Raw genomic sequence first — 144,179 nt, forward strand, 5'->3', positions numbered from 1 at the left:
GTCGGTCAAGAAGTTCACCGGGGCTTCTTTTTTGCCGAGATCCCGGCCCGCTTAAAGACGTCGTAAAGTTTAATATTTAAAATTAACAAAATGTTTATTTTAACGAGATCTTCCAAAAGCATTCACGTCAATCATATCTAAGGTTGCAAGTACTTGGAATACTCGGAGAGTATTTGAATAGTACTCGGATATGATAAATAAAAAGAATATTAATAAATTTTGGATATTATATATATGTCAAATATCATAAGTTTACAAATATTTATAACAAAATAGGTGAATATCAATATAAATAAGAATCACTAATTGAAAAAATGATATTTTTTCGTTAATATTATAAAAAATGAATTATGTTCATTTTTGAAGTCTGAATCTGTCCAAGTTCACCGACTAGATGTGATTCTGGCTGAGGTTAACCACATTTGACCAATTCTTAGTAACTAGGCGGAGTAAAAGAAACTCGGCTCGACGACATACCTTGTGGCGAATACTCGGTCTTGTAAACCAACTTTTATAACATTGTTCATATCCCATTGAGTTTTTATCATTAACTCGACGGGATTGTTAGTCAAACATATTTCTTACACTTGATATAAATCTCGTTACCAACAAAAAAATCTTGTCACCTGTCAAGAAAATATGGAGTTCAACAAGGACAAACCTGTTAATCGCTTGAAAACCGACTACCCGTTAGAGACAGGAATGATGGGAATGTCAAGAAAAAAATGATACCAGTGTTTTGAAATCCGGCCTAATTCGATCAGGGACTCGTTTTTATACCGGGTCGGGTCAGTGTATTTGAGCCATTTTTTAAAAACCCGGTCAAGTTTTGCGGGGTGACGGGTTTAACTTTATTTCGTAACTATTAATTAAGTGCATAGAATAAACTTTAAAAGTGTCGCACCAATACAAGCAATACAAGTGGAACATAATCACTTTAGGGAATTGATCTTATCGTTAAGCTTCTTCTATTTGCTAATTTTATATTGCTTTATATAAAGTTTTAAGAAAAGTTGGTAAATAAGTATTCCATTCTCATTATTACAAGACACTAGATTATCATTCATTGAGCATTGTAGCAACCTTATTGTTTCAACACTTTACGTCATTTGTGGGACATAGTCATATTAACTTAAAACAAGACATATCCTTTTGAAAAAAGACCTTAAATATGTTTCTTGCAAGCAACCATAAATGATATAAGAGTTTGCTTTTTATTTTGCATGGATTATGGATAATGACAATAACAATCAATTGGAAAAATGGGTGAGAGTGTATAACCATGATCCAATTTATAAACAACAATGATTTGCAATTTAAAAAAGGCTAGCGGCGCAACATTTTACTCGTTTGTCTTCTATTTTGATTAAAAAGATAGCAAATTTTATAAGAAAAAACGATGATTGAATACAATAATTGCTAGGATAAAACCTTGATTGAGAGTGAGTGACAAATACATAAAGAGAAACGTTGTAAGAACTTAAAAAAGGAGACAATTATTTGGAGCTCGAAAACGATGGCACCAATTTCTCGTGGAAAGAATTGTACATTGATTATGTACAATTATCATTTGTGTGAAAGTTAGATTAATAATGAGCTTAATTTTAAATATATATAAATCAAATTTCCCTACGATCTCTCAAGCTACCAAATTACTTATTTATAAATGGATATTTCTAATGCATTTGACCCGAATTCACAGGTATAGGTCTGACCAAACCCAAATAGCCCTTAAACGGGTTATAACATTCCATTATATTAAAAAATAATCTCACCAAATATTTGATATGAAAAATCCTATAATTTACTCTTTCCTGGGCGCTCTTGGTTCGAAGCCTCGTTGTTACGCAATATGTAATCTCCTACATTAAAGTTGCAGAGTTTTACCCGCGTGTTGTAGTATTTTTGCATTTGTCGCTTGTAATTCTCTTCACGCGCTGCGGCTAAGTCTCTGCGTTCTTCGGCTAGCATAAGGTCTAACCGTCTTTCTGCATCATTGTCTTCTGGCTGAGTCAAGACCCTTGGTGAGGGTAGACCAATTTCGACCGGGACCATGGCTTCAGTGCCATAAGTGAGGCTGAACGTGGTTTCTCGCGTACTTGCCTTTTTCAGCGTTCTGTTTGCCCAAAGGACGTGTGGAACTTCGTCCACCCAGCCGGATCTGTGTTCCAAGAGTCTTTTCTTTATGCCGTCGACGATGCTCTTATTTGCTCTTTCCACCTCACCATTACCCTGCGGGTGCGCCACTTAGGTAAAGGTGTGGGTGATTTGAAGTTCTTCCAGCCACTTTTGTATCTTCTTGTCAGCAAAGTTGGTGCCGTTATCGCTCACCAAATTCTGTGGAAGTCCAAAACGACAAATAATAAATTCCCAAATAAATTTTTTGATATGTTTTGCGGTTGTTTGGGCTAAGGGTTTTGCTTCTATCCACTTGGTGAAGTAGTCGATGGCTACCACTAGAAACTGAACGTTCCCTGCTGCTGTGGGAAATGGGCCTGTCACATCGATGGCCCACTTCTGAAATGGCCATGAAGAGGTGACTGGAACAAGTTCATTCTTCGGGCGATGCGTGTTGGGTGCGTAGAGTTGGCAATACCTACACTTTCTGATGTATGCCAGCGCATCCGTATGCATCCCCGGCCACAAGTATCCCGCGTTGTTTAGCTTAGCTACAACAGCGCGTGGACCTGCGTGTACTCCACAGATGCCCTCGTGCACTTCCCTTAGGAGGTAGCCAGCATCTTGGTTGTCCACGCATCTTAGGAGTGGGCCAAGAAAATTACGTCTGTAAAGGATGTCATCGATGAGTTGATAGTTCAGTGCTTTACAGCGTATTTTTCTTGCCTGTGTTTTTGACTCTGGTAGTATACCCGCCGCAAGGTAATTTATTATTGGTGTCATCCATGTTTCTGTGCCGGTTTGGATGACACAGATTTCCTTGTGCGGGACTGATGGTGCTCCAAGGAGTTCAATGCGGATGTCCTTTCCCAAGTGGGTGAAGGCTAATGATGCAAGGTTGCTTAACGCATCCGAAGATTTGTTTTCGCTACGCTTGACGTGTATGACTTTACAATCGTTAAAATCGCGCATAAGGGTTTTTGCTTTTGCGAGGTACAGGGCCATTGTGTCGTTCACGGCCGTGTACGTCCCGTTTATTTGGTTGGCTACTAACATGGAATCCACGTGGGCTTCCAAGTTTTTCACTCCCATCTTACGCGCAATTCTCAGCCCGGCCAAGAATGCTTCATACTCCGCTTCGTTATTCGTACTTGGAAAATCCAGTCGAATAGCGTAAGTGTATTCTTGGCCTGCTGGGTTGGTTAGTTTCAACCATGCGCCTGAACCCTCGTTGTTGGCTGCTCCATCAATGTAGAGTCGCCAGACATCATCGATGTCCTGTGCTGGAGAGGGTTGAGCCTCCTCCTGGCACTCTTTCTCCCGCGAAGCGGGGACTTCTGCAATAAAGTCGGCCAAGACCTGGCCTTTTATGGCTGGTCTTGGCTTGTACTTTATCGCGTATTCTCCCAATTCTATTGCCCATTTGGCTAGGCGTCCTGACAATTCGGGTTTGCCTAGAACGTTTGCAAGTTTGAAGTTGGTGAGAATGGTGATTGGGTGACCTTGGAAATATCGTCTTAGCCTGCGTGAAGCCTGTACAAGTGCTAAGACTAATTTTTCCAGGGTAGAGTACCGGGTTTCTACGTCTGTTAGGACACGGCTAACATAGTAGATTGGCATCTGGATGCCTTTTCGCTCTACTAGCAGGACTGCCCCGGTTGCTCTATCTGTGGCGGAAAAGTATAGGATTAATTCCTCCCCCGCTTCTGGTGCTGTGAGCGTTGGGAGTTCGATCAAGCGTGACCGAATTTACTGAAAAGCTGCTTCCGCTTCTGGTGTCCAGCGGAAGTGCGTTTTCTTTAAACAGTTTCTCAATGTTGACACGAATGGGAACGACCTATCCGCATGGTTTGCCAAAAAGCGGTTAAGTGCGACTAGTCGTCCATTCAGTGTCTGAGCTTGCTTGATGGTAGTAGGTGATTCCATTTTGATAATGGCTTCGACCTTTTCAGGGTTCGCTCTGAAGCCATCTTTAGTAACAATGACTCCTAAGAACTTCCCTTCTTCCATCCCAAAGGAACACTTGCTCGGATTGAGCTTCATGTTTATCTTTCTGAGCGTGTTGAAAGTTTCTTCGATTTCTTTCAACATCGCTTCTGGCTCAGGGCTTTTGATGACCAAGTCATCCATGTAGACTTCCAAGTTCCTCCCAATTTGGGCATGAAACTCTTTGTCCATCAGGCGTTGGTATGTGGACCCGGCATTCTTAAGTCCGAATGGCATCATTTGATAACAAAATGTGCCATCGGGCGTCCGAAATGCGGTTTTGTCCTGATCGTCAACGGCCATGTGGATTTGATGGTACCCCTTATACGCATCAAGGAAGCATTTAAGGCGAAACGATGCTAACGAATCTACCTTAAGGTCAATTTCGGGTAACGGGTAACAATCTTTGGGGCATGCTTTGTTTAAGTCTTTGAAATCTATGCACATGCGCCATTGTTTGTTAGATTTCGGTACCATGACGGGATTTGCAACCCATGTTTGATATCTGCTAACGCGTACGATGCCCGCGTCAAGGAGTTCCTTGACTTGGGTTCTACACGCGTTAGCTTGTTCCGCCCCCATTACTCTGCGCTTTTGTATGACTGGCGTAAAAGACGGGTCACACTTGAGCTTATGCTCTGCCTTACTTCGAGGTACACCAGTCATGTCAGCTGGTGTCCACGCGAAGATGTCAGCGTTTTTCTGTAGTAAGCGTTTGAGTAACGTGCGCGTAGGATCAGTGACTGTTGGGCCAATGGTAACAGCCTGGTCAGGGTATTTGCCATTGAAGGCCCATTCTTCTGGTTCGATGATGGTTGGTTTAGCCATCTTTGGTTTGGGTTTAGATGAGACAGATGCGATGCATACTTGGGGAATACCGGTGATCATCGCTACACCCTCAGCTGTTGGCCATCCCATCATGCCGTGGACTGAAGATACCACGGCATTGAATCTTGCCATCCCGTCTCTCCCGAAGAGAATGTCGTATGTGTGGTGTGGCTTCCTCATTACGACAAAGTCCACGTCTTCTGTGCGGGAGTGTTTCCCGTCCGTGAGAATGACGGGGAAAGATAGGATACCCAGGGGGTGTTTGTGCTGCCGTCGAACCCTTCCATCGAGGCGTAGACCGTTTCCAGGCGTTCCTTATCTTCGTCGTCTAGCTTGTCGAAGAACTGCCTGTACATAACCGTTGACGAGGCGCCGTTGTCAGCAAGAGTGCGGGAAGTGATGTAGTGCCCCAACTGGCTTTTGATGATGATAGGGCCTTCTTTGCTGGGTCCTCCTGGCACTCGCGGGAAGCGCACCTCAGCTTCCTTCCATGCGCATGGTTCTGTCGTTCGTCTTTTTCTTTTTCTGACGTTACTATGAACCATGTGGATGCTGATGTCAACGGGCTTTCGTCCGTTGCCTTTGTATCGGTTATCATTCCTCCCTCCATTCTTGATTGATGCCACAAGGTGTGTAAGTTTTCCATCCTTGACGAATGTTTCAACAATATCCTTCAAGGATGTACACTCCTCAGTGGTGTGACCCTTTGTCCCGTGGAAGTCACAGGATTTGCTCTGATCCGCGTTATGTCGCTGCCGGATCATTGGAGCTTTTGGCCATGGGAGTTTTTGGGTGGCAAATATCTCCGTGACGCTTTTGGTGAGTGGCGTCCACCGGGGGTTTCGGCTTGATGGTTGCGTGTTATCCCTTCCGCCTATTAGAGGGCGAGAGCTGGATGAGGTGTCAAAGTTTACCCTTGACTGCCAAATACCTAGCTTCCTCTTTTTGTTTTGCCGGGCGGTCCGGACGTTGTTTTCTCTAGTCCTCTGCGTGTAGAGGTTTGTACTCTGGGGAAGATTCCTACCCAGTTGCTTCTCCGTTTCGGCAAAGCGCTTGGCCGCCGTCATGATGGCATCCCATGTGGATGGCATGCCGTCTTTACCCGTCAACGTGCGGATAAGCTCTGGGTATTCGGTGCCCTGGATGAAAGCGGCGCGAACAAGATCTTCGCTTATGGTGCCCAGACTCAGCTTCTTCGAGTTGAAGCGAGTGATGAAGTCTAGTATAGATTCATCCTCCTCTCTAACGCAGTTGAGGATCATCCACTGTTCTTCAGTATATTTCCTCTGTTGACTGAAGTGCTGGCTGAACTTGTGTTGGAAGTCCGCCCAATCATAGATGTGGTGGACCGGTAAACGATCAAACCACGCCCTGGCCGCTCCAACCAGCGTCATCTGGAACATATAACACCACGTGGGTTCCGTCCAGTTGCTGACGGTTGCCCCCCGCTATGAATCTGTTCAAGTGATCGTCGGGTCGGATATACCATCATAAGTGCCGATGTTGGACATCTGTTTGGCACTCTTCGGGGTGATTGCTTCCGCAATGTCCCTTGCAAACTTGGACGTTCCCGCATTTGCAACAGTTGGTCTAAAGGTTTTGGAGAAGTCACGTGGGTTTCCCCCCGCGTTCCTTGGTTTGAAGGTTTCTCCAAAATTCCTTCTCGGTTGGAAGTCCGTTTCCTTGCGCTTCCCTTTCGCCCTATGACGAGGGTTTGCGTCACTGTCGGACTCCTCCCAATCATCGTCCAAGTACTCGCACTCATTGCTCATGATGAGCTGATGTCGAATGCTTCCGAATTCGTCAGCTTGTTGGAGTGAACGTAAGCGTTCATCCAACTCAGCTTGGAATTCCTTCTGACATGCTTCCGCCCACCCTTTAACTAGATCAAGTGTTTGGCGGGGAGCCTCGTCTGTTGTCTCTCCAACTGGGTATCGGTGAATCCCAGTGAAGGATTGTTTACTGCACTTGCCCCGGCTTGGGTAACCGGGGTAGTGTTCGTAAAAATAGTGTACTCGCCGGTGTTCCCCCCAGTAGCTGGGGTTGTGGTTACCGGAGTTTCTTGGTCATTCGTTGGCCTTGGCATCGGAGTAACCTTAACCATCTTTCCAGAGGTTTTGAAAAAACTGAAAAAGAATTAGTTCTAGCTTTTATGCACGGATGGCGCCAATGAAGAAACACTAAGTGACCCCGGCAGATTAAGGATAATCTTAGGGTTAAGTAGATGTTTCCCACGAGGGTTAGGTCCGGCAAAGATGGTTATTCTTCTCAACCTGCAAAGCAGACACCGTGAGCTCGTCACTGAGAAGGGGGGGTTCCTCCTTGTGACCACCCTCCGGCGTGAGAATCAGACTAGATTGCTCTGAATATAAGTGTATATTAAGAGAAATAGCTAGAGACGATAAGATAATATCAGATGATCTGTCTTGTTACCGTTCCAAGGTGTTGGAGTATTTATAGCCGAAGGTAGGTTTCCAAGCAGGTACAGCCAGCTGTATAATATTCCTTTTCCACCAACTGTGGGCTACGTACGTGCCATGCTGGTGGTTGGTGGGTAGGCAGCGGCTGATAGTGACATCGCCGGCTGTGTACTATTCCTTTTCCACCAACTACAGGCTATGTACGTGCCATGATGAGGGTTGGTGGGTAGGCAGCGGCTGATAGTGACATTTTGTACTGGAGCATGCTCCTCCTCGTACTATTGTCGGTGAGCTGTCACCCTGTGATTGGTTCATGGGCTGCTTTGGTCAGATCTTGTCTATTTTGTCCATACCTTGGCAGGTATAGTACAAAAGATCTTCCAGAAGCATACGGACTGGCTCTTTTGGGCGGGAATATTCCCGCCTTGCTCATTCCTTCTTCAGGTGACATTGCTGAAGTATTAAGAGTTAGTGCCTTATGCGTGTAGCTTTACTGTTAGTGCGAGTAGCCTTCCTTCTCAGCTTGTACCCATAGCTGCGGGAACAAGCAGGGTACTGTTCCAAGGGAGGCTTTCCTACGGGAACAGCTGGCTTACTGCTTGTAAGGTCTTCATCTCTCTGAGCATGGTGGGTCTTGCAGAACCAGTTGGTCTTTGCGCAGACGTACCCCATCAAGGTGTGTCTTGCGGGTCCAACTGGGCTTTGCGGGGACCTACCTCTTCAGATCATCATCGTCTTAAGGTAAATCATCTCCACCTTTATTGATTACGATTTTTACCATCATCTTCTCATTATTGTTGGTTCTTTTGTTGGTAAGAAATCGAGTGAAAACACCAATCTGAGGACCCCTTTGATCAAACTCCAAACCAAGAATCAAACTTCAATTCGAGGCTTTAGATCTTGATTTTTCTGTTATATGATTCATCACTTTTGATTTTAGGGTTTAGCTTTTTGGCTATTGTCTATGTTATTCAATTATTCACTTAACTTTTCATGTGATCCATCTTAATATGAAAACTTGATAATATAACAGAAGCTCTTGGTATATTTACTTCTTTACGCAATTTATTGTGAATAATGACGTCTAACGCTTACCTTTAATTATTAGCTCAATCATAGATAATGCCTTCATATGTTGTCATTTTTGGTCAACTATGTATCAACTTAATGCAATGTTAAGAATATACTTTTTGATCTTATTACATATAGTTCATATAATAGAAAATTAAGGAAATTAAATTATGATTGCTAACACTGCATGAAATCTTTTTGTTCAGAGAGCTTTGGAATGGGTTGGAAGATTCTGTGAGACATCTAAGGCTTGTGGCAGTGAGTGTAGAACCTACAATAACTTAATATCCTTTTCAATTCACTATTTTGAAGGTTTAAATATATATATATATAAAATATTTATGAAGGATTAATAAATATTTAAATACCCCTTTTCATCTCATTATAAAACATTCAGTCCCTTACTATACTTTGAATGTGTCTTTGAATCATGGGATATTTTGATGGATGATGATAGCTCTCGTGGTTTGTTTAGACAAAATGTTTCGCAATATGGAAGTTTCTCACCCTGATGTTGTGGTTCTTCAATGTGGTGCTGATTCATTGGTTGTTGATCAGTTCAAGTTTTTCTGTCTGTCTGTTGAAGTTCATGCAGATTGTCTTAGGTATCTAAAGGTCGTTGATGTTCCTCTTATAATTTTAGGCAGAGGCGGTTATACCATTCGCAATGTGGCCCGTTGTTGTTATGAGGTATTCTCAATAAAAGTTAACTGTTTTTTTTAATCTATTTTAAATTTAGTATTTTTTCGTGAGACACTATTATATGTGCCCCCTATGGTGATTAATATATTATGTACCAGATTTATATGGATTAGCTCTGATGAAGGAGGTTACCATTATCAATTGTGATCTAAAACCTGAGAAACTCTTTCTATGCACAAGGCAAGCTACGTTTAGAAGAAGCAGGTCAAAATAGGCTTGATCGGGTTAGGTTAGGTTATCCTGGGAACATTTTTTTGACAATCTTTTAAAGTTTATAAAGCATTAGTTGTGATTACAAAGACACCATTAGGTTTAATTTCACCTGTTTAAGATATTACACAACCGAATCGACCCGTTGATAAGTAAATTGGTTGAAATGGTTGTCTTAATTTTTCTGTTTACTACAAGAAGTCAAGATCCAAAGATGAGCCACCAGAAGTCAAATTCATTGACTTTGCACCCCAAGCGTGGTAGATTAAACAATTTATTCTTATATCCAAGTTCTTATCTGACATGTTTTCATTATGTTGCAGGCATGAATTATTATTATTATTATTATTATTATTATTATTATTATTATTATTTATTTCAAGTTGACGAAAGTTTTCTTATTTCTTACATTTTGTTTCTATAGAGTTGATATTACAGTTAAAATTGAGTTGTTCTTGGATAACAATAAAAAGAATGATAAAAGTAATTGTGTATATGATATTATGATTCAAATGGCATTATGTAAAAATTATTTGACTCTGAAGAGGTAGGTCCCAGCAGAGCCCAGTTGGACCCGCAAGACTCACCTTAAACAGGGACGTCTGTGCAATGACCAATTGCTCCAGCAGGACCCACCATGCTCAAAGAACCTTACGCGCAGTACGCCAGCTGTACCCGCAGGGAAAGCCTCCCAATGGTGAAGTACCCCGCCTGTTCCCGCAGCTGCGGATACAAGCCATCAGGGAAGGCTACCCGCACTAACAGCAAGGCTACACGCACAAGGCATTAGCTACTTCAGTAGTCACATGAAGGAATGAGCAAGGCGGGAATACTCCCGCCTAAATGAGCCAGTCCGTATGCTTCTGGAAGGTCTTTCGTACTATACCTACTAAGGTATGGGCGGAACAGACAATTTGACCAGAGCAGCCCATGAACCAATCACAGGGTGACAGCTCACCGACAACAATACGAGGAGGAGCACCCTCTAGTACTGTTTGTCACTATTAGCTGCTGCCTACTCACCAACCCTTACGATGGGACGTGCACAGCCTACAGTTGGTGGAACAGTGCGTAGCCAGCAGTAAAGGAACAGTATACAGCCGACCTTTACTGTTGGCCGTAGCCTACCCACCAACCAGCATGGCTTGTGCGTAGTCCACTGTTGGTGGAACAGGAATACTATTCAGCCGGCTGTACCTTCTAGGAAACCTACCTTCGGCTATAAATACTCCAACACCTTGGAATGGTAAGGACATCATCTGATATCTCAATCTTATCTAGCAATCTCTTAATATACACTTATATTCAGAGCAATCTAGTCTGATTCTCACGCCGGAGGGTGGTCACAAGGAGGAACCCCCCCTTCTCAGTGACGAGCTTACGGTGTCTGTTTTGCAGGTCCCCTGAAGAACAACTCTCTGCTAAACCTCATCCTCGTGGGAAACATTACTTAACCCCCAGATTATCTATAATCTGTCCAGGGTTCACTTAGTGTTTCTTCATTGGCGCCATCCGTGCATAAAAGCTAGAACTAATTCTTAGTTTTTTCAAAGTTTCTGAAGAAATGGTTAACGTTACTCCGGTCCCAAGACCAGTAAGTGACCAAGAAACCCCGGTGACCACAACCCCGATAACTGGGAACACCGGCGGTTATACAAATCTTACGAACACTACCCCGGCTACCCAAGCCGGGGCAAGTGCAGTAAATATTCCACTGGGGTTCACTGATGCCCAGTTGGAAAAAGGAACGAGGGTCCCTCGCCAAACACTAGATCAAGTGAAGGCGTGGGCCGAAGCACGTCAGAGAGAGTTCCAAGCTGAATTGGATGAACGCTTGCTTGCAGTTCAACAGGCTGACGAATTCGGCAGTACTCGCCAACATCTCAATATGAACAGTGAGTGCGAGTACTCAGACGACGAGAGGAAAGAATCCGATACCGACGCAAACCCTCGCCATAAGGCGAAAGGTAAGCGTAAGGAAACGGACTTCCAACCAAAAAGGAATTTTGGGGAAGCTTTTAAACCAACAAATGCGGAGAGAAACCCGCGTGACTTCTCCAAAACCTTTAGACCAACTGCTACAAATGCAGGAAAGTCAAAGTTCGCAAGGGACATTGCGGAAGCAATCGCCCCGAGAAGTGCCAAACAAATGTCCAACATTGGCACTTATGATGGTCTATCCGACCCGGACGACCACTTGAACAGATTTATTGCGGGGGCAACCGTCAGTAACTGGACGAAACCCACGTGGTGTTATATGTTCTAGATGACTCTGGTTGGAGCGGCCAGGGCATGGTTCGACCGTTTACCGGTCCACCACATTTATGATTGGGCGGACTTTCAGAATAAGTTCAGCCAGCACTTCAGCCAGCAGAGGAAATATACTGAAGAACAGTGGACGATCCTCAACTGCGTTAGAGAGGAGGATGAATCTTTACTAGACTTCATCACCCGCTTCAACTCCAAAAAGCTAATTCTCGGCAACATAAGTGAAGATCTTGTTCGCGCCGCTTTCATCCAAGGCGCCGAATACCCAGAGCTTATCCGCACATTGACGGGTAAGGATGGCATGCCATCAACAGGGGATGCCATCATGACGGCGGCAAAGCGCTTTGCCGAGACGGAGAAGCAACTGGGAAGGGATCTTCCCCAGAGTACACACCTCTACACGCAGAGGACAAGAGAGAACAATGTTCGGATCGCCCGGCAGAACAAAAAGAGGAAGCTAGGTATCTGGCAGTCAAGGGTAAACTTTGACACCTCATCCAGCTCTCACCCTCTTGTTGGTGGAAGAAATCACACACACCCTTCAAGCCAAAAGCACCGGTGGACGCCACTCACCAAAAGCGTCACGGAGATATTTGCCACTGAAAAGCTACCATGGCCAAAGGCTCCAATGATCCGGCAGCGACCTAATGCGGATCAGAGTAAATCCTGTGACTTCCACGGGACAAAAGGTCATAGTACGGAAGAGTGTACATCCTTGAAGGATATTATTGAAGCATTCGTCAAGGATGGAAGACTGGCACACCTGGTGGCATCAATCAAGAAGGGAGGAAGAAACGACAACCGGTACCGAGGCAACGGACGAAAGACCGTTGACATCAGTATCAACATGGTTCATGGTAAGATCAGAGGAAGAAAAAGGCGAACGACAGAACCATGTGCGTGGAAGGAAGCTGAGGTGCGCTTCCCGCGAGTGCCAGGAGGACCCAGCAAAGAAGGCCCTATCGTCATCAAAAGCCGGCTGGGGCACTACATCACTTCTCGCACTCTTGCTGACAACGGCGCCTCGTCAACGGTGATGTACAGACAGTTCTTTGACAAGCTAGATGACGAAGACAAGGAACGCCTGGAAACGATCTGCGCCTCGATGGAAGGGTTTGATGGCAGCACAAACACCCCCCTGGGTATCCTATCGTTCCCCGTCACTCTTACGGATGGGAAACACTCCCGCACAGAAGATGTGGACTTTGTCGTGATGAGGAAGCCACACCACACATACGAAATTCTCTTCGGGAGAGACGGGATGGCAAGATTCAACGCCGTGGTATCCTCAGTCCACGGCATGATGGGATGGCCAACAGCTGAGGGTGTAGCGATGATCACCGGCATTCCCCAGGTATGCATCGCATCTGTCTCATCTAAACCCAAACCAAAGATGGCTAAACCAACCATCACTGAACCAGAAAGATGGGCCTTCAATGGCAAGTACCCTGACTAGGCCGTCACCATTGGCCCGACAATTGTTGATCCCACACGCACCCTACTCAAGCGCTTATTACAAAAAAACGCTGACATCTTCGCGTGGACACCAGCTGACATGACTGGTGTACCCCGAAGTAAGGCAGAGCATAAGCTCAAATGCGATCCGGCTGTTACGCCGATCGTACAAAAGCGCAGAGTAATGGGGCCAGAACAAACTAACGCGTGTAGAACCCAAGTCAAGGAACTCCTTGACGCAGGCATCGTACGCGTTAGTAGATATCAAACTTGGGTTGCAAATCCCGTTATGGTACCGAAGAATAACAAACAATGGCGCATGCGCATAGATTTCAAGGACTTGAACAAAGCATGCCCCAAAGATTGTTATCCGTTACCCGAAATTGATCTTAAGGTGGACTCGTTGGCACCGTTCCGCCTTAAATGCTTCCTGGACGCGTATAAGGGGTACCATCAAATCCACATGGCCGTTGATGATCAGGACAAAACCGCATTTCGGACGCCCGATGGCACATTTTGTTACCAAATGATGCCATTCGGACTTAAGAATGCCGGGTCCACATACCAACGCCTGATGGACAACCAGTTTCATACCCAAATTGGGAGGAACTTGGAAGTCTACATGGATGACTTGGTCATCAAAAGCCCTGACCCAGAAGCGATGTTGAAAGACATCGAAGAGACTTTCAACACGCTCAGGAAGATAAACATGAAGCTCAACCCGAGCAAGTGTGCCTTTGGAATGGAAGAAGGGAAGTTCTTGGGGGTCATCGTCACTAAAGATGGCTTTAGAGCGAACCCTGAAAAGGTCGAAGCCATTATCAAAATGGAATCACCTACTACCATCAAACAGGCTCAGACACTGAATGGACGACTAGTGGCACTTAATCGCTTTTTGGCAAACCACGCAGAAAAGTCGTTTCCTTTCGTGTCAACGTTGAGAAACTGTTTAAAGAAAACGCACTTCCGCTGGACACCAGAAGCGGAAGCAGCTTTTCAGGAGATTCGGTCACGCTTGATCGAACTCCCAACGCTCACAGCGCCCAAAGCGGGAGAGGAGTTAATCCTATTCCTTTCCGCAACAGATAGAGCAACCGGGGCAGTCCTGCTAGTAGAGCGAAAAGGCATCCAGATGCCAATCTATTATGTCAGCCGTATCCTAACAGACGTAGAAACCCGGTACTCTACCCTCGAAAAATTAGTCTTAGCACTTATACATGCTTCACGCAGGTTAAGACGATATTTCCAGGGTCACCCAATCACCATTCTCTCCAACTTCAAACTTGCAAACGTTCTAGGCAAACCCGAGTTATCGGGACACCTAGCCAAATGGGCAATTGAGTTGGGGGAATACGCGATAAAGTATAAGCCAAGACCAGCCATAAAAGGGCAGGTTCTGGCCGACTTTATTGCAGAAGTGCCTGCATCGCGGGAAAAAGAGTGCCAGGAAGAGGCTCAACCCTCTCCAGCACAAGACATCAATGATGTATGGCGACTCTACACTGATGGAGCAGCCAGTAACGAGGGTTCAGGCGCAGGGCTGAAACTAACTAACCCAGCAGGCCAAGAATACACTTACGCTATTCGACTGGATTTTCCAAGTACGAATAACGAAGCCGAGTATGAGGCATTCTTGGCTGGGCTGAGAATTGTGCGTAAGATGGGGGTGAAAAACTTGGAAGCCCACGTGGATTCCATGTTGGTAGCCAATCAAATCAACGGGACGTACACGGCCGTGAACGACACAATGGCCCTGTACCTAGCACAAGCAAAATCCCTTATGCGCGATTTCAACGACTGCAAAGTCATACACGTCAAGCGAAGTGAAAACAAATCTGCGGATGCGTTAAGCAAGCTTGCAACATTAGCCTTCACCCACTTAGGAAAAGATATCCGCATTGAACTCCTCGAGGCACCTTCGGTCCCGCACAAGGAAATTTGTGTCATCCAAACCGGCACGGAAACATGGATGACACCAATAATAAAATACCTTGCGGCAGGTACACTACCAGAATCAAAAACACAGGCAAGAAAACTACGCTGTAAAGCACTAAATTATCAACTCATCAATGACATCCTTTACAGACGTAACTTTCTTGGCCCACTCTTAAGATGCATGGACAACCAAGATGCTGACTACCTCCTAAGGGAAGTGCACGAAGGCATCTGTGGAGTACACGCAGGTCCCCGCGCTGTTGTAGCTAAGCTAAACAACGCGGGATACTTTTGGCCGGGGATGCATACGGATGCACTGGCATACATCAGGAAATGTAGGTCTTGCCAGCTTTACGCACCCAACACGCACCGCCCGAAGAATGAACTTGTTCCAGTCACTTCTTCATGGCCATTTCAGAAGTGGGCCATCGATGTGACAAGCCCATTTCCTACAGCAGCAGGAAATGTTCAGTTCTTAGTGGTAGCCATCGACTACTTCACCAAGTGGATAGAAGCAAAACCCTTAGCCCAAACAACCGCAAAACATATCAAAAAATTTATTTGGGAATTTATTATTTGTCGTTTTGGACTTCCACAGAATTTGGTGAGCGATAACGGCACCAACTTTGCTGACAAGAAGCTACAACAGTGGCTCAAAGAACTTCAAATCACCCACACCTTTACCTCAGTGGCACACCCGCAAGGTAATGGTGAGGTAGAAAGAGCAAATAAGAGTATCGTCGAAGGCATCAAGAAAAGACTCTTGGAACACAGATCCGGCTGGGTGGACGAGCTTCCGCACGTCCTTTGGGCAAACAGAACGCTGAAGAAGGCCAGTACGGGAGAAACCCCGTTCAGCCTCACTTATGGCACGGAAGCCATGGTCCCGGTCGAAAATGGTTTACCCTCACCAAGGGTCTTGATTCAGCCAGAAGACAATGATGCTGAAAGACGGTTGGACCTTATGCTAACCGAGGAACGCAGAGACTTAGCCGCAGTGCGTGAAGAGAACTACAAGCGACAAATGCAAAAATACTACAACACGCGGGTAAAACTCTGCAACTTCAAAGTAGGAGACTACATACTGCGTAACAACGAGGCTTCCAACCAAGAACGCCTAGGAAAGTTGGCCCCGGTCTGGGAAGGGCCATACATCATCAAAGAAGTCCTGGGAAAGGGCGCATACCGGCTCGAAAGGCTCGATGGCACTCCCATCCCAAGAACATGGAATGGAGCTCAATTACGCAAATGTTATATGTAGATCAATTCCAAACTTGTAAAGAAAAGGCCTAGAGCCACTTCTAATGGAAATGATTTTTCTTTCACAATGTGTTGATAGCCTTACCTTTATACTTATGAACTTCCCACACTATTGTGCCGGTATTCACCGCATAAATGGGGGAAGAAGTAAGTCGTTACGTGTGGAAGGCGGCAAAACCCGCATAAACACAACGCTAAAAATCTTAAAGTTTTAAGGAAAACCTACACGTAGGTCAGATGTACGTAAAGTTTAGCCATCCTTGTAAGTGCAAGTGACGGTCTTACCCTCACAATCACGAACAAGGAAGCAAAACTTCAACCTATCATCTACCACGTTCAAAGATTAACTTATTCTGAACACTTAAAAAATTTCAAAGGAAAAGATGAGGAAAACTTCCACGTAGGTCAGATATAAGTAAAGTTAAGCCATCCTACTAAGTGTAAGTGACGGTCATACCCGCACAATCATGAAAGAGGAAGCGAAACAAACTTATAATTTACCACGTTAAAAAGTTAACTTATCTAAGTACTAAAGAAATTGCTAAGTTAGATCAAAACATGCGTAAAATAAACAAGGCAAAGAACAAACGCAATCTTTATTTCATCAAAGTTCAAATATTACAAAGAGCTATACAAAAGCAAAAATCTACGCTAGTGGTAGAAAGGGATCTTCAGAATCAAGCTTCAGGACCACTTCCACTTGGACCCGCTCCATCAGTAGAGCGTGGTGGTTCAAGGAAAGCTCTAAGGATAGCAAGCCCATCATCAGCAGCAGCGACTTCGTTCACCTTCTCCACCACCGGATGCGGGAAGGCGGCATACTGATTCACTGCTTGGTCGTAAACAGCTTCAGTATCAACATTGTACAAAGGGAAGTTGGAAGGCGGATGCCTTTCTCAACGAACCCTAGACCAAGCAGGAAGCCGGCCTTTTCCCCATCCTCATGAGAAGCGTTGAGGGCTGCGCTCATAGCATCGTCATAAGACGTCTCTGAGAAGACCCGATGCACAACCTACAAGAAAATATACAAGTATTAGAACCCTTTCTATTTACAAAGAAAAGCGTAAAGACATGAAAGCTTACCTGAGACAACGCTTCTCGAAGAAGCCATTCCTTGGCAACCAGAGCTTCTTGGAGGGCAGCTTGAGTTTCGTTACGGGCGCGTTCGGCTTCACTCTTGTTGAGGTTGGCAAGCAACACTTCCTTTGCAGCAGCCTCTTCGACGCCCTTTAACTTCCGCTCAGTATGGTCAAGCACCCCCCTCTGGTCCAAGATCTCCTGGAGCTTTTTGGCGTCTTCCATCGCCAAGGCATCATGAGCCTGCTGGAGAGCCTCTAATTTGGCTTTAAGCTCTTCATTCTCCACGCGTAGAGGCTCAGCAACGGCTTCAGCCTTGGTAGCCCTCTCGGTTGCGTTCCTCGCAGTTTCCTTAGCCAGCCGAAGCTGTTCATTAACAGCTTGGGCAGCCTTGGAACGGGCCTCGAGTCGAGCCTGAACTTCAACCTCGAGGGCCTTGAAGGCCTTCTCCTTTTCCGCAGCCACTGCGGAAAGCCATTGGTTCTCCTCCCGGACAGCCCGCGCCTGAGCCACTTCTTTAAGGCGAGCTGCTTTTAACTTGTCGTTTTCACGACAAAGCAGCTCGACGCGCGGCTGCATCCGGGCCAGGAGAACCCGAAGCTCATTGGTTAGCCTACCCTCCTGGTAGCTAGCCATGGCTTCCCCCAACGCACCACTGGGAGCAGCGTGACGAGCCCATTCCACGCACTCCACAGGGGTGCGAAGGGTTGTTCCTCGGCGAATGTTCCATCGTGGAACATACACTTCATTGGAATCCGACACTGCAAAAAACATAAAGCAGTTAGGAAAAGATGATAAAAAAATATATGAAAAGGGCCAAAAGAACCCTACGCACCTGTAGGGTCAATAACAGGCCGATAGCCGCCGAACCCATCACCTGAACCCAAGGGAAATCCATCCAAGAGGTCAGGCAGATGGGAAGGTGGCAGAGATTGGCGAGAAGCCCCATGCGTACCTGATGGATCGGCCGTCGTTGCCGATGACGGGGGCATGGTAGCAGCCGCCGCGGTCGCCGCCGCGGAATCCGCAGCAATAGTAACCGCCGGCTCGGTGAAAGATGCTGTAAAAATCGCACTCACAGCCGGCGGTGACGTCATCTCAGCTGGAACAGTCGGCTCAAAGGAGTGAGCAACTGAACCAGCGGAAGCAGGCGCAGGCGCCTGGGTCGACGCCTCAGGTAGGCTGACCAAGCCTACCGTCATTGGCGGAGAGGTACTCCTCTGCGCTCCACCCTGGAATGCGTCAACATTCACGCCTGCGTAAAGAAGATAAGTGTTAAATGATAAAGCTATGAAGTTAAAAAACAAGAAGTTTGTACTTACGGGTTTTCTTGAGCCTAAAGGTACGGAGAGGCGGGGACGAACCCGATGGAGCCGGCCTCTTTGCGCCGGTTACCGTCGTCTTCTTGAGCTATCCGGAGGTGACAGTCGCAGCCTCCGGAGCGGTGGTCTTATCACCACCGGGATTCCCCGCCACCTCTTCGCTCTCGGTCTCCGAATCAGACCGAGGCGCCGGATCGGCAGTGGAGGCCACCTCCTTTCCCTTCCCGCCGGCAGCCTTCTTCTTCCGCACCAACGGAGGACCATCTGCGGATTCCTCATCATAACATACGATTAGAGGAATTCCAGCAGAGGTTTCAACATTGAGGGGTCGAGGGTTGAAGAGCGCCTTACCTGGCCGCCTGGCGCTCAGGATCTCGTGGCCTAGCGGGTAGACCTCCACGAACCGATCCGCAGTTTGTTCTAGGATGGGCAACTCGTTCTCGTCTCGAGCGCGAGTACCCATCCGAGCGGGACCGTCAGCCTCCCGCGGGTTCAGGAGCGACTGCAGGTCGTTCCCCTCTGAAATAAACAGGAAAAAAGTTAGAAGAAATTCAGAATCAACAAAAAGAAACAAAGCATACCGTAAGGAACAGAGTTCGAACCGTATTCGAGGACGATCGGAACCTTTTGCGCATCCGCCGCCTTCCACACCCGGCTCATCCCCAACATCACCATCCCGGACTCCGCAAACCGGTAAACCGGAGATTGGACCCGGGAAATCCTCGAAAACCATTCCGCCTCCTCGTAGTTGGAGGCGTGAAGGCTGGGAAGAGCTTGCCCATTCTTAAACTTCATGGCAAGGGGGATGGCGCGAGCGGATATGAAGAAGAACTCCCGCTTCCACGCGCGAAGACTGCGCTCGGTTGCGCAAATCTTCAAACCCTTAATCCGGGTTATCAACGTGTACCACCCCTGGATGCACCTCCAAGTGTAGAAAGTCATCAGGCGGTCAACATAGGGCTCAATACCCAGAATCCGGCACACCCACTCGAAGTGCCGAATCTTGGCAATCGCCATCGGGTGCAACTCGGTCAAATGAACACCGTGCCTCTCAAGGACACGGTAAACAAACTTTGTCAATGGGAACCTAAGATTCCCATAAACAAAGAATGCAGCATAAACCCCGATCTTGCCTCTGGGGGCATCGTACACCGTCTGATGGGGTTCAGGAAACTCAGGCTCGAGAGACTCGAGCATGAACTTCCTGACGACGTACCGATACAGATCGCCAGGCAGAGCACACTGGCACTCGCCAGCAGTACTCTTGTCATCAGCTGTAGAATCGATATCACGAGACATCTTGTAAAAGAAGAAGAAAACGATTTCGGGAGAATGCTTGCCTGAAAAGGTGAGTATTCGCCGAAAATCGCTTAGAAGATGAAGAAAAGAGTGAAAGTGTGGATTACAAAGAACCCTCTCCCCCTTTATATACTAATCGCAATTAATGCGATGCATTTAATGCGGAAGAGAGAGAAATCGAATGTGCAATGAAACTATGACACGTGGCAAAAAGCAAGATGGCAACAGCTGTTGACAGGACGCATACCATTAATTTCGCGGCCACGCGCCCGAAAAATCAGGCCCACGCGCCTGAAAAAGCGTCTGGAATGACCATGTACTGTCACGTCACCATAACTTCCTGCACGTCCTGACACAGTCAGAAGAAACCGTCGCACGACGTTTCAGAGGTTTGGACTGTTCTTATCCTTCCACCAACTCTTCGAATTTCAAAATTCAAAATTCAAAAAGATTCAAAACAAAGCGGGAAAATACCCCTTACCTTGGCAACCAAGTAACCATAAGACAGGTGCGGGTACAGTGTCAAGGCAAAACCCTTCACATACTTAGCACCCGCAGGGAATTGACGCCAGGAATACCTTGGAAGTAAAGTAACCGTAAGACAAGTGCGGGTACAGTGTCAAGGCAAAACCCTTCACATACTTAGCACTCTGCAGGGAATTCAAACCAAGAAGGATCTTCTGGGCCATGCTTGCGGAAACGGGAATAACACCCCCGCATGACGGGAACGTCGAGAACTATATTGTTTGAAACTCCAAGATGGAATTGGTGGTTTTAACATAATTGATCGCTATGTTGAAAACTACCAAGACCCCATGGAGAATCCACACAAGTGGGACTCAACGCTCCTGACGTGCGAGGAGGTTACAAACCTACCCGCTTCACACCCAAAGATCAAGCAGAAAAGTCGGGAATTTCTGCGTGACATCAGGAAAACCGCGGGAAGAATCACCACGGAAAACCTAAAAACTAAACCCTTTTCAAAACCCCTAGCTAAGTCCAAAAGTTCACCTCACTTATTAATAATTCATGAGAAGAACATTGGACTGGGGGGACTTGAAGAGGTAGGTCCCAGCAGAGCCCAGTTGGACCCGCAAGACTCACCTTGAACAGGGACGTCTGCGCAATGACCAATTGCTCCAGCAGGACCCACCATGCTCAAAGAACCTTATGCGCAGTACGCCAGCTGTACCCGCAGGGAAAGCCTCCCAATGGTGAAGTACCCCGCCTGTTCCCGCAGCTGCGGATACAAGCCATCAGGGAAGGCTACCCGCACTAACAGCAAGGCTACACGCACAAGGCATTAGTTACTTCAGTAGTCACATGAAGGAATGAGCAAGGCGGGAATACTCCCGCCTAAATGAGCCAGTCCGTATGCTTCTGGAAGGTCTTTCGTACTATACCTACTAAGGTATGGGCGGAACAGACAATTTGACCAGAGCAGCCCATGAACCAATCATAGGGTGACAGCTCACCGACAACAATACGAGGAGGAGCACCCTCTAGTACTGTTTGTCACTATTAGCCGCTGCCTACTCACCAACCCTTACGATGGGACGTGCACAGCCTACAGTTGGTGGAACAGTGCGTAGCCGGCAGTAAAGGAACAGTATACAGCCGACCTTTACTGTTGGCCGTAGCCTACCCACCAACCAGCATGGCCTGTGCGTAGTCCACTGTTGGTGGGACAGGAATACTATTCAGCCGGCTGTACCTTCTAGGAAACCTACCTTCGGCTATAAATACTCCACCACCTTGGAATGGTAAGGACATCATCTGATATCTCATTCTTATCTAGCAATCTCTTAATATACACTTATATTCAGAGCAATCTAGTCTGATTCTCACGCCGGAGGGTGGTCACAAGGAGGAACCCCCCCTTCTCAGTGACGAGCTTACGGTGTCTGTTTTGCAGGTCCCCTGAAGAACAACTCTCTGCTAGACCTCATCCTCGTGGGAAACATTACTTAATCCCCAGATTATTTATAATCTGTCCAGGGTTCACTTAGTGTTTCTTCAGACTCCCAAATGAAATCTTGAATATTTCCCGTTGACTTTACTTGGCTATTACAATTGGATCTCACAAGGGTGGTTTTGTAACTTCATCTGGTGTGTGTAGTGATAAGGTTATTGTGTGAACCAACATGCAAAAGATTGAAAGGGTGAGTATGTAGCAAAATATTGGATACCTAATTTCAGATTTATGCATACATTATATTAGAAAACGGATCAAATTAACATTTTCATTTTCAGTGAATGTGTAAAAATTTCTATTTCTATCCCGTGTAACACACGGGTTCTAGACCTAGTATATGGATATACTAAAAATTAGTATCCGACTTTTTTATAAAAAAATATATTAATTTATAATTAAGAAGCAATTTCATAGTTTAAAAATAAGCGGAGTACGTGTCTCACCAAATCCAAATAGCTTTTAAACCGGTTTATAACATCTCATTTATTTGTGAAACCCTTTCATCATCAAATTCTAAATACATTATTAACGTTTTTACAATAAATAAAATTAAATTCCAAAAAAGTATAATACATATTAGAAACGAATAACATAAAACAATCATGTAACACGGGAATAAACACTGGTATCAAAATAAAATAATAATACAAATTTGTTTCATTGCCTCATTTTTTTCAAGGTCCCTAAATAAGCCATCCATTCATATATATTTTATAAGTTATGAAAGTGTCATTTGGTTTGATCCTAACGTTGTGCTTATAACTTAACTTTTAAGGAATATTTATTCGAAATTTTGGATGGGTTCAATAGTCCAATTTTTATATTCTTTGACTTTCCAATTTCCATATCCATATTTATTTGTGTAAACATTTCAATACTAAACAAATAATTATATGTGTTTTCTATGAAACAGTCGACATGGGAAGTAGCGAACCATCGGCTAGTTTAATATTATTTTAAAAAAAATATAGAAATAAAAATATATCAAGTGGTTGATAAATAATGCTAAGAAAATATCGCCTATTTCTATCTTCATCCAGATTAGATATTTAACTTCTTTCACAAGGCACAATTTTTTTTAAAATGGAACTAATAGATCTTTTAATAATTAAAAAAATATCCATATTAAGAATATTAAGAGAGAGATTTCAAAAATAACTTTTTTTTTTAAATTCTCAAAATGACATGTCCCAAACTAATTGTGACGACAGAATTGCTTGGGGGACACGATGAGATTCAACAACGAATAAAAAAAATCGATGTGTGACATCAAAGCTCATCATTGCGACGATGAAGTTGGTCTCAAAACTTATTGTGATAATGAAGTTAATCTCAAAACTTGACCTTCACGCTTAGTTTGAGATCAACTTCATCATTATGATGAGTTTTGATGTCACATGTCAGTTTCTTATTCGTTGTTGAATCTCATTGTAACGATGGGGTTGGGATGGGTCTTTCTTGGAAATTAACAAAATGGGGGAGGGGGCACTAATGAACTCTTTCTCTTGAGATGCGTCATTTAGGAGTTTAACGTAAATAATTATTTCACATACAAAGAATTAGGGGCAATTGTCCTCCGTTAAAAAAAATGTTTTAGTGTTATTAAATCTAAAAATTTCAATCGAAGCCCAAAAAATATCGATTAATCCCCTCCAATCACTCTTTATAAAAAGAAATCTTGAATCCGTCAATGATTATATGGTTTTTGATCGTTGGTCGTATTGCGGAAACACTAATTTTTTAAACTATAAACACTTTGTTAATCTCAAAATATCTTTTTGAGTTGGAAGTAACTTGAGTTGGTTGGTAGCTTGGTCTCACAATATACACCATACAACATGTCTTTAATAAAAAATAAAATAAAAATCTTTAGGCTTGTCTCTCCATGCTCCTAAAATGCACCCAACTCATTATTTTACTTCTGTATGATCAAAACTTTATAAAAACTGATATATTATATAATGTGATTTAGTTTGACAATGTTTATAAAAAATGGTTATTAAAAATAATACATTTTAAGAGATATTTACTCCAACAATTTGTAATTTTCTTGTGCATATGTTGTAAGTTATTCATTAATATTCACAATCTGTTTATAACTTAATATTAATCATAAATATCATACATGTTTATTGATCTGTATTCGACGTTTTTATATCGTATAATACTTAACCTCATTATTCTACTAATACCATAATAGACAGTCGTAAAACAACTATTATACTTTCTAAAAGACAATGAAAATACAAATGTAGGTTTTGAGCACTCAAAAAAAGACAGTATGAGCACATTTATACATAAGGAATTCGACTCGACTCAGACTCCAAATAAAAGGCTATTTGTAAACAATATACATGCCACTCAATGCACAACATATAGATAACATAGTTCATGAACCGAACATTCAATATGTACGAGCTAAACCACGGTCCAACTCTTAACCTTGTTATAATTCTGCAACTTACAGGCGAGTGTCGAGTTGCCATTCAGCTTAACCTTGGACCGATCACCACTGGGTTATCAACCACAACCCGAATCACTGGAACCCTTCGTCGAGCTGATAGCATTGCATTCAATCGGTCTATTTGGATCAAAAGCTGTCTTATTTTCTGCAAAACAGATCGGTAAACTCATTAATTGTATGCTTTGGGCGTAAAACAGCACACGTTACTTGATATACATGTGATTAAGAGGCAAAAGTAACCGATTAACCACCTCTTTTAAGTAGATAAAAATCGGATCAATCAAAACATTAAAATCCAGTAAAGTGTCAAAGTGCACAATGTTAATATAATCAACCGAGTTCCAAAGTGTACAACAACCATAAGGTACACACAACACATATTTGAGGAGTATAAACAAACCAAACCGAGAATGAGCTCGTTCTAAAGCTCAAGCTCTGCTCATGAATTGTTTTTTCAAGTTTGGGCTTGGCTCGTTTATGATCTATTAATTAATTTATATACATTTTTAATTATTTTTATATATATTTCGAAAAAAAATACCTTTTACGAGCCAAAGCTCGGCTCAAGCTTGATTGTGCAATGTAAACTTAATACATACAAGCAGTGTTGCAAAAATGCCGACTAGGCATCGATTAATCCCCAATTAATCGCCAGTCCCCACTTCACTAATTAATTTTGCGCTAATCGGTCAATGGTCAAATCCGGCCAAAATCTACGATTTTCGGCGAGATTCTGACAAAATCAGCGGTTTTTTCGGCGAGATTCGGTCCAAAATTAGCGGTTTCCCGCGAGATTCTATCGAAAACCAGCTGTTTCCAGCGAGATTCAAGCCTATTTCCGACCAAAATGTGTTTATGTATAATAAAACTGTAAATTACAAATAAAAATGTGTCTCTGTATATAAAATTGAAAATTATACATTAAAGTCCGCTCCGATTAATCTTAATCGCTATAACACTGCATACAAGTCCAAAAGAGGAAAAACTTAAAAAAACACAACGCTCAAGCTCAGGCTCGATAACTAAACTAAACGAGCTTTATTTGAAGCTCGGGCTCGACTCGTTTCGAGCTTTTTATCACTCGGAGCTCACTCAAATGATTCAAAAAGCTATGTTTGTATGAGTGCAAGATTATCAATATATCTAACTCACTATGGCATATTATCAAACACTTGGTGTGCATAATATTATTAACCAACTAACCTCGAATTTTTTTCAAAATGGTAAGTATTTACAAAAAAAAAGGAAAACGGGGAAAGTCAAAAGAAAAAGGTAAATGGTGTATCCTTTCCTGCCACCAAAGGATTAGGAACAATATGGATTAGGATCCTCCATTGGCAGGTGAGGTTCAATCATTGGGACCTATTCCTTCGCTGCCAATGGAGGATTAAGAGGAGCAACTTCCAAACCCCGTTTGTCCCCGTTTGTGTTCCGTTATGAAACTTAGCCGACGTCTAATTTTGAAACGAAGGTCGATAACCTTCGGGCAAACGCTGTTAACGATGATGATCAGGGGCGGGTCCCTCCAATGTCGAAGGCCCTACTGCCGGGTATGGGGCGGGTCCCTCCAATTTTGGAGGGACTAATACCGGGTATGGGGCGGGTTCCTCTAATTTTGGAGGGACTAATACCGGGTATGGGGCGGGTCCCTACAATTTTGATTGGCAAGAAGGTTATTGACCTTCGTTTCAAAATGTTGGACATGGATCATTAAGCATCAACGAAGATAACAATTGGGTATCCTAACGGAACACAAACGGGGACAAACGGAACACAAACCTCATCTTTGTGCTTCAACATAACCACCAGCTTCTCCTTGTCACCATTCTCCACCATCCTCCGCCTCCGCCGCCACCGATTAGCGTACACAGTCACCGTCACAAACGCACCCACCGTCGCAAAAACCGACCAAACCCCAATTCTACTTCGAACCCAAGAGCTCAAAACCCCCAAACGTGTAGCTTCAACTGGCTGTGGCAACTCACGGTCGATTATCTCATGTGGGTTTGTTGTAGATGACTCAGATGATGGTGGTTCTTGTGGTGGTTGTTGATATTGGTCATCTGGGTCTGTGAAATTGGTGAGAAGTACGGTGTCTGAATCGGCTTCATCGGAGCTTGATGGTTGGATGGTTTCCCAGTCGTTATCTTCCATGGAGGCTGGTTCTAGAGTGAACTGTGGATTGATTTGTCACTGGATATTTATTGATTGATTTGTTGGTAATTAGCGTAAGTGGATATTTGTTGACGAACCGTTGACGTGGTCTGCTAAATTACATGTGTTCCCGAGTTCATTTAACGTCATGTGTAGTGACGGTTATAATATAGGGAAAAATTTTGACACGTAGCGTCATGTTATCAGGGACATTATTTTTAATTTAAGGATGTAATGGTGTTTAGATGTGGGTAAATAAACCGGTTAACCGAACCAACCTCGAAAATCAAACCGAAACCGATTATGTAGAAACCGGTTTGGAACTGATTGAAACCTTAGGTTCGGAACCATTTTGTAATTTTGTTCACCAAAGCCGGTTCCAAACCGGTTTACCGAGCCAAAACCGGCCAAGGTCAAAATATGAACTGAAAACGATCGTAACCTAGTCAAGAAACCGGTTTGAACGCGAACCGAAACCGGTCTTGACTTTTGTGGACCAAACCGAACCGATTTCAACCAAATCGATTTTGAGTTTTAAACCGGTTTACGCACCTCTAGTGGTGGTGTAGCCCAAAAATCCCCCCCCCCTTCAGCCCACTTATCGCCGAGAGAGGAGGGTGTTACCGCCTTAAATCGCTCCAAATGTGAAGATTTGTCGCCCCACTACACTGATCAAGTCTAAGGGAAATAAAATGTATGGGAAGACTTCTTTCTAATTCTACTCTTTTTCTTTCCCTTCCTTTTTTTACTTCCATGAAACAAATCCACATATTGCACCCTTAATTAAATTAGAAAACACATATTTTCTTAGTTTTCTCTATATCTCTTTTTAAATGAAACTCGAGAACACCATATTTTTTCTCTCTCTCTTTTATTTCTTTCCTATTCGGAAACACAAATAAGAGAAACAAAAAAAAAACTTTTCGTTTCCTTTCTATTTTATATTTTTTCCTCTCTTCTTTTTTCTCCTAACCTTTATTTTCTTCTCATTCTTTCCTATTTGAAAGAGTTTTTTCTACTCATTTTCTTCTTTCTTTTTATCCCTCTATCTCCTTCTCTTTTCTTTAATGAAACCCAAGAACACATATTTTTATTTTCCGTCTTTATCTTTTTAAATGAAACTCGGGAAGACAACTATTTTTTCCACCCTCCTTTACTCAATGAAACTCAGGAACGCGGATAAACCATCAACCTAGTGCCACTAGTCACTTCTAGAAGTGAATTGGTTCAGTTTATAGGCTACAGTCTGAAAGGCTGAGTTTTAAGGTTTGGTACTCTGGTTTACGCCTTGGAATTGACAGGGTTATATAAATAAGAAAAATTAATATTTTTGTCTAATCTAATTATTTTAATAAAAACAAATTAATATATGGGTAAAAGTTTTGGTTTTTTAACCTAAAATTTTACTAAACTTTCTAAGATCTAATGGTTTGATTCCGTGTTAAAAAGACCTAAATTGAGAACCTTACTTTTGTGTATGTAGCAACTCTTATTATTCAATGCATTGAGTATGATTAATTACTTGTTATATCATACAAATGATATATAGAAGATATTTATTTGACCTGTTTTCAAACAGTTTTCTATGTAATTTGAATACCATTATCTGAACTAAATTATCAAAACCAGTCGTAGTAGTATAGTGGTAAGTATTCCTGCCTGTTACGTGGGTGACCTGGGTTCGATCCCCGGCAACGGCGTATTTTTTTTGAATGTTCAATCTACGGCAACGGCGTATAATCACTTCACATTTTATAAGTTCAAAGTTTATAAATTCATCTTTTTTTTTTCCTGTTAATTTTGTAACTTAACTAAAGAGAGAATTGAACATGAAGTTCAAAACAACTATTACTATAATCATACAATATACTACTTTTTTTCTGTTATTGACCATATGGTGAAGCAGTTAAAGCATAAAAAACCGATTCATACTCAATATTAGACGCGTTTTCCAAACTATAAGACTAGCAAGTAGCAACTGAAGAAAAAAACCTCAATCATCATGAAACCATACATTATCACCAAAAGTAGTCCTTCCCGTATTCTTGAAGACCAGTCTCCGTAACTCAATGTTTTCACACGATTCTCAAATAATCCAGCGATAAATGCTGGCAAGAATGCTCCACAAACGGTCTTAAAGGAAGACCATAAGATTTTGCAGCTAATAACAAGTGTTTGAACAATAATGGTATGATTAAGATTATCCCTTACATCCTCATCGTTTCACTCTGGATTTCTAAAATTGGAATATGTGATCTGATCGAGTAATCACGATAACTCAATGTCTCAATGTTTAAGTAAATAGAAGAAATGAGAATCTTGACGGTCCCGAGAAGGTCCATGACAAGTGATTTTCAATTATGTCATTCAAATTCATATTTCGGGATGGAAACAAGTGATGACAAGTTTATTTAATGTTTAGTTTTCCTGCATACACTTAAACATTGTTACTGTGAACAAAGTCACTTAATGTCGAAATATATGAAAAAAAAATTTTATTTTAATAAAGGAAATACTAATAATGTTCTGTTTAATCTTTTACAGAGAAAAATAGGTGGCTTTATTATTCTAGATTCCCACATCGCCAGAGGGAAGATATAGGTGAGTAGGCGTGTATTATAATTAGGGGAATGGGCAACCAGATTACTTACTTACCTGGACGGGGTTAATGGGCGATCAAGAAGACCCATGGCCTAGGTTGGTGACCTCCATTGCACTTAGGAGGGGTACCTGCTTAAGGTCGGCCTAAGTGGTCGAGCCTACGTCATAATTTGTGGCAGTAGAGGCCTGCGTTCGCGCGGCCTCTACACAATTCTTGAGTTTAAAGCTTTGCTTTGTTCGAATTTATTTTGTACAAGCAACTTTTGTGAGTAATATTACTACATAGGAAGGGGTTCGTTTTGGTTTGCAAACGGCCCTCGGGATAGAGACCCAGCTACGCGTTTAAAATAAATAACTTAACTTTAAGTATTAATTAGTGTTTAAATTTTCTCATTATATAGAAACATAGATATTAACATAGCAGGTAGGCGGGCAACAAGCTGTACCGCCACCCCTTTCTGAATTGCAAACCCTAACCTGCTAAAGACATATCCCTGCCCCTTTGGAGTCGACACATTGCTATGCACAACCCGTTGGACCCTGGTTAGGAAACGGATAGCTTCGGTGCCAAGGAGCCAAAGGTATCAAAAGCCAGAGGGACAAAAACATGTTGGTTCTCTTCGCAGGCTTTAGCATGTTTCTCCACCTTCTTCGTTTCAGCCCTTTTCATTGCTTGCCCAGCTACAAACCCATTATCCCTCAAACCAGCTAAAGGAGATACCCCTGTGAGGTCAACACAAGCGTGTTTTCCCCCGGCCCAACCAAAGACGAGCAAATCTGCCGGTCGTAGAGTGGATCTCCCTTCCGTGGGGACTGTAAGGAAGTTTACGGGGGCTTCCTTTTTAGCTGATATCCCAGCTCGCCTTAAGATGTCCCAAAGATCGTCCCGCACCCAATCATAACTATTTTTTTCTAAATGGAAAATGTGTCGATAGAATGAATGATTGTTTTCATCTTAATTTCCCAAAAACGAAGAGGATCGTATGTTTGTCCTATCTGGTTGTCTACACTTAAGCATTGTGTCATGTATGTGAACAATGTAACTAACACTAAGTATTTATTTGGAGTTTGTACTTAGAGATAAACTCATAAAGCTGCAGGTTAAGGGTGTTAATTCCAAAGATATAATAAAACAACACAAAAAAGACAAGTACACCGGAACACGTATTTATGTACACGTTTCCGAAAAATGTTTTGTACATAGTCGATTTTAGAAACGTGACGATAGTTACATTTATTCATCACCATCATTACAACTTATTGAAACCATCGATTTTAGTTATTCGGTTCGCCAATATATGAGAAGGTTAAATACATCGTACTATACTGATGTTGACAAATATATTCAAACAAATCTTGATCATACAAAGAAATTTACATAAATGATTTTACATAAAACATACTGAATATTATATTCTACACAAAAGAATCAAAACAAGTCGTTGTAGTATAGTGGTAAGTATTCCCGTCTGTCAACCGGGTGACCCGGGTTCGATTCTCGGCAAGGCGTTTAGATTTTTTACTTCAAAAAAAAATTAAAATAATACATAAACATAAATAAAGAACATGCATCTTCTCAGTCCAAAGTTTATATAAATTCATCTTTTTTTGTATAAATTTATGAACTCAACTCTGCAATAAATGGTACATAATGTTCAAAACAGCTACAACTCTAAATCGAAACAAAAACACAAAAAAGAACCCGCAAAATATAATCTTTTTCATCAAAGATCAAAGCTCCCGAGCTTTTAAACGCTGCGCACCTTCACCCGCCTCCAAAAGTCGAGTCCATTAATCTAAAAATCCAGCGGCTCACATAATCATACAAAATTCACTACCCTCTATTATTCAACAACCGGAGCTGCAGGCGAGTCAGTCATCGCCTCCAAAACCGACTGACACTCAAAGGAACATACTCCGTAAAACACTTCAAAATTTATATAAATTCATCTCTTTTTGTATAAATTTATGAACTCAACTCTGTAACAAATGGTACATAAAGTTCTAAAAACAACTATCACTATAAGTTCATATCATTTTCCATACCACAACAAATCAAGAAACAACTTATCTAACTCTAAATCGAAACAAAAACGTTAAAAAGAACCCGCAAAATGTAATCTTTTTCATCAAAGATCGAAGCTACCGAGCTTTTAAACGCTGCGCACCTTCACCCGCCTCCAAAACCGAGTCCATTAATCTAAAAAATCCTCATACTCATACAAAATTAACTACCTTGTAACATTATTCAACAACCGGAGCTGCAGGCGAGTCAGTCATCACTTCCAAAACCGACTGACACTCAACACTCGACGCCGCGTGTTCCAAACTATACGACTTACAACTAAAGTAAAAAACCGCACTCATCATAAAATCAATAAGCACAACGAAACTATACATCACCACCAAAAGCGGCCCTTCCCATATCCTCGAAGACCCGTCTCCATAACTCAACGTCTTCACCCGGTGCTCAAATAACCCCTCGATAAACGCCATCCCAATCGTCGACCCGAGAAATATCATCAAACCCACTTGCGTCTGTCCCCGAATCAACACACTAGACCTTAATAAAGCCTCGGAACCCGACACGTCTTCCAAAACCGATATCACCATCGACAGATCGCAAATTATAACCGCATTCGCAAAAAAAACCGAAAACAACAACCCGAATAATATCACAACATATGTTATTAAATCCGATGTCACCCCGACAACCGAAAGCACACTGCTAATACCGTAAACGAACACGAGAAACAACCCGACACAACCCGTGATCACCGTGCATACCAACAAATACGTCAAAACGACCCGTGTCCAAATCTTTCGAAAAACGATATAGAATTTCGACGAATCGAACGTTTTACGGGAATAAGTAGAGTCGACGGTGTACACGACGGCTGCTTTGGATATTAATAACAACGTGATGTATAAGGGGAAGCACATTACATTAGCGACAAGGGTTTCAGCTAATTTGCGACAAGATAGTGACAAGATTGGGGTTAATTGAATACCTGACGAATTAGCGACGGAAACGAGGTGGGTTTGGAAGGTTTTAACGACGGCATCGTCGACTAGGATATTAGATAATAATAGAGCTGAAACGGGACAGATTAATATGGATCCGATTGAAATGAAACCGGTGAGATTGAAGCGTAGGATTCTGATGGTTTCGTTAAGGATTTGTAAGGCGGATGTGGAGTGGAAAGTGGGCGTGGGTCGGGTTGATTCGAATGGGTGTGGATCTGGGGTTTCCATAATTAGTGAATAATAATAATATGATGTAATGGGAATTAGATTAATTGCATAGTGATTAAGATGGAAATGGAGTTAATTGCAGCTGGGTTTGTAGAAATGTGATGATTAGAATGGAGAATTGATTGATTGAGATTTGAAAGATGATACAGAGATGTGTGTGTGTGTGTGTGTGTGTGTGTGTGTTTGTTAAGATTGGGGATGAAGGAACGAAGGAGATGCGTGTCGGTGTGTTGACTTTTTGACTTTTGTGTGATTTCTTTTTTGCGTTGGTAATTATTACTTATTAGAGGTGACGTACCGCCTACCGGTACCGATCCTGAAAACCTCGTATCTCAAAAAAATTGAATTTAAAATATTTGGAACTATAGAGGTAGGGCAACAAAAAGCCTCGAATACTCGCGAATCATTTAGAACTTCCTTAGAAGACATCCGCGGGTCATTCGCAGTACCCACATAATGAATGCAGGATAAGCACCAAAGGAACACAAGTTCAAATAATTAACTTAAAAGGTAAAGAACTCCCCGCATGTGCGGAAGCCTCCCAAATACGGAAGATAGGGAGGATGACGCCAGTAAAACGGTTGTAACTAACTTCCTTCTAGAAGACTAATTAAAATATTCCCTGAAAGGGACATTCCCTCCTTCGTAAATAACACGTGATAGGGTAACCAATCAGAGGATGACAACTGGATAATTTGTTATAACTATGCACATGGCTAGCTATCAGTTCCTACTAAACCCTACCACGTGATTCATGTAGAATGGGCATCTTCTAGAAAAGGACAGCTCCACCAGTCACATTCTTACAACCACCGGCTATAAATACCAAACTCATCATCATGATGTATTCATTCATACTTGACATATTACATAAATCACTTAAGTACTTTTCTCTCTTAAAGAACTGTACTTATTAACGCCGGATGGTGGTTACGGGAAGACCCCCACTATTGTCCTTCCCGTAACGAGCTCACGGTGGTTTTGTTTTGCAGGTCATCGTCGTCGGAATTGCTAGACCTAGACCTCTGTTAACCTAATTCCTGTTTCATCACCCATACCCGATGGAATACTGATCTAACATACTCGGGTTTGGACCCGTGCTTCTTCAGGCACCAATATCGGTTCGGTACCGGTATTCCATCCAAAATTGGCACATAAAAACTATTTTGATTAGATCCAGAGTGCTTTTGTTGGGGATATGTGACATGTGACGCATAGTCAACAAATGGAGAATTTTTGTTTTTAGAGGTGTAGTGGTGTTGTAACCCAATATAAATACATATGTATATATATTACACACACAACATATTAAAATAATATTATTATAAAAAATGGATCGACGACAAATACTCGTCGCCCCACCTATTGGGGGGGGGGGGTTCACCCTTGTCGGTTTTTCCGCCCATATAGACTTGCAGATTACACGTCTTTTCTCTTTCCTTTCCACTCTGCAAAACATTCTCTCACTCACTCCGGGTCTTTATACATCAAAGTTTGTGAATACTAAAAACCATGTTGAATATGCTATGTTGACCTGATCAATCTAAACTAAGAGCAAATTCAAGATATCACAGTAATCACCAATGCACATAAAACTATTTAGTTATATATCAACAGTCCAAGAAAACCAAAAAACCGATGGATTGATAATGAAATGCAAACCGTAGTAGCTGAATTTTGTCAAGACCAATCTAAACAATAGATTGAAATCAACGATTTTCACTAATCCTACACCCGGTTATGATTACAAGAAGAACCCGTACTCCGCCCCACGATTTTCACTAATCAGAACAATAGATTGAACCCAACGATTTTCACTAATCAGAAAGTATTTACCGCCAGACGACTCATAGCGGCGAATAAGGGCCCTTACTCCGCCCCACACAATGTATTACTATCGGCCCTATCAGATTCAGCTTGTGCTCTCTTGAAACCTACCATATATGAAAAACAAATAAAATTAATATTATTCCTTTAACAATAATAGTCTAAAAATCTAATACATACCATACTTAATTTTTTTAAATTAGTCATTTAGTCCATAATCATGAATGATGGCTTGATGAGAGCTTGGAAGAAGCCATATTGACTTTTTATGTCATTTTCAGATTGGAAATAAAAAAGAATGTAACTCACCATCTTTGTTTAATCAATTTCTTAAGTGACTTACAAATATATAAATCTCAAAACGTAAATAATTGGATCAAAGAGTGTTAAATAATTATATAAAAGCTAAGCTTGCATTCTAATTTGTTGAATGTTTAACCAAAGACCAATTCACATCCCACCTGACCAGTAAACACCTTATAACACACACCAACTATTTCAAACCAACATAACTCATTCACCAATACTTCACACCACCATTAACCACCGTGATCCACCACCTCCATGGAAACCAAAACACCACCCGCGCGTAAACCAAACCTTACCGACATTATCTCCAAATCGGAAACAATCCTCACATCCAACTACACTCACTTCATCACCTTATCCCTCCTTGAAGAAACACTAAGTGACCCCGGGCAGATTACGGATAATCTGGGGGTGAAATAGATGTTTCCCACGAGGGTTAGGTCCGGCAAAGATGGTTATTCTTCTGATGACCCGCAAAACAGACACCGTGAGCTCGTCACTGAGAAGGGGGGGGGGTACCTCCTTGTGACCACCCTCCGGCGTGAGAATCAGACTAGATTGCTCTGAATATAAATGTATATTAAGAGAAATAGCTAGAGCAAATAAGATATGTGATGGTATATGATAGTATATGATAAGATAATGATACCGTTCCAAGATGTTGGAGTATTTATAGCCGAAGGTAGGTTTCCAAGCAGGTACAGCCAGCTGTATAATATTCCTTTTCTACCAACTGTGGGCTACGCACGTGCCATGCTGGTGGTTGGTGGGTAGGCAGCGGCTAATAGTGACATGGCCGGCTGTGTACTATTCCTTTTCCACCAACTGCAGGCTATATACGTGCCACGATGAGGGTTGGTGAGTAGTAAGTACTAGAGCGTGCTGCTCGTCGTACTGTTGTCAATGAGCTGTCACCCTGTGATTGGTTCATGGGCTGCTTTGGTCAGATCTTGTCTATTTTGTCCATACCTTGGCAGGTATAGTACAAAATATCTTCCAGAAGCGTACGGACTGGCTCATTTGGGCGGGAGTATTCCCGCCTTGCTCATTCCTTCTTCAGGTGACATTACTGAATTATTGAGAGTTAGTGCCTTGTGCGTGTAGCCTTGCTATTAGTGCGGGTAGCCTTCCCTGATGGCTTGTATCCGCAGCTGCGGGAACAGGCGGGGAACTTCACCATTGGGAGGCTTTTCCTGCGGGAACAGCTTGCGTACTGCGCGTAAGGTCTTCATCTCTGAGCATGGTGGGTCCTGCGGAACCAGTTGGTCTTTGCGCAGACGTCCCTCTTCAAGGTGAGTCTTGCGGGTCCAACTGGGCTCTGCTGGGACCTACATCTTCATCACCTTATCCCTCCTCTTCCTCCCCCTCTCTACTTCCCTCATCACCTCGGGTCCATCATTCGCCTTGGATCACTTCAATGTGAATTCCATAACATTCTCTAACATTTTTCATATCCTAAGCGTTTACTTACTCTCCATGTGTGCTGTAGCAATGATCACCTACAACACTTGCTACAGCACACACCATGGTCTCTCCAGTAAACAGGTCAACCTTATGTTACCTGGCTTACTGGAGAGATCATGGTATAGAAGGAGGATGTTAGAGGCTTTCACTGCAGTCAAGTCTCTAACATCCTCCTTCATCCCTGTCGTCACAACTGGTGTCATAGCACACAGTCTTCTCATTCTCGTCGTGGGAATGATATATTTTATTGTTGCTACAACAAGAGGTTCATCGTTCACGTGGTTATCTGCGGGTATTATTATCGTACTTGTAACATATTTCCATGTGAATTGGTGGTTGGCTTTAGTGGTGGCCGTGGTCGAATCAAAATCTGGGATTTTGGCTTTTAGAAGGAGCTCGTGTTTAGTGAAGGGGATGAGAGCGGTTTCGTTGTTATTGTTTTTGTATTTTGTATCTTTTGTTTGGATATCGGTATGGGTGTTGTCGGATGGTGTCCGTTCGTTAAGTGGCTCTGGGTATGAGTTGTTTGCTATGATGTTTGGTTCGATCTAGCTGACGTCGTATTTGCGCCACATAACTGTTGCGACCGCAGTGTTGTATAGCTATTGTAAGGCTTTCCATGGTGAATTGGCAATTGATGAGAAGGCCCAAATTGTGGAAGCTTGAATAACAATAATTTGTGTATAGTTTTGGTGTGTAATGTGAAGCTTGATTATTAAGATACATTGTAATATATGTAATTATATACTAAGCCCATCAATGGTGAATGTAATAATAAAGCCACCTCTTTTTCTTTGTAAAAGATCAAACATATTATTATTATTATTATTATTATTATTAGGAATATTGGTTTTTATTAACAGTAGGATCTAACTCTAAATACTCGCCAAAATAACCTTCACAGCTATCACCAACATGATGACAACAATGATCAATATACAAGAAGATACGAGTTCATAAAGATGAAAGAGATAAACTCGTATGACAAGAACTAGGGTTTTCAAGATGCCAGCATTGAAGAAGATGCTTTGATTATTATCTATTCTCGCTTACTGTTTCCGGTATAAGAAGATGAAGCCATATATGCCCAGACTATGCTTCAAATGACACCTTAAGCCCAATAGTTATCCAAGCCCATCAGCTATAAGTCCATTAGATCAGCTTCAAGCCCATTAACAGAACAAGCACAAAATATTGAAACTAAAACGTACAATATTTAACACAATATTTTGATTATACGAATTGAACTTAAACATATTTCAACACGTCTAATATTTACTATGAATCGGTTTTGTATGCTTTAACTGCTTCACCATATGTTAAATAACAGGAAAAAGTAGTAAATTGTATGATTATAGTAATAGTTGTTTTGAACTTCATGTTCAGTTTGCTCTTTAGTTGTGTTAAAAAAGTAACAGAAAAATAGATGAATTATAAACTTTGAACTTATAAGATGGCCAGATGGGAAGTGATTATACGCCGTTGCCGTAGATTAAACGTTAAAAAAAACGCCATTGCCGGGGATCAAACCCGGGTCACCCGCGTGACAGGCGGGAATACTTACCACTATACTACAACGACTTGTTTGCATGTACTTTGTATAATATTATAAAATTTATTTTTTTATTATTTTTATACAAACAATATATATATAAACTTTTGTATAAGATTCATCTTCTCACTATTTTATTTGCATTGAACATCAGTAAGTTACTATGTAACAATATTTTTAACTTTGTCATATATAGGTCAAGGCGAATAACTAAAATCTATTGTGTCATGTTGATGTTGTTTTTTACGTCGGCTTCAGTCATCGATATTTGTCATCGTTCTAGGATTCATGATTATTGTAATTATTTGACGGTTTAGATGTATGGTTTGTACTTGTAGTCTAGTTAGATAGTGGCAGGAAAGTCCGGTTTGTTCATGGGCATAGGTTCCTAGTGAATAAGGAGCCTTTCGATTATCGAAAATGTTTGTGGTTGAAGATAGGTTTTCGGTCTCTCTCGTTAAGAATCCGACTTGTAAATCTCGTGAAGAAATCCAAGATTATTTGGTGATATCATCTTGTTCTTCCTCTACTCGTTTCTTGTTTTATGGTTTTGATCCATATCTTGTTTCTCATGATTTCTGCTCGCAGCCTCAAGCGCTAGGAAAGCAACTGGTATTAACACGTGTTGGTTGTCACTCAAGACACGTTTTTCCGTGTGTGGTCACTTTGCGTGAAACAACTTTTAACGTAGCATGGCCCACTGTTGAATGTTGATTTGTTGTGACAAAAAAAATGATGCGTAGTTAAATAGTTATAGCTGTTTTAAACTCCTTGTATCTGGTTCACAGTTGAGTTCATAAATTAAAAAAATATATGTTAAAAAAACTAAAAGCCGTTGCCGGGGATCGAACCCGGGTCACCCATGTGACAGGCGAGAATACTTACCACCATACTACGACTTCTTTGATTATTTTTCTCAGAAATAATATTTGTTTTAAACATAAATAACATATAAGTTCAAAAATTAAATACAAGACATATAGTAACTTCATAAATCATAACCAACTATGACTTAAAACATATACTTCAGAATTTGAAGAAACCAACCAGATGGGATTAGAATAAATCATACCACATCTTCGAGTTGCAAACTTGTTCTTACATTTTAGGCGATTCTCGAACACGATCCTAATTTTTTCGCTCTTTTGGGTTAATGTTATTTCTTTAACTGGGAAGAATCAGGAAGCGACGGACACACTGTGCCGTTATGAAAGGACGTGTCGCATAAGAAGACGTGGACCTCTAAAAGAACACACACACGTTAAATGTTCATTTTCATTATTTGCTCTTGTAAAGTTCTACAAACGAACACGAGCAGTCGAGCGCGCCCTCTAAAAACGAAAGTACATTCATGAATACAAGCAAGGTTTTAAATAAGATGAAGAGAGTAGTAAACACATGTTTTAAAACAACTTGTTTTAACCCGAACCCGATACTACTCGCTTCCGACCCGACTTGACTGTTTTGGCAAGAGCAGTTGCATAATAATATATTCATCAATACAAGTTATCTATCAAGGATTTGAACAAATTACAATCCAATTTAAAGCTTTCACATATCATTAAAAAGCCTTAAATCACTTGTTTCTTGTTTACATCAATATTATCATCTTTTCCCAATTTACTCATTTCATCCACATACTCCACAACTTGTCAAAATTCTAACTTTCAAATCCAACCCTAACAAATAAAAAAATTACAAAAATGACCATTTTTTTGTATCTTTCATTTTCCATAACTAGAAGTTGATCTTGAAGAAGATGCCATCTTCAATCTTGCTATCATTTCATCTTGTTCACTACTAAACAACCGCGCGCTCCACATTCCCGACCTTTGAACCAACCGTGTCGGGACCCTGTCACTATCCTCCCCACCCGAGGCGTCATACCCGTCACTAGTCGATCTAGACAACGGCATTACCCCGGGCCTCTCGTGGGCCCCACCCATCGGTTTCCTAGCCTCATCCGTTTCCGAAGATATCCTAACCGGATGGATATCGGGTGAGCGCGAGTCCAAACTACTATCGGGTGACGATTCCACTATGCCCGTTGAGCCCATGGGCCTGAAAACGCTACGGGCCTCCAGCTGCAACGGGGCCAGGCCCGTTAATGATGGCTGTTCTGCAGGATGTGAATGCTCTGGAAGACGGATCCGTTTGCTGCTTCCTCGTCTTCGGCTACTGTCGAGTTTTGAGAATAACCGGCGTTCGCTGCTTCCGATGCTGTGATCGTGTTCGAGCCCGTACGGGCCGGTTTGTTGGGTGTCTTTTCGTGAAACGGGCTGGATGATTTTGGACTTCTTTCGGGCTTCAGCTGCGGCTTTTGATACTTCTTCTGCGTTCAAACGGGCCAATGCCCACAGGCTGATCTTGACGGCTGCAGGGTTCTTTTTCTTAACGGGCTCATCGACTGTCTTCTTACCCAGTGAGCTAACTGAACCGGTGTCCGGTGGAACTACATCATACTGCAAAAAAGATATATGTTATTTAATATACTTCTTTTAGTTAGGATCGGGTCGATTTGGGTTACGCTTTATCTCTAACGGGCCAAAAACTGTACAAAACAGAAACAAGCTATAAGCTTTTTTGCATATTTAGCAACCAACTTTTAAGTTACAAGCAGAATATAAATCAGTATACATTTTATTACTGATTTGCGCAATCAAGACACGTATTAGTACCAAATTTTCCTAATTGAATAAATATTTTATTTTTAGTAATTTACCAACAAAATGGAAACTACCTGATCTTCAACAAACAAACGAGGGGGCGTACACCAAGATCCTTGACGAAAATTATTAAACGAGCTCGCGCTACTTAAACCGGTGATGGAGCTCGCTGGTGACATTTGCGGACTTTGTTGACCACCGAGGCCTTGTTGTTCTTGCTCTCTCAATGCTATAATGTAATCATATGTGCTTATTCCCTGCATTGAACATGGCTATATTAATATTATTCAAAAATGTTAATGAATAATATGAAATATAGTAATATACCTTCTTTATTAGAAGAATGTGAAAGAAGAAAAGCTGAACAAGTGGCAACGTTGCGATCATAGCCAAAATCGTGCACACTCCCTGTCACAGTTTAAATAAAAAGTTTTAAAAAATTTGTCGTTGGTGAAGGGTATTTTAGACATTCGGCGATCGACACTCACCACGACTATAACATAAGGCACTAAAGAGAAACTGCTTCCCAATTTGGTAGCAATGTCTAAACTGAATCTTTTGTGATCAAGAAAACAACATATCAACACGACAATCCCCGTTGACCATTGAAGTACGAGCTACATTTTCACAAAAGTAATAACACTTGTCAATGTTTGACTGTTTGACCAAAATTGACTAAAGTCAATACGACAATTCTGTCTTACTAGGAGAAGAGCGGAGATCATAAGAGTAAAGAACTTTGTGTAGTTCTTCTTGCCGACACAGTTATTCAACCACTGCAAAATAATAATTAATATATTATCAAATGTCGAGTTTTTACATGATTATGATTCTTTATTCTTGCATAGTACATACCCTGCAATGATGATCGAAGCGATCGACACATTTGTCACAAACTCTACAATGCTTGCTGTACTTGAAAACCTACAGAAAACCAATAATGTACATATATTTTAGATGCTAAATTAATTAATTCCGCAAACTCCCAAATCTTTAGTGAAAAAACTTAATATTTTTACAGAAGTTACTTGCTTTTCTAGAGGTGGCATTCTTGACATGATTCGAAAGTAATAAGGTTTTGGGCTGTCATTTCTGGCCTGTTTAGTAAATTTTTCGTGTTCGGAGTGACATGTTTGATCTTTTTAATTAAAATGGGTTAAACCGTCACACCCCGTTTAAAATTATAATAAAAAAAATATATTTGATAAGGTCGAAACCAAAACCTTGCCATACCGAAACCTTCTTAATATACAGGTCGTGCTCGAATTGACTTGTTAAAATGGGTCGACATGTCAACCCGTTAAAAATTATAATAAAAATATATATTATGTAAGGTCAACCCGTCAATCCAATCGACACATTTAGATAAATTTGTTACACGGGTCATGTTCAGTTTACACGATATTAAATGTGCACAGGTTAAGGTTAAATGTCTTTGAAAATAATAAATATATGGGCCATGTTCAGTATATATTTAGAACTGAAGAATTTATAATTTTATAACAACCTTTGAAGTTTTTACTTGATGGGTTAACTCTTTAATTCTTTTTAGGTTTTACAGCAAAAAATTTACCTCAACTTCACACAGACTACAGTAAAACATGCCATCTTCACTATTTTGAAGTTCAGAAGATTCATCATTTGAACTTGAGCAGCAATGGTACATCAAACCACAAGGAATCAAAGCCCAAAACCAAGACGGTCTTGACCCGGTTTTTTCAGTTTCCGACACATTATCTTCAGTTCTTGAATCTTGATTCTTCGTGTTCTTGACTGAAGATTTACCTCCAACACTTGCCGCATTTGCATCTTGTATCGATGAAGTCGATCCCGCACCAAGTTTAGATTCTTTAACCCTACCACTCATTTTATTACTCAGGGTTTTCGTATACTTTTTCGACTTGAAAACACCTGGATCTGCCGGATCCGCACCCGCACACCATATATACAACCCGAATGCAGATATAATCTAGCAAAATTATTCACAAATCACACAAAAATATATATAAAAAAACATTAAATTAGTTCAATTTTACAATCAAAATCAGATTTTTAACACAAAATTAGACACAGATCTAACATTTTGGCATCAAAATTGAAACTTTAATAATTAAGAACACAAAATTGTTCACAAATAACACAAAACAGAAAGAACCCATTAAAAATTACATAAAAATTAGTTGAAATTAACCACCAAAGTCAGATTTTTAACACAAAATTAGACACAGATCCTTAATATTTTAGCATCAAAATTGAAACTTTAATAATTGGAAACACAAAACAGAAAGAACCCATTAATTAGTACATAAAACTAGTTCAATTTTGCAAACAAATTCATATTTTTAACAATCAAAATCATAGTTTACTTCTTCAAAAAAAAAAACACACAGATCTTTAATATTTGGCACAAAGATTAAAACTTTAATAGTTAGAAACTTACAAGAGGGGTGTAGATCCCCATTACAATATACTGGTACATCTTTTTACCAACAAATGGAGCAAAGAACACATAGAAACCAAAACCCAATACTAAAAACACAGATACAGCTACCACCTGCCAAAATTAATGACAATTAATGACAATTAAAGCATCAAGTTACAAAATTTTAAAAACCCTAAAAAAGTAAAGATTTTGAGTACCTGAAGAGGATGGTAAGGAAGTTGCCACCCATGTTTCCTCATCTTTGCAAATGTTGATATTTAGCAAGAAAATCTTTGTGGGTATGTTTGAAATTGCAAAAAGATTCAATTTTTATGTTTTTTTTTGGTGTTTTGGGTAATGGGTATGTGAGAAATTGCAAAAAGATTCAATTTTTATGGGTTTCTTGATGTTTTGGGTAATGGGTGTGTGAGGAAATTGGAAAAAATATTGAATCTTTATGGTTTTCTTGATGTTTTGGTTAATTGGTGTGTGAGGAAATTGGAAAAAATATTGAATCTTTATGGTTTTCTTGATGTTTTGGTTAATTGGTGTGTGAGGAAATTGGAAAAAGATTAAATCTTTATGGTTTTCTTGATGTTTTGGTTAATGGGTGTGTGAGGAAATTGCAAGTCCCCTCGTTGAAACAACAAGAGGATCCTCAAGATTCAAGATCATCACTATTGTTATCTAGTGTAAAAAAAATCACTAGCAAAAAGTTGAAAGATATAAAATTTGATACATATCTATGTTTTTACTCAATCATAGTGAGAGATATGTTGGTCTTTTCTTGAATCTTGAAGATGAGAGAGAGAAGAGGGTGCAAAGAGACAGTAATAAGGGTGTGTGTTTTTGCTTTTGTAGTATTGTGAAATTACAAAAATACCCTCATGGCTTCTTCCTTTTTGATAGGCAAATCATGTGTTCCAACATGTCACTGGTAATGCAAGTTGTACATTGCTGCTTTTGGATTCACTCTAAAGTCTTAACTGCCTAAATTTAAAGCCCTTCTCTATCACCTCTTTCACTCCTTTCATTATCTTCTCTTTCATCTTTTTATGTTTTTGTCATTTTTTGAGATTTCTGAATTATTTTTCCCTCTTAAATAAAATTTAAAAAGTTGATGTCCAATAGTCAATTTTAGTCCTTTGTAGTGTTTGTTAGTATTAAACTTTAGAACAGCCATTATAAAGTTCTTGCCATATTGAGGATGTTAATGTTAGATTCTTGACTACATCCATTAAAACAATAACATGTAGAAAGTAGCAAGTTTTTGTGTGTTGTATAAGGAAAAAATCGAACTTTAAGACTTAACTATTGTATAGGTGATTCTTCGGTTGTGTTTCGGACTTTATTTCTATAAATACATTTTTTAAGGTTATATCATCATGATCATGAATCCGTTGTCACACATCAGACTTTCAGTCGTGTCGTCATCAAACATGCCTTTAATGGTTGCTAGTTGGCGAGATTAACATAAATGCACAATATAATCACGTAAATAATATCTCAAATCTTAATAGCTCATACTAAAATCTAAAACAACTTCGAATTCTTAAGAGTTCTGTGTCTTTTGTGCTTATATATGGCGTCAATGTCTAAAAATATATAGTGTCACTCAATTGGTGGATACAAATATAACATATAAAAGCATTCTCAACTCATTCTCTAAAGTTGTCAAACCCATATAATTTAGGGTAAATTTTAAGAAAACCATCAAAATCACATCTCCAATCCATTCTTTATTATATGGATGAGTTATATGGCAACCGAATTAAATCCCTATATATAGGGACTCATTTTTTATCCATACCATATAATATATCACATATCTCCCAATCACCATTTACTATATAATAAGACAAAAGAGAAAAAAATAATAAAGAATTAATTTATGGATATGAATAGGGAATAGAATGTGAAAGAATTTTGAAAAATGATAGATAGATTTATGAAATGGTGTTTTTTAGCTAAATTATAAGGAAAATATATAGAATGGGATGTGAATGCTCTAAAAGATTGTTGTTAATGTCACATAACCATGTCATATCCGGGTATCTAGACTCGTGTACCGAGGGTACAAATTCGTCGAGTACATGTCATTGTCAAGTTCGCCACCCGACTCAATATTCTAACTTCTCTATCAAGAACAGGATAGATGTACAAAGTATGGAGATAATCTTTTTTAGTAGTAAAATTATTCATGATAAAAAAGAAAAATCACTTTTTTTTCTTGTTATAATTAATAATGAGTTAGTTGCTAAACATTTGCTAGGGAAAAAGAATGTGTTGTAGGGTTGTGTGTGGAGGTTTGTTGGGCAGTGTTACGTAACATATGGGGAATCTATCTATATGCATGACAATGTGACATTTTGCTTTACTTCCCAAAAAGCTCGTGAACTAGTGTCAGAAGAAATTGTGCTAAGGACAAACTATCTCAGGGTCAATATTATCAATCAAAAGTAACTATATTAAATAAATTCTGTCGGGCTCATATCACTTTGATTTTTTATTTTTATATTTTAATGTTGTTCCTTGATTCTTGAAATTTATGCACATATATAACACTTGTAAAATCTTATGTAAAGTCTGATTAGACAAAATATTGATTTCATAAGAAATGTTTTATACTCTCGTTTAAGTTTTATTAAGAATTTCACAGTTTAACGTGTTTTTAGAGTATCTATGTCGACTTCCGTATTAAACTTATCATTATGACTTAAGAATTTTTTTTTAGTTTTTGACGTATAATTCCGTTCCATCGGGCATCATAAAATTAAAAATACTTAGGACTCGACTCTTGTTTCCTATGCATAGAGTCATTAGTCGTTCCCTATCTCACAAACTCCATATTTGTGAGTGAAAGAAAGAAAGAATATAATTAAAAAATAATAATAAGTATTACTTAATTAAATAGAGATAAATACAAAGAATGAGATACATAAGACTTTTAAAAGATTAACAAATTTTAGAGACTAATATGAGTTTTCTCTATGTTATATATATGAGTATCATTACAGAACTGTAAAATTATTTAAGAACTTAAAGAAACCCTTAAAAACTAACGTTTTTTATAAAAAAAATTTGTATGTTAACATTTTTTGAGATTAGTATTTCATTTTATATACCTATATTCACCATTTCAATCTATAGATAAAAATCTATAGATAAAGAATTCAATGTAAGTGCTCTTAGAATGACATAATCAATATGTGACTTGTGGTCAAAGCAAAAAAGAATGATCACTATAATGGGCCAAACATTAAATTACCTTATTAATGTATACTTTTACGTCTACTGAAATGGTTTTTCTCAAATAAGTTATTTCAATGCAAATGTTTTTAGTTTATCAAATATTGGTTTTTAGTTTCTTGCTAAGAAACTATACATGATCAAACAAGTTTTTTTTTAAGAAAACCAATTACATCTATTGATCTTGATTGATTAAATGTTGAAACCAATTAATGGCCAATTTCATAAATATATGGATGTTAGTGGTTTTAGTCAAAAGGGTTGGGGGTATATTCAATATATATTGGGTAAATTGAGTTTTTTTTAGTTTTTTTGCATCATCAATAATATAGATCTCCTAAATATTTTCATTTTCTCTCCTATCTAATATTACATTCATTTTATGTAACAAAATCAACTCTCCAAATCACACCATTTTTTCATATATTATATTATCAAAAGAAAAATATGGAGGAAGAAAAACTTGAAGGTCGACTACTAGAATCTCAAAACACATGAACACCAATTGATTTACATAATCGTGTACACAATCATTCACATATATGTAAACTAGTAGATTACATATGTGTAACCATAACAATATTAACATGAAAATATACATGTTTAGAGGAATAATATATATGAAATTATTCATAAGATATATGTCTATATATATTTAAATAATGAGTTACATATATGTAGATTGAATATGTTATATATGTGTGGCTTAATGAGTTACATATATGTAGCTCATGTATCATCTACTTTTCAGTTTTCAGTCGACTTTAATCATGTTTTGAGCATTTAGTGGTGTCGTAGTACTCTACTCCACCTCCCATCTTTCTTTATGGATATCTTCACTATAATCGAACAAAAAAAATATGGAAAAGTATTGAATAAATCAATGGATATGTTAACAATTTTGCCATGTTCATTGTGTTATTTGTGCTCATCGTATTGTAGAAGAAATCACTTGAAACAATGATTAATTATGAAGTTCTACACATTGTTTGATTGAACAATTGTTTGAATAATTTGTTGAAAAGTCGTTTGAAGTCATGTGGTTTTTGTTGAAGTCGATTATTGGGTTTTATCATGAAATTTTTTTAAATTTTTATGAAGAATGTATCAAATATGTATGTCTCACCCTTAAATAGCTATAAAACACATGTTATCAAGACGAAGTTCAAATAAATGGTACCGGACACAAATGCATAAATAATATTTTTTTGTATATAATAAAAAAAAGCTAGATGGAGTTTAAATATGCCTTAGACCGGAAGCATCCTTATGATTTACAAATGGAGTAGTTGTTTTTTATCTCTTGTTGATATGCTATTTGATAAGCATGTGATCAATGACAATGGCCCACTTGTATTTAATATAAATTGTCACCCCTATTTCTGAATACAATATACCATATTGATATTTATCATTCCAAGGGATATTCCCACAGACATTTTGTAATAAAGCATATGAAATATAAACATGAGTTTTTAGCTCAACTATGCTTAAAACTTTGTCCCAATCAAGTGGATGTGAGTTCAAATCTCATGGAGTGTAGGTGCAGTGATTTTGAGAGTAAAGTGGATATTGAGTATATTGTGTGTCTGCGGAAAAAGAAATCGTATGTTTAAAAATAAAAATTTAACAGTAATTTTAGAAACAACCACTAACTTAATATAGTAGCAAATGTATATCACATTCAATTCAAATGGTACTGGATTCTAGTTTCATTTAAGACAACGGGATAGATAAAAAGTTAACTGTTAAAAAAACGTAATTTTAGAAAATAGAGTTCGACTAACACTCGACTCAAATATCTGTTATTTAGTTATTTTTATGTGTATATATAATTAATTTCATATATACTTATAATTATAATTTTATATAACATTTTGTATCATTATTTGTTATGGAATTTTATATCATATCAGTAATATTATTATTTAGACTTTGTTTATGATAATGAATTTTATCAAACTTAATTGTCAGCGTGATAACATGATTGAACTTGTTTATTAAATAAGGTTCAATTTAGGTTTAACTTTGGCTCGATGCAAGTTTTAAAAGGGTTAAACTTAATCAACCAGGGTTTAGAAGATTTTGAAAGAGTTCACACTAAACAACTCACATTTAAATCCCCTAAGTTACAATCTCAGTTATGCAATTGGTAATTATTTAATCAAGGGCATGTGACAATGAAAACACACTTAAGTTAAAATTCACTGTAACAATCAATTTTTTTTCTAAGACAATTTGATATATGTTATTATAATCACGTAAAACAAAAATTAACAAAAGAAAATTTAATTTACCTACGAGTTATACTTTGTGTATTGTTTTGATTGTTACACACATAACACACACATCAATGTTTGTTACACATAGTAAACTCGTGGGTAAACCAAAATTTTCATTAATTTTTTTGTTTAATGTGATGATAATAACATATATTACACGGTGATTAAAAATAAAAAAAATGATTGTTATACAACTGGGTTATAAAAGTTTTCTCCGTTCAAATGATCAAGTTTTCATTGCAACCCTTCCCATTTAACCAACGCACGACTCTAAGGTAGATCATATTGATTTATTTAAATCCGAATACAAAATAATAAAATTTACTTGTGACATAAATGACAAAAGAACCCATGTCCTATCAATTTCAGATATAACAATTTCAATCAATTTTCTTTTTAAGGTTTCATGATCTTGCTTAGTACTTATATACTAAAAACACGTGGTTTAGGCCAAACCACTTTTGATTCATTAAAACAAATATGACCAATTAAATAAATTTGATCAGTTTTGTCTATAGAGACACCCACACAAATGAGGTGTGGCCAGTATTGGAAAGGAAGGGGGTCCATTGCAATTAATAATAGGAAATAGAAATGATAGGAGGTTGGTGTAGCTCATAATAATGTGACTTTAGACAACTACATGACTCATTTAAACCATACTCATATAATTTACCCTCACCATCATGCTTTTTGACCACACTTTGGATGTACACTTATGAGGCTGAGGGGTGTGGGGCTTCAGCGGGGGCGCGAGAGCCCCTCCGCTCGCGCCCCCAGGCGCGAGCACCACACCACCAGGGCGCGAGAGGGGCGCGAGCGCGGAATTCAAAGCAGGCGCAAGGGGGGTCGCGGGAGAAAGGTGGCGTAAAGGAGCATTGGGGTGCGTGACATAGCCGTTGGAGTGTACACAAATGAGCCGTTGGGCTCTTTAATTTAATAAAAAAAAATTATTCTTCCTATATATAAACCCAATATCACCTAAAACAATTACCACACCCAAAATCACATAAAACAATTACCACAACTTCAAAAAAAAACCCAAAATCAGCCCCTCTTCCAAACTTTTTTTTAAAAACATGTCTGGAAATTGGTACCCAAACCTAGATTCAGGTTATAGTTACGACGATTTATGGTCGTCACCAGACCAATCGATGTTTTTTTCGGGGTCGCAAGAAACATCCGGCTTTCAACAATCCAACATACAACCGTCTCCTAACTTTGTTGTTCCGGAGACACAAGAATCACACGGTGATGCTACGGGAGCAAGAAGACGCGTCCACCGAAAAAAACAACTTGCAACGGACGGGCCGGGACCGGCTTCGACTCCGAGGATGAAACGGAAAACCACTCCGTGGTCATCGGATGAGAAGGAAGCCTTGTGTCGGGCTTGGATAGTCATTTCTGAGGATCGGCGTTGCGGTAATTGTTTTAACGTTTTTAATAATGATTTTTAAAAAAATAGTTAATTAAAAAAGTTAACTGAAAATCTAATTTAATTATTCATTTTGCAGCCGACTACCAAAAAAGCAAGGTTTTTTGGACAAAGGTTAGGGAGACGTTCTATACGCTCGTTGGGAGTACAGAGCGAAACGCCGATATGATTTCGGGTCGGTGGTCCGAAATCAGAAAATTTGTCGGCTTGTTTACTAATCTTTTCAACAGGAACGCCGGTCGTATGAGACCAAGTGGCAGTGATGATTTGGCGGTTTACAATTTCACTGTCGAAGAGTGGAGGCAGGAGTGTTTGCGGAGGTATGGGACGGTGAAGACGTGGGACGATGTAAAGTTGTGGGAGAGGTTGAAAAGGTGTTCCAAGTGGGTTGAGCTGGTGGCGCCGGACACTGATGCGGAAGTAGGGCCGAAACGGTCTAAAACTAGTTCGTCTGGAGCGTATAGCACTACTGCCGGGTCGGATTGCCGCGTTGGATTCGACCTAAACATTGCGGGGGAGGAAACGTCTTCACCGCCGAGGAGGCGGCCATTGGGACGGGACGCCAAGGGGAAAAAACCGGCTGTGGGGGGAGCCGTAAACATCGTCGATCTTGTTGAATCCCTCAATATGTGACACCCGGTAATTTCCCAATCCCACAAATCAAGTAATCAACCTAATTTAGGTGATTGTGAATTTTATGCGCGCCATGTTAGGATCAGCGCGGGCATATGTTATATGCGCCATGCGCGGATGCGATGCGCGCCATGTTATTATCAGCTCGGGCATATGTTATATGCGCCATGCGCGGATGCGATGCGCGCCATGTTATTATCAGCGCGGGCATATGTTATATGCGCCATGCGCGGATGCGATGCGCGCCATGTTATTATCAGCGCGAGCATATGTTTTATGCGCCACGCGCACAAGCTTTTGTTGTGTTTTCATGATAACTTAATTTTATGTCGTTTCTGTCTAATGGGTTGCATACCTCTTCAATAATCAATAAGTAAAACTATGTTCAAACAATATCCTAATTTCCTAATTAAGACCCAAATCATTTATGCGCGCGCGGAAAAAGGGTACATTGAGAGCTAGTTTGTTTGAAGCTCCAAGATGGAATTGACTTCAACATAACTGATCACTATGTTGAAATACCAAGACCTCATGGAGAATCTACAAATGAAACTCAACGTCCCTGACTACGAGAAGGTTACGCACCTACCCGCCTCAAATAAAAAGGAGTTATGAGCGACACCTGCGGGAAGAATCCCCGCGGGACACCTTAAAACTAAACCCTTTACGCATGAACGTCTGCACAGAAACCAACCACCTTTTCGCTTAAATCCAAAAGTTCACCCTGTTAATAAACTCTGAGAACGCTGGTTCCAGCAGAGCCAGATGGACTCGCAGGATTCCTTATAAGGACGCCTGCGCAGTGATACGCGCAGGATTCGTTACAAGGACGCTTGCGCGAAGACCAACTGGAGCCGCCGGACCCACAACGTTCAAAGAAATGGCCTTCACGCAGAAGGCTATACGCGCAAGGCTACACGCACAAAACACTTAGTCTATTCTTCAGATGTAAGGGGATTACTCCCGCCCAGAAAGAACCAGTTGCGTGTTTAAGAGATTTTTACCTTTTGACTGCACACTGACAACAGTACCAGGAAAAGTATACTGTAACACGAAATGTCAGCTGTCAGCCGCACCTACTCTCACCAACCACAGTCCTGCATGTACTGTCAAATCCATCAGAATCTTTATAACCACTCCCTAGGACCATCACCCCCATCCCTAAATAAATAATAATAAACCCCATACCTTGTCATCATTACACCCAATATAAATAAGATTTCAATCCCCTAAATCAAGGGATTATGTTCCCTTGAATTTGCCTATAAATAAGTATCAATTCTTGAATAAAATATCACACAAACACACTTCAAACTCCTCTCTTAAACCTGTAATTCTGCACTAACCATCTCCCAAGCATCCGTTTCCAGTTCCATCGCTAGGTAAGCCGAAACTTTAGTCTTGAGATTTACTTTTCTGACCAACCCTTATATTCTTCGATTTCTTGATCTTAATACACATATTTCTTGTTATTTAAACATATTCTAGACTTCCAATTTCGAGGCTAACATCAGGAGACCCGAATCTCGTTTAAACTCTCTCTAAACCATCACTTAACAAGAATCACAGGTGAGTCTCACAGCCCCTATTTTCACTGTTTTTAAACTGTTTTCGGGGCGAGGGACACGCGTTTAAATTATGTTTTATCATGGTATATTTACAAGCAATGCAAACGATTATCTGTTTATGGTGTTTATCTTGGTTTTCAATGTAAGTGCGCAAGATTTAGACAGTGATCACTTGTCCGTGGAACTCTAAGGGTAGGGACTACTGTGTTTGATCAACCCACTCGTAGGGGTCGCACCTCTTTGCATAGACGAGTGCCTAGTATGGTCATGGGGTAGTACTACTGGTAAAGCCCGCTCGTAGGGGTCGCACCTCTTTGCACGGACGAGCGCCTAGTTTTCCGAGCACAACGTCCGCGCGTAACCCGCGGGACGGTATTGTTTTAGCTCGTAGTGGCAGCGCCACTTTGCATGGATGAGCAGTGTTTTCAGAAATGTCCGCGCGTAACCCGCGGGACGGTTTTATCAAGCATATGTTTTAATGATGTTATCAGAAATATGTTTCAATATGGTTTTATCAATGATATGATGCAATACGATTTATCTAGTCACCAAAACTTGTGAACTCACTCAGTTTATACTGATTCAAATGTTTTTACGTGTCTTTCAGGTGATAATTAGTAGCGCAAGAAGTCACACATAGAGCACTTCACGCAGAACATCTATAAAAATGGTTTTTGGAAGATTTTAGTTCTATCCCTTCCACACGCGTGGTTGTTCCCGCCGTGTAAGGGGATATGGCGTGGAAATCTTCAACGTTTTTCATATGTGGATGTTTTTATATGTAATTCTAAACAATGTAATGTATTTTGTACTAGACATTTCATGCGCAATGGAAAATTTTATTTGAATGTTTGCAATGACCCGTGCTTGATTATCAATTCCCACTCGCGCGCACCCGGCTGTTTCCGCCGTTTAGGGCCGGGTGTGACAGATTGGTATCAGAGCACTGGTTATAGCGAACTAGGAAAGAAGTTTTAACCTAGACTATAACCGTAGGGGAATCGCATGAAATATTTTGCAAAGAAAAACCACACACACACTTAGGAACACGGGTCACACAATGTCTAGTAAACACTTAAGGATAAGAACATTATGTGCTAAGGGTACATGCGCTAAGTTTGATATATTTTCGTTCTCTTTTAAGAAAAACGAGAATGCCTCCAACCAGAGCCAAGGGAATTACCATGACACCCGAGGAACTCGCAGAAATAATCGCACAGGCGATCGCAACGCATGAGGCCAGCAAGGCCGAATCAAGTCAGGGTCGTCAAGAGACCGAAACCCCAGAACCCGAATCAGGAGCTTTGGACAAAGGATGCTCCTATAAGACATTTATGGCCTGTAAGCCTTGGCCATTCAAGGGCACCGAAGGGGCCATTGGGCTCTACAACTGGATCGACAAAATGGAGACAGTTCTCTCCATTAGCGGGTGTAGTGAAAATCAAAAGGTCCTTTACGCGATCTGCATGTTTCAAGAAGCGGCCTCGTCTTGATGGAAGCTTCAAGTGAAAACATTGGGACGAGAAGTTGCTCTCCACAAGACCTAGGAGGAGCTAAAGGAAATGATGATGAAAAAGTTCTGCTCTCGCGCCGAAATTCAGAGTCTACAACAGGAATTTTGGAACCACACCATGATAGGAACTGATATCGACGCCTACAACAACCGATTCAACGAACTTTGCCAGATGGTGCCGGATATGGCGAACACGGAGGAGAAAAAGATAGAGAGGTATATTTATGGGTTACCCCATGTTATCAGAGTTCCACTCAATGCCGCAGCGCCTCCAACCTTTGATGAGGCAGTGGCGCGGGCCATCACTCTTACAAGAGATACGGTCCGTGCGGGCATGTTGACCTCGCGCAGGAACGAGCAGCGAACCTCTGACCCCAAGAGAAAATGGAACTCTCACCACCGAGGGTCCGACTCCAAGCAACCACCATTCAAGAAACAGGAGAGCGTAAGGGCTTACACGATACAAGCCCTGGAGCCATCACGAAAAGGGTACAATGGGCCTCACCCATGGTGCAGCAGATGCAAGTATCACCACGGGGGTGAATGCGCAAGCATCGTATGCGCCAAATGTAGCAGACCAGGGCACAAGGCGATAAACTGCCATAAGGAAGCTGGAGCAAACGACAACTGCTACGCATGAGGGAAGCCAGGACATTTCAGTCGGGATTGCCCGCAAAAGAGAAACCAAGCTCGCGGGAGAGCCTTTGTGATCGGCGCGGGCGAAGCAAAAGAAGAACCGAATGTGGTAACCGGTACGTTTCTACTTAACGACCATTTTGCATCTGTCTTATTTGATACTGGCGCTGACCTAAGTTTCATATCCACTGAGTTTAAAAACTCCCTAGGCCTAGCAACCAGTAGGCTAGACACGCCTTATACTATAGAGCTAGCCAATGGTAGGCAGATACGCGCGAACGAAAGGACTGAGCAATGTGTTTTGGTCATGGGAGGTCACGGATTCAATATTAACTTATTGCCAATAGACTTGGGAAGCTTTGACATTGTGGTAGGCATGGATTGGTTAGTCGAGAACCACGCGGAAATTATTTGCCATGAGAAGCAGGTTCGGATCCCACTGTTGAGCGGAGAAACCTTGGTAATTCAAGGGGAAAGAAGTGGAGTTGCGACAAAACTCATTTCGTGTCTAAAGGCGCGCAAGTGCCTGAGGAAAGGATGCTACGCCTTCCTGGCGCACGTAGTAGAGAAGAAAGGAGATGAACGAAAGATTGAAGACTTACCAGTGGCGCGCGAATTCCCGGAAGTTTTCCCTGAAGATCTGCCCGGATTACCGCCACCGCGACAAGTCGAGTTTCGAATCGACTTGGTTCCAGGAGCTGCACCAGTAGCTCGAGCACCCTATCGACTAGCTCCATCCGAGATGCAAGAGCTATCCAATCAGTTGCAGGAACTATTGGATAAGGGTTTCATACGCCCAAGCTTTTCACCCTGGGGAGCTCCAGTACTTTTTGTAAAGAAGAAGGATAGTTCATTTAGAATGTGTATTGACTACAGGGAACTGAACAAGCTGACGGTCAAGAATCGGTACCCCTTACCGAGGATTGACGACTTATTTGATCAGTTGCAGGGATCCAGTTATTACTCGAAGATAGATCTACGGTCAGGTTACCACCAACTTAGGGTCCATGAGGAAGACGTGCTGAAGACAGCCTTCCGAACTAGATACGGCCATTATGAGTTCTTAGTGATGCCTTTCGGGCTAACTAATGCACCGGCTGTATTCATGGATCTGATGAACCGTGTGTGCAAACCATACTTGGATAAGTTTGTGATTGTGTTTATAGATGATATTCTGGTTTACTCCCGAACCAGAGCGGAGCATGAACAACATCTGAGATTAATTTTGGAGTTGCTGAAGGAAGAAAAGTTGTATGCAAAGTTTTCTAAATGTGAGTTTTGGCTTAGAGAGGTTCACTTTCTCGGTCACGTTGTAAACGAGAAAGGAATACACGTCGATCCTTCCAAGGTCAAAGCCATCGAGAATTGGGAAGCGCCAAAAACACCAACTGAGGTGAGGCAATTCCTAGGACTAGCTGGCTACTATCGACGTTTCATTGAGAACTTCTCCAAGATAGCTTTACCTCTGACTACGCTAACTCAGAAAGATAAGAAGTTTGATTGGGGCGAAAACCAGGAAGCAGCGTTTCAAATGTTAAAGCAAAAGTTATGTAGTGCGCCAATTTTGTCGCTACCCGAGGGGACGGACGACATCGTCGTCTACTGCGACGCTTCACATCAAGGACTCGGATGTGTCCTTATGCAGAGAAACAAAGTCATAGCGTATGCCTCTCGTCAACTCAAGGTCAATGAAAGGAATTATACAACGCATGATCTGGAACTTGGAGCAGTTGTTTTCGCACTAAAGATTTGGCGCCATTATCTTTATGGTACAAAGTGTTTGATTTTTACGGATCACAAGAGCCTTCAACATATATTTGATCAAAAGGATTTAAACATGAGGCAACGAAGATGGGTTGAATTATTGAATGATTATGATTGTGAAATAAAGTATCATCCTGGAAAGGCGAATGTGGTAGCAGACGCTTTAAGTAGGAAAGAGCGAGCAAAGACGCTACGAGTTAAGGCTCTAAGATTGACCATTCGCGCAGACCTCACTACCCGCATCCGAGAAGCTCAACAAGAAGCCTTGAAATCAGAGTTTGTCAAGAACGAATCCCTTGGGGGTATGATTAAGAATTTGGAGCTCAAAGAGAACGATACTCGATATTTTGCTAACCGCATATGGGTCCCTCTCAAGGGAGGATTGCGCGAGCAAGTGTTAAACGAAGCTCACAAAACGCGGTATTCCGTACATCCTGGCGCAGACAAGATGTACCAAGATGTAAAAGCGCTGTATTGGTGGCCCAATCTTAAGGGCGACATCGCGACGTATGTCAGTAAGTGCCTGACGTGTTCGAAGGTGAAGGCTGAATACCAGAAACCGTCGGGGTTGCTTCAACAGCCAGAAATTCCCATGTGGAAGTGGGAACAAATCTCCATGGACTTCATTACCAAACTACCAAGGACACCTGGGGGTTACAACACGATTTGGGTTATTGTAGACCGGCTAACTAAGTCAGCACACTTCCTACCGATCAAGGAAACTGATAAGATGGAAAAGTTAGCCCGATTGTATATTCGAGAAGTAGTTTCAAAACACGGAGTTCCGGTATCCATCATTTCTGATAGAGATAGTCGTTTCACCTCAAGATTTTGGAGATCGTTACAAGGGGCTTTAGGTACTCGTCTTGGCATGAGTACGGCTTATCATCCCCAAACGGATGGACAAAGCGAGCGAACCATTCAAACATTAGAAGATATGTTGCGCGCGTGCGCAATCGATTTTGGGGGTAGCTGGGATACTCATCTCCCATTGGTTGAATTTTCATACAATAACAGTTATCACACAAGCCTCAAGGCTGCGCCATTTGAAGCCTTGTATGGGCGCAAGTGTAGGTCCCCACTGTGTTGGGCTGAAGTGGGTGACAAGCAAATGACTGGTCCAGAATTGATCCAAGAAACGACGGACAAAATTTTCCAGATACGGGATCGCCTTAAGGCAGCGCGCGACAGACAGAAAAGCTATGCAGATGTGAGAAGAAAACCGTTGGAATTTCAAGTAGGGGATAGAGTACTTTTGAAAGTCTCTCCATGGAAGGGAGTCCCCCGTTTCGGCAAGCGAGGAAAGTTAAATCCGCGATACATCGGACCATTTGAGATCCTGGAAAGGATCGGTCCAGTTGCTTATAAACTCCATTTACCCGCCGAACTTAGTGGAGTTCACGACACGTTTCATGTGTCCAACCTCAAGAAGTGCTTATCAGATGAAACGTTAATTTTACCATTGGACGAGGTTCATATCGACAAACAACTACACTTCGTGGAAGAGCCCATAGCAGTAACCGATTGGAAAGAACAAAAGTTGCGAAGAAGCCGAATCAAGTTAGTAAAGGTTCAATGGAACTCAAAGCGTGGACCTGAATTCACTTGGGAAAGAGAAGACCAAATGCGCAAAAAGTACCCATACCTCTTCCAAAGGATAGTTCCTACCAGCGAAATCTCCTAAATTTCGGGACGAAATTCTCCTAACAAGGGGAGAATGTGACACCCGGTAATTTCCCAATCCCATAAACCAAGTAATCAACCTAATTTAGGTGATTGTGAATTTTATGCGCGCCATGTTAGGATCAGCGCGGGCATATGTTATATGCGCCATGCGCGGATGCGATGCGCGCCATGTTATTATCAGCGCGGGCATATGTTATATGCGCCATGCGCGGATGCGATGCGCGCCATGTTATTATCAGCGCGGGCATATGTTATATGCGCCATGCGCGGATGCGATGCGCGCCATGTTATTATCAGCGCGGGCATATGTTTTATGCGCCACGCGCACAAGCTTTTGTTGTGTTTTCATGATAACTTAATTTTATGTCGTTTCTGTCTAATGGGTTGCATACCTTTTCAATAATCAATAAGTAAAACTATGTTCAAACAATATCCTAATTTCCTAATTAAGACCCAAATCATTTATGCGCGCGCGGAAAAAGGGAACATTGAGAGCTAGTTTGTTTGAAGCTCCAAGATGGAATTGACTTCAACATAACTGATCACTATGTTGAAATACCAAGACCTCATGGAGAATCTACAAATGAAACTCAACGTCCCTGACTACGAGAAGGTTACGCACCTACCCGCCTCAAATAAAAAGGAGTTATGAGCGACACCTGCGGGAAGAATCCCCGCGGGACACCTTAAAACTAAACCCTTTACGCATGAACGTCTGCACAGAAACCAACCACCTTTTCGCTTAAATCCAAAAGTTCACCCTGTTAATAAACTCTGAGAACGCTGGTTCCAGCAGAGCCAGATGGACTCGCAGGATTCCTTATAAGGACGCCTGCGCAGTGATACGCGCAGGATTCGTTACAAGGACGCTTGCGCGAAGACCAACTGGAGCCGCCGGACCCACAACGTTCAAAGAAATGGCCTTCACGCAGAAGGCTATACGCGCAAGGCTACACGCACAAAACACTTAGTCTATTCTTCAGATGTAAGGGGATTACTCCCGCCCAGAAAGAACCAGTTGCGTGTTTAAGAGATTTTTACCTTTTGACTGCACACTGACAACAGTACCAGGAAAAGTATACTGTAACACGAAATGTCAGCTGTCAGCCGCACCTACTCTCACCAACCACAGTCCTGCATGTACTGTCAAATCCATCAGAATCTTTATAACCACTCCCTAGGACCATCACCCCCATCCCTAAATAAATAATAATAAACCCCATACCTTGTCATCATTACACCCAATATAAATAAGATTTCAATCCCCTAAATCAAGGGATTATATTCCCTTGAATTTGCCTATAAATAAGTATCAATTCTTGAATAAAATATCACACAAACACACTTCAAACTCCTCTCTTAAACCTGTAATTCTGCACTAACCATCTCCCAAGCATCCGTTTCCAGTTCCATCGCTAGGTAAGCCGAAACTTTAGTCTTGAGATTTACTTTTCTGACCAACCCTTATATTCTTCGATTTCTTGATCTTAATACACATATTTCTTGTTATTTAAACATATTCTAGACTTCCAATTTCGAGGCTAACATCAGGAGACCCGAATCTCGTTTAAACTCTCTCTAAACCATCACTTAACAAGAATCACATGTGAGTCTCACAGCCCCTATTTTCACTGTTTTTAAACTGTTTTCGGGGCGAGGGACACGCGTTTAAATTATGTTTTATCATGGTATATTTACAAGCAATGCAAACGATTATCTGTTTATGGTGTTTATCTTGGTTTTCAATGTAAGTGCGCAAGATTTAGACAGTGATCACTTGTCCGTGGAACTCTAAGGGTAGGGACTACTGTGTTTGATCAACCCACTCGTAGGGGTCGCACCTCTTTGCATAGACGAGTGCCTAGTTTGGTCATGGGGTAGTACTACTGGTAAAGCCCGCTCGTAGGGGTCGCACCTCTTTGCACGGACGAGCGCCTAGTTTTCCGAGCACAACGTCCGCGCGTAACCCGCGGGACGGTATTGTTTTAGCTCGTAGTGGCAGCGCCACTTTGCATGGACGAGCAGTGTTTTCGGAAATGTCCGCGCGTAACCCGCGGGACGGTTTTATCAAGCATATGTTTTAATGATGTTATCAGAAATATGTTTCAATATGGTTTTATCAATGATATGATGCAATACGATTTATCTAGTCACCAAAACTTGTGAACTCACTCAGTTTATACTGATTCAAATGTTTTTACGTGTCTTTCAGGTGATAATTAGTAGCGCAAGGAGTCACACATAGAGCACTTCACGCAGAACATCTATAAAAATGGTTTTTGGAAGATTTTAGTTCTATCCCTTCCACACGCGTGGTTGTTCCCGCCGTGTAAGGGGATATGGCGTGGAAATCTTCAACGTTTTTCATATGTGGATGTTTTTATATGTAATTCTAAACAATGTAATGTATTTTGTACTAGACATTTCATGCGCAATGGAAAATTTTATTTGAATGTTTGCAATGACCCGTGCTTGATTATCAATTCCCACTCGCGCGCACCCGGCTGTTTCCGCCGTTTAGGGCCGGGTGTGACACAATAAATTCAACAAAACCATGGAGGTGGTCTCTAATGACAAAAAGGAAAAAAGTCGAATGAGAGATTTGGACTTCCTTACAAGAGACTTCAGTAACCTAAATCCGGTCGATCAAATGCTGATGGAAAAGCAAAAGGAACGTATCCGAAAGAGGTTGATCGAAGAAGACCAAGCCGAAGAATAAGAATAATGTTTTTTTAGTACTTTAATTTTTTTTTATTTTTAGATATTAATGTGTTTTTTTTAATGTGTGTTTTTTTTAATAATTTATGAGTTTTTTAATAATACGTTTTTTGAATATATTTATAAAAAAATAAAAAAAAATCCGCTGGAGCCCCTGCTGGAGCCCCTCCACACCAGGGCCAGGGGCTCCAGCGGGGGCTCCAACACCCATCTTATCCAGTTTCTCTCTCTGCCACACGTCACAATATTATTGGCTGGAGCCCCCACTCGCGCCCCCGTTAGAGCCCCCCACACCCCTCAGCCTGAAACTACTTGAGTTTTCACTATTCTTTTTTTAAATTTACCCGTCATTTGGATTCATTGTCACTTTTAGAGAGTAAAATTAAATCATTTAAGATGACGAATGTTATTTGTTTTACTTTTAATTGTTGAAAGTGAACAGCCAAAAAATCGTTTGAAATAAAACGTTACATATACGTTACATATTATCGATGTTATACAAATACGTTTTCAAAATTTAGCTCAAAAATCTTATACAAATACGTTACATATTATCGATGTTAAATAGGTCATGTTCGCAGGTTGAACCTGACACAAACCCTTAAATTTGACATGAATCTGAAAATTTTGTCAAGAAAATAACATCGATTTTCATAAGTTGACACAAACACAACATGCTTATAAGTTATAACCTGACTTATTTATTTATTATTTTTTTTTTGCATAACATTGCTCTACAACATAAATGTATATAAAACAATTGCGTGTGTAAGTTAAAGAACCGTGATGTTCATTTCTCTTTAATTGTTATAACCGTGTGTAAAATACCCCGTCAATTTCAATTATGACATAAATCATATTTTTTTTATAAGTTTCACAAGCATGTTAAACGAGACAACTTGCGAACCCAACAATTGAACCATAAGTTAACTCATTTAATTAAACATGTTCTAAAGCCAGAACTGTGATTTTCATGTCTTGCTGAAAAATCACACCACCACTTTCCTCAAACTCTTTATGCAAGTGTCAAGTAGAAGTTATTATAGGCCAAAGTTTACATGCTTGTCAATCACTCAATCTTTAATAGAATATGTTAATTTTAGAACCTTCAATTCTTAAATTAAAAAAAAACAAATTAAATGCACAAAAATAGATCTATTAATTCCACAACTGGACTCAGCCAAAATATATATATATATATAAATAAATAAAAAACTTTCTTGTAACAAATTTTCAAACAACACAATATTGGTACAAAGATCTTAATAATGTTAAAAGTAAACAGAACAATGGCCCAAAAAGAACACTAGCCACTGTTTCTGGGACACACTAACTTTTGTATGATTTACAACAACAATATATGATATGAACTTTCAACTAACTTCTACTCTTTTCCTGTCGTGTGATATGATTTAACCAAATAAAAACTATAGCAAACAAACTATGAGAAATCTTCACCAAAAGATGACTTACACAATTGTAACAAACTTAAAATTGATCATCATGTTATTTGTTCTTCTTTAAATTGTAAAAGACCGGTGGGTGGTGGTTGTTGTTGTTGACGGTTTGGATATTCTGGCGGCTGATATTGAGAGGAGGCGGTGGCTATGTTATGGCTACTGTTTTTAGCCGCTGGCACGTCGTGTGTGTGTTTCCCTTCATATGTCGTTATCACGGCTTTTGGGTCACTTGCGGCTCGCTCGACATGTTTTCTAACATTGCATCCTTGGTTGGTGCACTTGTAGTAACTCCTGCATATAAAATATCATTGTATTGTTGTTTATTGGACCATATAACACAAAATATGTTTTATAGTGAAACAACTTTTTTGAATGGCATTTTATTAGAAACAACTAATTAAGATAAATTGTTAACCTTGGATGGGGATTTCCTTTGACAACTTTTTGTCCGTACTTGCGCCATCTATAGCCGTCATCAAGAAGATCAACTTCACTTGTTGTTTGGACTATGATCCGAGGTTCTGTCCTATGAGATGCAACCAGGTCCGAACCTCTGACCTCGGTGTTCCTACACATTATATGTACAAGAACTTAGTATAACAATAGTACTTGTTCAACAAGATATGTTCTTACACCTTGAACAGTACAACACATATATGACTTTGCACAATTTTTTTTTCATATATATCACTTAGGAAAAGTGTACATTTTTATCACTGTTCATAGTTATAAAATGTGTAAATTTGTATTTCTTCATGTTTATAATGCTGAAAAACTTGAAAAAATGTATACATATTTTCTTAAACCACATATATATGCAAGTAGCTAGGGGTGTTAATTATGGTCCGATTTTGACGGTTTTAAGTGAAATCTTAAGCCAGAAAGTTAGTAACCGTTTTTGACCATTGCAAACCAAAACCCAACTATTGAAAATTAAAGCTTAATTAAATATACTGTTACTAATGGTTTGGCTTCGATTGGGTTAATTTCACAGTTTGGGTTTATTGGACCTTTATAATATTATAAAAACATGAAAGACAATCAAAATAAAGAAAGAATAATGTTACAATAGTTAAACTCAGAAGGGCCACATCCTACGACCTGCTTCAGTTTTTTTTTTCTAATCGGTTTCAAGTATAGACTGTAAACCAAACTGTTAGGTATGGTTTGAAAATTCGTAAACTAGTCGAACTTTAAAAAAAAACAACCTTGAGACCAAACTGGTGACTACTTTAGGCGGTTTCATGGGTTCAAACTGAGCCATGAACACCGCCATATTAGTAAATAAAATAATAGTAATATTAAAAGTACCTCCTTTTTGCTTGAGGTTCATCATCATGTCTTTCATCTCCTCTACTTACATCATCACCAACTTCATCACTATCACTCGATCCCGAATGTTCATATTCAGCTTGACTAGATTCTTGATCCTTCATGGTCAACGAATGCATTGATCTCGAATGACCAAAATTATTCGTTTTCCCCTCGGGCCCTTGTTCGTATTGGCTTGAACTACCACTACCAGCATCTTTTCCACGCTTAGATTGAGGCGGTTGGTGGTTATGTTGTCCTTTGTAAATAATCTCAGTCACTAAACCCTCAACAGACCGTTCGACTTGCTTTTTAACAGGACAATTAGGATGAGTGCATTTATAATAACTTCTTGGGTATTCACTGCCTTTAACTTGTTTTTGCCCGTATTTCCTCCAGTTGTAGCCGTCATCAGCGGGCTTATCGACGGCTACCGGGGGTACATTGGACATTTCATGTGTAGCATTATGGTTTGGGATGGAAGGTGGAAGTCTTTGGTATGTGTTTGGTTTAGAATTAAAAGAATGAATTTGTGGTACTTCAGTATGCACTTGTGTACCATGTCTTGTGACTTGAGCTAATGCTTGTTGGTGAGATATTCCTTGTGGGCCCTGGTTACAAAACTTGAAGTGAGTTGCTAAAAGCCTAAAAGTCTAAAACATATGTGATAGTATACTTAATACAAAAGTTAAAACAAATATAGAATGCATATCCTAGAAATAAGATGGGACAAAACTAATGTCCAAGATTTATTTCCACTATATATAAAGCATTAAGCAAATACATAAGAGAGACATAAAAAATGGTACATATATAAGTGCCTCATGAATCACATTTTAACTCCCACTTCATATGATTATTTTCTATACATAATGTGTAAGTGCTAATACATTTCTTACATTCTCTACTAATGCTCATTTATATATCAATGTTACCAATATTTCATGTGGAATGATCATAACTCAACTACACAAGTGCATAATATATGGAAAACACACAAGAGCCTATAGCTATTGGGATTTTTAATAGAGAACCGTGAGTATCACAATAACCACTTGTACATAACGCAGATAAAATATACTAGAAGATAAAAAAAATACGCATTTGTGCTGTTACACAACCGCACCTCACCACTCACATTTAAAAGTTAAAACTAAAGGTTGTTCGTGTTAACATTAGCTTCATAAATATGTGTAAACGCACATTTAATTTTACACAATACATCATGAGATTAAAGATCTTCCTAGGTGCAATCACACATGAACTTATGAACAAAACCTTATAAATTAATAATTAAACTTTTATTTGTATAAAGTATCATAAACATCATGACTTAATAATCTCCTATACCTATACAATATACATTATTTATCATTCACATGAGTAACTCATTAATGCCAAACATATTATTTTACCAACTCTATAAATAATATCATGATATCATCCAAAATAAATATTAATCACTATAAGTCTATAATCATATAAAAACATTTAAGCTATAGTAAAAACTTTGTTACCTGAGTTTGATGAAAGAATCCAGGTGAATCAAGCAAGCTAGCCGGACTCATACCCGCCGGAATAGTAAACACCGACGGTTGACTAACCTCCAAACCCGCCGGCCGTCCATTATTCATAAACTGAAAGTCAACGCTCACACCACCGGAGTTATCCATCTCTTTATTACCAAACCCATGTCCCATATTATTATTAACCCGGTCCGGAACCCTCGCCGGGGACGATATAGCCCCCGACAAAAGCTGCGAAAAAGAACGACAATCCGAATCCGGATCGTTCTCCGAAAAAAAATTTGCAACTAAAGTCATCGGTCCCGGACTGGCGTCCGTGCCCCCGGCGCCTGCGCCAGTGAACAGACTGTCCACTATCGAACGCGCCAGGAGTGTAATTGATGGACGCGACGGGACTGACAGGGATGAATTATTATTATTATTACTACTACCCTTGTTTTCATCCATGTTAGATATTAGTAATAATATTATTATTAATAATAATAATCTTGATTGAAGTTGAGGTGTATATTGAGTATTGGATATTAATTTTGCCGGCTATGAGAATATGAGAATAGATTGATTTGGTGTTTGTGTTTGTCTGTGTTCAGACAATCTGAAAACTAGGTAAAAAGTCCACGGAGTAGATACGAAAAGAGGTTTCTGAAAATGTTTCTATATTTGGGTGGTGTTTTTTCTCCCTATATGTTTTGTGGGGTTACATTTGACACCCTTGTTTATTGTTAATTGCTAGTTAGAGACTTGGTTATATAGAGAGTGTTATTTTAAGGGTAACTAACTAACAAAAACCGTTGCTTTATGACCATTCAAAGAAGTATGCGAATTTGATCAATACTGGTTAGGTTTATTATGGTAACGATACTGGACCCAAAAGGAAATTAGTAAACTTTCAGAATATTAGTATTGACATTTGTATAGTTTATGATAAAGGAACATATTTAAAACAACATATAGTTTATTAATACAACTTGTGCAATGTGATATTTGTGAGCCGACGATAATTCAGTCTATATCAGGTTATGGAGATGAAACAAGTGGTATCTTTTAACCAGATATGTGTTCATATGATTTGGGAGACGTGAGGCTGGAGGCGTGGGTGCTGATTTAGGCTAGAATGTTAATGGTGATGAAAATTACGAAAATCCAATCACCACCCACACCTGAGTAAGCTAAAATAAAAATGTTTTGGGTAACACACTATATATTAAGAGAATAATATGACTAGAATAACATGAGAAAAAAAATGTTCAAGGGTTTAGTGACAAAACAGATGAAAAACTAACGAAAACAACCGTATCATGGTTGGAATCTAAGTTCAAGAATGCTAACAAAAAAAAATCATCATCTAAAAGTCTTAGTCATTAAGATAAGAAACTGATAAAAAGAAGTGGATGAACAAAGTTCAACATTTAAAGTGAGATGTAATGTCGAATATATGATCATACTTTTTATATATCCAAATTTATTGCTTGCTAAGTGGGAGTTGTTTACAATAGAGGGAGTGGACCTCCTTTCATACTAAAGGTTTTGTGTGTGATTATGTTCAAAAGTTAAAGCAAGAAAATATAAAATATGTGTTGTTACTTAACCCTTTATGAAGCAAATTGCTAAAAACCTAAATTCTAAGCTAAATAATTAATAACACTGAGCTTGTATAGTTGTATATCTTTTATTTTAAAGTTACTAAACATTTTACAAATCTAAATCCGAAATGAACTATTCCGTGAACCACAAGGGTTGTGTATGTAAACCTTAAAACCACAAGGGGGTTATATGGTAAAATAAGAAAACATGTTTCACAAGAGAACCCAAATTTGCCAATTGGCAATTGTTAAATGAAATCTAAGGAGCCAAACATCACAGCACCCACTCTCTCGCGTTATTGTGCCCACGACATGTTCCAATCGACACCCCTCAAATACTCCCATCTTTTCTAATATATTATTATTATTCCAAGAGCTATTTAATTTAAATAAATTAATAATTATTTAAATACACACAAACAGAAATTACAATGTTTTCAAATAAAATAAGTTACCTTTAATCGACTTGAAACAATCATCACTTCAATCACAACCAATGAACAATATGTTATATTGTTGCCTTAACGAAGTTTTAAACTTGGTGCTTGGCCAAGGCTTCTGCTGACTTGCAATGCGAGTCTTGCTGAAGTTACGTGTTTGCGTTTGCTTTGTTGGTGCCTGATGGGTTACCCCTAAGAACATGCCAAGGCCCAACATGTCAGCATGCACTAAGTTGGCCTAATATTGGTAAGCCCGAGTAAAGGCGTTGTTGACGACCTGCCGTTAGGATTTAGTCCCAAGTATTCTCCTATAAATAGAAGGTCACGCCTTCACAAAGAGAGAGCTTTTACTACACTCTCCATCTTGTATACTTTATACATATGCATATATATGATCACAAAATATGATCTCAAATGCGACCCGACAGCTTTTCCTATGTTTACAACCCGCGCTGTAACCTGATAAGGACCCAACATAAGTAATACTAAGACGGATCTGGACAGAAGGAGGTTGTTCTCTCCTTGCATTATTATTACCCTTTACGGTTATCTCTATGATGCGGTTTTTGGATTCAAGATTGACGTCATTCGTGGGACCAAATACTAGTAAGATGATGCAACATTTTATGAACGACTTGTTTCATAACGATATTCAAGGACGGACTCTTGTTTTAACAATGATATGCTATTATAGTATTCGATACTTGTTTTGTGATGTGTTTTTTAGGTATCCGACAATTAGATTACACTAATTCACCAAACATTTATTATAAGCGAAACCAATAAAGATAATTTGGGTCCGTCATTAACAATTTCCAAGTATAGGAATTCACAAATCCTGGTAGCGAGCAATAGAATGAAAGTACATTTTATAATGTTTTGTTATAACCACATAATTGAATTAACCCAAATGACTGCTAAATCCACGATTCTTAGACTTCTAAACAATTGACGATAAGAAAAAAAAGAAAGAGAGCGCTTACAAAACACAAATTAGTGATATTATCTATATAGAGTAAATAAGACTGTTGGCGCCACATCTAATTTTTTTGGAATATTTTAACTATCATGTCTGTATATTCCTTCTTAGGAAGTAAATAGAAACAACTTGATTGTTTGGTAGAGTGGCAGAGTAAAGATGGTTAAAGTTTGTGCTGCTGGATTGGACTCAAGTTCAAGACTACTTATTGCAAAAGTTTTATTTTTGGTATATATATACTCTAAAAGATTATTAGTTAAACCAATGAAGTAAATCGGTTGAATGGCTTGACGAGGGTTGGTTAAATTAGAAACCACACATGCTTGGCTTAGTTTTGTTCGAAGCTTCGGATTTTATTTTTTTAAGGTTTTTTATAACTTAGGTTATTTTGCAGATTCGTGATAATTTAGTTACATCCTTCATAAAGTTCATGCATTGAAACCACCGTTAAAAAACTGGCATTAATTAGTATTGATGTTATTTTAATCAATAACAACATTCGTTTTTGTATTTCCAATTCAAATGTATGTTTTGTTGCTAAACGATGTGTTGGTTTCATAACAGTATTGTTGCAAGCTAAATTGATATCGCTTAACATGCAACACAAACCAGAATCCGCTGCGCAACGCGCGCGGGAAAAAATCTAGTTGTCATTAAAGCGCTTCTAAAATTGGTTACCATGACCCAAATGGTGAGTAATGTCTATAGTTTACTAGTTTAGAAACTTGTCTAGTAAGATAGTGAAATGAACTCCTTTTGTGTTAAAGCATGGATAACATAATTTTCCAACTACCATAAATGAATCTATTCGTGAATATCGATCGCAACAACGATGATGTGAGATCGAGGGGAGAAATACATAAATAATGGTTGTATGGATGTAAGAAAGAGGATGATATGCTTTGTATAAAGTTTCGTAATATATAATCTACACAACTGGTATTAAAAAATGCCATCACGCCTTATGGCACGCATTTCACATGTAAGATCTCATTTTCAACGTATTAAAAAATTAATAACGTTATTATTAATTAATTGAAAGTAATATTATTTATATTTTATAAAAAAGAGTGATGATACATATTACGATAGTCGTTTACTAAAACTCAAACAAAGTCGAACTATAGGGACAAAACTGATGAAACCTAAGTTTTTGGTTAAATCATGAAGTTAATAAACCACCTATGTAAACTTAGACAAATATTTTGACTGGATATCGTATGTATACTTACTTAACAAAAGTGGTCTCACATACTTATGGTCATGCGTTATACATCATGGGAAAGGGTCGCTAAGCCCCGCCACCTCAGCAAACTCGGCGTAGAACAACGACACGGTGAGAGCCTGGTACTAGGGGTTAGGGCCAATTGTTTTTTGTTTTGTTTTGTTTTTTTGTTTATTTTTTGTTTTAATAATAACTATATATAATCCAATTTTATATCTCCACCTAATTGCATCACATTTCACCCACCACCATCTATTTTCGGTTGTAAAATGTGAACCCCTCTCATGAATACAATACCTTATTTACCCTAGGTATCGAGGTTAGTTGATATTTAACAAAAAAATAAATAAAAACTGCATTAAATAAAATAAAACTAACATATAAACCTAAACAATTCAAACAAACCATTTAATTTAAACTCTTATTTTATCCTTTTATAGGCTTGTCTCTTTATTTTCATACATCAACTTTTCCTTTGAAGACTAATCCATATTATGTCAACATCCCCCATCCTCACCTATATTGACTAAGTTTTGTTTGCATTTTAATTTTCATTGTTTATAAATATGTGTTCAAATCAAGTAACTTTCTTGACATTAGTCATTTTAGCCTTGGTTGGTAGACTGGGGCGGAAATACATATGTAGGTCCTTATTCTTGGAAACCTATTGAGTTTTGGAAAACTACTAGAGCATATATACAAGACAACTACAGTGAACCCATTCATAAATTTGTATACACCAAAACAAGAAACAGTCTTAGTGGTAAATAGTTTGAATTGCAATATGAATGTCACAGGTTCAAGTATGTTTTAATGGACTATTATATTTCTTTACATGTATATGATTTCATCATATACTAGTTTGCTTTTGCATTGGATGAGTGAGTAGGATACGATATAAATGGAGCGGTTTTATAGATGGCTATGATATAATAAAAGTTCGAGACCTTAGAATTTGTAGTTTTTTTCCTTTTGGTAACTGGGTGTCTAGTTTCTGACTAGATACATTCTATTTGTTTAACGACAATCCAATTGGCCGTTCAAAAAATAATAAATAAAGCGAGTCACGAAAATATTAAATAAGGCTTTTGCCTTTGGGAGTAAAGAACCAAATTCAAAACTTGACTTGAGAGTAAATTTTCTCTTTAAAATAGTTTAGGAGTGGCAATAAGACCATGCATAGTAGATGAAGCCCCTTTGTGGGCGTCGTGCGACATGTGACGTCACGTCAACATAGGGGCTTTTTGGCTAAAATGAGTGTAGTAGATAAAGCTCCTTTAAATCATTACCATATTATTATTATTATATTATCAAATAAACAAAATCAAACCCACCAATCACATTCCACCATTTCCCCAACATTCACCCCACCCGGCGCTGTGTATGAAGCACTCACCCCCTCCAAAGCGCCCGTAGCACTCCGGGGATTGTGTTCCCGGTGCTATAGGACACTTTCGAGGTGGATGGTGCCCTGCTACATTAGGTCTAATAGTGAATGGTGTGTTTAACGTCGTAAAAAAAATAAAAAAAATCCTTGGACGTTTTCTTTTAGAAAGTCAATGGCTGGACCGTTGACCCATAGCAAGTTGCCGGGAATTGCTTGGAAATTGTTAATTTCCATCTCTATATTTACTCATTTGGGAAGTGGGAACTCAAACAAAAACATCAATGGCTTCTTCATCTTACTCTGCTTCTTCATCTTCTCACAGATGGAAATATGAAGTGTTTCTTAGTTTTAGAGGAGAAGATACCCGTAAGACTTTTGTAGATTTTCTCTACGATGCTCTTATACAACGAGGAATCTACACTTACAAAGATGACGAAACACTTCCTCGAGGTCAGCTCATTGGTCCATCCCTATTTAAAGCTATAGAAGAATCACAAATTGCCATCATCATATTCTCTGAAAACTATGCCGATTCTTCTTGGTGTTTGGATGAACTTACGCATATCATGAAATGTATGGAGGAGAGAGGGCAAATTGTTTTGCCCATATTCTATGATGTAAATCCGTTGGACATGCGAAAGCGAAGTTGGGAGAACACGAGCAAAGCTGAAACATGGAGAAAAGCACTAGTAGATGCAACTAGCATATCGGGTTGGGTAATCGATCATATTGCCAATGGGTAATTTCCTTTTTAATCTTTATGCATTAAACGTCTCTATTAAATTATTATTGAATACATGTTTATATTCAAAGTTTGGTCAACAATAATTGTATCCTAGTATTGGAATTTATTGTCTAGATATTTGTACCTTAGACCGTGATATGTGGTTCAATGGTGGTCAGAGAGCATGTTCACGTGGCCACGGAGCATGCTTACTGGGCCGTCTCTGAGAATTAAAAATATATTTTGGATTGAAGACGAAAAATATTTTTAGATTTAAGTAAAATGAGTATTTTGTTATATTTAAATAATTTAATTTTAAAATGGGCTTATTTTGTTATGATTTGTGTTGTGTAAAAAGCAGGGGCCGGCTCAATGAATGCGGGGCCTAAATCAAAAAAAGAATTTTGGGCCTTTTCATAACAATTATTAAGATAAAAAAATTGATTGTTACAAGTTTTAAACTCATAACCTATACTTTAGTAACAACCAAGCCTACCACCACACCTATACATTAATTTGAGTTTACTATACTCATTATAATATATCTATATATTATGCTTTTTTTTTATTTAGAGGCCTTAACTGAGTGTGGACATAAAGCCCTAACTTGTTTTCGATGTCCCACGAGCCACCCCTGGTAAAAAGCTTTGTATAAAAAAAGACTTAAACATGTCTTATATGAGACTAGAACCCACAACCTTTTAGTTGAGAGTAATACCTCTTTGCCACTAGACCAAACTAGTTGTTCTTGAATTAAGTTTAAACATTAAATATAAATATCATTTTTTTCATAAAAGTACATACAATTTAAAATATATATATATAAAATTTGGGTCTTGCAAGGTGTTGGACCCGGGCCCGTAGACCACCCAGCCCCCACTAGGGCTGGCCTTGATACCTACATGGCTCACGTGAAGCCAATGGAACACTGCCTTGGCCCTCCTCACATCATGTGTACGGAAGGGGCTTGAGCACTGTCACGCGACTCACGCTTCCTTTTTTGCGTTTTTTTTCTGATCTTTGGTGCAAGCAGTTATTTGGTGGATAAGATGGTGTTCGATTTGGCCGAAATGGTTTCGGGTTTAGGGTTCGGTCAATGGGCAGAAAAGAAGAAGATTGGGCAGGTGATTTTAGACTTTTAGGGTTAAATGGAGATGAAGACGGTTAGTGTATTATAACTTTTATTTATTTCATATATACTATGATATAATCTGTGTAATATACGAGTGTTTAAAAAAATATTACAAAAAAGTGAAATTTGATAATATACGTAATAATATAACTTATGGATGCAAAAGATATAAATAATGATTAATAAAATTTTATAATTCATAAATATCTAAAACCTTATTTAAATAATTTAATTTTAAGAATGGTTATTTTGAGAATTTTCTCTTCTGTTATCTCACATTTTGGCTTAAGAACTATTTCCAATAACACACCTTCTCTATCAGCTCCTCTTTAGCTAGAATCGACTCCTCCATCATCCCCTTTACCGGCTCCTTTACCATTAGATTTATTTGAATTCATATAGAGTGCGTAAAAACTGAGTTGAGAGTGTGTAAAAATTGAGTAGAAAGGTATTAAATGAAAAGAGGCTAATAAAGGAGAAATATAGCCGTTGAAAGGCTATATTTGTTTTATGTTCAACAGGTTCTACCCCTCTAAAAAGTTACCCGGCAGGTGTAATCATGAGGTGGTGGTGGTGTTCCTGTAAACCCGAGTTATATTAGTAATCTTGTTTTGAAGATCGAACACCATTAAAATATACATATTCTTCAAAAGTGAATCCTTTAGAGCTCGGATTTCTAGCTCATTCGATTTTGGTAGTTCGATCGTGGAATTTCTTTGTTTATGTATTTCTGGAATATGAGTGTGTGACTTATTATAATGGATCCTATTTATAGTACAGAGAATGTGTCTGTCATCTTGATAGAGATGGTTCTCTTTCGTCGGACATTGTTACAAGCCAAACAGAAGAACTCAACCCAAAAGACTAGTCTGATAGGTTAGAGAACCCATTTGGCTTATAAACCCCACATCAGTTGCCCATACAACCGATGTGGGACAAGTCTCATACCTTGCAATGGTTTCAGTCCGTAACAATGCACCCTCCCCTTAAGGGACAACGTCCTCGTTGGTCACAACCACGTTGGTCACGACTGGCTCACTCCAGGCCACCACTCCGTGGGCCACCACTCAGAGTCCTCGTTGGACACAGCCACGTTGGTCACGGCTGGCTTCCTCCAGGCCACCACTCCGAGGTTGGCTCTGATACCAATGTTACAAGCCAAACAGAAGAACTCAACCCAAAAGACTAGTCTGATCGGTGAGGGAACCCATTTGGTTTATAAACCCCACATCAGTTGCCCATACAACCGATGTGGGACAAGTCCCATACCTTGCAATGGTTTCAGTCCGTAACAGATATTTATTCTATTATCTGGAACACGGAATATATGAAATAGATTAAGAAATATTTGAACTATGATTCATACTTAATATTCAAACCTCGCGGCCAAACTCCAAAAAAATTTCCAAGAATTAAAATTTAGAAATATAAATCGAAATTGTTTCTTCTTTCAAATTTCAAAATTTTTATACTTATTTTTGACTCAAAGATAAATCTTTCTTCGGATTTTTGGTTCTTATCTATTCGTGGAATAAGCGATGATCCGATGGTTCTTACTCTACAAATCTTTGGGCTTAACTTAGTGTCATTATTTTGAGATTTAATAAACACACGCACTCTTATTTCTACCTTATGACGTGCCATATTCAAGACACCATTTCCATTTCTTTGGTCCATTTCTTTAGCTGTGTTTATTTAAGTTGTAACACCCTTGGTAAACACAACATTGTCCCACTCTTAGGCTATCCCACATCGGCCGTGGACAAGAGAGATCACTGGTTCATAAGTAATGTCCTGCCTCTTCAATCACCAACGCGTTTTGGGCAACAAAAAACAAATCCGTGAGCTCTTCGTGGGCAGAGCGGACAATATTGGTGGTGCGAGGGGCCGGATGTTAAATAAGTTATGTTTCTTTGTTTACTCTAGGCTAGTACTAGGTCTAGTGGTAATTAATTACCCACCAACTGTTTAGTTTAAGTTATTCTTAGCCTCTATAATGGCAGCTTAATTATGAATTAAAGAGCAGAAATTTGAATCGAAATTTTGTTTCTGTTTCGGTAACATATCTCCAGCCCTCGAGGCTGCGTTGTGGTCGTTGGTTGAAAAGCTCGATTAATATCTTATGACCACACTCCCCAGCTACACACTACCAACGAAACCGGCTGCCTTACTAGCCTTCCAAACATCCCACATCTACTGCCTCTAAACATCTCCCAAAGCAGAGCTGGTCAATACCGAAAACGACACCCAAACCAACCAACAAACCCACACATGCACCTACCAAGTGTCTCACCCCCATAGCCCCCACAACGCCTGAGTTTTATCATTTAACAACGAGGAACCGAAGGCAACCCAAACACATGAATGGAGACCACCATGGCAATATCGTCCCGTCCTTGAGGACAAGGACGATTTTAAGGGGCGAGCAGTTGATACGTCCATCTCCATGTTGCATTTCCTTGCTCTATGTCTCCAAGTGTATTGCTTTATTTCTTTAGTTTGATTTATTAACTTATGTTTCATTGTTTAGTCTATAGTGTAGTGGTGATTACCCACTAACTATTTAATTAAGTTGTTCCTAGTAGTCTAACCTACTCAACGGGTCTATCCATTGGGAGACTGATCATCTCGAATCAGTCCCATTTACCTTAGAGACTTTATAAACCAATGAATATTGTACATCCATTAACGTACTTGTGATATTGATATGGTCTACAGTTCTTATTTCGTTGTGAAATATAAGATCATTTGTTTGAATTTGAGCATATGCTAACTGTTCTTACTTATCGAATATGTAGGCATGAATCGAAAGGCATCAAAGAAATTGTTGATACTGTATCATGTGCCTTGTTTTCCCTGAATTCAAATGTTGATGACGAACTCATTGGTATTAAGATTCGTTTAAATGAATTGAGATCACACTTAGAACTTGAGCAAGGTGGTGTGCGCATGATTGGAATATGGGGGATGGGTGGTGGTGGTAAGACTACTCTTGCATCTTCTATATACAATGAAATATACAGAAAGTTTGATGGTGGCTGCTGCTTTCTGGACAACATTAGGGAGAAATCACACAAGGACGGTATTGAAAAATTACAAGAAAAAGTACTTTCAGATATTTTGAAACAAAAAGATGTGAAAGTAGGAAGAGCTGAGGAAGGAAGACACATGATAAAGAGTAGGTTGTGTAAGAGAAATGTGTTGATTGTTCTTGACGATGTCGATCACCTTAACCAACTAAACATGTTAGCTGGATCACATGATTGGTTTGGCGAAGGAAGTCGTATAATAGTCACAACTAGAGATAATCATTTGTTAAATGCTCACGGAGTTAATGCGGTATACAATATTAGATTGTTGCATGATGACGGGGCTATTAAGCTCTTTTGCAAGCATGCACCTCAAGGTAACATGCCTATAGAAGCTTGTGAGATGCTTTCAAAAGATATTGTTACTTATGCGCGCAGACTCCCTTTAGCACTTAAAGTTTTAGGTTCTTTTCTCTGTGATAAAGACGTAAATGAATGGAAGAGTGCCTTGGCAAGACTAAAAGATATCCCGGAAAATGATATTATTGGAATGCTAAAGGTTAGTTATGATGGACTTAAGCCGATGGAGAAAGCATTGTTCCTAGATATTGCATGTTTTCATAGGGGGGAAAAGGTAGAAGAGGCAATGGTGAGCCTGGATGCTTGTGGTTTTCACCCTGTTATAGGAATAAAGGTGTTGAAACAGAAGGCTCTCATAACTGTTTCAAATGAAGTGAGTCATTCGCGTTATTCACAAGGAAAGATCGATATGCATGATTTGGTACAGGAATTGGGCCATTACATTATTCAAGAAGAAGATCCTAACAATCCTGAAAACACATAGTAGGGTCTGGCGAGAGAAAGATATTCTAAGCATATGTTCAATGAACTCAACAACGGTAATGATTAACAAAAATTTGTAATATATATATATATATATATATATATATATATATATTATACACACACACACACACATATATATATACTCATCCTATATAGGGTTAGTATCATTTGAGAACTCCAAAAAAATTAAGAACTTCTAGGAACTCATAAGAACCAAACATTTTTTTAATTTTTTTCGTATATTAACATTGTTTGAGACTAGTCTTACCATATTTTATATATAAATTTTTGATTACATAAATAAATCACAAGTTTACATATATGTAAAATTTATGCAATAACAAATTTACATATATGCAAAAAAAAGTTTAGATGTGTGTAAAACTAATTTTCATAAATGTAATCGTAAATATAGATATAAATAATGATAAAACTACACTCAAATCATACTAACATACAAAATTTTTTATAAAAATCTTTAGTTTTCAAGAGTTTCTTCAAGTTCTTAAATAATTTAAGAGTTCTGTAATGATACTCATCCTATATATATATATATATATATATATATGTGATGAATACTTAGAACTCACTTGAGTCGTGAGACCTCGAAAAAATTCCATTTAACAATAACTGTTTTTTTTTTCATGTGTTGAAATTTTATACCATGCGATGACTAAGGTTAGACGACAACATATAAATCATGTGATAGCTATAAGATTTACGAGAGAACTTACCCAACTTCAAAACCACAGATTTGAACTTGGTATTTTGATCGACGATCCTCTGAAACAATTCAAGACATAAACATTATCATTCCTCATGGTGTAGACACGTACCAGGGTCACAGGTCTTTTAAATGTTCAATTCATTTTATTAAGTTGTCCTGTAGGACCATATAGCTCTATCGGGTGATGACCGTCGTCATCATCATTCCATATGTCTCATTAGACCAGTTACATTATGTAAATATGTATTAGGGTCGCAGGATTTTCCTATGTTTACATTGAACATTACACGTACATACTCATTTCATAACCGTTAATATATTCACATAATTACTTATCATGCATCTTAGCCGTAATTGTTAAAAACATTACCAGTTTACCACTCACCATACATAATTTTTAGTAAATTCTAACACCTTTTTTATCCCTATTCGCAGAATTGTGAGAAGATTGAAGCTTTAGGTAATCTGAACAATTGGAAGGATTGTCCACAACATGTTCCGCATGTTGTTGCAGCCATGAGAAATCTACGGTCAATTCATTGGCAGTTTTATCCGTTAAGTCTGTTGCCGACAAATTTCCAACCATCAAAGCTTTGTTGTCTTATATTGAAAAGCAGCCGACTAATACAGTTATGGGAGGGTTATAAGGTAACTCTTATATGCTTTTCTCTATTTTGGACGCAAATATTACCGATTATAAATCTAGCTAACCTTGAGAGTTAATCTTAAACATAACATATATGAAACACCGTTATGCAACTTTCTAATTTATATGCATCTCATTTCACCGCATTTGACTAGTGTTTAAATTTATACAACAGGATCTACCAAATTTGAAAGTGGTTGACCTTAGTAGTTCAAAAAACCTAATCAAGACACCAGATTTTGGTGGATTTCTAAGCCTTGAGAGACTAATTCTCTGTCATTGTTCTGGTTTAAAAGAAATTGATCAATCAATTGGATGCCATGAAAGGCTTGCTCATCTGGACTTGTATGGATGTTCAATTCTTGAAATGTTTCCACCCATCATTCGGATGCCAAAATTGGAGACTCTTAAACTCTCGAGATGCTTTAATCTTCTTAAGTTCCCGGAAATTAATCGAACATGGATAGCTTGGAATATCTGTATTTGGGAGAGAGTGGGATAGAAGTTTTACCCTCATCAATTGTACAATTTTGCACAAACCTCCTTTATCTAGATCTAAGTGATTGCATCAATCTAAAGAGTATCGAAGTTGACTTTTGTCACTTAAAAAAATTGAAAGAGCTCCATCTTGTTGGTTGTATACAACTTGAGACACCCACAAAAGACCTCTTTAATGTAGACTGTGGCTTAAAGGTGCTTACTTTACATCCTATGCGTCAACTACCTCGTTTTCTAGAATCAAATTTCTTTCAGAAACATATTACTTTTGAAGGGTTAGAAGATGATTTTCTACGATCCTACTTCAAAATCAGGCTTTTTCACTTTCCACGTTTTCTAACATACTTGAGTCTTAGATCGTCCAACTTACTAGACGAAGACATCCCCTCTGATATTTGTGAGTTATGCAACTTACAAGTACTAGACTTGAGTGAAAACAAATTCTCAAGGATCCATTCCAACCTCACGCGACTTCCTCGTCTCAAATACCTCAACATCTCAAACTGCAAAAGCCTTGCAGTATTGCCGGATCTCCCATCAAGCATAGCTGTTCTTGATGCAGATAAGTGCGACTCACTTATCATAGGAGACTTTCCAACAACTTATAAATGGTTGTGGAAAGTCACACTTGGGTATAAAGTGTGTGGTGGAGAGAATGTATTGCAATCAATGTTTCAGGTTTGAATCTATCTTAAATACCATGTTCTTGAATTTTAATCTATGTAGATCCAAAAAGAATAATATTTCATCATGATTAATTGATTGACAGGGAAATGCCATTGAAGATCATTTTCTGAGTTTCTGAAAAGATGATTTTGACATTTTAGGAAGACTAGGCTTTGACAGTTGGACAATGCCCTTTGCAAATGAGAAATTCCTGTTGGAGCTCCCACAAAATTGGTATAATGACTATATTGGATTCTTAATATGTGTTTCTGACTCCGAGACTCCCGACATGATGATTATTATCAAACAAGAAATGCAGCTGGATTATCATCCTTGTCTCTTCGACGGTGAACATGATAGAACTAAAATAAGGAAAATGTGTTATATACCCTTCAGTTCATTGCCGCACAAGTCACTTTGGAATGGAAATATTTCATTTCTTTGTGTATATTTAATGTTCAACTTGTTCCTAGGCGACGTGAAGGTGGTTCAACGGAAAGATCTACAGATTACTCAGGATTTTGGCATGGACAAATTAATCGCATAAATACATTCACAATCCAACAGGCTTCAGGGTCCTCAATTGAAATTATGTGGTTACATTAATTGCCTGCATTAGCGTTCATTATGAAAATAACTTGAGATTGAGGTGTATGAAACATTGAAGCTTGTTTCTGTCATCAAATATGCATTACAATGGTAATTTCGTTTCACCCCCTAAATATGTTTTACAGTTTATGCTTGATTCTCCCATGAGCTACCTAACATAAGAAATGGGCTTGCAGATTGCCGCAACAATGGATGAATGATGATTGTTTTTTTGTTAAATCATGATGGATATCTTGAATGAATCATGTAAATATAAACCACCAATTTAAATGTGTTTTTGGATGAATTGTGATGTATTAGTCTTATTCTTTTGTTTATCAACGTTAACTATTGTTCATTTTGTGTTTGTTTGTGTTTGGTAAATTGTTTTATTTATATTTGTTTATATTTTTCCAATAACTTTTGTTTTCGAGACTCTACATCAAAGTGCAAATCAATCGATTGAGTTATGACGTCACTCGTTTTCTATAGTGTTTGTTTTGAAAGTAGGGGTCATGTTTTGATGTTTGTGGTGGTGAACACGGTGTTGTATGTGCTGTGAAAGGCAGCGAGTGGGGAAGAGATTGTAAAGACAGCGGCGGAAGAGGCGAACTCCGGAGAGTATGCTAATTAAGTTGGTTGTTAATTATGGAGATGGTGAGGTTTTGAATGAAATGGCCGAGGAGGCAAACGGAGGTTTTAATTATTTGTTGTATTTGGTATGTATAGTATGGGTGATTTTATCATGTATGCAATTGTTTCATCTTTTTACGATTTTGTAATTCACGATTTATATTCAAAACAGATTTCCTAATAAAAATTCTTTTAGACAAAGCACGGTGCAACTTTTAGTGAATTAATCGTCATTAATGCATCTTTAGTGTATTGGGCAACAATAGGTGTATGCAACCTTAGTTTATAAACACGTTTCAATGATATAAAATGAAGAAAAGGTATTTAATAGAACCGCTGCACATAAATACATTCAGTGGCAAAGTTAAGAATATTCACATGTAGGTTTGTTATTTTCAGGTGCTTGTATTTATTACTATTCTGTATTTTTGAGTCGGGTAAGCTCACATAAAATAATTAAATATTATTATCATAACAAAAATGCATCCTTAATATTTAATAGAATGCAAAGTTATTCGAAATAAAAAACAGTTACATAGTGTAATTGTTTTTTACATGTTTTCATGTTTTGTAAATGATTTATAACATTTTTAATCATGACTTTCAAAAAACACTCATTTTAACATGTTAGCTATTAATTTAAGAACCCAATCATGCATAGTTGGCCAAAACATGTTGATCAGCTAAAGCATCGCTTCATCAGAGAAATGGTAGCAAAAGAACTAGTGATCCTTGATCGTCGCAACACAAATGATCAACTTGCAGATGTTCTAACAAAGGTTGTCTCTCTTGCTCTTATCAATGATCAAATACCGACTTTAGGCACAATATTAGTGAGGGCCTTTTTCATATTGCTGTCTTTTGTAGTTGTGTGTACGATCAATCGATTTAAAAATTTTCATTTTAACTACAAAATATTTTCAAACCTTCTAATGCGTGCTTGATCTTTTGTATAAAACAGGTAATCCACTCTTTTAGTTTTTTATTCGTATCATTTTTATTAATCATTTCCCTTTTTTATAATTAGTGATCAACTGATCATAATAAAATATTAAAAAAAGGAATAACGTCGTGAAAAATTTAATTAAAGACATATGTCCTTGATTAATTTGAATAGTACTGGAGACAACCTGCTCAATGATGCGCTAAAATTGATGATGAACCGTGACACTCTATTATAAATAGTGTTCATACTTCAGAATATGAATATATATGGTCGCTTCAAACATGTTAAATTATATCTCCGGGTTTCTTTTCATATATGCTTAAACAAACACTAATTGTTGTTTCCCAGGACTTGGATCCAAGCAATATATTTTTATTGTTTGAATGTGGTTTTGTAAATATAATTAACCGCATGGAATAGAGTGGGACTTTATAATTTGACTTATTTAATTGTATAAAAGCATCCACAATAAAGATTCATAAAACCACAAAAGAACACGCATAGTAATGTGTCACATCATAAAAACATAATTATTTTAAAACACTCAAAACTCACTTAATAAAAAATTCAAAAAAAAAAAAAAAAAACTTTATCACATAAACACCACATTTTAGAACCAAATCTACCACCCAACCCCACCACCTTTAAAAGGGCCCACCTCAATCTCATCTTTTAGTTCTTATTCAATAAATATTTTTAAAGTGAGTCACAAAAATCGTATCCATGATAAATAAAAACCGATGACGTATAAAAAACATCTAAAACAACCCTCAAAACACGTTATTGTGTATGCTCTAAGTGTCCATTAAAACCAACTAAGTTGACTCTTGATCCGAACAAAACACGTTATATTATTTAAATATAATATGAAGTTATTTCAAGTTGACAAAACAGCGTGCCAATATTCTATATTTCGAATCTCATCACTTTAGTTTACCATAGTCATAATCAGATCCTTCAGATCCAAAACCATAATCAGATCCTTGATTTCAAGCTTTTCGATTAATTGCTATTATCCTTACGGATTTACATAAACAAATCATGTCTTCTAGTGAAGAACTTAAGCACTTGCATATTTCTTTCCAACACATATCATCTGCAACTAACGAATTTGCCAAAAAGAACATCCTTGGATCGGGTGCATTCGGGAAGGTATATAAAGGCAAATCTGAAAAATATGGCACCATCACTGTAAAGCGGTGGGATCGTGAAGGTGGGGAGGCGCTCAAGCAGATAATGAATTTCAAACAGAGATTGATTTTCATTCAATGTATAAACATGAAAATATTGTCTCTCTACTTGGATTTTGCGATGAAGATGGCGAGAAGATACTTGTTTACAAGTATGATAGCAATAGGAGTCTCGCCAATTGTTTGTGGAGCGCATATTTAACCTGGACCCAACGTCTACAGATTTGTTTAGGCGCTGCCCGTGGGTTAAAATACCTTCACCATGATGTTACGCCTGAGCATAGAATGATCCGTAGGAATGTGATGAGCGCAAACATCCTTTTGGATGAAAAATGGAATGCAAAAATTTCCGATTTTGGGTTGTCCAAAAACGGTACTGCTAATGAGCAGGCTAGCTTTGTTATCTCAAAGGCCAGTGGCACATTAGGATATACTGATCCAGAATACTTTTCTACCGGTTATCTAACACAAAAATCAGATGTTTTTTCTTTTGGGGTTATATTGTTTGAAGTGTTGTCCGGAAGATCAGCAATTTGGACGGTTGACGGCCAATTTTTTTCTGTTTGGGTCAAAGAACACTACATAAAGAAAAGATTAGATGAGATAATTCATTACCGTTTACATGCACAAATAAACCCAGCCTCCTTACTTAAGTTTTCAGCCGTCGCCTATCGATGTTTGAAAACTGCGAGAGAATGCCCAACAATGGCGGAGGTCGTGGAACAACTACAAAAAACTCATGATATTCAGTTAGTAAGTTGTTGCAATCACATAAGGTTTATTCATTTATTTCTTTATTTTTTATAATCTTTTTACACCGTTATTTTGCTTTTGTATGATTTTTAGATATCTTTGTTTGGTTGTTTATCATAGGCACCAAGTGGAGAATCATCTGATTTATACAATGTTTTTACAGCTGCCAATTACTATCAAAGTATACATTTTTCTAGTCTATCTACAGCTGCGAATGATGGACCATCAATATGTAATGACTATGGCCCTATTACGAGTACTTTTAGTCGATCTAAATCTGCCGATGATGGACCATCATCTAATGATGATTATGATGATGATGATGATGATGGCATTGTTGTACATTCTTCTAGTCAATTTACAGCTGCAGACGAGTACAGTGTATATACAGATGCGGATGATGATGACTATGACACTTTTGAACTTGATTATTTTTCTTACCAGTCCTATTTGAGTTGGTACACTTGTTTGTTTATTGTCGATGATGTATACAAATGGACTGGATGATGATAACTATGGTGCTTTTCGATTTCCTTATACAGGGCATCCCACCATCCTAAGCATCCTAAGGGGGCAAACCTGCTAAACATGACACAATTGCGATGATCGCCAAACCATTTGACAATGAATTTGGTTTCATACGGGTTTGTCATCAAGGTGAGTAGAGTGGTACGTACGAGGTTGTACGTGTGGACACCAAACTATTTGACGACCAGTTTGTTTCTTTGCCAACACTCCAAGATTACAAGCGTGTTTTATTAGAAAATTAAACTGATCACCAAACTCATCAACGGATTGGTGATTACTCATTGCATTGTCACATCTAGATTCTAATTTGTTTTACCTACTAATTAATGTGACAATGACTAATTGCCAAACCATTTGGTGATTTGTTTTAATTTTTTTCAAATCTGCATATTGACGAGATCTTGGTGAGTTAGCGAAGAAAACAAGATGATCGTCAAATGATTTGGCTATCAGTGCAACCTCACTATGACGGCTAACTGACCATTCTGCTCAAGTTCATGGTACACCTACATGAAACCAAACTGATCATCAAATGATTTGAGGATCACCTATTTGTATCAAGTTTACAAGGTTGTGCCCACCATGATTCCTTGTCTGAAACAGATTATTACATTTTCCTCCTCATACTTACAGCTTACTACATACCAAAGAACACCATAAAAAAAGTTTAAATTGCTTTTAGAAAATAACTTTAAAACTAGATATATATTATATATTTGATTTTGATGAATATATAGTGATCATAAACCTGTTCAAAAACTAAAAAGAAAAATAATCATCAGGTGAACCATAATAAAGCTGGATCTTCTGGTAGGAAACTTCCAACTATTCATCAAAATTCAAAACTCCATCAAGAAGAAGCACTTGCTCCCTTTATATCATATCATAAAAAATAAGTATAGGTCAGGTGATCAGTTTGACCAATAAGTTATTCTGTATGCATAATAACTTGTTGTTATTATTATTATTATTATTATTCTGCTTTTTTATTTATTTAAGCTAATCTTCTTGTAAACAAATCGCGGTAATTTTAAAAAGTAATACAGGCAGTTTTAACCTCTGTTACTTAAATTGTTTGTACACTAATTTAAGACTTTCCAACAGGTTATCATCGACATCGTCATTTGAGACTTTTCCTTCCAGTAGGAGATATGATGTGTTTCTCAGTTTTAGAGGACAAGATACCCGCATGACATTTGTAAAACGTCTCTACTCCGCTCTTGCACAACAAAGAGTGTACAAGGACGAGTTAATTCCCCGGGGTGAATCCATTGGTCCATCCCTATTCAAGGCTATCCAAGAATCAAAGATTGCCATCATTATATTTTCCATAAACTATGCCGATTCTGACTGGTGCTTAAATGAACTTGAATATATAATGAAATGTCGGGCTGAGAGAGGGCTAGTTGTTATACCTGTATTCTATCACGTGGATCCCTCAGATGTGCGAAGACAAAAACGGATGTATGCAGCAGCATTTTCCAAACATGAGTTGGAAAACTTTGATAAAGTTGCATCTTGGAGAAAAGCACTAGTTGATGCAGCTAACATTGCAGGATTTGTAGTCACCGGGTAATATTCTTGGTTTTTCCCCCCAAAATTTTATGCATAATATGTTTATATTCTACTTCAAAATAATGCAATGGTAATTAAGTAGAGCCATTCCTTCACATGTTCACATCCACATATGAATGCTACGTAGGATAGAGAATAAGCACATAGAGGTTGATTATTTTAACAAGTAAGAGGTTAACTACTTGGAGACATAAATTACTATTTGTGCTGTATGAGCTATCACAATTATTCAAAATCTACAGGGATGAAGAAAAAGCCATCCAAGAAATTGTTTACACGATTACACATACATATCTTAGCTTAATACCAAGTGATGATGCAATTGCTGAAAGAAGTGCCCATACAAACCTAATCGGAATAGGGAGTCGCATGCAAGATTTGAGATCACTTTTGGAAACTGGACCAGATGGTGTTCGTATGGTTGGGATATGTGGGATTTGGGGTGGTGGTAAGTCTGCTCTCGCATCATCTATATATGACGAAATAAATCATGAATTTGAAGGTTTATGCTTTGTCCAAAATGTTCGTATCGAGTCAGCAATGCATGGTTTGAAAACGTTACAAGAGAAAATTTTGTCAGATGTTTACAAATCAAAAGTAACATTAAGGGACACCAACGAAGGAATATCCATGATGACAAGAATATTATCTCAAAACAGTGTTTTGATTGTCCTTGATGATGTGGTTCATGTTGTCCACCTAAATATGTTAGCTGCATCAGGCAACTGGTTTGGTGATGGAAGTGTAATAATAATCACCTCTAGAAACCAAGATCTGGTGAATGCTCACAATTGTGTAACACATAATGTTAGAATGTTAGATGATGAAGAGGCTATTGAGCTCTTTAGCTGGAATGCATTTGGTTCAAGTAGACCTATAGAAGGTTATGAGACGCTTTCACAAAGTATCGTTTCAAAACTTGGTGGTCATCCAGCAACACTCAAAAATTAGGGCTCTTTTCTACATGGCAAAGACAAACTTGACTGGAAAAGGTAAACCCTGGTGACGATGGAGTAAACAGAAATACATTTTGTTGGCTTCTTACTAGAGGGGTCAAGAGCAAAAGTGTGGTAACAAAGATGCTCACGGCCGGCTTGTTTTTGTTAAAGATGTCGAGTGACTATTGTAACATCTCGTTTTATAAATAAAAATAAAATATGCGAAATTCATATTTCAAATATTGTTAGAGGAGCAAGTAACGGATTAAACAACTAATGAAACATGTGACTTCTTTGCGAGCATTTAACTGTTTAAAACCATAATAATAAATTATAAAAAAGTTTTAGAGGCATAAAATTGAGTTCATTTATTCAGAAAACAAAACAAGGGGGGTTTAGAATAATGACCATTTTTGTAAATATGAAGAGATTGGAGGGCATTAATTATGGAGTTTTGCATTTTGTCTAACAAGCCGTAATATAATCGCAAGTGCAATCATATCGCGATTAGGGTTTCAGTCTCTCTCCCCCATTTCTGTCTCCAAACAAACATAGAGATTTAGGGTTTTAATTTCCAACAGTCCGAATAATTGAGAGCGATCTCCACCTAGTTGAATCATCGTGTCATGTTGTGTGTAGGTATTGCGAATCCTAGTTTGACATTACCAACCTTTACCTGCTTGTCATGTGTGTCAACGTTAAAATTTGCCAGCTCCTTTTCTATGTTGCCAACAGAATTCCGTACTTCAAAAGGGTTCGACTAAACGTATCCCCTTCCCCTAGACTTCCAATTCTTTAACAATTTTATTTAACATAATATTACTCTCCTTGTAGGTTCCTGAAATATTGTATCTAACAACTTGTACGAATCAACCCGCAACACCAATGGGCGGAAATCACTGATGCTACCATGATCTCGGATTAAGAATGGTAAGAAAACCATAAAGAGAGAAAGTAGTAAAGGTAGAGAGAATGTAGGCCGGGAATCTTGTGGTGCATGGGTGAATAGTTTCCGGCCTATTTATACCCATGCACTTAGGTTTATTTCATGGGCCTCATGGCGGACCCAAAGAGGCATTTACATAGTTTATGGCCTACGACCTAATACAATAAGCTAAACGAAATTAACTAAACGATACATAATAAATTAATCTAATATATAAGCCTATTAATGTAAATAAGCTAAACAGGGCCCAACACCCCTCTTAACATTAATTTCATTTTATAGTCTCCTTTTAAATAATTAAATAAAAAACTATAATTTTTTTATTTTTATTTTTTTAGTTTTTCTCTCTTTTTGTATATTGTACTTAATCATAATAATATTATGAGTGTCTACACATTATTATATTTACCAAACCATATGTATGTATGAGAGAGTGACATTAATAGTATTACAATATTGATAGTCATACAAATAAATTAATAATAACTTAATAGTTTTTGGTTTGATAGTTTTATGGACACTGTTACATGAAAAAAAAATGTTAAAAGGACTAATATATATGTTTATAATGTTAAATAAAAATAGTAAGTAATTTGATAAGTTATAAAGGTGGAGTACATTCAGTAGAAATGGTATAAGAGGTATATTTAGCAATACCCTCCAAAATTTGCTTTGATTACCGGGACAGTTTTAAAAGTTCTTTGAGCATTTCCAGCCAATTACTTATTCATATTCATATAATTACACTACTATTTCTATTTTTTATGTTCAATTAAATATTACTTTCTTACACATTTATTATTATTTTTTCACTATCTTCCACTCACAACTACTTTCAAAAATATATTAAAAAAATACGGTGTGAACAATGTAACTTTTCTCTCTCTTTTACCCACAACCACTCATAACTAGGTGCGATCATACTTAGGACCGGATCGGAAAACCTGAGAAATCTACCCTAAAAAACCCGAACCCTGACCCTAAAAAACTATTTTAGTCCTAGAAACTCAAAATTTTCGGTTTCGGGTCAAGTCTTCGGTCCTAAACACTCAAAACCGGACAAAACCCGAGTAAGTCGAGTTGATTAACGTAAGTGTTTGAAGACAGACTTGAAAATAATATGTAATGTGATTTTATTGTCACTACAACAAAAAAGCGGTCTTTTACAACGGGTTTTAAACACAATTAAAACGGTTCAATGACCGCTTTAAAAGTATGTGTTTAAAAGGTTAAGATCGTTTTAAAAAGTGAAGGTGAATCGTTTTAAAAGATCTTTCAGAAAAGGAAAGAAACGCCATATACAACGGTTCAATTACTAGCAAAAACAACATTCCTATGTTATCAAATACAACGGCTTATTTATCACCAAATACATCAGTCTAATATGATCAAATGCATCATTCTTAATAGTAACAAATACAACGATTTTGTGTATTTCAAATAGATACAATGCTTACAATTAACAAACACAACGGTTTATAATTCATTTCTGCAACCATTAGATACCAAAAGAGAAAATTTAATAGGATATTTAAACCAATATATTGAAAGCAACAACAAAAATTTAGCCATATAATTTTTCTACATCAGTAAAACCATCCATAACAAAAACTTTAAACATCATCAACCATCTAATCTTCTACATAGTTCATAGTTCAACAATCTAATCACAAACAAATGCCTTAGGTGAGAGACCATGAGAAGAACTGATGTACGCTTAACAAAAGAAGATACCTGCATCCTTGAATGAGTGTAAAATACAAAAATGACTACACAAAATAAAAGTTTAAAAAAGGACAACATTTTAGCATTAATACTTATAAAAAAGACTTGAAGTTACACTTTAAATACCTCACCTAGTATGGAGTCTATTATATACCTATTCTTGAAAAAATAGAAACAACATGAGCGTAATGAACTAGAGTTCGATCCAACTAAAAAAATAAACCATTAATTCCTCCCTAATCTTTGTGTGTCCTTGGACAGAGTAACTATTCTATTTTTTGTGCATAGTATTCACATAGTTTTTCACGTAATCATTGTGCATCCGCCTATCGTGTAACGTCAATAAACCTGTCCATGTCCTAAAACCATATTGGGGAAGGAGTCGTCGAATGTCCATAGAAGATCACAAGAACTTACTGACGGCAAACACGTAAACATTGTTAGTAAACAGACTTACTTTTAAATAAAATAAGTAACCTGACCTTAAAATAAAGTACCTCGATTTCCAGTCAAAGAATAGCTGAGCTCGCAGAGCTTCTGTGACATTTTGAACAAACTATTAATACTAGAAAAATCCTTGAAAAGCTTCACTCTTTCAACAAAATATTTCTAATGACTTTTGTCTAGAAAATTGCATGTGGTAAAAGCGTCTTCTGTATTTAAAACGGATTTCAAGTGCATGTTGAAGGTTTTTTTACCAAGTCCTTTCCACTTTTCACAATTGTATCTTTCGTGTAATCGTTAGGTATCTTCCAGGATGCCTACATGTTTACAAATAATATTTAAACATAAATAGTAACAAATATATTATTCAAAAATTGGAAAAAGAAAATATAATACCTTAATGCACTCCCAAAGTTAATCGTACTGTTTTTTGAATATGCCCGTAGCTAGTTTGTAGTAAGAAATATGTTTCTTAAACTCTAGACAAGCCCATGACTTAATATGTTTGCCAATCGCTAAACCGTTACTATCGAATTCAATTGTAACTTTGTCTAGATCTTTGATGATCTTCTTACAATTTGCAGGTACTCGTTACGCTTGCTAGACATTTTTACTAAACATAAAGCAAAGAATTAATCTAAAAGTTATAAAACGGTAAACTCTTTACAACAAGTTAATCACCAAATAGAATATATGAAACTACAATCTAGTTCAAAATTAAATAATGAGAAACATCTAAAACCACAAGCTATTCAAAGTCTATAAATCCAAATTACGCCAAATTGAGAAGCATATTAACATATCAACTGTCCTAATTATATAATAACATCCTACTAAAGACAAATTATTTGAGTAACATGGCACAGGCACAACCATACATGAAACCTCACCCAAGTGTCTACTAATGTGTTTTTTTTTTGGTTTCAAAATAAATGAAACCTCACCCAAGTGTCTCCCATTATTGTAATGGTTAATTTTTTCTGATCCTATTAAATCCATTAGTACCAAGTTTTTATTTTGAATATCGATTTCATTAACTATTGATAATAATCAACGTGAAACACAATTAAAGCTTTGGTAAAAGTGATTAATCAATATACAAATAAACGTGTTTGAATACCTGGAGAGAAACAGAGGGAGCGACGATGTGCTTGTGGGAAGTAACTGGTAATGCGAAAACCCTTAAAGAGGTAAAAAGTAATGGCTGAGTTTTTAGGTTTATTAAGTTGAAAACCTATTTTTTGGCGGTGAAAATTTTATTTTTTGGGCTTATACCGCCTTAACTAAAGGATAAAAAAGAAATAGAGTTGTAATTGGGCCAGATAAAACGATTCAAACTTAAATCGTTTTAATTAAGCATACCAAATAAAACTATCCAACTTAAACCGCTTTAAATAATTATGTTAAAATAAAATTAAAATACGTATAATTTTAAAATAACACCAAATAAAGCGTTCCAACTTAAATCTTCTAAATTTTAAAATTTTAAAACCCTTGTATTTGTTCTTCTAAATATTAACCGCTTTAAAAGGTATACACTATTTTTATGATTATGAGCGTTTACAACGGTTCCTTACCTTTTAAGACGATTTATTATAAAACCGTTTTAAATGAGTGATTAGGACCGTAGTTAAAGGTGCTTTATGTAGTAGTGTGTATTAATTTTGAAACTTGTGCTTGGGGCAAACTTTGTTTCCCAATATTTATAAAAAATCACTAAATTTTCTCTTTCCACCATATAATTTACATCACAAACACTTAAAACCTTATCATATAATTTATAAACTTCCTTCACATAAATTTGGGTGATAGGATGAGAATGCTTTAACAAACCAAAAAAAAAAAAACACAGAGACCAGCCCGATAAAAATATGGAGTGACCAATGGCGAGTACACTAGTTGGACCGTCGTGGAATCATCTGTGTGCTAAACAAAGGTCCTATCATGCTTCACCGTTTCAGGATAAATGAAAAAAGAGGAACCACCACCACCATGAAGTACTACACCGATGTGAAGTCACCGGAACTCACTCCATCGTCTTCATCATTTTCTCGGTCTCGGTCCTTTAGCCGTTGACGACCTAACTGACACCGAAAGATACCCAAATGAATATGTATGTCCGGTCGTTGTTTCGTTTTTCACACAATTTCGGTGGTCGGGTCGTTTATTTCATTTGCACAATAGTTATAACAATACAATATAATTTATAAAACTAACTCATATAATTATAGGACATGAAAATGCTCTTACACCACCATAGATTGCATTAATGAGTTTGGCCCAAGTTTTGAGGGTGTGCTTTATATCTCCACCACCATTTCGTTAAAGAGTGTTGCATTTGTTTCTTTTAAACTAACCCCACCCCCCCCCCCCCCCCCCCCCGCGCACGCACACACCCACCCCTTTTGGGCGTCATTGTCTTTTCTCATGAGACCCACCTAATTTTCCTTCTAGAACCACAACCTCCTATTAGAATTTCCAACTAATACATTCGAACGTGCTGATGACTTGATACGAACCTAATCGTTAATCAACTAGTCCAAGATAATAAGAAAGAATCCAAACTAGAAATCATATGTTTTTGGAAGAGACTTAGATTTTTCAAATCATATTTTTCAATCATTCCCATAACTAAACACTTTGTTTAAATAGAAACCAAAAGACATGTAACTGAAATAAAATAACTGCTATCATAAACCTACTACAACGTGAAAGAAATAAAGAAAATAATAACAAATGCAGCATCTTGACCACGTTCTCTTTATGCCTGCAAGGCATGGTTACTTATACAAAGGCAAGTAATGTGTTGGGAGATTTTTAATAACAATTTTTATAAGTGTGATTCTTCCGGCTAAAGATAAAACCTTTGCTTTCCAATTGTAACAACACAACCTCACAGATTTATTTTTGGTTGCCGCCTTTGTTTTCCAATTGGAACAACCCAGTCTCACGGATTATTTTTTGGTTGCCCATGTGAAGACTTCTCAGGAAGTCACCCATCCTAATACTATTTTCACCTAAGCACACTTAACTATGGAGTTATTCTCTCATCCATTACCATTAAGCGTACAAAACACATTATGATGGTGAATGTATCCCTCTCCTTATTATAGAGAAGACTTTGTTCTCCTCCCTAACCGATGTGAAATGCCACAGCAATTGGTTAACCTGCCTGTGAATCTATCAATTACAGGCTTCTAGCTAGCATTTAAGTTCGTCTTTGCCCCAATTTTGAGTCTAACGTACGTGAAGGGAAAACCCCCCGGCTTAATTGGCAGTTCATGAACAAGGAGGCTTACCCCCAAACACTTTGCTTTTGTGAACGCTAACTTTCAACCCAGACAAAATGAAAAAAAAACATCTTAATGCATCGCCTGCATAAAACATGTGGCTAACCGTTGGCCCACCATTTGGTAAAGATATCTTTTTTGTAGATCCCCCAATTGACAGCCTTCTTCATTATGTTAAGAACTTCCATAGCAATGATGAATGTCTGGTTGCTTCTTTCTGTTTATTTGCTCATTTTTTTTGAACGACCAATAAACAGAATTGTCTAGGTACTCCGTACGGGGTGACCCAATGACAAAAGGCCACCGCCAGCTGGCCCAACACAGCCGTACCTCCAAGTTATCTTCAGTTTCGGGGAAAACCCACTCACCCGAAGCCCACTGGTGGTAAAACCCGAACGCCCTAAGGATCGAACTCAAAGATTATCTTCAGTTTCGGGAAAAACCCACCCACTCGAAGTCGAAGTCCACTGGTGGTAAAACCCGAATGCCCTAAGGATCGAACTCAAAGATTATCTTCAGTTTTGGGGAGAACCCACCCACCCGAAGCCCACTGGTGGTAAAACCCGAACGCCCTAAGGATCGAACTCAAAGATCTCAGTCTTTCTTCATTGAGCCACCCATGTCCCCCTCGAAAGTATTGTTAGTGGGATTTGAACTTGGGTCTCCATTAAAAAACCTAAGTTATTTACCACTACACACATTGGAAATGACATGTTTGCTCATTTTATATTAAACAGAATAAAGCATATTTTATATTTATTCTTTTAATTTTCAAAACTAAAAAAATACATTACAGTTTTAAGCTCGACTTTATTATTTATCGTCAACGTTGCCGTTGTTTGGTTTCTTCATTAGTAAGTGGGATCAACTTTCCTCATGCTACCTCTTATAAGTGAAAAGAATTTTAGGCTAACATAATTCTAACAAATGACGTAACTAGTTAGTTATTTATTATGTATGGATGATTACTAACGTAAAGGTATTGATTTTATGAAATTCTGTTAACAAAAGCTATCGACAAATGACTGGGTAAGTCTTGATGAGACCTAAAATAACTGTTTCCTTTTTTGGTGGTTATAAACTGTACTGTTTTCTTTTGAAAGTATTAACAAGTTCTTTTATGAACATAAAAAAGATGGATGTGTAAATATGTGAAAGATGAGTTTAAGGAAAAAAACATGTTTTAGAGTACAACAGTGTTGTTATTCATGGGGCAGGTTAGTTAAGTTGTACATTTGCTAGCTATTTCATTCTTTGTGACTTATGTTTTGGGTTTTAAATTTATTATTTATGTGTCACAGGCTCTTTTGGTCACTTTCATGCAAGCAAATCAGGTGTTGTTTGACGTTCTAAGCCGGTTTTGAGTTCAACTTGAAATTTAAACACTAGTTGACTTTCTTTTAAATTCACTAGCTTTGTTTTACTCATTGACTTTCTTATAGTATGATATTCGTAAAGTTGTTGTTTGACTTTGGATTTGTAAAGCTGGGGGTATATCTCAAGTAACAGGTTGTCTCTTGAAAAATTTATGAACTCCCCGATGTCTTTGGCATATGCTTCCCAGAAAGTAAACCATATACATCTTATTTTATCCTTGTTATAATCTTACACTGTGAAGAAACGTGGATCTACTCACTGGTAGCAGATCTACTTTCCTCGGGTATGATTAAACTGTTTCACCGATGGTTCCTTTGAATCCGTGTTCTTCCACCTACAAAATGAACAGCGCCGTTACTTACCCCTCAGAAAGGGACAGAGGGGTCCTCTTTGGGGTAACCCTCCGGCGTGAGAATCAGTATCTTTGTGGAGAAGATAATAAAGTGTGAGTCAGTGAAATCTCAAGAGTATTGCTGAATCGCTGAATACTCTTGATTATGTGACTGTGTGTTTTCTGTAACTGACTGTGAGTGAATACAATTCAATATGATTGAATGTGATATCACTGCTTGTAACTGTCAATGATTGAGTGTGAATGAATGTGTCATCAAAGTGGAGTTGATGCTGTATTTATAGTGCTAGGGTTTCCACTGGCTGGGCTCAGCCTCGTTGGCCTCCTCCAATCGCACTGCGCCACGTGTCCTCTGGGACACCTGGCGCTTTCTCGTTGGTTGTAATCATGTGGTAGCACATGTGTCATGCTGAGTTGTCGACCTTTCATTTGGCAGCTGTCAACATCAGCATATTCTTACTCCTTAAAAAGATGCCTTCTAGAAGAGTGTCTGACGTGCACAATCAAGGTTGCCCTGATCCTGATTTGGATAAGGACGAGGTTGATTATGTGTACGTGTGATATGCGCCCATCCTGAGAATGCGCGAAGTCTTCTTTTTATTCTCACGCGCAGATATTTCATGCGCAGGTGTGATATGCACGAGCGTGTGATATGCGCCGCGCGCTGGTGCGCCACGCGCATATGTGACGCGCGAGCATATGTGATGTGCAAGAGCATGCGATATGCGCCGCGCGCATATGTGATGCGCGAGCATATGATGCCTGAGCATGTTTTGTATGCGCGATGCGCCTGGGTTTTGGCTTTGTGCCTTCATAATGTCTTTATCTTGTGGGTTGACCCGCCTTGCTTGGTGTTGAGGCGGGTACATACCTCTTCAAGCCCCCCCAGTCTAATGTGTGTCTTATCTTGCGCGAGCGTGGTAAGATAGATATTAGACTCACTGAATTGTCCTTTTATAGGGGGTTTTGTCGTTTTCTTGGTTGTTTCCATCGTCGCGCGAAGTTCTATCCATTTGGTTGAAAACGAAAGGTCCAAACACGTGGTTGGTTGGTGATGACGTGCGCCGTAAACGTGTCAGACGTTTCGTGTGCTCGAGGTGCTACAGTTGCCTTTCACGTCCCCTCACACAGCTGTCTTGAACACGTGTCGCACTCGCATTGGTTAGTACCTGGGAGTGGGGGCGCGTCTCTGTTCCGTGGCAGGTCGGTTACATCTTTTTGTCCCTTCACACAGGTGTTAGGGACACGTGTCGCGCCTTCGTTGGCTTGCCCCTGCGAGTGGGGGCGCGTGAAATCCGATCAGCTGCCACATTTCTCTCTCCTGGGCCTATAAAAGCAGGCCCTTAGGAAATTTTATCTTCATCTTCATTGTTGCTAAAATTCAAATTTCTGCTTTCACATTCTGATTTGAGTGTTTACATCGATTCGAATCCTCGATTATCGGCTATTACAGTTGTATGTCTGATAGTTCATACTCGTCTAGCCCTTCAATCACCTCCGTTGCCTCTCGAAGACGCCGTGTGAAATCTGTGGTGATGTCGACATTGAAGCAAAAGGGGAAGGGGAAGAAGGTTGTTGAGACCACATCGGAGGAAGTAGGGAGGACCAAGGCCACCAAAAGGTGGAATGAAATCCCCTGCAAATTGAAGCAGGCAGATCTCGACAACCTGATCACCTCTCAGGGCTTTCCCACCCTGTTTGGCTGCATGTTGCCTAGGTCCGGGCAAACGGCGGCGGACCCGCCTGCCGGCTATATATCCCTATATAGCCACTTTTTCACCCACTGCAACCTTCGTCTCCCGATGACAAGGTTTGTGGGTGCACTGTTGAAGTTCTATGGGATTCACATATCCCAAGTCCATCCGTTTGGACTCGTGCGCGTGACTCACTTTGAGTTCATGTGCAAATCCCAGCGCGAGGAACCCACTCCTCGGCGCTTTCAATATTTTTATAAGGCCAAGATCCAAGACAATTGGATCTCTTTTATTCCTCGCAGTCAGAAGGTGAAGTGCTCCACTGTTTCATTCAAGAGCCTTCATGACTGGTCTGAGAGGTTTTTTTACATTAAGGCCGGTGTGATCCCCATCCGTATGACCATGCGCTCTATCACTTCTGCGCCTGCGGATGAGGATGTCCTCAAGAACCCAACTGGCGCATGGGTTAAGAAACTGACCGCCGAACCATCCCCCGCGAAGAAAATTTGCGAGGAGGCGCTGGTTGGGGTCGGCATGAGCAGGCTCTGGGCCGACAGCGCGCTTGAGCCCGTTATCCAAGTCGACGGGTTGTGTAAGTTTTTTTTTTTATTATTATTATTATTATTATTTTTTTTTTTTTGCGCGAACATCGTTCTTTTGCTGATATCATTTAACTTGTCTTTGCGCAGTCACCAAGGATTACATCTTTGCCGCTTATGATGAACATGTGGAGGGCGGCTCCGTCGAACTTGGCGTTGGGGAGGTTGGTTTCCCGGATCGCTTTGATGACATGTTCATCCCAGTGGATCTGGATTTTGACTTTGACGGTGACGCGCCTGGTAAGCCTTCGCACTCCTGCTCATTCCTTTAGAATACCCAAGTTTATTAACAGTTCTGTCGCTTGTTTTTGTAGATGCGCTTGAAAACTACGAGCTAGAGCTCGCGGAAGAGGAGGAGGAGGAAGAGGAGGCGCCTCTACTAAAGCGCAAAGCTAAGGGGAAATCTGGCGCAGGGGCCAGTAAGAAACAGAAGAAAGAGGACACCCCTGTCGCTCATCCCCATGCTCAAACGAAGGGACCTAAGGAAACCCAGGTGTTTACCACAAAGGTTTCTTTAGCTTCTCTGCCTGTGAGAGTGGGCAGACCTCCTGTCCACTTGAGGTATGGTGGCGTCGCCTCCTCCTTTCGCGCGGCTGAAGAGAGAAGCAGTGCCGCGCCTGCAACAGGTATACTTTATTTATCTTCATCTGGCTGAATTGTTATTAAACCTTTGCTCCTTTAAATGTTTGCAGAGGCAGCGACGGTAACAGATCAGCCGCAGGCGCCACAAGGTGCCACGGCTGCGCCGGGGACTCCATCGAAGTCCCCTGTTCTACCCTCTGAAAAGGGTAGAATGGATTTTATGGCGATGTTCGATGCGCGAACAGAATTGCGCCAAGGTAAGTTTTGCACATATGTCTTCTGAATTTTTCCCTTTGGAGTCAGTCATAAACAATTTTTCCTTGTTTATTTGTTCATAGGAGTTGTAGCTGGCGCAACAGTTGCTGGTGATACTCCTGGCGGCACTTCCGGCGCCGCTGGTTCTGGTCCTGCTCCTGCTAGTGCTGAGTCTCCCCTTATTGGGATTACCAAGGAGCAGGAAACCGTATTGCGCGCCGAACTGGCGGCGTCGAGACCTCCCTCGCCTCCTCCTGCACGTAGCCCTCCCCGCGAGGCTGGTTTGGAGCCTTCCAGGTCGCAGGAGAAGAGGCCTGTTGAAGAAGACGAGGAGGACGAGGGGGTTCAAGTTGAAGACTCCTTGGGAGACCGCGCCAGCCCTGCGATGCCGCAAGTGTTCGCAGCGCAGACCTCAGGTGGGGCTGGCGCTGACTTTCCTGCTTCATCCCCGCAGGTATGTATTGATTTGTTGGTCCGCTGCGCGTATCTCCATATAAGTATGTTTTATGACTTAGAACTTTTCTTGTGTTTTGCAGGAAGGTGTCCACGTTTACCGCCCGAGATGGAAGATTAATGAAGAGAGTTCCTTTCAATCCATGGGCGTATGCGAGGACTTCTGGGCTCATGCCGTGCCTCCTACTGAAAGGAGGTATCAGGAGGAGCGCACCCGCGCGGACTTGCTGAACGACCTTGTTTTCGCTGGGTCGGCTTTCTTCGCTGCTTCCCAAGAGCTTCGTCGTGATTATGTTAAAGTACGCGACGCTCTTGTGGAAGCCCAGCGAGAGGCTAAGGTGGCCGCCTGGAACCTGTCTGATGCTCGCGCGCGAGCTGAGAAACTCCAGGCGGAGCTCAGTGAAAACAGAGCAAGTGCCAACACCGCATACATCAAGCGCGGGCATGAGCTCCAAGCTGCGCGGGAGAAGCAGCAGTTGGCGGAGGCCGAAGTTGCCAAGTACGCGCGCAGAGTGCGTGTCTTGGAACAGCAGGCCGAGGCGCGTGACCAAGCTATCATCCAGAGTATCACTGAGAAATCATCACTGGAGAGCGAGGTTGCGCGCCTGAAAAGGGATTTGGCGGCCGCGCAGGCCGATAGAGATGAGGCCTTGGCCACGGCGGCGTCTAGCCAGGAAGCACTTGGTGCTGCGCAGGCGGAGAAAGAAAAAATTTTGGCGGCAGCAGCGTCTGATAAGGAGGAACTAAAAAAGGCTAAGGAAACTGTTGAGTTATTAAACTCTCAGGTTCCTGCCCTCGAGACGTCTGTTGCTGGCCTCGCGCAGGATCGCCAATGGCTGGTGTCACAGGGCATGGCTCGCTGCGCTTTGGCGATGAAATATTCCGCCGAGTTTCAAGCCCTTGTGATGGACTGCAATGCCGCCGCGCGTTTGGTGGGCCGAGCTGAAGGGTTTACGGATGGGTATGAGTATGGCATGTTGAGGAAGAACCCATCCGAGTACCCTTACAAGAGCGATGCGGCCTGCGCGGACATGGCCGCGGTGGGGGAAAAGTATATGAATACTCCCATCCCCATCCTTATGCAGGTACCTTGATCTTAATGAGTTTTACTTTACTAACTTTTCTAAGTGTTTTGTACTCATTACTTTTCTAATGATTTACAGATAGCTGCGCTTGCTGACCAGCCCGACCTCGGCGCGCTAAAGAAGTTGCTTGATGATTGCGAGAGGGCTGGTGGCGATGATGGTGGCGCGGGGGATGTTGCCCCTGCCAGCGGCTCTGGCGCGGCGAAAGAATCTGCTCATGACACCGTTGTGATCGAAGACTCCAATGAGGAGGAAGAACTTGACTATGGTCAGTTCGGGGATGAGGAGCAGACCGCGCCAGATGCTGCGGGAGATGATGAGGGTGATGAAGCGGCTGACGTCGACGTGGAGACTTGAGAAGCCCTTCATCAAATTTTGTATATTTATTTTTTATACTTGTAATTTGTAACTCATCATACTTGTAAATTTCGATCCAATGGAATGAAACTTGTTCTCTCCTTTTCATATCTTGCGCATTTCCATTCATCTCTTCATGTTTGGTTGTATGGATATAAGATATGCTTGCACGTTAAAATAAGAACAAGGTTGTATGGAAATTATTCACTTAACCTCTGTTCTATTTTGTTTGTGGTTCTCGCAGTATCTTGCTCATGCTGACATGCGCGCTAACTTTTCGTTATTTTCTTTTTCGCGCGTCGTTGTCGCGCGGTATGGAAGTATGAGTTTAGCCATTACATGTCAGCTTGTGTTACTCAGATATCCACTCTGATTCCGCGCGCGGCCTCGACCTGAGACCTTAACATGATATGGCATGTACTTTGCCTTAGTTGTGTTTAAGGATTTTTATGATCAGGCTGCGCGGGATGTAAGATGGATGTTTGTGAGTGTTTTGAGCTAAGGCTCTTTGTTTTGGGCTAAGGCCCTGACGTTTTTAGAGTTAAGACTCATTAACGTGTTTGAGCTAAGGCTCGTAAGTTTGGGCTAAGGCCCTGACGTTTTAGAGTTAAGACTCGTTAACGCGTTTGAGCTAAGGCTCGCGCATGTATGTTTTACTTCGCTTTATTTTGTTTTGAAGTCAATATAGTGTTGTCATATTGTTCCAATTTAATAAAGGAAGTGTGAAACATGTATGCAAAGGTAATAGAACAAATATTGAAAGATAGCGCGACAAATATTGAAAGATAGCGCGAATCATCATTCATGATGGCTTAAAAGCCTTGATTACAAATTTGAACTTTTACATGAAGCATTTTCTAAGTTGTGCCGCGTTCCACGAGCGCGGTATCTTTTTTCCATTCAAATCTTTTAAAGCGTACGCGCCTTTCCCCAAATCTTCTGAAATTTGATAAGGTCCCTCCCAATTGGGGGACATTTTTCCTGGGGGTATTGCGCGACTAGCTTCATTGTTTCGAAGGACAAAATCATTTTTCTTGAAGTGGCATTCTTTAACGCGCTGATTATAATATTTTTCCAGCTTTTTCTTGTATCTGGCTTCATTAATGATAGCCGCTTCTCTGCGCCCTTCAAGCAAGTTAAGGTCCAATCTTCTTTCGCGCTCGTTATCAGTTTTGCTCATCATGAGTACCCTATGGGATGGGCATCCAATTTCTGCTGGGATCATAGCCTCTGTCCCATAGGTTAGGCTGAACGGGGATTCGCCATTGCTAGTTTTGCTTAATGTCCTGTGCGCCCACAGGACATTAGGTAACTCTTCGACCCAAGAATGGGATTCTCCCTCCAACCTTTTCTTCAGCCCATTTAGCAAACTTTGATTCGCGCGCTCCACTTGACCATTCCCCTGAGGGTGGTAGACGGATGTGAAGATTTGGTTGATGTGCAATTCTCTGAGCCAGCTTGATATCTTCCTGTCAGTGAATTGTTTGCCATTGTCGCTCACAATTTCCATGGGAAGGCCAAAACGGCAAATGATGTGGCTCCAGATAAATTGCTTCATCGCCTCAGCTGTGATTTTTGCTAGTGGCTTGGCCTCAACCCATTTTGTGAAATAGTCTATCGCCACTACCAAAAATTTCACTCGCCCTTGCGCTTGCGGCAGGGGCCCTACAATATCAATGGCCCATTTGTGGAAAGGCCATGTGGAGGTGACTGGAATCAAGTTGTTCTTTGGACGCATGGTGTTTGGTGCGTAGCTCTGACATGCCTTGCATTTTTGGATTTCTTTTAGCGCATCCAAGTACATGCCTGGCCAATAGTAGCCTGAGCTCATCGCCTTGGCAACCACCATGCGCGGGCCAGCGTGAATTCCACAGATTCCTTCATGAATCTCCCTAATCACATAGGTTGCTTCTTCAGCATCCAGGCACTTCATGAGCGGTCCAAGATAAGAGCGCCGATATAATGTACCATCAAGTAATTCATAGTTCTGTGCCTTGTGTCTTATCTTTCTCGCCTGTGCGCGATCGTCCGGTAACTTCCCCTTCATCAGGAATTATGTTATTGGAGTTATCCAGGATGAAGGGGTTGTATGAATTACAAGGACCGATTGCGTTTGCACTGACGGGCTGCTCATTACCTCCACCCTGACATCTTTGCCAAAGTGATCAAAATTAGTTGATGCCATTTTACTCAACGCGTCAGCGGACTTGTTTTCGCTGCGCGAGATGTGTATGATTCTGAAGAAGTCAAACTGCTCAACGAGCTTTTTTGCCTGCTCTAGATACAGAGGCATTGTGTTCTCCTTGGCGTCATATAGGCCGTTGACCTGAGCAGCTACCAAGTAAGAATCAACATGCGCCTCTAGTCTTTTAACCCCAAACTTGCGCGCGATGCGCAGACCAGCCAGCAGGGCTTCATACTCAGCCTCATTGTTGGTACTCTTGAAGTCCAACCTGATAGCATAAGTATATTCACGATTATCAGGGTCCATCAGTTTGAGGCCTGCGCCGGACCCTTCGCTGTTGGAGGCTCCATCAGTGAATAGCCTCCAAACATCTTCTTCATCATTTGCTCGCGGAGGATCTACCTCGCGCTGAGCTTCTTCAATCTTTCCGTCTGGGATTTCCGTGATGAAATCCGCCAAAACTTGACCCTTTATCGCTGGACGGGGCTTATAAGTGATCGTGTGTTCACCTAATTCCAGCGCCCACTTTGTCAGCCTTCCGGAGAGCGCGGGGCGTCGCAAGACTTGCTGGATGTTGTAACCAGTCAGAACTTCAATAGGATGACCATTGAAGTATCTATGGAGCTTGCGCGACGCGTGTGTTAGTGACAAAACTAACTTTTCCATTATGGAATAGCGCGTCTCAGGGTCTGTGAGCACCCGACTCACATAGTATATCGGCGTTTGTATCCCCTTGCGATCCACCAATAATACTGCGCCGATCGCGCGGTCTCCAGCTGACAGGTACAATGTAAGGGTCTCGCCAGGAAGTGGAGCTGTGAGCGCTGGCAATTTAATGAGACATTCTTTTATCTCAGTGAAAGCTTGCTCAGCCTCAGGCGTCCACTTGAATTGGCTCTTCTTCAAACAGTTCCTCAAGGTGTTAACGAATGGAGTAGATTTGCTGGCGTGGTTCGCTAGGAACCTGTTGATTGACACCAATCTACCATTCAGCTTCTGAACCTCTTTCATGGTGGATGGTGAAGGCATGTCAAGGATGGCTTCCACCTTTTCAGGGTTCACCTTGAAACCATCCTTAGTGACCATTACACCAAGAAATTTCCCCTCTTCTGCGCCGAAAGTACATTTGCTCGGGTTGAGCTTCATGTTAACCTCCGTTAGGCGCTGAAGAGTTTCCTCGATGTCTTTGAGCATTTGTCTCTCCTCCCTGCTCTTGATCACCAAATCATCGACGTAGACTTCTAGATTTCTTCCGATTTGTTCACTGAAAACCGAATCCATAAGTCTCTGATAGGTTGCGCCCGCATTCTTTAAACCAAAGGGCATTTTTGTGTAACAAAAAACACCCTTGTCGGTTCTGAAGGCCGTCTTGTCTTCATCCTGTGGTGCCATTTGAATCTGGTGATAGCCTTTGTAGGCATCCAGGAAACATTTGAGCTTGAATGGCGCCACGGAGTCCACCTTTGCGTCGATGTTTGGGAGGGGGTAACAATCTTTCGGACATGCTTTGTTGAGGTCCTTGAAGTCAATACACATTCTCCATGACCCGTTGCTTTTCTTTACCATCACAGGATTGGCTACCCATGTCTGGTATCGAATTGGGCGGATGATGTTTGCGCGCAACAGGTCCTCCACTTGCTCATTCATGGCCTTCGCCTTTTCATCCCCCATGATTCTCTTTTTCTGTGCAATTGGCTCCACCGACTTAAACGTGTTAAGAGAATGTTGCGCCAAGTCTCGCGGGACCCCCGTCATATCGGAGTGTTGCCACGCGAAAACCGACGTGTATTTTGTAAGCAACTTTTTCATTCTCAATCTCGTTTCGTCTGAAATGGTAGCGCCAATTGTGACCGTTTGATCTGGGAATTTTGGGTTTAAAATCCACTTCTCTGGCGCATTGTCAGCCATTGTAAGTTTCATTCTCCCTTCCCGCGGCGTGCTTGTCACTGCGCACAAATGATCGCGGTAAACAAATGCTACGCCTGTTGGTGTAGGGATCCCCAATGCGCCGTGCGCTGGCGACGGTACAGCATTAAATTGGGCAATCGTTCCCCTACCCAGGATCATATTGTGGCATGACGTGGTGGGCAAGACCAAGAAGTTGACAACTTCGGCTCGCTTGTGCTCATCATCCCCCATAGTTAGTTCAAACTGAATCTGGCCTAGGGGATGTATGATTTCATTTGAGACACCACAGATTGGTGCGTTCACAATTTCGAGCCGCGCTTGGTCTGCCGGTTCTAACTTTCTGAAACACTGCTCATACATAATGTCAGATTCGCTTCCAGTGTCCACCAGGACCTTTGACACTTCGTAATGAGCAATGTGTGTGGTAATGACGAGAGGACTGCTTATTGAAGGGCCTCCCCTGATTCTTGGGAAGATGACTTGCTGCTCGCGCCAATCTCCGTGGATTTGCGCGCTTCTCTTTCTTGACGTCTGCCCTTGTCGTCCCCCCTCAGCCACACAGATTCTTTTGTACTTCTTGCTGGCAGAGGCTCCCTCCGGTTGCTCATCTTCTATTCTTTGGTTTTTTACCAAGTGAGCCAGCCTGCCCGACTTTACATCCTTCTCGATCGCATCCTTTAAATGATGGCATGCGTCGGTGTTGTGGCCCGGGGACCTGTGAAATTCACAATATTTGCCATTGTTTTGCGGTCCCTTGTAGTGTAGTTGTTTGGGGGGCTTGAATTGGACATTCTCAGTACTTAACACCTGTGAAGGTGTTTTAGTGAGGGGCGTCCATATTCTTGGCAAAGGTCTGCTAGGATCTCTGCCGCCCTCCCTCTTGTCACCCTCCCCGCGATTACGAACTTCTTTTTGGGGCTGTGGTGAGGTTGGTTGCGCTTGTTTTTCCGCGGAAGAAAAACTTGTTGGCTGCAACCTGGACCATACAGAGTTCTGTTTGGCCCTCTTATCTTTGCTGCGCGGTGATTCTGCCTGATGCGCTCTTTCTCTTGCCCTATCTTGGGCAATCTGTTTCTCATTTCTCGCGAAAACTCGCGATGCCTCCATTAACTTGGCCCACGTGGTGGGCATACCATCTTTGCTTACAAGAGCCCGGCGGAGTTGGTCACTGCGCGCGCCTTGTATAAAGGCCACGCGCAGGAGCTGCTCAGTTATGCCCCCGATTGCCAGGGATTCCTGATTGAAACGAGTGATGTAATCTTCAACCGTTTCATCATTCCTGCGTATGCAGTGCATGATGTCATCAGGATCGCGCGTGTGCCTGCGCTGCTGTACGAAGTGGGCTTGGAACTTTTCTAATAGTTCCTCGAACCCATCAATTTGCCCTGTCGGCAAGCTCTCGAACCATACCCGCGCTGCGCCCGTGAGGCAGCGAGCAAACATATGACACCATGTTGGCATCGTCCAGCTCTCTAGGTTTCCCGTGTTATAGAAACCTTGCAAAAAGTCATCTGGATCTGTTGTGCCATCATATTTTCCCAGACCACTTGGCATCTTTGTCTTGTGCTGGATGGGAGCCTGCGCGATGCGCGCAGTAAACTTTGAGTGTTTTACCAGGATGGCTGGTCTATAGGGCGTGGTTACGTCCACTTGCCCTCTGATCGGTGGGCTGTACGGCATGTGCAGATCCAGATCTGCTCTGGCTCCAGGCGCCATGTTCACAGGCGCGCGAAGCTGTGAGCCTCCTGCATGAGTATCCCGTGTCTTCCTCATGCTATGCACTTCTTCATCACTGAACTCAGTGTGTGCAGTGTGAACAGAATGTCCCTCTTCCGGCGCGCGCGGCCTCTTTGTAGTCTGCTTATCAAAAGCTTGCCTTTGTGCTTGGTCGGCTAGCTTCTTCTGCTTGACCATGTCGTTGTACTTTTCAATCAGACGCCGCTGCTCGTTTATGAGCCATTCATTCGGATCATTTGCTTCATCTTCTGGACCCATTGGTCCTTTCAGCTTCGCGCCGGCCATATTTTGTAACGTGTGATCGTCTGGAGGAGTTTCAGTCTGACCGTGAGGGGTTGTGACGAAGGGACGGTTGCTGGTGGTACGCGTAGAATCACGCGGAACCCTCAGAACCTGCTGTCCGTCGTTAACACCCTCACGTTCAATATCCTCCAGAGCTTGATCAACGTTACGAACTCCAGAAACCATGGTGATCCCAATAAGGGGAGACTCAGCACTAGCAGGAGCAATAAGGGGAGACTCAGCACTAGCAGGCACACGCGCGATCCAGCGGCGCAGGACCAGGAACCAAGCCCTGCTAGTCCTGCACCTGCTAGTCCTGCTCCAGAAACCAAGCCCACTTCGTACAGCAGCGCAGGCACACGCGCGATCCTGATGACATCATGCACTGCATACGCAGGAATGATGAAACGGTTGAAGATTACATCACTCGTTTCAATCAGGAATCCCTGGCAATCGGGGGCATAACTGAGCAGCTCCTGCGCGTGGCCTTTATACAAGGCGCGCGCAGTGACCAACTCCGCCGGGCTCTTGTAAGCAAAGATGGTATGCCCACCACGTGGGCCAAGTTAATGGAGGCATCGCGAGTTTTCGCGAGAAATGAGAAACAGATTGCCCAAGATAGGGCAAGAGAAAGAGCGCATCAGGCAGAATCACCGCGCAGCAAAGATAAGAGGGCCAAACAGAACTCTGTATGGTCCAGGTTGCAGCCAACAAGTTTTTCTTCCGCGGAAAAACAAGCGCAACCAATCTCACCACAGCCCCAAAAAGAAGTTCGTAATCGCGGGGAGGGTGACAAGAGGGAGGGCGGCAGAGATCCTAGCAGACCTTTGCCAAGAATATGGACGCCCCTCACTAAAACACCTTCACAGGTGTTAAGTACTGAGAATGTCCAATTCAAGCCCCCCAAACAACTACACTACAAGGGACCGCAAAACAATGGCAAATATTGTGAATTTCACAGGTCCCCGGGCCACAACACCGACGCATGCCATCATTTAAAGGATGCGATCGAGAAGGATGTAAAGTCGGGCAGGCTGGCTCACTTGGTAAAAAACCAAAGAATAGAAGATGAGCAACCGGAGGGAGCCTCTGCCAGCAAGAAGTACAAAAGAATCTGTGTGGCTGAGGGGGGACGACAAGGGCAGACGTCAAGAAAGAGAAGCGCGCAAATCCACGGAGATTGGCGCGAGCAGCAAGTCATCTTCCCAAGAATCAGGGGAGGCCCTTCAATAAGCAGTCCTCTCGTCATTACCACACACATTGCTCATTACGAAGTGTCAAAGGTCCTGGTGGACACTGGAAGCGAATCTGACATTATGTATGAGCAGTGTTTCAGAAAGTTAGACCCGGCAGACCAAGCGCGGCTCGAAATTGTGAACGCACCAATCTGTGGTGTCTCAAATGAAATCATACATCCCCTAGGCCAGATTCAGTTTGAACTAACTATGGGGGATGATGAGCACAAGCGAGCCGAAGTTGTCAACTTCTTGGTCTTGCCCACCACGTCATGCCACAATATGATCCTGGGTAGGGGAACGATTGCCCAATTTAATGCTGTACCGTCGCCAGCGCACGGCGCATTGGGGATCCCTACACCAACAGGCGTAGCATTTGTTTACCGCGATCATTTGTGCGCAGTGACAAGCACGCCGCGGGAAGGGAGAATGAAACTTACAATGGCTGACAATGCGCCAGAGAAGTGGATTTTAAACCCAAAATTCCCAGATCAAACGGTCACAATTGGCGCTACCATTTCAGACGAAACGAGATTGAGAATGAAAAAGTTGCTTACAAAATACACGTCGGTTTTCGCGTGGCAACACTCCGATATGACGGGGGTCCCGCGAGACTTGGCGCAACATTCTCTTAACACGTTTAAGTCGGTGGAGCCAATTGCACAGAAAAAGAGAATCATGGGGGATGAAAAGGCGAAGGCCATGAATGAGCAAGTGGAGGACCTGTTGCGCGCAAACATCATCCGCCCAATTCGATACCAGACATGGGTAGCCAATCCTGTGATGGTAAAGAAAAGCAACGGGTCATGGAGAATGTGTATTGACTTCAAGGACCTCAACAAAGCATGTCCGAAAGATTGTTACCCCCCTCCCAAACATCGACGCAAAGGTGGACTCCGTGGCGCCATTCAAGCTCAAATGTTTCCTGGATGCCTACAAAGGCTATCACCAGATTCAAATGGCACCACAGGATGAAGACAAGACGGCCTTCAGAACCGACAAGGGTGTTTTTTGTTACACAAAAATGCCCTTTGGTTTAAAGAATGCGGGCGCAACCTATCAGAGACTTATGGATTCGGTTTTCAGTGAACAAATCGGAAGAAATCTAGAAGTCTACGTCGATGATTTGGTGATCAAGAGCAGGGAGGAGAGACAAATGCTCAAAGACATCGAGGAAACTCTTCAGCGCCTAACGGAGGTTAACATGAAGCTCAACCCGAGCAAATGTACTTTCGGCGCAGAAGAGGGGAAATTTCTTGGTGTAATGGTCACTAAGGATGGTTTCAAGGTGAACCCTGAAAAGGTGGAAGCCATCCTTGACATGCCTTCACCATCCACCATGAAAGAGGTTCAGAAGCTGAATGGTAGATTGGTGTCAATCAACAGGTTCCTAGCGAACCACGCCAGCAAATCTACTCCATTCGTTAACACCTTGAGGAACTGTTTGAAGAAGAGCCAATTCAAGTGGACGCCTGAGGCTGAGCAAGCTTTCACTGAGATAAAAGAATGTCTCATTAAATTGCCAGCGCTCACAGCTCCACTTCCTGGCGAGACCCTTACATTGTACCTGTCAGCTGGAGACCGCGCGATCGGCGCAGTATTATTGGTGGATCGCAAGGGGATACAAACGCCGATATACTATGTGAGTCGGGAGCAGGACCAGAACCAGCGGCGCCGGAAGTGCCGCCAGGAGTATGATTAAACTGTTTCACCGATGGTTCCTTTGAATCCGTGTTCTTCCACCTACAAAATGAACAGCGCCGTTACTTACCCCTCAGAAAGGGACAGAGGGGTCCTCTTTGGGGTAACCCTCCGGCGTGAGAATCAGTATCTTTGTGGAGAAGATAATAAAGTGTGAGTCAGTGAAATCTCAAGAGTATTGCTGAATCGCTGAATACTCTTGATTATGTGACTGTGTGTTTTCTGTAACTGACTGTGAGTGAATACAATTCAATATGATTGAATGTGATATCACTGCTTGTAACTGTCAATGATTGAGTGTGAATGAATGTGTCATCAAAGTGGAGTTGATGCTGTATTTATAGTGCTAGGGTTTCCACTGGCTGGGCTCAGCCTCGTTGGCCTCCTCCAATCGCACTGCGCCACGTGTCCTCTGGGACACCTGGCGCTTTCTCGTTGGTTGTAATCATGTGGTAGCACATGTGTCATGCTGAGTTGTCGACCTTTCATTTGGCAGCTGTCAACATCAGCATATTCTTACTCCTTAAAAAGATGCCTTCTAGAAGAGTGTCTGACGTGCACAATCAAGGTTGCCCTGATCCTGATTTGGATAAGGACGAGGTTGATTATGTGTACGTGTGATATGCGCCCATCCTGAGAATGCGCGAAGTCTTCTTTTTATTCTCACGCGCAGATATTTCATGCGCAGGTGTGATATGCACGAGCGTGTGATATGCGCCGCGCGCTGGTGCGCCACGCGCATATGTGACGCGCGAGCATATGTGATGTGCAAGAGCATGCGATATGCGCCGCGCGCATATGTGATGCGCGAGCATATGATGCCTGAGCATGTTTTGTATGCGCGATGCGCCTGGGTTTTGGCTTTGTGCCTTCATAATGTCTTTATCTTGTGGGTTGACCCGCCTTGCTTGGTGTTGAGGCGGGTACATACCTCTTCACACTGGTTCCAAATAACCAACACATCAATGGCACATTCATCTTGGTCTTCTCCGCCGTGTAAACATGACGTCTTTCTAAATTTTAGAGGAGAAGATACTCGCAACTCTTTTGTAAGTCATCTGTACTCGGCTCTTGAACAAAAAGGAATTCCCACTTACATAGATGATAAATTGCGTCATCCCTCACAAAGGCCATTCAAGAATCACGGATTGCCATCGTTGTATTCTCTAAGAACTATGCCACTTCTTCTTGGTGCTTGGATGAACTTTTGTGTATCATGGATTGCACGGTCACGGGAGGACTAATCGTTTTGCCCATATTCTATCACGTGGATCCCTCTGAATTGCGAAAACAAGATACAAATTTTCAAAAAGCATATACCATGTATGAATTCAAGAACAACAACAAAGTTGATTTATGGAGAGAAGCACTTGTTGGTGCAAGTAATTTGGTTGGATGGCACCTTAAAGACAATGAGTAAGTTTCGGGAAACATTACCTAAAGATCCTTTTCAAGTGAGATTCTATATTTAACCATCTTTTTAAAAACTTTCTAAAAATGTCACTAAAAAGTTGTTGCCAACAACATATTTGGTTTAATTTCAAACGGTTTTTGAAAGACCGTGTAGAAAAAGACACATGTGAAAATTAACAAAATTAATAAATTCCTGACAGGTTTTTTTGACTTTCATTCCTTGTAAACTCCACCCACTTTGAATTTTTAGAAAAAAATTTTAAAATGGATCTACTTTAGAAAGATATTTCAATTTTGTCTTTTAAATTTTAGAATTCTAAAATGCCCTCTCTAACTCATTTTTGATGATGTGTTAGAAAATCTAACGCATATTGATGACCTGTTTGTAAAACACATCATAAATGATGCGTTAAACTTCCTAAAACATCGTAAAAATGCGTTAGACTTCCTAACACATCGTTAAGAATGCGTTAAACTTCTTAACACATCGTTAAGAATGCGTTAGGTATCCAAACACATGATCAACGACGTGTTAGTCTCTTGTATATTTTTAATATTATATTAATATAACTAATTCTACTTATATTTGTTTTTTATAAATTTTAATATATAAGTTTTATATTATTTCGAAGATAACGATAAAACATACTTATTTTTATCTATGTGTTGGCATAAATTTTATTTAAAACCGTGCGGGCTCAAATGTCATGAACATTTCGATATTAATTTGACACGGCTCGGGTTTAAGTAAGTTTATGTCGGTTCATAGATAAAAAATAAGCATGTCCCATCAGTATTACAGTATATTCTAAATAATATAAAACTTTATATATTAAAATTTATAACAAAAACAAATATAAGTAGAATTAGTTATATTAATATAATATTAAAAATAAAACAAACAAGAGACTAACACGTCTTTGGCTATGTGTTTTAGATGCTAACACGCCGTTGACCATTTGTTTAGATATCTAACTCATCTTTGACTATGTCTTATGAAGTCTAACGCTTAAAACACGTCGTCAAAGATGCGTTACATTTTCTAAGACATCGTCAAAGATGAGTTAGAGAGAAACATTTTTGAAATTCTAAAATTTAGATGACAAAATTGAAATCATTTTTCAAAATTGGTCTATTTCAAGAATTTTTCATTTATTTTTTTCATCTTCTATAACACTATTCTCTCTCCTATAACCTCCCTATTCACATATCACATTATCCATCTATATCTCTATAATTACACTGAAAAACATTACATTTTCTCTCTCATATATAATTAAATAATATTTTTTTACATCTTTACTATTGTCTTTTCTTTTTTCCTTCACTCACAACCACTTTCAAATATATTAAAAAATAAATAGAGGATGAACTTTGGTTCACCAAATTTACTCAAAATTTACCCATCTCTTTTAATTTTCTCTCTCCTCTACTCACAACCACTCACCATTCTCTAAAACAATTCAGAGATTTATCTCACAAAAGTTTTAGATGAGCTACTATGAATGCTCTTATATCATCTTCAAGACACATATTCCACCTCTATCCTCACTCTATTAAAATAAATAAAAACATTGATAATAATATTCTACACACCTAGTAAGCATGAGTGAAGGATTTGAGGAGCATCAATGACGAATTTTGGGGCGACATTTTTACCGTCAAAGACAACAATATCAATTAAGAAATACGATACCTTATTTTCTCTGTTGTGTCTCTGAGGACTTCCTCGAAGAACACGTTGCCTGAATCTTTCTTGTAGTTGGTCGCCGGCGACGGAGGCATGATAAACACACAACAGGCGTCGTCGACTAAATTGTAATCAATTGGATCGGAGCCGCTAGGTTTAGTGAGACATGGTGACTTGTTATTGGCTGTTCAAAAACTAGTCATTTGGACAGCAAATATGCCGTTGACGACGTTTTTTAAAGGACAAATCTGGAATGTGGATTTAATTAGGGATATTTAAAAACCTCTCATTTGAAAATTTTATGGGTAGTACATGTTAAATGAGACAATATTTTTAAGGGTGGTTCGGTAAATTTAATGGGTGGTTTAGAGGAGATTTTAAATAATAATTCATTTATTGTAAACTAATAAGTTAGTCTTATTTTAATTAAGTCTTATCCTACATCCTATTTGTGTTGGTATCAAATTGTGTAATTGAATACGAGCAGGACTAGAATTAAGGATGTTATATAAACCCTTAGTACACATAGATTATCAAGTTTATCGTTTTCTTAATAATAATAATATCGAAAGTCTTTTTGTTTGTCAAAGAGAGATCCATTGTGTTTGCAATTTAAATTATACAACTTGTAAGGCCAATATTTGTGACTTGCGATATCAAATTACAAAACTCATTACATATTTTATGGTCAAGTTAATAAGTTATGCCGACGAGGAAACCAGACACAAAACGAAAGATTCGGGACACACGTTTAGCTTCAATGGGATATCTTCTAGTTTATTGTTGTGTTTAGCTATAAATAGGACTTTAGTTTCTATTTTGTATGTGTGTTGTATGATGTAAATCACAACCCAAGGGGAGCTCACCTTGGGTGGTCGGTTCTTCAATATTATCAATATTTTAACCGATTACGGAGTCGTTCACTATACTTATTATCTTTATATTTTGTTCGATCGTTGATTTACCGCACCCGTCTCGACACGTTTATCGAGAGCAAAACCGTTCGGTGGTCGTTTTCGGACCTACACAACTCAATTAAAGTATTTAAACTATGTTCCTTATTGTTCATATGGAAGGAACAAATCAAGAAGTAGTTTTGGTTTTCTTGTTCCACAAATAAATTCAACATGAGTTCTTGATTGTTAGTCGACTCCACCGTGTCATATTTAACAGTATGGTGCAAATTAATTACATCTTTTGTCAATAGGAGCATATGTTACTTATTCTTTTGAATTCAATATGCAGTAATGAGTCGAGGTGCATACAAGAAGTTGTTGAGACAATATCACAAATGCTATATCCATTAAATTCAAGTGCTGATGAAAGCCTTATTGGAGTAGAGTCTCGAGTCAAGGATTTGAAATCAAAGTTGCAAGTGGGATCAGGTGGTGTGCTTATGATAGGGATATGGGGGGTTGGCGGTGGTGGTAAGACTACTCTTGCATCTTCTGTTTATAATGAAATTCGTTGCAGTTTTCGTAAGTGTTGCTTTGTTGAAAATATCCGAGAGGAATCAAGAAAGAATGGATGGGAAATATTGAAAAACAAAATGATCAATGTGGGTGTTGAGGGTGTAAGGAGAGCCGAGGGTGGAAGATTCAATAGAAAGAGTGGAAATGTCTTGATTGTTCTTGATGATGTTGATCACCTTGACCAACTAAATGTGTTAGCTGGATCACATGATTGGTTTGGTGAAGGAAGTAGAATAATTATTACAACGAGAGAGAAGCATTTACTAGATGTTTACAAGGTAAATGTGATACACCATATTAGCTTGTTAGATGGTGATGAGGCCATTAAGCTCTTCTGCAAGTATGCACCTCGGTATAAAATGTCTATAAATGATTATAAGCAACTTTCAAATAATGTCGTTTCTTATGCTAGTGGTCTCCCATTAGCACTTAAAGTTCTAGGTTGTTTTCTATATAAGAAAACATTGGGACAGTGGAATAGTGCCTTAGAAAGATTGAAAAAGAGACCACAAAATGATATTGTGAGAAAGCTAAAAATTAGCTATGATGGACTTGAAGACATGGAAAAAGATGTTTTCCTTGACATTGCATGTTTTTTAAAGGGAGAAAAGAAAGGCAAGGCAATGGAGATCCTTGATGCTTGTAATCTTGAACCTGATATATGTGTAAAGGTGTTATTAGAAAAGGCTCTTATAACTATTTTGGATGGTAAGTTTGATATGCATGATTTGGTACAAGAAATAGGACACTACATTGTTAGAGGGAAGCACTATGAGAATCCTGAAAAACATAGTAGAGTTTGGCAAGTGGATGATGTTACAAACATATGTGCTATGGATGCAACAACGGTAATGTGTAAAAGCTAACCTTGCATTTTATATATACATAGATATAGTGTTTTATGTAGATTAAAATCAATAATTGATACATATTGGTTCACTGTGGTTCTTGGTTAAACTGAACCATGACAGCATTTTGGTCCTCTTATCACGTACAGAAACTTAACAAGATTAAAGCAATAAGAATTATTTCCGATATGCATGATCCATTACCGAGACATAATCATCATGTTGTTGCAAATATGAAGGAACTTCGGTGGATTGATTGGAGAGGTCCACATGCAAGTTCATTACCAACAAATTTTCAGCCAAGAAAGCTTTGTTGTCTAATATTGAGTGGTGGTCGTCATAGACAACTTTGGAATGATTATAAGGTAATGAAACTTTTCCACCAGTAATTCGTTGTCTAAATTGGTTTTTGTCATACTTTTAACTTATCTATAGTTCTATGCAACAGTATCTACCAAATTTGAAAATGATCAAACTTCATGATATGAAGACGCTTATCACGACACCAAATTTTGGTGGACTTCCCAATCTCGAAAGATTCATTCTTGACAGATGCCCGTGTTTAGAAAAGATCCATCCATCAATTGAACGCCTGCAAAGTCTTGCTATCATGCTTATAACAGGTTGTGACAATCTGAAGACGATCCCATCCATTGAAAAGATAAAAAGTTTAGATACACTTTCACTCTCATATTGCAGTAAACTTTCTAAGAGTGGGAAACAAGATGCATCCTATAAACAATATTCGACAAACTTTTTTGTTTCTTGCTTGCCTTGTTGTTGGGGAAATCTTGATGATGACTCAGAGAGTGTAGAGTATTACCTAGAGGAGCCTTTTTTACTTCACAAGGGCATGCACAATGGAGGGTTGCAATTCAACAGTGAAGGCTTAAAAAAGTTGTTTCTCAGAAATTGCCATTTGGAAGATGAAGACATAAACTCTGATGTTTGGCAGTTGCTTAACTTGGAAGAACTCGATCTATCACGAAATTTATTTTTGCAGTTGAACTTAAGCTTCTTGCAACTTGCCCGAATCAAATTGCTCGATGTATCATCTTGCAATAACCTTCGAGAGTTGTCAAATCTCCCATCAAGTATAGCTGTTCTTAGAGCGGATTATTGTTACAAACTTGAAACTGTTGGAGATATCTCCAACTGTAAATGGTTATGGAAAGTTTCATTTTTGGGGAAAAACAAACTAGGACCTATTGGTGATAAGATGATACTAAAATCCTTGCTTCAGGTTAGTTCAGCTCTACCTTTCAATCTTTATATTAATTAAGGGTACTGTATACCAAGTACCAAAACTTGTTTGCATTTTCACTAGTTATTTTATTTTGATAATTATTTTAGGTTTGTACATAACAAGAAAACACAAAAATAAACAATCTTTGTGATCTAGTGGTGTACAAATAAGTTCTAGTGGTGTAAAAATCACTTCCCTTATGTAAACCGATGCCTAATAATAATATTAAGCAATCATAGTGTGGTGTTTTTTTTTTCAGGGAAATGCTATCGAACATCACTTTTTGAGTCTGGCTCTTGAACATCAAATTCGAACGTTTTATACGCCCAACATTGGTGGTAGTAGGTTTATATTGCATCTTCCATGTAATTGGTACAAGGACTTTTGCGGGTTCTTAATATACTGTGTTATCGAGTATATAGAACCACTTGTAATGATAGTTGTCAAAGAGGAGCTAGACAGCATTGTTGATTGTTACTATCAAAACAAGTCATTAGATCGCCATACCCCGACGTATATAGATCGTGGTGCTCCAACGTATGTAGGATATGTTTCCTTTGGTTCATTGAGTAACATTTCTAGGTTGAATCCAGCATGCAATATGATTTCCTTCAGTTCAATGATTAAAAATGCTATGTTTGATGTCGAACTTGTTCCTAGGCTGAAAAGTAAAGGTGCAAATGATCAAGCCAAATCAGCAAAGCTTTGGGACGAGGAACGTGAAGATAGAAAGACATTTACAATAGAACGCTATTTGGAATCCGCTATCAAGATTCTATGGTGTCCATGCTAAGAACCCCATAATTCTGATTGTTTAATTAATCGTCATCTTCCATCCACCATCTCTCATAATGAAACATAGGGTTTGCTTGAAGATGCTTTTAATGACCATCCTTGCTTGTTTGATCAAGATCACTATTTCCCGCGGCTAACCTTCTTGTGATGGAAACCAAGAAAAAAATTTGGGTTTGATTGTTAATTAATGTTATTTAGATGGATGAACACTTTTTTGTTCAAACATTAAAATGTTGATTTTGATCTTAATGCAAACAATTTGTTTTCCATTGTTGTGTAAATCCTGGTAAATTAACTGAGTGTAAAATTCATCATTGTGAGCTCTCAAGTATCATATATCAATGTTTGGTTTAGTTAAGGAAAAGACTGTTGGTGTGATGGAGCATAATTGGTACCCAAATGATACTAAATGAAAAAAAAATGCTTCATTCAGTAGTGTAGGTAGATTGGGCTTAATTGAAACGTCCAAAGCACCGTAATAACCTAACAAAATGAAATTAGATCTTGGTCTTTACTTCTGCTTCACGAACCTCTGTCGCTAACCTCTCCGGTGCGCAACCTAAGTCGTGAAATAAGGAGTATGCGATCTTGGCTACTTTGACCATCCAACGGCTAGTTTTTTTCTCCACCACATCGGGTAGTTGTCACCCAAAAAGGGTACCTGAATGGCTCGGAGGGTGTGCGAGCCGCACCATCGGCCGGAGCACATAAGTTTCGGGGGCACAAACTTTTTTATATATATTACATATATATGTTTCATGGTGTCAAAAATAAGGTTATTTGCAATGGTTTATGAGATAATTACATGCTCAGAATGGTTTCCGCTTATAATAAATCGGTCGATAAAAGTTTTATCCATGTAAAATAGCGAATAAAATTTTTTTGTTAAGGCCTACGGGCCCTTTTATTTGGCTTGGACATCATCATCATCATCATCATCATCATCATCATCATCATCATCATCGTACTCAGTATATCCCACCAATAGCAAAGCTATGGTAGGGTCTGAGGAGGGTAAGATGTAGGCAGCCTTACCTCTACCCCATAGGGATAGAGAGGCTGCTTCCGGTGAGACCCCCGGCTCGATAGTAGTTTTGCATCAAGCCTTAGACATAAGGCACATAGCACTCAATCATCGGGACACCGGCTGATCGGTGCATGTACCCTTATCTTTCAGCTATCAACGCCATTACATGATTCCTGATTAACCGTCCGTCACTTTTAACGTTATTTTCACGAGATTAGTAAAATAACGTCAAAATTAGTGCAATTTCACTTTTGCCCACCCGAGGGTTCACACATATGTACATCATATGTGCGCACCGCAAGCAGGGCTATTTTATTTGGCTCGGACGAGGTATTTAAATTCTCAGAGACGGTCCTACTGAATTTGAATAAACTGTCGATGGTCATCGATCGGTTACTCGATAGCTCTCTACCTAACGGCTCTCCCCAACCATTATTTGCTTATATTTTTATTGCATGTGGTTTGTAAATATAATTAAAGCCCATGGAATAGAGTGTATACTTTAATATATTGACTTATTTAATTCCCTTTCATAGATACTAAATTGACTTCTGATCGAACGAAATAAATTACTCATATTTAATTATAACTAACTTTTATGTGCTGTTTACATTTGTCATTTTAAATATTGTGAATATATGTTTTTAAACTTTAATGTAATTATTATAAAATATAATTAAAGAGTTTGGTACCGCAAAGTCCCGTTTGGGTCACTTTGCGGCACACTATTGATAGTCTTTTTGTTTTTGTTTTGTTAGTGTTGTTTTGTTTTTGTTTCGGCCGTAATAATCATAAGAAAACCTACTGAATGTGAATTTTGTTTTTGTTATTTTTTTATTATTTTGTTTTAATTACGGTAGTGTGCCGAACATGACGAACATGGTCGAATTCGCATAAACTCACCGCGTTTTGTTTTAGTTCCAGTACCGTAGCGAAAACCGACCGGATGCTGATTTTCGTTTTTAGTTCCGGTACTGTAACGAACATGACGAAAACCGACTGAATTCGCGTAGACTCAACCGCCTCAACGCCCGGGATCAATAACGGTCGGGTTTTACAAATGATCGAGTTTTACCGACCGATGCCACACCATTGGTCCACCCCAATATTTATAATTTGTTTGTTTTATTATTGTCTTAGTTCCGATACAATAACGCACATAACTGAAACCGACCGAATTCGTGTCGACTTACCGTATTGTGTTTTTCTACCGCCCGTGTTTTATCGACCAGCCAAGCGCAACACGCTGGGAAAAACACTAGCTTATTATAAGGAAAATTGTTCAAGTTGACAAAAGAATGTGCCAATATTCCATATTTCGAATGTCAACTCTTTAACTTATTCCATTATTGTTACTATATATACATATATATAAGATAGATTCAATATACCATCATCAAGATCCTTTAAAGCTTTTCGATTAGTTGCTATTATCCCTTTTTGTTCAAAAGGTTATGTCTTCCAACGAACAACTTAAGCGGTTGCAGATTCCTTTCCAACACATATCATCAGCAACTAAGAATTTTGCCAAACAGAACTACATTGGATTGGGTGGATTCTGGCAGATATATAAAGGCGAATCTAAGAAATATGGAACCATCACCGTAAAGCGGTTGGATCGTGATGGTGGGGAACACGGTCAAGTTGATGGTGAATTTAAGAAAAAGATCGATTTTCATTTAATGTATAAACATGAAAACATTGTCTCTCTTCTAGGATTTTGCAATGCATATGACGAGAAGATACTTGTTTACAAGTACGAAAGCAAAGGGATCTCAACAAACATTTAAAGAGCCCCGATCTAACGTGGACCCAGCGTCTACAGATTTGTTTAGGCGCTGCCCATGGGTTAAAATACCTTCACCATGACGTTGCGCCTGAACATAGAAGAATGCTCCATAGGGATGTCAAGAGCGCAAGCATCCTTTTGGATGAAAACTGGAACGCAAAAATTTCGTATTTTGGGTTGTCCAAAAAATGCCTTGCTAATAACAGGCAAGCTAGCTTTGTTATCTCAAAGGCCATTGGCACACTAGGATGTATTGATCCAGAATACTTGTGTACAGGTCATCTAACACAAGAAACTGATGTTTTTTCTTTTGGGATTGTATTGTTTGAAGTGCTGTCTGGAAGGCAAGCTTTTACTACAATTGATGGCCAATTTTTTTTCGTTTGGGTCAAAGAACACTACATAGAGAAAAGATTAGACAAGATAATTCGTCACGGTTTACATGAACAACTAAATCCAGCTTCCTTGCTTAAGTTTTCAGCCATCGCCTATCGATGTTTGAAAACTGCAAAAGAACGTCCAACAATGGCCGAGGTTGTGGAACAACTACAAAAAGCTCTTGATATTCAGTTAGTAAGTTATTGCAATCACATACTTTATATATGGTTTTAAAATTTTTCATTACACATCACATTTTATTTAGATATCCTTTTGTTTGGTTGTATGTCATAGGCACCAAGCGGACCATCGTCTGATATTAACACTGGCGCCTTTCGATATAGTCAATTTGGTGCTGTTACATCTGCGAGTGATTTTCCCCGTAATCGTTCCAAGTATTAGTTTATTCACTTTCATTCTCATGTTAATCTGCTTTTTACAAAAATAACATTAAAACTAATTAGACATATTACATAATTCTAATTTAATTAACGGTTTTTGGATCAAATACAAATGAAATTAACGTGTTAAACGTGAGAATCAAGTAGAGTAATTATATATACAAGTAGAGTAATTATGTAATTACTCTATGATAATTACTCTATGATATAATTACATAATTACTCTACTTGATTCTCACGTTTAGCACGCTAATTTCATTTGTACGTTAACCTTCCCCCTGACAACAAAGTTTCAAAATTTACTTTTTACTTTTATATAGCGGTTTTTCACAAGTGTCATATGAAAGCTTGTGGTTAGCTAAAACAATTTCATACTAAAAGCAAAAGTTAAATTATAGTTTAAAAATTGAAAAGAAAAAAGGTCAAGACTATATAATTAATCTAATTCGTCAAATTACTATTTTGGTAATTAATTTTCCTATAACAAAAATCATCGATCAAAGTGTACATGATGTGTTTCATCAGGTCAAATGTTACATCGACACTATCCAGCAAGACAAGTACGGTATCGAGACCACCCGGCAATTCTGAAGTGGTACAATGCAGCAGACCAACTACCATATCGACGCTATCCAGCAAGACAAGTACTGCATCGAGACCACCTAGCAGGCCAAGTATGATAATACCTCGTCAATCCAAAAGCGCAAGGACAACAAGTGTCGTACCGAGACCACCCAGCAGGTCAAGTATGGTAAGATCTCGTAAATCCATAGGGACAGCTACACCAAGCGTCATAGCAAGACCACCTAGCAGGTCAAGAGCCATGTCGACAACATCCAGGCTGAGAAATTCTCAAGCGGAACAATTTGGCAGGCCAACTGACGTATTGACACTATCCAGCAAGACAAGTACTGAATCGAGACCACACAACATGACAAGTAGCATATCGTCTTCTAAGTCATCTCTGTCCGGTAGGATACATGATGTGTTTCTTAGTTTTAGAGGACAAGATACCGGCATGAGATTTGTAAAACGTCTCCACTCGGCTCTTGTACAACAACGGGTGTATAAGGATCCCCAGGATGAATCCATTGGTCCATACCTATTCAAGGCTATCCAAGAATCCAAGATTGCAATCATCATATTCACCACAAACTATGCTGATTCTGACTTGTGCTTAAACGAACTTAAATACATAATGAAATGCAGGGCTAAGAAAGGGCTAGTTGTAATACCTATATTCCTTCACGTAGATCCGTCAGATGTGCGAACACAAAAGCGGATGTACGGAGTAGCATTTTCCAAGCACAAGTCAGGAAACATCGATAAAGTTGAATCTTGGAGAAAAGCACTCGTGGATGCAGCTAACCTTGCAGGATTTGTAGTCGCCAGGTAAAATTCTGGCTTTGTTGTTCAAATGTGCACATAATATGTTTATTATCTATAATGTAGTCCCAAATGTCATGTTTGCATTATACTTAAATCTTAGCCTTATACTTAACACTTCATCATTTGTCCAAGGCTAACTGAATCAGATTTTAGCTATGTCAATCTCTGTCTTTATCCAGTAGTTGGCACCAGCCTTCAAATATGTTACCAATTTCACTTGCTAAAATTTTTTTTAAGCTTAATCACCCAAGATCATTGTTGTAAAAATCGGTCTAGGCTTAGGCAGCCATGTACTCGACGAGTAATCTCGAGAACTCCTTGTCTAGGACGAGTACTCAAAAGTAATTTCCGAGTGTCGAGGCATGAAATGAATCTTACCTGATCCATGACGATGCTTCCACGGATTTTCGAGATGAACGAACCACGTCTTGATCTTCTTCTTCTTCTGCGGCGGCGCCGGCGACCTGCAATGCCGTGACCTGCAACTGTGAGACTTGCGATGGTTTCGGGGGTGTGGAGGCGACTGCTAAGATATCCTGAGGATTTCTTGTTCACAGACACAAAAAGTGGTGGTGGCTCTTACTGAGCATGACCCATGATAAGGAGGTGGAGACCTCCTTATATAGAGTCTCATGGCCACCATCATGGTACCCTAATGGGCCTAGCCCAGTTAGGGTTACCTCCACAAAACCCCCTCGGCCCAATAACATCGTATTAGTCCATGTAATGAAATAAGCCAAACATAATAGATTTAGGGTCGTAGAACCGGGTTTTAGTACCATACCCCTACAAGCCCCCCCAAGTCCAGTGTTGCTCCTGGGCGCGCAAGCGTCTAGGTGGAGCGCTGGACTTTATAAGGTGTGAGGCGGTTTTTTCCCTTTTCTTTGGCCTTGTCTTTATTGTCTGAGTTTTGAGAGGCTTTCTTCATGATGGTGACATGTTGTAATAAAAGCCTGCGCGCGAGGCGACTTACAAGCTATAATAATAATGGAGCTGGCGCGAGAGGCGACTTACGAGTTATAATAATAATGGAGCTGACGCGAGAAGCGACTTACGAGCTAAAATAATAATGGAGCTGGCGCGAGAAGCGACTTACGAGCTAAAATAATAATAATGCCTGCGCGCGAGAGGCGTCTTACGAGCTTAGAATAATAAAAACCTGCGCGCGAGAGGCGTCTTATGAGCTTTGAGAATAATAATTGAGCTGGCGCGTGAGGCGACTTACGAGCTGTGAAATAATAAAGAAGCTGGCGCGCGAGGCGACTTACGAGCTATAATAATAGAGCCTGCGCGAGTGGCGACTTACGAGCTAAGAATAATAAAAGCCTGCGCGCGAGAGGCGTCTTATGAGCTTTGAGAATAATAATTGAGCTGGCGCGTGAGGCGACTTACGAGCTGTGAAATAATAAAGAAGCTGGCGCGCGAGGCGACTTACGAGCTATAATAATAGAGCCTGCGCGAGTGGCGACTTACGAGCTAAGAATAATAAAAGCCTGCGCGCGAGAGGCGTCTTATGAGCTTAGAATAATAAAAGCCTGCGCGCGAGAGGCGTCTTATGAGCTTTGAGAATAATAATTGAGCTGGCGCGTGAGGCGACTTACGAGCTGTGAAATAATAAAGAAGCTGGCGCGCGAGGCGACTTACGAGCTATAATAATAGAGCATGCGCGAGTGGCGACTTACGAGCTAAGAATAATAAAGCCTGCGCGTGAGAGGCGTCTTACGAGCTGAGAATAATAAAAGCCTGCGCGCGAGGGGCGTCTTACAAGCTGTAGCATAATAAAGCCTGCGCATAAGGCGTCTTACGAGCTAAGAATAATAAAAGCCTGCGCGCGAGAGGCGTCTTACGAGCTTTGAGAATAATAAAAGCCTGCGCGCGAGGGGCGTCTTACAAGCTGTAGCATAATGAAGCCTGCGCATGAGGCATCTTACGGGCTGTAAGAATAACAACAGCTTGCGCGCGAGGCGTCTTATGAGCTGTGTGAATAATAAAGGCCTGCGCGTGAGGCGACTTACGGGCTGTAAGAATAACAACAGCTTGCGCGCGAGGCGTCTTATGAGCTGTGAACAATAAAGGCCTGCGCGTGAGGCGACTTACGGGCCGTAAGAATAACAACAGCTTGCGCGCGAGGCGTCTTATGTGCTGTGAATAATAAAGCCTGCGCGTGAGGCGACTTACGGGCTACTTTATGTCACGCGCCACGTGCAGATGTTGCATGCACGTGCGCGTAGACTTTGGCTTTGTGTTATGCGCCACGCGCAGATGTTGCGTGCGCGTGCGTGTAGACTGTGACATGTGCGAGCATGTGATGCGTAAGCATTTGTAATATGCGTGAGCGTATGTGATGCGTGAACATATGGTATGAGGATTCCCAACCCCTAAGTTTGGCGTGTAGCCATATGGGATCTTAGGAGGATTCCCAACCTTGAAGTTTGGCGCGTAGCCATATGGGATATTAGGAGGATTCCCAACCTTGAAGTTTTGGCGCGTAGCCATATGGGATATTAGGAGGATTCCCAACCTTGGCGCGTAGCCATACGGGATATTAGGAGGATTCCCAACCTTGAAGTTTGGCGCGTAGCCATATGGGATATTAGGATTCCCAACCTTGGCGCGTAGCCATATGGGATATTAGGAGGATTCCCAACCTTGGCGCGTAGCCATATGGGATATTAGGAGGATTCCCAACCTTGAAGTTTGGCGCGTAGCCATATGGGATATTAGGAGGATTCCCAACCTTGGCGCGTAGCCATATGGGATATTAGGAGGATTCCCAACCTTGAAGTTTGGCGCGTAGCCATATGGGATATTAGGAGGATTCCCAACCTTGGCGCGTAGCCACATGGGATATTAGGAGGATTCCCAACCTTGAAGTTTGGCGCGTAGCCATATGGGATCTTAGGAGGATTCCCAACCTTGAAGTTTGGCGCGTAGCCATATGGGATATTAGGAGGATTCCCAACCTTGGCGCGTAGCCATATAGGATATTAGGAGGATTCCCAACCTTGAAGTTTGGCGCGTAGCCATATGGGATATTAGGAGGATTCCCAACCTTGGCGCGTAGCCTGATGCGCGCATGCACGGCGATAGAGTGGTGACTCGCAAGTGCGTGTGCATGGCGGAGGTCTCTTGCGCAAAACCCAGATGGTGGTTTCAACGGCGGCACATGCACGGCTGCGGAGTGAGAACCCCCGGGCGTGCGTACATGGCGGCGGAAGTCTAGTAACTTCTGGATCTGCAATTTAAGAGTCAGATCTGCAACTTTAGACCTAAATCCAGGTCTGTAATCTAGACCTAGATCTGTAAATCAGATCTGGACAGATCTGAAGATTCGGAGCAGATTTAAAACCATCACAGATTCGGAGATCCTGAATCACAGATTCACAGATTCGGAGATCTGATCATTCGAATCACGGATTTTCCTTCTTGCCCAGATCTGGAAGCCTCTTTTTAGATCTATGGATCTTTTTGAGCTTTAAATAGAACAAGCTTTGAAGCCTTTTTCTGTAAACTTCCAGATCTGCGTTTTTCTTGGGAGAGATCTGACAGCCGAGATGAAGATCGAAGGGCAGTTCGTTGCCGTCCCACGGGTGGCGCCAATGTCGAGGCATGAAATGAATCTTACCTGATCCATGACGATGCTTCCACGGATTTTCGAGATGAACGAACCACGTCTTGATCTTCTTCTTCTTCTGCGGCGGCGCCGGCGACCTGCAATGCCGTGACCTGCAACTGTGAGACTTGCGATGGTTTCGGGGGTGTGGAGGCGACTGCTAAGATATCCTGAGGATTTCTTGTTCACAGACACAAAAAGTGGTGGTGGCTCTTACTGAGCATGACCCATGATAAGGAGGTGGAGACCTCCTTATATAGAGTCTCATGGCCACCATCATGGTACCCTAATGGGCCTAGCCCAGTTAGGGTTACCTCCACAAAACCCCCTCGGCCCAATAACATCGTATTAGTCCATGTAATGAAATAAGCCAAACATAATAGATTTAGGGTCGTAGAACCGGGTTTTAGTACCATACCCCTACACCGAGTACTCACTGACCAGGCCGAGTACTCACATCTCCCCAGTCCGACTGACCTGGCAACACCTACGACTTCTGCAACCATGCTATGGATACATAGGAAAGCTTGTGAGTTCAGTAATGGACATGCATTTCCATGACATTATATATAACATCTCAACATGTGAATAGTTCTAAACCATAATAGGGCCACAATGCCACATGGCGTGTGGGGATTGGAATTTTTTAGCTATCAAATTTACATTTATAACGCTAAACTTTAATATAGTTATCATACGACCCTCGGGATTTAATAGTTCTTTTTCTTTAAGCGATTTACGTTTTACCTTCTACCTATGTAAGTCTGTTACTTAATAAAGTCATCATACGTACGAGGACCGGATCGTATGACTATTAAACCCAAGCCCTAGCTTAAAGCCATCAAACTTTTTTTATGTATAAATATATATTAAAAATATAAAGAAATATGATAACAATAGGGGGTATTGGCGAGTGTTTCTAGCACTAATTTCTTTCTAGCCCTACTTATTTGTTTAATTCTTTTTTTGTTAATTTTTTTTATTTAGCTTATTAAAATTAAAGCTAACTTTTAACTCTTGGTGTGTTTAGTTAACCGTGTGGTTTGCTTATTTTTGTGTGAACTAACTATCACAATTATTGAAAATCGGTAGGGAAGAAGAAAACGCCATCCAAGAAATTGTTTACACGATTACACATACATATCTTAGCTTAATACCAGGTGACAATGCAACTGCTGAAAGACGTGTTCATACAAACTTAATCGGAATAGAGAGACGCATGCAAGATATGAGATCACTTTTAGAAAGCGGGTCAGATGGTGTTCGTATGGTTGGAATAAGTGGGATTTGGGGTGGTGGTAAGTCTGCTCTTGCATCTTCTATATATGACGAAATAAATCATGAATTTGAAGGTTTCTCGTATGTCCAAAATGTTCGTACCGAGTCAACAATGCATGATTTGAAAACGTTACAAGAGAAAATTCTGTCAGATGTATTCAAAACAGAAGTAACATTAAGGGACACCGACCAAGGAATATCCATGATGACAACAAGATTATATATGTAGCGATATATAATAAAGTCACTCCGCTTAATGAAGCCCTCAAGTCCCTGCTCAACAACATGTCGATAACTAGAACAACGCCTCAAAGCTCGTCTGGCCATGCATTACTTAACTAACAAAATTAAAATTAAAAATTAACCTAGTCGTGTAAGATGGATTATATTGTGAGCTCCTTTTTAACACCAACAATATATTTAGTTAACGAGACGGTTATCATGGTAGAGCATAATGTGTACTCGGATTCAACTTATACCACAACGAATGGTCTAAGAGTTTTAAAGAAGAGAAAAAGTGTCTCTCTTGTTCTTATTGATGATCAAATACCAACATTAGGCACAGTATTAGTGACGGCCTTTTACGTGTTGTTGTCTTTTGAAGTTGTGTTTACGGTCAATCGACTTTAAAGTTTTCATTTTGACTAAAAAATATTTTCAAACCTTCTAAATTATTGAATCTCTCTTGAAGGAATGCATGGCTTGATCTTCTGTATGAAACAAGTAATCGACTCTTCAGTTTTTTTTTTGTTGGTAACATTTTATAAAGTCGCTTCTTTTTCTATAATTAGTGATCATAATTTAAGTCATTCTCACTTTGATGAGATGGTTAATCATAATGTTCATACTTAAGAATATGATGATGAACTGTGACAATTGAAGATGCACTACAATTGATGATGAACCGTGACACTCCATAAATTATGTTCATACTTCAGAATATGAATGTGGTCGCTTCAAACATGTTAAATTATGTCTCAGGGTTTCTTTTCATATATATCCTTAAACAAACACTAATTGTTGTTTCCTAGGACTTGGATCCAAGCTATATTTTTATTGTTTGCAAGCAGTTTTGTAAATATAACTACCCGCATGGAGCAGAGTGAGACTTTAGAATATTGACTTATTTAATTGTATAAGAGCGTCCACAATAAGGATTCTTAAACACAAAAAAAACATACATAGCCATAATCACGTCATAAAAACATCATTATTTAAAAACATTCAAAACTCACCTAATAAAACAAATCATCTACCACCTTTTATACCCAAAAAACCCCCACCCGATCCAACCACCTGTAAAAGGGCCCACCTCAATCTCATATTTTCCGGTTCTTATCCAAGAACTTGTTTTCAAGATAAGTTCCAAAGATCTTATTCACAATAAATAAAAACTGATGATGTATAAAAACATCTAAAAACAACCTTCAATATGTAAGCTCTAAGTTTCCCTTTAATGGGAAAACCAACTAAGTTGACTCTTGATCCGAAAAAAACACGTTTATCATATAATATTTAATATAATATGAAGTTATTTCAAGTTGACAAAACAACGTGCCAATATTCTATATTTCGAATCTCATCACTTTAGTTTACCATAGTCATAATCAGATCCTTCAGATCCAAAACCATAATCAGATCCTTTCAAGCTTTTCGATTAATTGCTATTTTCCTTACGGAGTAACTAGAAATACTTTTTCTTGGCTTCTTATCAGAGGGAGTAAGAGAAAAAGTGTGGCAAAAAAGATGCTCACTGCAGGCCTTCTGCTCTAAAGATGTCGAGTGAATATACCAAGATCTGGTTTCGGAAGTTCACTAAATGCACACACAGTCTCTCTTAATTAAATAAAATCGTTAAAAATATGTATGAATATATAGAGGGTGAAGAAACGTGTATCGACTCACTGGTAGACGATCAACTTTCCTCGGGTATGATTATGCTATTTCACCGATGGTTCTCTGGAATCTGGATTCTTCCACCTACAAAATGAACAGCACCGTAAACTTACCCCTCAGAAAGGGACAGAGGGGTCCTCTTTGGGGTAACCCTCCGGTGTGAGAATAAGAGATTGTAGGAGAAGATAATAATCTGAGAGTGAGTAAGGAATTGGAGTGTATTTTCTAGCTTGTATTGCTTAATATTGCTTAGTATTGCGTAATATGGCGTGCCTCTCCTTGTGGAGTTGATGTGGTATTTATAGTGCTAGGGTTTCCAATGATTGGGCTCAGATCCAATTAGGGCCTTTTTGGCCTCCTCCTATTGCTTTGCGCCACGTGTCCTTAGGACACCTGGTGCTTTTTCATTGATTATTCTCTGACCCAGGTATTTTACCTGACCCATGTGCAATCACGTGGTAGCACATGGGTTTTGCTGAGTTGTCCACCTTTCATTGGTAGCTGTCAACATCAGCATATTCTTATTCCTTAAAGGATACCTTCTGGAAGGCTGTCTGACGTGCACAATCAAGGTTGTCCTTATCCTGATTTGGATAAGGACGAGGTTGATTATGTGCATGTGTGATATGCGCTTATCCTGAGGATGCGCGAGGTCTTCTCTTTATTCTCACGCGCAGATGTTTCATGCGCAGATGTGATATGCACAAGCATATGTAATATACGCCACGCGCGGATGCGGCACGCGCAGATGTGATATGCGTGAGCATGTATGATGCGTGAGCATGTGATATGCGCCACGCGCGGATGCGCCACGCGCAGATGTGATATGCGTGAGCATATATGGTGCGTGAGCATGTGATACGCGTGAGCATATGTGATGCGTGAGCATATGTGATGCGTGAGCATATGTGATGCATGAGCATATGTGATACATGAGCTTGTGATATGCGCCATGCGCATAGGTTTTGGCTTTGTGCCTTCATAATATCTTGATTTCAAGCCTCTTGTCTATGTCTTGTGGGTTGACCCACCTCGCTCGGTGTTGAGGCGGGTACATACCTCTTCAAGCCCCCCCAGTCTAATGTGTGTCTTGTCTCGCGCGAGCGAGGTAAGATAGATATTAGACTTAATAGTTTGCTCTTTTAATAGGGTTTGTCTTTTTCTTCTTATTGCTCATCGTTGCGCGAAATTCTATCCTTTTGGTTGAAACGAATCGTCCCTGTACGTGGTTGGTTGTTGCTGACATGCGTCAGAGATGGAGACGTGTCAGACTTTTCGTGTGCTCGAGGTGCTACAGTTGCCTTTCATGTCCCCTCACAGAGTGTCAGGAACACGTGTCCCGCTCGCGTTGGCTTACACCTGCGAGTGGTGGCGCGTGAACTCTGGCAGTACCTGTTTCGTTCCCTTTCGTGTCCCCTCACACAGTGTCAGGGACACGTGTCGCGCTCGCGTTGGCTTACACCTGCAAGTGGGGGCGCGTGAAGTCTGATCAGTACCAATTTTTCTCTCTCCTGGGCCTATAAAAGCAAGCCCTTTGAGTTTTATCCTTCATCTTCCTTGTTATTTCAGAGCTTTTTTCTTCCATTTTGTTCCGATTACCTGTCTATTGCTTCCAGACTTCCGTTCTTGAGGTATCCTCTGTCCGATTTTACAGTTGTATGTCTGATAGCCCAGACACCACAATCTCCCCCAGCCAAAGCCGTGTGAAGTCGTTAGTAATGTCTACTTTGAAGAAGACCGGCAAGGGGAAAAGGGCTGCCGAGGCCTCATCGGAGGAGGCGGGGAAGGTCAAGGCAGTGAAGAAGTGGGATGAGATCCCCTGTAAACTGAGGCAGTCCGATTTTGACAGTCTTATCGCCTCTCAGGGTTTTCTCCCTGAGTATGGCTGCATGCTGCCGGCGGCTGGACAAACGGCGGCGGATCCGCTCACCGGCTATATCTCCCTGTATTGCCATTTTTTCACCCACTGCAACCTTCTTCTCCCGATGACAAGGTTTGTGGGTGCGCTGCTTCGATTCTATGGGATTCACATATCCCAAGTCCATCCGTTTGGACTTGTGCGCATGACTCACTTTGAGTTCATGTGCAAATCTCAGCGCGATGAGCCCACCCCTCGGCGCTTTCAGTTTTTTTATAAGCCAAAGATCCAAGATTCTTGGTTCTCATTTATTCCTCGCAGTCAGAAGGTCAAGTGCTGCACTGTTTCCTTCAAGAGCCTTCATGACTGGTCTAAGAGATTTTTCTATATTAAGGCTGGTGTGATCCCCATCCGCATGACTAAGCGCGCGATCTCTTCTGCGCCCGCGGATGTGGGTGTCTTCAAGAACCCAACTGGCGCCTGGGTTAAAAAGTTGACTGCTGAACCATCCCCCGCCAAGAACATTTGCGAGGAGGCGCTGGTGGGGGTTGGTATGAGCAGGAGGTGGGCCGAGAGCGCGACTGAGCCTGTTATCCAAGTTGACGGCTTGTGTAAGTTATTAACTCATTGCATTACTTCTGCGCGAATATAATTCGTTTTGCTGATATCATTTGTCTTGTTTTGTGCAGTAAGCAAGGAGTATGTCCACGCCGCCTATGATGAGCATATGGAGGGTGGCTCTGTCGCGCTGGGCGCTGGGGAAGTTGGCTTCCCCGATCGCTTCGATGACATGTTCATCCCTGTTGATCTGGGATTTCGCTTTGACAGCGACGCGCCTGGTAAGCCTTTGTACTTATGCTTATGCCTTTATAATACCAAATTTGGTTAACAATTCTGTTGCACGTATTGTAGATGCGCTCGAAAACTACGAGCTGGAGCTCGCGGAAGAGGAGGAGGAGGAGGAGGCTGAGGTGCCCCAACTAAAGCGTAAAGCTAAAGGAAAAACTGGCGCAGGGGCCAGTAAGAAACAGAAGAAAGATGATGCCCCTGTTGCTCAGGATCCTCCTACTCAGGCGAAGGGACTTGAGAAAACCCAGGAGTTTACCTCCAAGTTTCCCTTGTCTTCCTTGCCTCAAAATGTGGGCAGACCTTCTGTCCACACGAGGTATGGTGCCGCCACCTCCTCCCTTCGCGCGGCAGAAAAGGGAAGCGGCGCTGCGCCTGCTGTTTCCTCTTCGACAGGTATACTTTGTTTATACTTTATGGTTTTATGAGCGCGATTCTGATAGAATTATTAATGAATCTTTGCTCACTCAAATGTTTGTAGAGCCGGCGACCTTGGTGGATCAACCTCAAGCGCAACAAGGTGCCGAGGCTGCGCCGGAGGTCGCTTCGAAGTCCCCTGTTTTACCCCCAAAAAGGGGGAGAATGGACTTCATGGCGATGTTTAACTCGAAAACGGCGGTGCGCCAAGGTATGTATTGCGCTTTTATTTTCTGACTTTTTTCTTTTAGATCAAGTCATGAACCATTTCTTTTTGTTGATTTTTTCATAGGAGTCATAGCTGGCGTACAAGCTGCTGGCGGCACTGCTGGCGCCGGTGCCAGCGCCGTTGGTTCTGCTCCTGCTCCTGCAAGCGCTGAATCTCCCCTCATCGGGATTCTAAGGAGCAGGATGCCGTTTTACGCGCCGATCTGGCGGCGTCGAGACCTCCCTCACCTCCTCCTGCACGCAGCCCTCCCGCGAGACTGGTTTTGGTTCTTCCAGGTCGCAGGAGAAAAGGTCTGTTTCAGAGGAAGATGAGGAGGTTCAACCTGAAGACTCCGACGGCGGCCGCGCTAGCCCTGCAGCGCCACGCGATTTCGCGGCGCAGTCTTCTCGTGGGGCTGGCGCTGACTTTTCTGCTTGCTCCCCGCATGTATAAGTTCGTTTTGCTCCGCTGCGCGGACTTCCATATTAGTGTTTTGATGACTTAGATCATTACTTTGTGTTTGCAGGAAGCTGATCACATTTACCGCCCGAGATGGAATATTACTGAGGACAGCTCATTTCAGTCCATGGGTGTGTGTGAGGACTTCTGGGCTCATTCTGTGCCTCCAGTGAAAGGAGGTTTCAGGAGGACCGCGCTCGCGTGGACTTGCTCAATGACCATCTGTTCGCTGGGTCGGCTTTCTTTGCTGCCTCCCAAGAGCTTCGCTATGATTACGTAAAGGTACGTGATGCTCTTGCGGAAGCCAAGCAAGAGGCTAAAGTATTTGCTTGGAATCTTTCTGATGCTCGAGAGAGAGCTGAGAGACTCCAAGCAGAGCTCAGCGAAAACCGAGCAAGTGCCAACGCTGCCTTTGTGAAGCGCGGGCATGAGCTACAGGCTGCTCGGGAGAAGCTACAGGCGGCCGAGGCGGACGCGGCCAAGTACGCGCGGCGAGTGCGCGACTTGGAGCTGGACGCGGAGGCGCGTGACCAAGCTCTTGTGGAGTCTATAACTGACAAATCATCATTGGAGAGTGAGGTTGCGCGCCTGAAGAAGGAGCTTGCGGCCGCGCGGGCAGAGAAAGATGAAGCCTTGGCGACGGCAGCGTCTAGCCAGGAAGCACTCGATGCTGCGCGAGCGGAAAGGGAAGAGGCCTTGGCGGCAGCAGCGTCCGACAGAGAGGAGCTGAAACAGACCAAGGAAACTGTTGAGTTGTTAAACTCCCAGATTCCTGTTCTTGAGACGTCTGTTTCTTCCCTCGCGCAGGATCGCCAATGGCTAATCTCACAGGGTATGACTCGTTGCGCTTACGCGATGAAATACTCAGACGAGTTTCAGACCCTTGTGATGGATTGCAACGCTGCCTCGCGCTTGGTGGGTCGAGCTGAAGGGTTCAAGGATGGTTGTGAATATAGCGTGCTGAAGAAGAACCCATCCGACTACCCTTATCAGCTCGACGTTGTCTGCGCGGACATGGCCGAGATGGGGGAGAAGTATTTGAATACTCCCATTCCCATCCTTGGGCAGGTATTTTAACCTTAATGAGTTTACCTTGACTTATTTTCCAAGTCTTTTTGTACTCATACTTTTTCTTATGATTTGCAGATAGCCGCGCTTGCTGACCAGCCTGACCTCGGCGCGCTAAAGAAGCTACTTGATGAGTGCGAAGGGGCTGGTGGCGGCGATGATGGCGCGGGGAATGCTGCCCCTGCTAGCAGCTCTGGCGTGGCCAAAGGACCCGCTCCTGACACTATTGTGATAAAAGACTCCATTCAAAACGAACAACTTGACTATGGTCAGTTTGGAGATGATGAGGAGCGGGCTGCGCCAGATGCTGAGGGAGGTGATGAGGGTGATGAAGATGCTAACATCAATATAGAGACTTGAGAAGCCCTTCATTTTTTTTTATTTGTAGTTTGTATCTCATCACTTTGTAATTTGTAAACTTCAATGCTTTGGAATGAAATTTTGTTTTCCCTTTATTCGCATCTTGCGCATTCCCAATTCATCTCTTTATATTGCATGTTTGCTTGTTGAATATAAGATATGCTTGCACGTTGAAATAAGAACAAGGTTGTAAGGAAATTATTTTACTTAATCATTGTCATATTGTAAGTGATTTTGCAATATCCTGATTATGTTGACACGTGCCTTGGCGTTTCATTATTCCTCTTTTGCGCGACGTTATCGCGCATTTATTATAGGGAATTATGAGTTTTTTAGCCTTTACGTGTCAGTATGTGTTACTCAGATATCCATTACAATTTCATGCGCGACCTCGACCTGAGACCTTAACAACTATGTTTTGGCATGTGCTTTGCCTTAGTTGTGCTTAGGTATTTTTATGGTCAGGCTGCGCAGCATGTAGGATGGATGTTGTGAGTGATTTGAGCTAAGGCTCACATTATTGGGCTAAGGCCCTGAGCTAAGGCTCATATTATTGGGCTAAGGCCCTGACGTTTTAGAGTTAAGACTCGTTAACGCGTTTGAGCTTGAAGCTCGCGCATGTATGTTTTACTTCGTTTTATTTTTTGTTTTGATGTCAATACAATGTTGTCATATTGCTCAAAATTAATAAAGGGAAGTGTGAAACATGTATGCAAAAGGTAATAGAATCCACATTAAGAGAAGATAGCGCGTATCATTATTCATAATGGCTTAAATAGCCTTGATTACAAACTTGACAATTTTTACATGAAACATTTTCTAAGCTGTGCCGCGTTCCATGCGCGCGGGATCTTCTTTCCATTCAAATCTTTTAAAGCGTATGCGCCTTTTCCCAATTCTTCCGAGACTTGATAAGGTCCCTCCCAATTGGGGGACATCTTTCCCGGGGGTATCGCGCGGCTAGGTTCATTATTTCGAAGGACAAAATCATTCTTCTTGAAGTGGCATTCTTTCACGCGCTGATTGTAATATTTTTCCAGTTTTTTCTTGTATTTGGCTTCATTGATGATAGCCGCCTCTCTGCGCCCTTTAAGTAAGTTGAGATCCAACCTCCTTTCGCGTTCGTTATCAATCTTGCTCATCATGAGCACTCTATGGGATGGGCATCCAATTTCTGCTGGAATCATAGCCTCCGTTCCATAGGTTAGGCTGAACGGGGATTCGCCATTGCTGGTTTTGCTTAATGTCCTGTGCGCCCACAGGACATTAGATAGCTCTTCGACCCAAGAATGGAATTCTCCCTCCAACCTTTTCTTCAGCCCATTTAGCAAGCTTTGGTTCGCGCGCTCCACTTGGCCATTCCCCTGAGGGTGGTATACTGAAGTGAAGATTTGGTTGATGTGCAATTCCTTAAGCCAGCTGGATATCTTCCTGTCAGTGAATTGTTTGCCATTGTCGCTCACAATTTCCATGGGCAAGCCAAAACGGCATATGATGTGGCTCCAAATAAATTGCTACATCGCCTCGGCTGTGATTTTTGCTAGTGGCTTGGCTTCAACCCATTTTGTAAAATAGTCTACCGCCACTACCAAAAATTTTACTCGCCCTTGCGCTTGCGGTAGGGGACCCACAATATCGATTGCCCATTTGTGGAAAGGCCATGCGGAGGTCACCGGAATCAAGTTGTTCTTTGGACGCATGGTGTTTGGCGCATAGCTCTGACATGCTTTGCATTTTTGGATCTCTTTTAATGCGTCCAAGTACATGCCTGGCCAATAGTAACCTGCGCTCATTGCCTTGGCAACCACCATGTGCGGGCCAGCATGTATTCCACAGATTCCTTCGTGTATCTCTCTGATCACATAGCTTGCTTCCTCAGCATCTAGGAATTTCATGAGCGGTCCAAGATAAGAGCGTCGATATAATGTACCATCAAGCAGTTCATAATTCTGCGACTTGTGTCTTATCTTCCTCGCATGTGCGCGATCGTCCGGTACCTTTCCCTCCTTCAAGAATTCCATTATTGGAGTTATCCATGATGAAGGGGTTGTATGAATTACAAGGACAGACTTCGCTCCCACCGACGGGTTGCTCATTACTTCTACCCTGACATCTTTGCCAAAGTGATCAAAGCTGGTTGATGCCATCTTGCTCAGCGCGTCGGCAGATTTGTTTTCACTGCGCGGAATATGTATGATTCTGAAGCAGTCAAATTGCTCGATGAGCTTTTTCGCCTGCTCTAGATACAGAGGCATGGTGTTCTCCTTGGCATCATAAAGGCCATTGACCTGTGCTGCTACCAAGTATGAATCAACATGGGCCTCTAGCTTTTTAACTCCGAATTTGTGCGCGATGCGCAGGCCAGCCAGCAGGGCTTCATACTCAGCTTCATTGTTGGTGCTCTTGAAATCCAACCTGATTGCATAAGTATACTCATGATTTTCTGGATCCACCAGTTTGAGGCCTGCGCCGGACCCTTCGTTGTTTGAAGCTCCATCAGTGAATAATCTCCAAACATTCTCTTCATCATTGGCTCGCGGAGGATCTACCTCGCGCTGAGCCTCTTCAATTTTTCCTTCAGGGATTTCTGCGATGAAGTCAGCTAAGACTTGTCCCTTTATTGCTGGACGGGGCTTATAGGCGATCGTGTGTTCTCCTAATTCCAGCGCCCATTTTGTCAGCCTTCCTGAGAGCGCGGGACGCCGCAAGACTTGCTGGATGTTGTAACCAGTCAGAACTTCAATAGGATGACCATTGAAATATCTATGAAGCTTGCGCGACGCGTGTGTTAGTGACAAAACTAACTTTTCCATGATGGAGTAGCGCGTCTCAGGATCTGTCAGCACCCGACTCACATAATATATCGGTGTTTGGATTCCCTTGCGATCCACCAACAACACTGCGCCGATGGCGCGTTCTCCTGCTGACAGGTACAGCGTTAGAGTTTCGCCAGGAAGTGGAGCTGTGAGCGCGGGCAAATTTATCAGACATTCTTTTATCTCATTGAAAGCTTGCTCAGCCTCAGGCGTCCACTTGAATTGGCTTTTCTTTAGGCAATTTCTCAATGTGTTAACGAATGGGGTAGATTTGCTTGCATGGTTCGCTAGGAACCTGTTGATTGATACCAATCTACCATTCAACTTTTGAACTTCTTTCATGGTGGATGGCGAGGGCATGTCAAGGATGGCCTCCACCTTCTCTGGGTTCACCTTGAACCCATCCTTGGTGACCATTACACCTAGAAATTTCCCCTCTTGTACGCCGAAAGTGCATTTGCTCGGGTTGAGCTTCATGTTTACTTCCTTTAGGCGCGAAAGGGTTTCTTCGATGTCTTTGAGCATTTGTTTTTCCTCCCTGCTTTTAATCACCAAATCATCCACGTAGACTTCTAGGTTTCTTCCAATTTGCTCGTTGAAAACAGCATCCATAAGTCTTTGGTAGGTGGCTCCTGCATTCTTCAAACCAAAGGGCATTTTTGTGTAACAAAAAACACCCTTGTCGGTTCTGAAGGCGGTCTTGTCCTCGTCTTGTGGTGCCATTTGAATCTGGTGATAGCCCTTGTAGGCATCCAGGAAACATTTGAGCTTGAATGGCGCCACAGAGTCCACCTTCGCGTCGATATTTGGGAGGGGGTAACAATCTTTTGGACATGCTTTGTTGAGGTCCTTGAAGTCAATGCACATCCTCCATGACCCGTTACTCTTCTTTACCATCACAGGATTGGCTACCCATGTCTGGTATCGTGTCGGGCGGATGATGTTTGCGCGCAGTAGATCCTCAACTTTCTCATTCATGGCCTTCGCCTTCTCATCCCCCATGACTCTCTTCTTTTGAGCAATTGGCTCTACAGACTTGAACGTGTTGAGAGAATGTTGCGCCAGGTCTCGCGGAACCCCAGTCATATCAGAGTGTTGCCACGCGAAGACCGACATATATGTTGTGAGCAATCTTTTCATTCTCAACCTCGTGTCGTCTGATATCGTAGCGCCAATTGTGATTGTTTGCTCTGGGAATTTTGGGTTGAGAATCCATTCCTCTGGCGCGTTGTCTGCCATTGGAAGTTTCATTCTCCCTTCCCGTGGTGTACTTCTTACTGCACACAAATGATCTCGGTATACAAATGTTACACCTGTTGGTGTTGGGAACCCCAACGCGCCGTGCGCTGGCGACGGTATGGCGTTGAATTGGGCAATCGTTCCTCTACCCAAGATCATATTGTGGCAAGAAGTGGTGGGCAAGACCAAGAAGTTGACAACTTCGGCTCGCTTGTGTTTCTCATCCCCCATAGTTAGTTCAAATTGTATTTGACCTAGGGGGTGAATGATTTCATTTGAAACACCAGAGATTGGTGCATTCACAATTTCGAGCCTTGCTTGGTCTGCTGGATCCAACTTCCTGAAACATTGCTCATACATGATGTCTGATTCGCTGCCAGTGTCCACCAGGACTTTTGATACTTCATAATGAGCAATGTGTGTAGTGATGACAAGAGGACTGCTGATAGAAGGGCCTCCCCTGATTCTTGGGAAAATTACTTGTTGCTCGCTCCAATCTCCTTGGACTTGCGCGCTTCTCTTTCTCGATCGTTGCCCTTGCCTTCCTCCCTCGGCTACACAGATTCTTTTGAACTTTTTGTTGGCTGGGGCTCCTTCTGGTTGTTCATTTTCTGGTCTTGGGTTTTTCACCAGGTGAGCCAGCTTGCCTGATTTCACATCTTTTTCAATTGCATCCTTCAAGTGGTGGCATGCATCAGTGTTGTGTCCTGTGGACTTGTGAAACTCACAATACTTGCCACTGTTTGATGGTCCCTTATAGTGTAGTGGCTTGGGGATTTTGAACTGGACATTCTCAGTGCTTAACACTTGTGAAGGCGTTTTAGTGAGGGGAGTCCATATTCTTGGCAGAGGTCTGTTAGGATCTCTGCCGCCTTCCCTCTTGTCACCCTCTCCGCGATTACGAATGTCTTTTTGGGGCTGGGGTGAGCTTGGTTGCGCCTGCTTTTCTGCGGGAGAAAAACTGGTTTGTTGCAACCTGGACCATACAGAGTTTTGTTTGCCCCTTCTTTCGTTGTTGCGCGGTGCTTCTGCTTGATGCCCTCTTTCTCTCGCTCTATCTTGGGCAATTGTTTTTCATTTCGCGCGAAGACTCGCGATGCTTCCATTAGCTTGGCCCAAGTGGTTGGCATGCCATCTCTGCTCACAAGAGCTCTGCGGAGTTGATCACTGCGCGCACCTTGTATAAAGGCCACGCGCAAGAGTTGCTCAGTGATACCTCCAATTGCCAGAGACTCCTGATTGAAACGAGTTATGTAGTCTTCAATCGTTTCATCATTCCTGCGCACGCAGTGCATGATGTCATCAGGGTCGCGCGTGTGTCTGCGCTGCTGTACGAAGTGAGCTTGGAACTTTTCCAATAGTTCCTCGAACCCATCGATTTGCCCAGTCGGCAAGCTTTCGAACCAGACACGCGCCGCGCCCGTGAGGCAGCGAGCAAACATGTGACACCATGTTGGCATCGTCCAGCTTTCTAGGTTTCCAGTGTTATAAAAACCTTGTAAGAAATCGTCTGGATCTGTTGTGCCGTCATATTTGCCCAAACCACTTGGCATCTTGGTTTTGTGCTGAATGGGAGCCTTCGCGATGCGCTCAGTGAATTTTGAATGTTTCACCAAGATGGCTGGCCTGTACGGTGTGGTTACGTCCACTTGCCCTCTCACTGGTGGGCTGTGCGGCGTGTACAGATCCATGTCGGCTTTAGCTCCAGGCGTCATGTTCATGTGCGCGCGGAGCTGTGAGCCTCTTGCATGAGTATCTCGCATCTTCCTCATGCTGTGCACTTCTTCATCACTGAACTCAGCGTGTTCAGTGTGAACAGAGTGACCATCTTCCGGCGCGCGCGCCCTTTTTGTTGTTCCTTGATTGGTTTGCTTATCAAACGCGAGCCTTTGTGTTAAGTCGGCTAACTTTTTGTGTTTGACCAGCTCATTGTACTTGTACATTAGACGTCGTTGCTCGTTTATGAGCCATTCTTTAGGGTCATTGGATTCATCTTCTGGACCCATTGGTCCTTTTTGTTTCGCGCCAGTAAGATTTTGGAACGTGAGATCGTCTGGAGGAGTTTCAGTCTGGCTGTGAGGAGTTGTGATGAAGGGATGGTTACTGGTGGTGCGCGCAGAATCACGCGGCACCCTCAGAAACTGCTGTCCCTCATTAACATCCTCACGCTCAATATCCTCCAGAACTTGATCGCTGTTACGAACACCAGAAACCATGGTGAAAATTTTTTTTTTTTTTAGAGAACTGATGAGATTTTGTTGCCGTTGTAACAGGTGATGGCGCCAATGAAGAAACGTGTATCGACTCACTGGTAGACGATCAACTTTCCTCGGGTATGATTATGCTATTTCACCGATGGTTCTCTGGAATCTGGATTCTTCCACCTACAAAATGAACAGCACCGTAAACTTACCCCTCAGAAAGGGACAGAGGGGTCCTCTTTGGGGTAACCCTCCGGTGTGAGAATTAGAGATTGTAGGAGAAGATAATAATCTGAGAGTGAGTAAGGAATTGGAGTGTATTTTCTAGCTTGTATTGCTTAATATTGCTTAGTATTGCGTAATATGGCGTGCCTCTCCTTGTGGAGTTGATGTGGTATTTATAGTGCTAGGGTTTCCAATGATTGGGCTCAGACCCAATTAGGGGCTTTTTGGCCTCCTCCTATTGCTTTGCGCCACGTGTCCTTAGGACACCTGGTGCTTTTTCATTGATTATTCTCTGACCCAGGTATTTTACCTGACCCATGTGCAATCACGTGGTAGCACATGGGTTTTGCTGAGTTGTCCACCTTTCATTGGTAGCTGTCAACATCAGCATATTCTTATTCCTTAAAGGATACCTTCTGGAAGGTTGTCTGACGTGCACAATCAAGGTTGTCCTTATCTTGATTTGGATAAGGACGAGGTTGATTATGTGCATGTGTGATATGCGCTTATCCTGAGGATGTGCGAGGTCTTCTCTTTATTCTCACGCGCAGATGTTTCATGCGCAGATGTGATATGCACAAGCATATGTAATATACGCCACGCGCGGATGCGCCACGCGCAGATGTGATATGCGTGAGCATGTATGATGCGTGAGCATGTGATATGCGCCACGCGCGGATGTGATATGCGTGAGCATATATGGTGCGTGAGCATGTGATACGCGTGAGCATATGTGATGCGTGAGCATATGTGATGCGTGAGCATATGTGATGCGTGAGCATATGATGCGCCATGCGCATAGGTTTTGGCTTTGTGCCTTCATAATATCTTGATTTCAAGCCTCTTGTCTATGTCTTGTGGGTTGACCCGCCTCGCTCGGTGTTGAGGCGGGTACATACCTCTTCAGAGGGGAAGGATTCGATATAAAGTTTTATTTCCATAGGAAGTGTTGGAAGTTTGTATTAAAGAGAATATTATTGAAAATAGTATGCATGTAAATTTGTAGTTTCCTTTTTATATTAGGTGTATTTTTAGATAGGATTTGTGATGATAATTGACCACCGTATTATTTGCCTTGACTCTCTCAATCATTAGTCAAGGTTGTTGTAATTTGGCTTATTTAAGCTATTGTAAATCGTGAATACAATTATGCTTTTAATCATTCAATCAATCTTTTATATGCTATCAAAGCCTAAACACTCAAAAGAGTAATCCCGATCGTTGTCTTCCAATTTTTTTTATCCAATTATCATGGCTCCATCCACAGTTGTTCAAATCACTGCCTCTACCCACTTCGATGTTACTCTCACAAACGAGAACTTCTCAGTTTGGCATAAACATGTCTACTCCACTCTCATCGGCCTAGATTTGGTTCAATTTCTTACCGAAGAAATACCGGTTCCGGCAAAGTTTCTTGATACAAAATGAACCAAGCCAAACCCTGATTTTCATACCTGGTGCCGACAAGATCAGGCCATCCTAGCCGCCCTGCTTGGCAGCTGCTCACCGACCATTCAGACCATGATCGCTTCTGCTAAAACCTCCCAACAGGCTTGGGAACTGCTCATTACGAGCTATGCAAATACATCTCGATCCCGAGTTATTTCCTTAAAATCTAAACTTGCTTCGAACCCGAAAGGAAACCGTAATGTCACCGACTATCTACGTGACATGAAATCGATTGCCGATGAACTCGCTTTGGTGCAAGAACCGGTCAAGGATGAGGATCTAATGGTCCACATCTTATGTCAACTGGGTGATGAATTTAAAAACATGGCAACCTCACTCCGCCTACTCCACTCAAAAATTACCTTCCCGGAATTGTTCGAGAAGCTGGTAGATTATGAACGAGAACTCAATAACATAGTTATTCCACAACAGCCTACCATCACTACCGCCAACTACACTCATCGTCAAGGCCGTTCCAATTTCAGATTTACACCCGATCGTCGTAATAATCAAGGAAACTTCCACAACAAAACCTCTCGGTCTCATTGGTCCAACAGTTCTAATAGTGGTACTCGCGAGACTCGCACTAATGTTTATTGTCAGTTTTGCCATTTTTCAGGTCATTAAGCAAAAGAGTGTAGGAAGCTTGCTAAGTTTTTCACGAAAATCAAGTTCAAACAGGAAGTTCCATGACCCCGAACAAAGCCTCACCTACTGCTAATGTTGCAACCTCATCTTACATGTTCGATATCGGTGCCTCAAATCATGTTGATCCGGATCGAACGTCTTTCCACTCCGTCTCCGAATATGGTGGATGAAATTTTCCTTGGAAATGGTAATACTCTAACCATCACTCACATTGGTCAATCTTATCTTCCAATGTCAAATGGTTCCCTTTCGTTAAAAGACGTTTTATGTGTTCCACATTTCAAAAATAAACCCATATCCGTTGCTAAGTTATGTAAGACTAACCATGTTTCGGTGGAATTTTTTCCCACCCATTTCTTTGTCAAGGATCTTCGCACGGGGAACGCCTAATGCGGGGCGAGAACTACCTTGACGTCTACTATGCAAATCTTCCTTCATCTCCTCAAATAAATGCGGTGTCCACCAAATCACCTCTTGATTGGCACCACAAGCTTGGACACCCGTCTACTCGGATTTTCAAGAAAATAACCAAATTCTTAGGTTTAAATTTTAATTTTTTCAACTTCCATTGTAATTCATGTTCCATCAATAAAAGTCATAAAACTCCATTTGGCATGAATTCGTTTAGCACCACTAAACCATTACAATTAATATATTCAGATGTTTGGGGACCGGTGGAAAAATCAATTGATGGTTTCACTTATTACATGATTTTTGTTGATTTTCATACTAAGTACACTTGGTTATATCCAATGAAGCATAAATCCGATGTGTCCATTTTATTTCCTCAATTCAAAGTGCTTGTTGAAAAATATTTTCAAACACCCTTGATCTCACTTTTTAGTGATAATGGTGGCGAATATATTGGGTTGACCACTTATCTTCAATCCCAAGGAATTTCCCACTTCACTATCCCACCTCATACACCGGAACAAAATGGTGTTGCCGAACGTCGTCACCGACACATTGTAGAGACCGGTTTATCTCTACTTCACTATGCAAGGCTTCCATTTACATTTTGGACGCATGCGTTCCAAACCGCAGTTTACCTAATCAATCGTTTACCTACCCCAATTCTTGATTTCAAAACTCCGTACACTCTTCTTTACCATAAAAATCCAACTTACACCAAACTCAAACATTTTGGATGCCTATGCTACCCATGGCTTCGGCCATATGCAAAATCCAAACTTCACACTCGTTCCGAACGATGCATTTTTTTGGGCTACTCACCCTCCAAATCGGCGTACAAATGTTACAATCCTACAACCCACCGCATATATCATTCACGTCATGTTGAGTTTGTGGAGACCCACTTTCCACTTCATAACCAACAATACTTCGTCTCTAATCTCCCTTCTATGGATCAATTTTTAAACATCCCTTTTTCTACATCTACTTCCACAACTCCTTGCCATAATACTTTCCCACACCAAAGACCCCATTCCCGTCATCCTATCCAACCCATTATTTCATCCTCAATTGAGCCCATTAGCTCACTTGATGACATACCCACTCACTCTCCCATGGCCCAAGCACCTTCACCATCCTCCTCCTCTTACTCCAGCCCATCATCACAAATCTCTAGTCCATAACACACTCCCACTTCACAAACGGACCCTACTGCCGCACCTAATTTCCCTCAATCATATGAACCATCCACTCCATCATCTCCCCTAACTGAACAGTCATTAACCAACACCTCGTCTGTTTCTCCCTCGCCAAATCACTCAAACACCATTCCTTCAGGTCGTTCTCGTCAACGCAAACCAAACCCAAAATATTTTAACTCCAAGTTTGTTAATACCACCACACTTCATCCGATTCTACCATCAGTTGGCCCACCACCCACACCCAGGCCATGAAAAAAACCCGAATGGCGTAAAGCAATGGACATTGAATTCAATGCTCTTCTTAAAAACGCTACGTGGGAACTTGTTCCTCCAACGCATCACAATCCAATTGGATGCAAGTGGGTGTTTCGTGTAAAGAGACGCCCGGATGGATGTATCGACAAATATAAAGCTCGTCTCGTCGCTAAGGGATTTCTCCAAGAATATGGTAAAGACTATTTTGAAAATTTTAGTTCGGTCACTAAACCCGTAACAATTCGTACAATTCTTGCCATTGATTATATTTCATTTTTCATTTTTGGCTGTACGTTTAAAGTTGAACTTGTTCCTAGGCAAAGTAAAAGTGGTTCAACGTCGGAAAGATCAACAGATTGCTCAGAATTTTGGGATGAAGAAGATAAAGACACAAAGACATTTACAATTCAACAGGCTGCAGGGTCTTCTATCAAAATAATATGGTACTCATAGGTTTTGATAGTTAATCATTGGTGGTCACAAACCAACCGTTCTTGACGGTTAACTACCATCCTTCTGTGTATAAACAAAACATGCCTTGTTCGTTAATCTTCACCAAGATTATTGATTAAGTTTCATCTATATCGATTATCCAATCTATGATCAGATTCTATTTCATTGTATTCTACGCTGTCGTTAACATTTGTTCAATAAACTTCTCTATTCACCAACAATGAATTACTCAATCTGCTGGCACTAACAAATTTCTCCTTTAAAAATGAGCTGCCTAGCCTAACAAATGGGTTTACGGATTGTCGACTCCAAAGGGGCAGGGGTATGTCTTTAGCAGGTTAGGGTTTGCAATTCAGAAAGGGGTGGCGGCGCAGCTTGTTACCCGCCTTGGGTGCGGATTTTTATCCTCGGAATTGAGCTTAAGGTAAGGATGTTGACTTGGGCAGCTATTCTGAGGAAGGTACGTTGACAAATTCAATTGTCCTATATTATCTAACTGTTTTGTAGATAAGATCACGTGTTAAATATGCCTATGAGAACGTGGATTGCAACGGAATATAACTTGGACTTCGTCAACTAAAAATGTGGAAGCTAATGGCTTGGTTGAAGAAGTATTCTAGGGTTTCCGGATTTCTCGGAATATCAGTTGTAATCTCTTATTATATATTGAGCTGATAATATCGATAGGTCACACACACTTTTGTAACACTTAGCTCACGATAACTTATCAGCTCCAACCTCTGTAATCACTCGTTTTTGATATTAATAAAATTGACGGTGATAGTTTTCACCGTCCGGGGTTTTTTGTGCCGGAGTTTATAATAATCACGCGTAATTCGACCAAAAGTTAGGCTCATAATCTTTAACCGAAGCTATTCGACTAAAGATTAAGTTGTAAACTCTTGACCGAAACGAAGACTATTATATTCAAGGGTTTTTTCCCTCGTGATCATATCCTCGTGTTCAATCTTTTTACTATTTAACACCTAGCCTCACGAACTAATTTGATCAAAAGTTAGTTTGCTAATTTTTTACCGAAACAATTTGGCGCCCATCGTGGGGCAAACGGTGCTTTGATCATTATTCATTCTCAAACGAAACCCTACTCTCAATATGCACAACATGTATTCACAACCCAAGATTGTTTAGACTTCTGCCGCAGCTTCGG

The 144,179-nt window shown here is 40.6% G+C and overlaps 6 protein-coding genes, 2 non-coding genes and 1 pseudogene across 10 annotated transcripts; 4 read left to right on the forward strand and 5 right to left on the reverse strand.

The window, feature by feature from the left end:
• Positions 1-24,214: 24,214 nt before the first annotated feature.
• LOC143540735 (uncharacterized) lies at positions 24,215-26,580 on the reverse strand. Its single transcript, XM_077033717.1, has 2 exons — positions 26,170-26,580; positions 24,215-24,535 (listed from the first exon to the last, which is right to left on the reverse strand). The coding sequence occupies exons 1-2, from the start codon at positions 26,542-26,544 to the stop codon at positions 24,413-24,415; spliced, it is 498 nt and encodes a 165-aa protein (XP_076889832.1). The 5' UTR covers positions 26,545-26,580; the 3' UTR covers positions 24,215-24,412.
• A 2,611-nt stretch (positions 26,581-29,191) lies between these two features.
• Positions 29,192-29,352, forward strand: LOC143540776 (U1 spliceosomal RNA). Its single transcript, XR_013136644.1, has one exon. It is a non-coding gene; the product is annotated as a U1 spliceosomal RNA (small nuclear RNA).
• Positions 29,353-31,104: 1,752 nt separating this feature from the next.
• Positions 31,105-32,400, reverse strand: LOC143540752 (uncharacterized). The gene has a single exon (XM_077033731.1). It carries the CDS (start codon positions 32,398-32,400, stop codon positions 31,390-31,392), a length of 1,011 nt encoding a protein of 336 aa, XP_076889846.1. The 3' UTR covers positions 31,105-31,389.
• Positions 32,401-36,027: 3,627 nt separating this feature from the next.
• On the forward strand, positions 36,028-36,666 carry LOC143540753 (uncharacterized). Its single transcript, XM_077033732.1, has 2 exons — positions 36,028-36,471; positions 36,553-36,666. The coding sequence occupies exons 1-2, from the start codon at positions 36,028-36,030 to the stop codon at positions 36,664-36,666; spliced, it is 558 nt and encodes a 185-aa protein (XP_076889847.1).
• Positions 36,667-37,509: 843 nt separating this feature from the next.
• On the reverse strand, positions 37,510-37,581 carry TRNAD-GUC (transfer RNA aspartic acid (anticodon GUC)). Its single transcript has one exon. It is a non-coding gene; the product is annotated as a tRNA-Asp (tRNA).
• Positions 37,582-38,914: 1,333 nt separating this feature from the next.
• On the reverse strand, positions 38,915-43,677 carry LOC143540770 (putative protein S-acyltransferase 22). The gene is made up of 9 exons (XM_077033742.1): positions 42,859-43,677; positions 42,659-42,772; positions 41,792-42,187; positions 41,074-41,142; positions 40,923-40,994; positions 40,707-40,835; positions 40,546-40,626; positions 40,293-40,475; positions 38,915-40,014 (listed from the first exon to the last, which is right to left on the reverse strand). The coding sequence occupies exons 1-9, from the start codon at positions 42,898-42,900 to the stop codon at positions 39,277-39,279; spliced, it is 1,824 nt and encodes a 607-aa protein (XP_076889857.1). The 5' UTR covers positions 42,901-43,677; the 3' UTR covers positions 38,915-39,276.
• Positions 43,678-61,054: 17,377 nt separating this feature from the next.
• On the reverse strand, positions 61,055-64,868 carry LOC143540737 (putative WRKY transcription factor 4). 2 transcript variants are annotated; one of them, XM_077033719.1, is made up of 4 exons: positions 64,413-64,853; positions 62,896-63,518; positions 62,000-62,152; positions 61,055-61,875 (listed from the first exon to the last, which is right to left on the reverse strand). In XM_077033719.1, exons 1-4 carry the CDS (start codon positions 64,716-64,718, stop codon positions 61,626-61,628), a joined length of 1,332 nt encoding a protein of 443 aa, XP_076889834.1. In that variant the 5' UTR covers positions 64,719-64,853; the 3' UTR covers positions 61,055-61,625. The 2 variants fall into 2 exon arrangements, with proteins under 2 accessions (XP_076889834.1, XP_076889833.1); XM_077033718.1 differs by having other exon boundaries at positions 61,056-61,875; positions 62,896-63,506; positions 64,413-64,868.
• A 5,439-nt stretch (positions 64,869-70,307) lies between these two features.
• Positions 70,308-78,850, forward strand: LOC143540746 (TMV resistance protein N-like; annotated as a pseudogene). The gene is made up of 6 exons (XR_013136638.1): positions 70,308-70,774; positions 74,690-75,819; positions 76,929-77,141; positions 77,315-77,769; positions 77,893-78,315; positions 78,407-78,850. The product of XR_013136638.1 is annotated as a TMV resistance protein N-like (transcript).
• A 2,661-nt stretch (positions 78,851-81,511) lies between these two features.
• Positions 81,512-115,583, forward strand: LOC143540747 (disease resistance protein RML1B-like). Its single transcript, XM_077033727.1, has 8 exons — positions 81,512-81,740; positions 81,788-82,413; positions 82,534-82,871; positions 84,046-84,513; positions 112,010-113,084; positions 113,234-113,449; positions 113,533-114,327; positions 114,590-115,583. Exons 1-8 carry the CDS (start codon positions 81,512-81,514, stop codon positions 115,121-115,123), a joined length of 4,281 nt encoding a protein of 1,426 aa, XP_076889842.1. The 3' UTR covers positions 115,124-115,583.
• Positions 115,584-144,179: the final 28,596 nt, after the last annotated feature.

This window comes from Bidens hawaiensis, unplaced genomic scaffold (assembly GCF_021521415.1).
Source record: "Bidens hawaiensis isolate Kalapana, Puna unplaced genomic scaffold, B.hawaiensis_p1.1 tig00012328_1, whole genome shotgun sequence".
NCBI lineage: Eukaryota > Viridiplantae > Streptophyta > Magnoliopsida > Asterales > Asteraceae > Bidens > Bidens hawaiensis.

Excerpts from the sequence above, each read along its gene's own strand:
- LOC143540770 (XM_077033742.1), bottom strand. The coding sequence starts at position 42,900 with ATGAGGAAACATGGGTGGCAACTTCCTTACCATCCTCTTCAG. Across the intron at positions 42,773-42,858 it reads TTCCTTACCATCCTCTTCAG|GTGGTAGCTGTATCTGTGTT; the intron begins GTACTCAAAATC and ends TAATTTTGGCAG. Across the intron at positions 41,143-41,791 it reads GTAGTCTGTGTGAAGTTGAG|GTTTTCAAGTACAGCAAGCA; the intron begins GTAAATTTTTTG and ends GGTTTTCTGTAG.
- LOC143540737 (XM_077033718.1), bottom strand. The coding sequence starts at position 64,868 with ATGGATGAAAACAAGGGTAGTAGTAATAATAATAATAATTCATCCCTG. Across the intron at positions 62,153-62,895 it reads GAACCTCAAGCAAAAAGGAG|GAACACCGAGGTCAGAGGTT; the intron begins GTACTTTTAATA and ends TATAATGTGTAG. Across the intron at positions 61,876-61,999 it reads AAAGGAAATCCCCATCCAAG|GAGTTACTACAAGTGCACCA; the intron begins GTTAACAATTTA and ends TTTTATATGCAG.
- LOC143540752 (XM_077033731.1), bottom strand. The coding sequence starts at position 32,400 with ATGGAAACCCCAGATCCACACCCATTCGAATCAACCCGACCCACGCCC.
- LOC143540747 (XM_077033727.1), top strand. The coding sequence starts at position 81,512 with ATGTCTTCTAGTGAAGAACTTAAGCACTTGCATATTTCTTTCCAACAC. Across the intron at positions 82,414-82,533 it reads AAACTCATGATATTCAGTTA|GCACCAAGTGGAGAATCATC; the intron begins GTAAGTTGTTGC and ends TGTTTATCATAG. Across the intron at positions 114,328-114,589 it reads TACTAAAATCCTTGCTTCAG|GGAAATGCTATCGAACATCA; the intron begins GTTAGTTCAGCT and ends TTTTTTTTTCAG.
- LOC143540735 (XM_077033717.1), bottom strand. The coding sequence starts at position 26,544 with ATGGAAGATAACGACTGGGAAACCATCCAACCATCAAGCTCCGATGAA. Across the intron at positions 24,536-26,169 it reads TGTTGAAGCACAAAGATGAG|AAAATAAGACAGCTTTTGAT; the intron begins GTTTGTGTTCCG and ends TCTGTTTTGCAG.
- LOC143540753 (XM_077033732.1), top strand. The coding sequence starts at position 36,028 with ATGATCACCTACAACACTTGCTACAGCACACACCATGGTCTCTCCAGT. Across the intron at positions 36,472-36,552 it reads TATCTTTTGTTTGGATATCG|CTGACGTCGTATTTGCGCCA; the intron begins GTATGGGTGTTG and ends GGTTCGATCTAG.